The sequence below is a fragment of the Triticum urartu genome, chromosome 5A (genome assembly GCF_056163025.1).
Source record: "Triticum urartu cultivar PI428250 chromosome 5A, HENAU_Tu73, whole genome shotgun sequence".
Taxonomy (NCBI): Eukaryota; Viridiplantae; Streptophyta; class Magnoliopsida; order Poales; family Poaceae; genus Triticum; species Triticum urartu.
This window is the reverse complement of record NC_141877.1, coordinates 544,131,559-544,275,737: the sequence shown is the minus strand read 5'-3', so window position 1 is coordinate 544,275,737 and position 144,179 is coordinate 544,131,559.

Below are 144,179 nucleotides of genomic sequence, written 5' to 3'. Positions count from 1 at the left end.
AAGTTTTACCCGTAAGGCGCGGTTGTCGGACCCTGTCTGGCAACCACCCTTCTGACAAGTCTTGCCGCTGTTGCATGTAATCCTTTGTACAGAGCCAGGCGCAGACCTTGAGCACCAGTAAATGAAGCGCTGATCACCCCGGGGTTAGAGCATGCATGCTAGGTCGAGTCTCGTCCTTGGTTAGGGTTGATAGTGCCTAACAGCAGCTAACCCCTAACTTAGAGGTCGAGTGTCCGTCCCTTTGCTTTTCTTCCGTTCGCAGGGCTCGCATATCCTGGCCAGACTGCTTGAGAACGAAAAGGAGAAGAAGGGCGCGCCGGCACCTGGGCCCCGGCAAGCCAGTATTGCTGGGGGCTGTGAGTGCCAAGATTCGTCCAGGGCAAGCCAGAGTTGCCGGGGGCTGCAATATCAGATAAGTCTTTCGTCCCTCATCATGCATCCTCTTATGGACTGGGGAATGCGAAACCACGTTTCTTCCCGAAAACTGGCGTGCTCCCTCAACTCTAGGCCCTGGGGCCCGTTCCCGGGGCCAAGTTTGGTCGTAGTCGCGGCAGCAAAGGGATGAAACGAGGAGGCCGCACCCACCTCGTTCCCACCTCCGTCAAAGGCGTGAGGAAGGTCGAGCGACGTGGGAAGGCGGCAGGGCCTGTTGCCGAGAGGCGAACTGTCTGTCCGAGGGATACCAAGGATTTGCTCCTTGGCGTGGGTTCAACCCGCGAGACAAATAACCCGGCAAACATCCCCTTTTCATTAAAAAACATCCCACACAGGTACAGTCCATAGAGGATGAAAAACATGAAAGAGAGGACTACAAGTTTTAGATGCAGCTAAGGCCCGAAGGCTTACAAATTAAAAAGATAAGATGCCCGTAATCCCTTTCCTGTCCCTCTCTTCAGGAGGTTGGTCAAGGAGGCGAAAAGGGCAAAAGAGGCGCCTAGGCGAGCTACAGGCGCCCGAAGACACCAAGAGAACATCCCGGGGGCCGTCCGAAGGCCGGACGGTGATGGCGGCGCCGGAAGCGGGGCTCGAAGACGGGGCGGCAGGACGTCAGCACGCTGTCGAGGGCACCACGCCCTCGTACTCCGACCTGACGGCCCTGTCGCCAGCCCTCTTCCCCTTCCGCAGCCTCCCTACGCCAGCCGCCCAAGGAGACGACCCCGGGGGAGTTCAAGGAGCCGGCGACGCGGATGATGGGGTTGCCGGTGCCGCGCGAAGCGGCGTCCGACACCTAGTCGGACCCTCCATCCCGCCGCCCGTTACCCTCATCATCACTGTCGCTCTCCTCCTCGTCACCATCACTCGAGGAGGAGCCTTCACTATGGGAGGAGCTGTCCACGCAGCACTTCGCCCGAGTGCCGAAGCACCCGAAGACCTTGACGGAGAGGAGATCGCCCTCCATCAACTTAAAATGGAGGGTGAGCCCCCCCCATCAAGCTGTGGATACGGGCGAACGTCTTCCACCCTCGATCAAGATACATCACATTAGGGCTGGGAATACGACGCGGACTCGCGTGCCGCTGATCCCACAGCCCCTCATGTGCAGTCTCAGTGTCTCGGGCGGGTCCAACTCCATCGCGCTCGCAAACGGAGCTGGAAGCCGGAGGCGACGACGAGGCGCCCGGCGCAGCCTGACGAAGAACTCGCAAGGGTCGTCCCCTATATGGACCGCCGTGGGGGGAGGAGCCGCCGGCGGAGACGAAGCTGGCGCGCCGCCCCGTCTGCCTCTTCCCCGAGCGCCTCGACCTCGTCCGCGGCCTCGCCCCCTCCCTCTTCCCCTTATGGCTGGCTCTGCCACTACGGGCGCGGAAGAGGGAGAGGTGCGCTGCCTGGCGGCGACCCTCGCCGCCACCGATGAAGGGCCAGGGTTCCCTTTCTCCATGGCGAATGAGAGAAAGGGGAGCAGAAGCTGGAAAAAAGAGGAGATGAGAGAGTGCGGGCTTCTGTGCTCCCCTCCCGCTCTTTATAAAGGAGCGAGGTGGGGGCTCGGCCGCCCCGCTCAGCGAATCAAGGCACGGGGAGAGCAGGGAATCGGGGCCAACCCGCTGCCTCTGCTCGCGACGGCCCAGATTCCCACTCCCACCGTCCACGACTCCAAGCGCATGGAAGCCGCGTGGCGGGGATGCGGAGCTAAGGCGACGGATGAGGCGGCCTCGCCCCACCCCGTGATCGCGGGGAGCGGGCGCCTTGAAAACCGCGCACCGGCCCCGTCCAGTAAATGCACCACGCCCCCACGCCTACCTCCGTTTAGGTAGGAGGGCGCGGACCGTCCCCTTCATCATGGCTTGACGCATGCTCGCGGAGCTGAGCCCCGCGCACGCCGCCCACGTCACCCACGACGCCGCGTTTGACGCGCGCCGTTCTGGGCGTGCGCGGTGGAAGCGGAGAGATATGCGGCGTGACCTAGGCCGCGCGTGCCCGTGCAATGTTTTGGGCCTAGCCCAACAGCGCTCGGCACCGTGTCTGGCCCAGGCCCGGGGGCTCCTATCGGTGTACTAGAGTAGGGGTACCCTATTACCCCGAACTTGTGCACGGGCAGTCGCAGCATCCCGCGGCAAGGCTTGCCGCGGTGGCCGCCAAGACCCTCCGCGGCTACTTTGAAGACCATTCAAGAACAAAGTACTAAAACCAAGGCCCCGGCAGGAGGAGCTTGCCGGGAAGGCCAACCAAGGCCCCGGCGAGAGAAGCTGGCCGGGAAGAAGACAAGACCCCGGCAAGAGGAGCTTGCCGGGAAGGCCACTCAAGGAATACCAAGAAAGCTTGCCGCGACGCGCCGCGCGTCCCGGCAAGGCCCGGTGAGCGACAAGCTCCCGAATACGACAAGGCGACGACCGCGGCAAGGAACTTGCCGCGGGAAACCCCCACTTCGTGCCCGCGCTCCAGCACACCTGCCAACGTGTCGCTCTGGGACCCTCCCAAGCACACGTGGCAGAGAGGCCGTGCAGCTAGGGGTGCGCGGTGGCAAGCCGGCGCTGACAAGGTAACCATCGTGGCAAGCAGGCGCTGACAAGGTAACCATCGTGGCAAACGGTGGCGTCCCTAGCGGTCCATTTCGGCACTGTTTAGGCGACACAGACGGGCAATTAATGCCCTTGTCCCCTGCCACCAGGGTTAGGTATGATAACACTGTACAGGTAGCTGTACCAACCACCACTTTTACATTTTTGCCCCCCGTTGCTATGTCGGTAACCCCTTGAGCATATAAAAGGAGGCCCGAGTGGAACGAGAGGGGGGGGGGTTCAGCCAGTTCGTCCACCCACGCTCGGTCTCGCTAGGCGCCGATGTGTACTGTAGCACTCCGCGCTCCCGAGCTAGAAATCAATACCAAACCACAAAGCAGGAGTAGGGTTTTACGCATCCGTGCGGCCCGAACCTGGGTAAACCGCTCGCGTGCTCCGCCTCGATCTGCTCTTCGCGCGACCTCCGCCCCCCGCCGAACCGAAAGGGATCCGGCCCGCCGGTCCCATAGGTGCCCGTGGATCAGCAACCCCGGCAAAAAGCGGTTCCCAAATTTGTAATGATACCCTCAAGTTTATCAATTTTAGTAGAATCTAAGTTCATCTTCTCATTAACTATGGGTTCCTTTTCCTTAATATTTTTCAAAATCATTCCTACCTTAGATCCATATTGAGTAATTTGATTGTGGATCTTTTTATCTAGATTTTCAATTGATTCAATAGTAGCAACTTTATTTTCAATAATTTCAAGTCTTTGCATAACATGCTCCAAAGTTAACATGGTTCCATTAACCAAAAGAGGTGGTGAGCCAAATAAATCTGTCATAGCATTATAAGAATCAAAAGTATGGCTACCCAAGAAGTTCCCTCCGGTAATGGTATCGAGGATATATCTATTCCAAGGATTAATACCTACATAAAAATTGCGGAGAAGAACTAAGGTAGATTGTTTTCTAGTAGATCTATTTTGAGCATTGCAAATTCTATACCAAGCATCTTTTATATTTTTCCCCTCCCTTTGTTTAAAATTTAGAACTTCACTCTCGGGAGACAACGGAGAAGAAATGAGACTAGCCATGACAGTCACGCAAACAAACTAGCACACTAGCAAACAAAAAGGAAAATAGAGAGGGAGGATAGGGAGAGAGAGGGCGAATAAAACGGCAAGGGTGAATTGGGGGGAGAGGAAAACGAGAGGCAAATGGCAAATAATGTAATGCGAGGGATAGGGATTGTGATGGGTACTTGGTATATTGACTTTTTGCGTAGACTCCCCGGCAACGGCGCCAGAAATCCTTCTTGCTACGTCTTGAGCTTGCGTTGGTTTTCCCTGAAGAGGAAGGGATGATGCAGCAGAGTAGCGTAAGTATTTCCCCCAGTTTTTGAGAACCAAGGTATCAATCCAGTAGGAGGCCACGCTCAAGTCCCTCGTACCTGCACAAAATGATAGCTACTCGCAACCAACGCGATTAGGGGTTGTCAAGCCCTTCATGGTCACTTACGAGAGTGAGATTTTATAGATAGATATTTTTGGTATTTTTGATATAAAGATGCAAAGTAAAAAGTAAAAGCAAAGTAAATAGAAAAACAATATTAAAGTGATGGAGATTGATATGATGAGAATAGACCCAAGGACCATAGGTTTCACGAGTGGCTTCTCTCAAGAGCATAAGTATTCTACAGTGGGTGAACAAATTACTGTTGAGCAATTGATAGAATTGTGCATAATTATGAGAATATCTAGGCATGATCATGTATATAGGCATCACGTCCGTGACAAGTAGATCGAAACGATTCTGCATCTACTACTATTACTCCACTCATCAACCGCTATGGAGCATGCATCTAGAGTATTAAGTTAAAAACAGAGTAACGCCTTAAGCAAGATGACATGATGTAGAGAGATAAATTCATGCAATATGAAATAAACCCCATATTGTTATCCTCGATGGCAACGATACAATACGTGCCTTGCTGGCCCTTCTGTCACTGGGTAAGGACACCGCAAGATCGAACCTAAAGCTAAGCACTTCTCCCATGGCAAGAACTACCAATCTAGTTGGCCAAACCAAACGGATAATTCGAAGAGACTTGCAAAGATAACCAATCATACATAAAAGAATTCAGAGAAGATTCAAATATTATTCATAGATAGACTTGATCATAAACCCACAATTCATCGGTCTCAACAAACACACCGCAAAAAGAAGATTACATCGAATAGATCTGCACGAGAGAGGGGGAGAACTTTTTATTGAGATTCAAAGAGAGAGAAGAAGCCATCTAGCTACTAACTAGGGACCCGCAGGTCTGAGGGAAACTACTCACACTTCATCGGAGAGGCTATGATGATGTAGAAGCCCTCCGTGATGACGGCCCTCTTCCGGCGGAGCTCCGGAACAGGCCCCAAGATGGGATCTCGTGGATACAGAAAGTTGCGGCGGTGGAATTAGGTTTTTGGCTCCTGTTCTGATCGTTTGGGAGTACGTGTGTATATATAGGAGGAAGAAGTACGCCGGAGGAGCAACAAGGGGCCCACGAGGCAGGGGGCGCACCCCCCACCCTCGTGACCACCTCTTTTGTTCCTTGGAGCAGGGTCCAAGTCTTCTGGATCATGTTCGGTGAGAAAATCACGTTCCCGAAGATTTTATTCCGTTTGGACTCCGTTTGATATTCCGTCTCTTCGAAACACTGAAATAGGCAAAAAAAAACAGCAATTCTGGGCTGGGCCTCCGGTTAGTAGGTTAGTTCCAAAAATAATATAAAAGTGGAAAATAAAGCCCAATATAGTCCAAAACAGTAGATAATATAGCATGGAGCAATAAAAAATTATAGATACGTTGGAGACGTATCACCATCCGAACACCATGGCGCATCCCATTACAGGGGTGCCGCACACCCCTTATGTTTCACTGATGAGGTGCTGGATCACGAATTCCCAGAGGGATTCAAACCGGTGAACTTAGAGGCGTACAACGGAACCATAGACCCTGGAGTCTGGATAGAGGACATCATCCTCCATATTCATATGGCTCGTGGAGACGATCTCCATGCCATTAAATACTTGCCCCTCAAGCTTAAAGGGCCAGCTCGGCACTGGCTGAAAAGCCTCCCCGAACACTCAATTGGAAGTTGGGAGGAGCTCGAGGACGCTTTTCAGGCCAATTTTCAAGGGACTTATGTCCGACCTCCGGATGCAGACAATTTAAGTTATATAATCCAACAGTCCGGAGAGTCCGCCCGAAAGCTTTGGAATATGTTCCTCACCAAGAAGAACCAAATCATCGACTGTCTAGACGCCGAAGCCTTAGTAGCTACTAAACACAGCGTCCGAGACGAATGGCTCGCCAGACACCTCGGTCAAGAAAAACCTAGAACAATGGCAGCCCTAACAAGCCTCATGACCCGCTTTTGTGCGGGCGAGGACAGCTGGTTGGCCCGTAGCAGCACCAGCGACCCAAGCACATCCGAAGTCAGGGATGGCAAGGGTAAACCACGACGCAACAAAACTAAGCGTCGAATTAAAGAAGGTAGCCCAGATAACACGGCGGTAAACGCCGGATTCAGGGGCTCCCGACCAGGTCCGCGGAAAAAGCCTTTCAAAGGCAGCAGAGAAGGACAATCTGGCCTAAACAAAATTCTTGACAAACTCTGTCAGATTCATGGCACCCCAGACAAACCTGCAAATCATACCCACCGAGAATGTTGGGTCTTCAAGCAGGCCGGTAAGCTAAACACCGAACACAAAGGGGAAGAGACACCAAGCGAAGACGAGGATGAGCCTCGCCAGCAAAGCGCCGAAGGACAAAAAAAGTTCCCACCAAAGGTTAAAACAGTAAACGTGACCCATGTGACAAAGAGGAGAAGCAAGCATGCACTCCGAGGCACACGCGCCATAGAGCCCATCGCCCCTAGGTTCAACCCCTAGTTGGCCAGCCCGATTACTTTTGATCATAGGGATCACAAGACAAATATCCGGCATGAAGGACTGACAGCCTTGGTGTTAGACCCAATAATAAATGGGTACCATTTCACACGAGTCCTCATGGACGGCGGTAGTGATATAAATCTGATATATCAGGACACAGTCCGCAAAATGGGGATAGACCCGACACAAATAAGCCACAGTAATACTACCTTCAAGGGAGTAATACCAGGCCAAGAGGCCTGCTGTACGGGCTCTCTACTACTAGAGGTGGTATTCAGTTCTCCCGATAACTTCCGAAGCGAAAGGTTAACTTTTCACATTGCCCCATTCAGAAGTGGCTATCAAGCACTCCTCGGAAGAACGGCTTTCGCCCGTTTTAACGCAATACCGCATTATGCTTTTCTCAAGCTTAAGATGCCGGTCCACGTGGCATCATCTCAGTTAGCGGAAATACCGAATGTTTCCCACGTATGAAAGAGTATGCGGCAGCTCTAGCAGTAGCAAACTAGACGGCCTCACCAACCAGAAAAATGGCAGGTCGTCAAGACCACGGACACGGTCAAATGAATCCGGCGTTCCACCATATATACATGAGATTGGTTTGGTGATCAAACCCTCATAAACAATACTAGGGGCTTCCCGCGTGTAATCTGGGCCAGCCCGGCTCAACTTGGCTTCTCTTGAATTTTGATAGATCACTGATAATAGTCAACTCTTCTTTTTTTAGCATGGCAACTTTCACCTAAGTTCTTTCCTTTTGCAGATGACAATCGTGCTACACCCGTCCAGGACTCGGCACAACGGAGACACAGGCACAGACGTGCAGCAGGGACCCGCCCAATGGTTTCTTTTTAGATTAATACCCTGCGTAAACCTTTTTTACTGTCTCTTGTTGCTCACATCCTCTGGATACTCCACACAACCTAGAAGGATGCTGGCGTTATTGGCATGTGGCCACGCCTGGATTTTGCACGTACCTGGACACATGGGGTTTCTTATTAAGGGCATTGTTTAGCCCGGTATATGTTATAAAGACCGAACACCGTAGGGAGTGTTCGGCGTCGCGAGTTTGGCCCTATATGCATCAGCTCCGAATCATGTCTTTGGTCAAATGTTGGGTTTGCCCGTCTCCCACATTTTGGTACCTTATGTTCCGTTATATCGGTTAAGGTAGCACTGGGAGAACTACTGCGATTGTGCCCTGGTTCATCCGGATGAGCACCTCAATAGAGAAAGCCGAAAACTAACTGTCATGATATAACGAGAGACTGGTCAACCACTCGATGACTCATCGGAATCTTCAGGATTCCTCCGCATTAACGAAGGGCCGTTTCCCGGTCATATACATGCGCGCCCTGTATTCGGACGAGCGCGGAAGTACCAGGGGCTATATAGTAGCCCCACTATCAAACTCCTATGGCTAAGTGAAAGTGTTAAAGCAATATAGTCCGATTGCCTCGTTCGCTATGCTATCACCTCCTTAACGGTCCAAGACGTTGGATCAAGTGTGGATATGCATCTTTTGCGAACACCCCCGCATTATATGCATGGGGGCGGAACCCGACGACTGCAAACTTTCAGGTTATATACATATATACATAAACGGCCGCACAGGAGGCACCATAGTACTTTCGGGCAAAAGTATAAATACAGCCTTGATAATTCAATAAAACATTGTTTTTTACAATGGGAATACATGTCACTTGAACATATCATTCTTTGAGCACTGAGCCTCTATCGAACGAGCACCTTCAAGAACTTCTTCAAAGTAGTGCTCGACAGCCACTCGGCCTACGGTCGAACCCTGTGTCGCAATAGTGGTGGCTTCCATCTCCGCCCAGTATGTCTTGACACAGGCAAAGGCCATCCGCGCACCCTCTATGCACGCCGATATCTTTATAGCATCGATGCGTGGCACAACACCAAGGAATTGTTGCACTAAGCTAAAGTAGCTATTCGGCCTTGGCCCTCCCGGCCACAGGTGATCCACAACGGACCACATGGCAAGTCCAGACAACCTATGGAGCTCGGCCCACTCGGCCAATTGCTCATTCAACAGCAGCGGATGGACTGGAGCGTGAAACTGTGACCAGAACAGCTTTTCCACTTCGGGACCTTTCTGATCCTTGAAGTACCCGGCCGAATCAGCAGCACTTGCAGCCAAATCCATGTACGCGTCCGTAGAACTCCATAGCCGGTCCAGAGGAGCATACTTCGGATCTCTAAACTTAGTTTGAAACAAGAAGGGTTTCCCAGACACGATATCTGCAGCTTGATTCAGCTCCTCCTTCGTCGCTCTGACTTTGGAGCGGGCTTCCTTGGCAGCCACCAGGGCCTTCTCCAAGTCCGTCGCCTTCGCCTGGTTTTCTTCTCCAAGAAGCTGGTAAGAGTCAGCAGTATCTTTTAACTCTAGAACCATCTTGGCTATTTTTTCCTTGCTCTCGCAATGCGCGGCCTATTTGGCCCTTAATTCTTCGGCCTCCTTTAGAGCGGTTGCATTGCTACTCCTTGCTTGCTCCTTGGCTCGGGCAAGCTCCGCCCGAACGGTCTCCATGGAGGCAGCTCCATCTGCAGTCACAACACATTAAAGATACTGGCATCATGCTACTCTTATTATGTGATGATCACCAGAAAAATCACTCACGTTGTGCCTCGTCAAGCCGCTTGTTGACAAGCACGATGTCGGCGTCTGCCGCATCAAGTTGCCGCTTTAGCTCGGCAAATCCATCAGTCCGGCTAGCCACCGGAGCTTCAGCCACCTGCACATAAAGGCGGTCTGGTTGTTACCTGGGACTATGATCCTCTGTTTGCCGCTGTTTTCGACGACAACCAGAGTCTCAGGGGCTACTATTTGCATAGGACATACCTAACATGTACGGTACTGTTAAAAACATACATTATTTCACGTACCTCGAAGCCTTTCAGCAGACTCATAAAGGCTTCATGGAAACCACTTTCAGCGGATAAAATCCTTTCAATTACCGTACCCATTAGCGTACGATGCGCTTCCGAGACGGCCGCTTGCCCCAGAAGATCCTTCAGCGCGTCCGACCGCACACTGTACGGACCCTTGCTGTCACTCTCCTTACGAGCCGGATACCGGGGATTCCGGGTAGCCAAAGGGTTATCCTCTGTCCCTAGTGGATCCGGAGATACCCTTCGCGACGACACTTCAAGGTCGCCCGCTTCTTGAGGCGGGGTGTCCGGGGGAGGCGTTTCGCTCTCCATCATCTCCGGAAGAAGATCCCCCGAAGATGAACTCTATCGAGAAGGGCTACAATCCGGACTACAATTTATAAGCATCGGTTATTGTCTTTGGAAGTAAGATAGGATGTTTGCACTATTAAGTACTTTTCAATTACTTACATCTTGGTAGAGGGCTGATCCCCGCGCGGACATTGTGCGGCAAGAAAACCCTCCGAGGCAGGACCCTCTGATGAAGATTTCTTTTCCCGTTTGGAAACCTTAGTTTCGGATCTTCAGAGGTAGTCCTCTTCCTTCCCCGGGGGGAGAGAATGTCAGATTCCTCCCTTTGATTGTCCTCCCTCAAGGAGGTGCTCATTCCCCCGGTTGGAATAAGTAGCGAGTGAGGCCTGCTTTCGCCCTCTTTATTCCCCTCATCATCTTCCTTTGAGGACACTGGATAAGGCGTCGGCTCGAGCATCTTATCCAATACCGGATTGTCCAAGCCCTGGGGAAGGGGGGCCGAACACCTGATCATCATCGCCTTTGTTATCCAGTCCTGGTCAAAAGGCGGCTCTTTAGAATGATGTCATGATGAATAAAAGGACAGTAGGTTCGGCATGGGATTACTTACTTGGGCAGCGGGGCGGTTGCAGCTCAGGGCCACGTCCTCGGTGGTGTCCGGACACTCTATTTGGGGTCCGAAGAACTATTTGTACATCTCTTCGTGCGTTATGCCAAGGAAATGCTGAATAGCACGCGGTCCTTCCGAGTTGAACTCCCACATACGGAGGGGCCGGCGTTTGCAAGGCTGGATTCGACGAACTAGCATAACTTGCATTACCATAACCAGACTGAAATCTCTCTCAAAGAGATCTCGGAGGCGGCTCTGCAGTATTGGCACGTCCTTTGCTGGACCCCAGCTCAGCCCCTTGTTGACCCATGACATCAGTTGTGGTGGGGGGCCTGAGCGAAAGGTGGGGGCAGCTACCCACTTGGCACTTCGGGGAGCTGTGACATAAAACCACTTCCGCTGACACAATCCGGACACCTCTGGAAAGGAACCCTCTGGCCATGGAGCGTCAGCAATTTTTCTTATTAAAACACCTCTACATGCTGCGTGCTGCCCCTCAATCATCTTTGGCTTCACATCGAAGGTCTTGAGCCACAGGCCGAAGTGAGGGGTAATGCTGAGGAAGGCCTCACATACGACAATAAATGACGACATGTGAAGAAGGGAATCCGGGGCCAGATCATGAAAATCCAGCCCATAATAGAACATGAGACCCCTAACAAAGGGGTCCAAAGCGAGGTCTAGTCCTTGGAGGAAGTGGGAGATGAACACAACGCTCTCGTTGGGTTCGGGAGTAGGGACGACCTGCCCTCGGGCGGGCAGCCTATGTGAAATTTCAGCGGTCAGATATTTGGCCTCTCTCAACTTCTTGATGTCCTCCTCCGTGACGGAGGAAGGCATCCACCGACCTTGAAGGTTGGATCCCGACATAGTTGAAGGTCCGAAGAACCTGACCTGAGCTTTGGGTGTTAGAACTCGAGGCGGGGGAAGGATTCGATTGAGCGCGGGAGGGAAAAAAGAAAAGTACTTGTCCCCTTTATAAAGAGGGTGAATATCAGGCGTCCTCCTCGTGGACGTTTGAGACTTACCTAAGATCTATGAGTCATACCAGCACGCATGGTTGGGTTACCCACATTTGAATTAATGAGAATCCCGTGATAAGGGGGACACGATCTCTGCTTTGACAAGACGTGTCAAGGAAACCGCCTCGCATTATGTGCGGAGCTGGTTAAGAAAAACGGTTCGAATAATGACCGAGTCGTGACGTGATGTCATGCTATCAAAACATGTCAGCAGATTAGATTTGTGGAAATATTATTCTCTCTACGGTAGTATGTGGAACCTATTTTACAGGGTCAGACACTATCCTTGTATTTCAAACTCTTCCATGGTGTATTCGGAGGAGGAACCCGCCTTGCAATGACGAACACAATACTGCGCGTAGGACTCATCGTCATTGAAGCCTGGTTCAGGGGCTACTGAGGGAGTCCTGGATTAGGGGATCTCCGGACAGCCGGACTGTTGGACTATGAAGATACCAGGTTGAAGACTTCGTCTCGTGTCCGGATGGGACTCTACTTGGCGTGGAAGGCAAGCTAGGCCATACGGATATGTACATCTCCTCCTTTGTAACCGACCTTGTGTAACCCTAGCCCCCTCCGGTGTCTATATTAACCGGAGGGTTTTAGTCCGTAGGACAACATACAATCATACCATAGGCTAGCTTCTAGGGTTTAGCCTCTCTGATCTCGTGGTAGATCAACTCTTGTACTACTCATATCATCAAGAACAATCAAGTAGGACATAGGGTATTACCTCCATCAAGAGGGCCCAAACCTGGGTAAACATCATGTCCCCTGCCTCCTGTTACCATCCGCCTTAGACGCACAGTTCGGGACCCCCTACCCGAGATCCGCCGGTTTTGACACCGACAATGGCCTATTTTTCTTTTGCTTTTTTTATTTTTCGTCCGGAGTCTCATCCCGACTTGTGGGGGAATCATAGTCTCCATCATCCTTTCCTCACTGGGACAATGCTCTAATAATGATGAGCATCACACTTTTATTTACTTACAACTCAAGAATTACAACTCGATACTTAGAACAAAATATGACTCTACGTGAATGCCTCCGGCGGTTTACCAGGATGTGCAATGAATCAAGAGTGACATGTATGGAAAATTATGAATGGTGGCTTTGCCACAAATACGATGTCAACTACATGATCATGCAAAGCAATATGACAATGATGGATCGTGTCATAATAAACGAAATGGTGGAAAGTTGCATGGCAATATATCTCAGAATGGATATGTAAATGCCATAATAGGTAGCTATGGTGGCTGTTTTGAGGAAGGTAAATGGTGGGTTTATGCTACCGGTGAAATTTGTGCGGTACTAGAGAGGCTAGCAATGGTGGAAGGGTGAGACTGCATATAATCCACGGACTCAACATTAGTCATAAAGAACTCACATACTTATTGCAAAAATCTATTAGTTATCGAAACGAAGTATTACGCACATGCTCCTAGGGTGATAGATTGGTAGGAAAAGACCATCGCTCGTCCCTGACCGCCACTCATAAGGAAGACAATCAAAAAATAAATCATGCTCCGACTTCATCACATAACGGTTCACCATACGTGCATGCTACGGGAATCACAAACTTTGACACAAGTATCTCTCAAATTCACAACTACTCAACTAGCATAACTCTAATATCACCATCTTCATATCTCGAAACAATCATAAAGAATCAAACTTCTCATAGTATTCAATGCACTTTTTATGAAAGTTTTTTATCATACCCATCTTGAATGCATATCATATTAGGACTAATTTCATAACCAAAGCAAATTACCATGATGTTCTAAAAGACTCTCAAAATAATATAAGTGAAGCATGAGAGATCAATAATTTCTACAAAATAAAACTACCACCGTGCTCTAAAAAATATAAGTGAAGCACTAGAGAAAAATGATACGTCTCCGTCGTATCTACTTTTCCAAACACTTTTACCCTTGTTTTGGACTCTAACTTGTATGATTTGAATGGAACTAACCCGGACTGACGCTGTTTTCAATAGAATTGCCATGGTGTTGTTTTATGTGCAGAAAACAAATATTCTCGGAATGACCTGAAACTCCACGGAACATCTTAGAAAAAACAATAAAAAATCCTCGCCAAAGATGAAGACCAGGGGGCCCACACCCTTCTCACGAGGGTGGGCCCCCCCCCTAGGGAGCGCCCCCCCCTAGGGAGCGCCCCCTACCTCGTGGGCCCCCTGGAAACCCTCCGACGCCAACTCCAACTCTATATATTTGCTTTTGGAGAGAAAAAAATAAGAGAGAAGAAATCATCGCGTTTTACGATACGGAGCCGCCGGCAAGCCCTAAAACCTCTCGGGAGGGCTGATCTGGAGTCCGTTCGGGGCTCCGGAGAGGGGGATTCGTCGTCATCATCAACCATCCTCCATCACCAATTTCATGATGCTCACCGCCGTGCATGAGTAATTCCATCGTAGGCTTGCTGGACGGTGATGGGTTGGATGAGATTTATCATGTAATCGAGTTAGTTTTGTTAGGGTTTGATCCCTAGTATCCATTATGTTCTGAGATTGATGTTGCTATAAATTTGTTATGCTTAATGCTTGTCACTAGGGCCCGAGTGCCATGATTTCATATCTGAACCTATTATGTTTTCATGAATATATGCGAGTTCTTGATCCTATCTTGCAAGTCTATAGTCACCTACTATGTGTTATGATCCGGCAACCCTAAAGTGACAATAATCGGGACCACTCCCGGTGATGACCATAGTTTGAGGAGTTCATGTATTCACTATGTGCTAATGCTTTGTTCCGGTTCTCTATTAAAAGGAGGCCCTAATATCCCTTAGTTTCCAATGGGACCCCGCTGCCACGAGAGGGTAGGACAAAAGATGTCATGCAAGTTCTTTTCCATAAGCACGTATGACTATATACGGAATACATGCCTACATTACATTGATGAATTGGAGCTAGTTCTGTGTCACCCTATGTTATGACTGTTACATGATGAACCTCATCCGGCATAATTATACATCACCGATCCGGTGCCTACGAGTTTTCCATATACTGGTTTACGCTTATTTACTTTCCCGCTGCTACTGTTACAATCACTACAAAATACCAAAAACATTACTTTTGCTGTCTTTACTTTTGCTGCCGCTACCGCCACTATCATATTACTTTGCTACTAAACACTTTGCTACAGATACTAAGTTTCCAGGTGTGGTTGAATTGATAACTCAGCTGCTAATACTTGAGAATATTCTTTGGCTCCCCTTGTGTCGATTCAATAAATTTGGGTTGAATACTCTACCCTCGAAGCGATCCCCTATGCTTGTGGGTTATCAAGACTAATTTCTGGCGCCGTTGCCGGGGAGCATAGCTCTATTCTTTGAGTCACTTGGGATTTATATCTGCTGGACACTATGAAGAACTTGAGAGATCCAAAAACCAAGATCTATCCCTCAACTACGAGGGGAGGTAAGGAACTTCCATTTAGCTCTGCACTTGATTCACCTTCTGTTATGAGTAAGTTTGCGACACCTACATCTGCTTCTGCTATTCGTTCTGTTATGTCGCATGTTATTGCTGATGCCACTTCTGCTATGCATGATACTTATGATGAAACTGCTTCTATGCCTGATACTACTGTGCCCCTTAGTGAATTTCTTGATGAACAAATTGCTATGGCTAGAGAAAGAGAAATTATTGAATCAGAATACGATGATGATAGTGATGATGAAAATATGCCTGTTATTCCTGAGGGCTATCTTTTTGATATGGAATCTTCTGCCGCTATTTTAGCTTGCCGAGATAGATATGAGCTTAAGAGGTTATTAATTAAATGGAACAAAGAATCACTTAGAGATAAAATGAAACCCGGCCCTGCTTTTGCTACTTCACCTATTTGTGTTCCCGATAAGGATTATGAATTCTATGTTGATCCTGATATAATTACTTTGGTTGAATCTGATCCGTTTTATGGCTATGAATCTGAAACTGTTGTGGCACATCTTACTAAGTTAAATGATATAGCTGCCCTGTTCACTAATGATGAGAGATCGTGTTACTTTTATATACTCAAAATATTTCCGTTCTCATTAAAGGGTGATGCTAAGATATGGTTTAATTCTCTTGATCCTGGTTGTGTGCGTAGTCCCCAGGATATGATTTATTACTTCTCTGCTAAATATTTCCCTGCTCATAAGAAACAAGCTGCTTTGAGGGAAATATACAACTTCGTGCAAATTAAAGAAGAGAGTCTCCCACAAGCTTGGGGGAGGCTTCTCAAGTTACTTAATGCTTTGCCTGGTCATCCTCTTAAGAAACCAGAAATACTTGATATCTTTTATAATGGACTAACCAATGCTTCCAGAGATTACTTGGATAGTTGTGCTAGCTCTCTTTTCAGGGAAAGAACACTGGATGAAGCTGAAATCTTATTGAATAATATGTTGACAAATGAAAATAATTGGGCACCTCCTGAGCCAGCTCCTGATCCATCTCCTGCTCCAATTACTGAGCCTATTCTTAAACCAACTCCGAAGAAGAGAGGTGTTCTATTTCTCAGTCCCGAAGATATGCAAGAGGCAAGGAAATCTATGAAAGAAAAAGGTATTAAAGCTGAAGACGTTAAGAATTTACCTCCTATTGAAGAAATACATGGTCTTAATTCACCGCGTGTTGAAGAAACATATGATCTTAATTATTTATTTACTGAAGAACCTCCTAATCCCGATATCCTGACAGAGGTAGTAAAGGTAAATTCTCTCTATAGATATGATAAAGCTAAAGTCCCTCCTACTAAAATTGCTAGTCGGTGCTTGGATGAGTTTGATAACTTTATGTTTAAGCAAGACAACTTCAATGCTTATTTTGGTAGACAATTAAAAGAAAATGCTTATATGATTAGATGCTTGGGTGATTATATGGCTAATATTAAAGGTGAACTTAAACTTGTTAGCAAACATGCTTCTATGGTTACCACTCAAGTAGAACAAGTACTTAAAGCTCAAAAAGAAGTGCTTGTTGAAATGAATAGTTAGAAAAATGATTATGCTGTTAGAGTGGCTACTAGAACTGGTAGAATGACTCAGGGACCTTTGTATCCTGAAGGCCACCCTAAGAGAATCGAGTAAGATTCTCAAAGAAATAATATTGATGTTCCTAGTTCTTCTAAAAAGAAGAAGAAGAAAAATTATAGAACTGTGCAAACTTCTAGTGAACCTATTGCTGAACCACCTGATAATCCAAATGATATTTCTATGTCTGATGCTGAAACACAATCTGGTAAAGAACATGAACCTAGTAAAAATATTAATGATGATGTTCATGATGATGCTCAACCTAGTAGTGATAATGATGTAGAAATTGAACCTGCTGTTGACCTTGATAACCCACAATCAAAGAATCAACTTTATGATAAAAGAGACTTTGTTGCTAGGAAACATGGTAAAGAAAGGGAACCTTGGGTTCAGAAACCCATGCCTTTTCCTCTGAAACCATCCAAGAAAAAGGATGACGAGGATTTTGAGCGCTTCGCTGAAATGATTAGACCTATCTTCTTGCGTATGCGATTAACTGATGTGCTCAAAACAAATCATTATGCTAAATATATGAAGGATATCATTACTAATAAAAGAAAGATACCGGAAGCTGAGATTTCCACCATGCTTGCTAATTATACTTTTAAGGGTGGAATACCAAAGAAACTTGGAGACCCCGGAGTACCTACTATACCTTGCTCCATTAAAAGAAATTATATTAAAACTGCTTTATGTGATCTTGGAGCCGGTGTTAGTGTTATGCCTCTCTCTTTATATCGTAGACTTGACTTGAATAAGCTGACACCTACTGAAATATCTTTGCAAATGGCTGATAAATCAACTGTTATACCTGTCGGTATCTGTGAGGATGTGCCTGTTGTGGTTGCAAATGTTACTATTTTAACGGACTTTGTTATTCTTGATATTCTCGAGGATGATAGTATGTCTATTATTCTTGGAAGACCTTTTCTTAATACTGCAGGGGCTGTTATTGATTGCAACAAAGGCAATGTCACTTTTCATGTTAATGGTAATGAGCATACGGTACACTTCCTAAGGAAACAACCTCAAGTTCATAGTATCAACTCTATTGGAAAAATTCCATTGATTATATTTGGAGGTTTTCAATTTCCTCTTCCTACTGTTAAGAAGAAATATGATATTCTTATTATTGGGGATGTACATATCCTCGTTGAGGTAACTTAGTGTTATTCGAAATTTCTCCGGTTTCATGATTATCGGAATGAGTTTGTTAACAAGACTTGATCAATCTTGTTAGTGGATTCTTTTTTATGAGCATGAGATGGATGAAACTAGAAGCACAAACTTCTGTACCCCACTTTTACTTTCTGTTATTTATATTAAATAAAGTAAAAATAGTATTTTTTTTGTCTGTTTCCTGACTTATCCGTGCAATATAAAAATATCCCGAAAATAAAAGTCCTCAGAATGCCATGCCAATTCAATATGATTTTTTCGGGAATATTTGAGGATTTACTGTGCAAAAATTACCGCGGGAGGAGCTGCCACCTGGCCACAAGGGTGGTGGGCGCCCCCCCTATAGGGCACGCCCCCTGCCTCGTGGACCCACGGTGGCCCTCCTCCACTTATCCCAGCACCAATCTTCTTCCTCTGTCTCACACAAACCCGAAAAACCAACTCAAGCACGAGTTCCAACCACTTTTACTGCGATTTTCGATCTCCTTGCTCAAAGCACCTCTCGCAAAACTGCTTGGGGAGATTGTTGCTTGGTATGTGACTCCTCCATTGGTCCAATTAGTTTTTGTTCTAGTGCTTTATTCTTTGCAAATTTGTGCTGCATAGGTGACCATGTTCTTGAGCTTGCATGTCAAATTTATATGGTTCTAAGTAGTTCTAATGCTTGATATAGGCTCTAGGCACTTGTAAGAGTAGTTGCTATCAGTTTTATTAAAGTTGGTTCATTTTTGTTTGAAGTTACTAAAAATTTCAGATTGTTTCAGAAAAATAATGATGAGATTTTTGAGGGGCTCGTCGACCCAAAGCTCGAAGGAAAAGGCACCGAAGCCTAAGTATAATTTGCCGCGCACCGCGGAGATTCGGGCGTGTGAATGGCCTTCTGAAGATTTCTTGGGAGCAGCCGGTATCTATGAAGATATTCATGAATTGGCTCACAATGCAGGCCTCACTGCTTTCCTCCACGAGCAATGCGATCAGTATCTCTTACTCACAAATACTTTTGTGCAAAACTTTCATTTTCATTCTAGGAACTCGCCACCTACGGTGGAGTTTCGTTTATATGATGAGCATAAGGAGATGTGACTTTATGATTTCTGTCGGATTTGTTTAATCCCTTTTGAGGGCAAGACAGAAGAACCACATCATGATGATGTGGCTGGGTTCATTGATACTATCACTATAGGAGAAACTAGAAAGGTTTCCGATGCACGAATCACTAGCATACATTTTCCTGTTTTATGTTACTTTGCATTATTTGCTAGTCGTTGTTTAATTGGACGCGGAAACAGTGGAAACCTTAGTATCCCTGATATAATTATTTTGCACCACGGTTTATACAGTGATAACACTTTTAGTATGGGCGGTATTATTGCTAGATGGTTAAGTATGAATCGTACTAAGGGTCCCATCTTTGGAGGCGTTTATGCCACACGCCTAGCTGCACATTTTAACATACCTATTAGGCATGCTAAGAAGGAAGAAAAGGTGCTGCCCCGTGTTTATCTAGATCATAAAAGTATGGTGGCACATGATTTTATTGTTAAGAATAGGGCAGGAGAGCTTAAATATCAATTGTTCTTTAACAAACATCATCCTGAGACTATTACCCTGTCTGCTCCTTCTTTGTTTAATTTTGTAGGACCCTACCTCGTTACGTGGGCTGCCGTCCAACCTTACAAGAATCCTGCACCAGCCCCGGAACAGGAGCCACAAGATGAGCCTCCACGACAATATGTTTATTCTTGGGATCCAGAGATGACTGTCAGCCAGTGGTAGTCAGAGTCTTCTTCTTCACAACAGTATGATCCCAACTATTCCTCCTCGTCACAGTACGACCCCAACAACTATTATTATGGATATCCTCCAGGTCAGCCGTGGCCATAGACCAACTTAGGCCAAAATCCTAAGCTTGGGGGAGTACGTATTTCTCACCGACATTACATTTATGTTCACGCACACTCATTGCTAGATGTCGGTGCTCATACTTTTTCACTGTAATATCCATGCTAGTTTATTTTCTTTTTCCTGCTTTCTTCTTATGTGTTTGTTAAACCTTAAGAAAAACCAAAAAAAATTAGTAGTAGTTTATTTTTCTGCTGTAGTAGTAATAATTAAAAAGAAAACCCAAAAAAATTTCCCATTCTTCTTTTGCTTGTTGGGAGCTTTCCCGTGTAAATAGTTTTATTTATTTTCTTTTCTTTGGGGGTCAGTAGGAGAAGACCATAATTAAATTGTTGAAGTGGCTCTTATATGCATTATTGTTGATTTAACCCAGAGCCCATATTGCCTTGTCTTCTCCTATTTATTGAATGCTCGCAGATTCCAGCTTAGTCCAATGCACGTGCACTCTTATTATTATTCACACCGTTCGGTCGTGCAAGTGAAAGGCAATTATGATGATATATGATGGACTGTCTGAGATGAGAAAAGCTGGTACGAACTCGACCTCTTTTGTTTTTGTAAATATGATGAGCCCCTCGTTCTTGATTCAGCTTATTATGAATAAACATGTTTGCAATGACAATTAGAGATTGTAGTTGCTTGTGCCATGCTTGATTAGCTATGAGTTATAATGGTTTACCTTGTGTGCCAACATGCTATTGAGATGATTATGATGTGGTATGATGGGGTGGTATCCTCCTTTGAATGATTTAAGTGACTTGACTTGACACATGTTCATGCATGTAGTTGAAACAAAATCAACATAGCCTTCACGATATTTATGTTCATGGTGGATTATATCCTACTCATTCTTGCATCCAATGTTTATTAATTTTAATGCATGTACATGGCTGTTGTCGCTCTCTAGTTGGTCGCTTCCCAGTCTTTTGCCAGCCTTCACTTGTACTAAGCGGGAATACTGCTTGTGCATCCAATCCCTTAAACCCCAAAGTTATTCCAGATGAGTCCACCATACCTTCCTATATGCGGTATCTACCTGCCGTTCCAAGTAAATTTGTACGTGCCAAACTCTAAACATTCAAATAAACATTCTGTTTTGTATGCTCGAATAGCTCATGTATCAACAAATGTTGTCCTTATCTTCCGTGTTAGGTGGGTTATTCTCAAGAGGAGTGGACTCCGCTCCTCACTCACGAGAAAATGGCTGGTCACCGGGATGCCCAGTCCCATGCTTTATGCAAACTAAATCAAAATTAATTGCAAACAAAACTCCCCCTGGGACCTGATGTATGTTGGAGGCACTCGTTGTTTCGAGCAAGTCATGGATTGATGCTTGTTGGAGGAGGGGGAGTATAAACTTTACCATTCTATTTGGGAACCTCCTATAATGTGTTTAGCGTGGAAGATATCGCCATCTCCTAGTTGTTATGTTGACAATGAAAGTATACTACTCAAAATACAATTTATCTCTATTGCAAAACCGAGCTCTGGCACCTCTACAAATCCATGCTTCCCTCTGCGAAGGGCATATCCATTTACTTTTATGTTGAGTCATCACCCTCTTATTAAAAAGCACTAGCTGGAGAGCGCATCCGTCATTTGCATTCATCACTGTTAATTTATATTGGGTACGACTATGATTGGATCTCTTTTACCATGAATTACAATGTCTAGTCAGTCCTTGATCTTTAAAGGTGCTCTGCATTTATGTTTTGCGGTCTCAGAAAGGGCTAGTGAGATACCATCTTGTTATATCATATTATGATTGTTTTGAGAAAGTGTTGTCATCCGAGATTTATTATTATGACTTGCTAGTTTATTATGCTATTGATATGAGTAATTATGAGACCTGAGAATTATTGCAAATGTGGTTAGTGATGATGTATGCTGAAAACTTGAATGCTGGCTTGACATAGTTAGAACAACAAGAGCAAACAGAGTTTGTAAAAGTTTTTCTTTCTTTATTTTAGTTTGTCAACTGAATTGCTTGAGGACAAGCAAGGTTTTAAGCTTGGGGGAGTTGATATGTCTCTGTCTTATCTACTTTTCCAAACACTTTTGCCCTTGTTTTGGACTCCAACTTGTATGATTTGAATGGAACTAACTCGGACTGACGCTGTTTTCAGCAGAATTGCCATGGTGTTGTTTTATGTGCAGAAAACAAATATTCTCGAAATGACCTGAAACTCCACGGAACATCTTAGAACAAACAATATAAAAATCCTCGCCAAAGATGAAGACCAGGGGGCCCACACCCTTCTCACGAGGGTGGGCCCCCCCCTAGGGAGCGCCCCCTACCTCGTGGGCCCCCTGGAAACCCTCTGACGCAAACTCCAACTCTATATATTTGCTTTCGGAGAGAAAAAAATAAGAGAGAAGAAATCATTGCGTTTTACGATACAGAGCTGCCGCCAAGCCGTAAAACCTCTCGGGAGGGCTGATCTGGAGTCTGTTCGGGGCTCCGGAGAGGGGGATTCATCGCCGTCGTCATCATCAACCATCCTCCATCACCAATTTCATGATGCTCGCCGTCGTGCGTGAGTAATTCCATCGCAGGCTTGCTGGAGGGTGATGGGCTGGATGAGATTTATCATGTAATCGAGTTAGTTTTGTTAGGGTTTGATCCCTAGTATCCATTATGTTCTGAGATTGATGTTGCTATGACTTTGCTATGCTTAATGCTTGTCACTAGGGCCCGAGTGCCATGATTTCAGAACTGAACCTATTATGTTTTCATGAATGTATGTGAGTTCTTGATCCTATCTTGCAAGTCTATAGTCACCTACTATGTGTTATGATCCGGCAACCCTAAAGTGACAATAATCGGGACCACTCCCGGTGATGACCATAGTTTGAGGAGTTCATGTATTCACTATGTGCTAATGCTTTGTTCCGGTTCTCTATTAAAAGGAGGCCTTAATATCCCTTAGTTTCCAATAGGACCCCGCTGCCACGGGAGGGTAGGACAAAACATGTCATGCAAGTTCTTTTCCATAAGCACGTATGACTATATACGGAATACATGCCTACATTACATTGATGAATTGGAGCTAGTTCTGTGTCACCCTATGTTATGACTGTTACATGATGAACCGCATCCGGCATAATTATCCATCACTGATCCGGTGCCTACGAGTTTTCCATATACTGGTTTACGCTTATTTACTTTCCCGCTGCTACTGTTACAATCACTACAAAATACCAAAAACATTACTTTTGCTGTCTTTACTTTTGTTGCCGCTACCGCCACTATCATATTGCTTTGCTACTAAACACTTTGCTGCAGATTCTAAGTTTCCAGGTGTGGTTGAATTGACAACTCAGCTGCTAATACTTGAGAATATTCTTTGGTTCCCCTTGTGTCGAATCAATAAATTTGGGTTGAATACTCTACCCTCGAAAGCTGTTGCGATACCCTATACTTGTGGGTTATCACAAAATTATCTAGCTCAAAAGATAAAAGTGAAGCACATAGAGTATTCTAATAAATTTTGATTCATGTGTGTCTCTCCTAAAAGGTGTGTACAGCAAGGATGATTGTGGTAAACTAAAACTCAAAGACTCAAATCATACAAGACGCTCCAAGCAAAACACATATCATGTAGTGAATAAAAATATAGCCTCAAGTAAAGTTACCGATAAACGAAGACGAAAGAGGGGATGCCTTCTAGGGCATCCCCAAGATTAGGATTTTGGTTGTCCTTGGATTTTACCTTGGGGTGCCTTGGGCATCCCCAAGCTTAGGTTCTTGCCACTCCTTGTTCCAAAATCCATCAACTCTTTACCCAAAAACTTGAAAACTTCACAACACAAAACTCAATAGAAAATCTCATGAGCTCCGTTAGTATAAGTGCCGCGGTACTGATCCACGGGCACCTATGGGACTGGCGGACCGAGTCCCTTTCGGTTCGGTGGGGGCGAAGGTCATGCAAATAGCGGATCGAGGCGAAACACACGAGCAGTTTACCCAGGTTCGGGCCGCACGGATGCGTAAAACCCTACTCCTGCTTTGTGGTTTGTATTGATTTCTTGCTCGGGAGCGCTGAGTGCTACAGTACACTTCAGCAGCTAACGAGACCGAGCGTGAGGGTTCTTGAACTAGCTAACCTTCCTCTATGTTGCGCATGGGCCTCCTTTTATATGCTCAAGGGGTCACCGACAGGTGGCAACGTAGACAAGGGCAAAAAGGGAAAGGTGCTACGGTTGGCACAGCTACCTGTTACAGTGTTTCATACCTAACCCTGACGGCAGGGGACAAGGGCCTTAAATGCCCGTCTGCATCGCCTAAACAGTGTAAAAGGGACCGTCAGGGATGCCACTGCTCGCCACGGCGGCAATCTTGTCAGCGCCGCTTGCCACCGCTCACCGCTGGCTGCACAGCCTCCCGCCACGTACGCTGGGAAGGGTCCCAGAGTGACACGCTGGTGGATGTGCTGGAGCGCGGGCACGGAGTGGTGGCTTGCCGCGGCAAGTGCCTTGCCGCGCTCGTTGTCTTGTACCGTCCGGGAGCTTGTCGCTCACCGGGCCTTGCCGGGACGCGTGGCGCGCCGCGGCAAGTTCCTTAAGATGCCTTGGGTGGCCTTCCCGGCAAGCTCCTCTTGCCGGGGTCTTGGGGTGCCTTAGTTGGCCTTCCCGGCAAGCTCCTCTTGCCGGGGTCTTGACTTGGATACTTTGTTCTTGAACGGCTCCAAAGGAACCACGGAGGACCTTGGCGGTCACCCGGCAAGCCTTGCCGCGGGATGCTGCGACTGCCCGTGCACAAGTTCGGGATACTAGGGTACCCCTACTCTAGTACACCGACAGGAGCCCCCGGGCCTGGGCCATACACGGTGCCGAGCGCTGTTGGGCTAGGCCCAAAACAGGGCACGGGCACGCGCGGCCTAGGTTACGCCGTATCTTTCTCCGTATCCACCGCACCCTCCCCGAACGGCACGCGTTGAATGCGGCGTCGTGGGAGAGATCGTGGGTGGTTATTTTATTCAGAAATGCGGAACGTCCGCCCCCTCCCTCTTTATAAGCAGGGGAAACAGGGGCAGTTCGCACATTCGCCCGTTGCTACTTCCAATCTCAGAAATCTCCGCCGCTCCCTCGTCTTCCCAAAGCCGAAAGAGAGCAGCGCTCCGCCCCCCATCGCCACCAGCATCACCAACGCCGTCGACCTCCTCCACCACTTCCGCCATGGCTCCAAAAGCCAACAAGGGGAAGGTCGTGAAGTCGACCGAGGCGCAGCGGCTTGCGGCGCTGCGGAAGGAGCGGGCAGTTTTCCCCCCCAAGCTTGCCGCGAAGGAGCTGAGGGAGAACTACTACCTCTTCTGGTCGGCGGAGACGCGAGCGCATCCGCGCACGAAGGTACTCCCCGCCGCCGCTTGGAAGAAGGCCCCAAATGGATACCCCTTCTTCGCTCTGTTCTTCTACTGCGGACTCTGCCCGCCTTTCTCTGAATTCTTCTGCGACATCATGAATACCTATGGATTCCACCTCCTTGACTTCACCCCCAATGCCGTTTTGACCATGGCAGTTTTCACGCATCTCTGCGAAAACTTTGTTGGAGTCCATCCCAACGTAGCCCTCTTTCGCCACTTCTTCATACCCCGAGTAGAGAGAGGGGAGCCATCTATCCGGCGGAATTGCCTGGATCTCAAGGGCCGGCAAGAAGGAAACTTATCTGGAGGGAGAATTCCGCGGCAAGTGGGAGGAGTGGAGGGCAGACTGGTGCTGGATTGACGAGGAGAACCTGCAGCCATTCACCGCCCGGCGCCAAACCCCAGTAGCATGCGGCAGCGATTGGAGTGACGTGGCCCCGGAAGACGACAGGTTGAAGATTGCTGTCACCCGGATCCTGCACCTCAGGCTTGCCGGGCTCACCGTAGGCGCCGTTGGCGCAGACTTTCTTCGCCGCCGCATCGCCCCCCTGCAGGAACGGGGGAGACCCACTTGGGAGTTCAAGAATGCGGCGGACATCATGAGGCTGCGGCCGGGCCTCAACTACAACTTCACAGTTCTGGAGCTCAACGCGATGCTCCAGGAGCTCTTCAAGTATGACCCCCAACATCCCGAAGTTTTTAGGTTGCCGGGGGGCGTCGTTCCGTTGTGCAACAATTCCTCGCTCGACCGCATCCGTGCAATGATGCCGGAGTGCGACTCGCATGGAATTGTGCCAACTTGGCAGGAGCCTGCAGACGACGTCGTGCAGCAGTTCTTCGATGACTTGGTAGAAGTGGCGATCCGCGCCGACGAGAAGGACGGCCTCACCCGCGACACCACCGACGTGGAGATGGCACTGATCGCCACCAGGCTGGAAGAGGCGGTGGCAGCCGCAGCCGCGGGCGAGTTTGGATTTACCGTGGAGGAGGCAGATGCAGCAGAGGCGGCAAGCCGTGCCGAGCGAAGGGAGCCTACCGGCGACAAAGAGCTTGCCGGGCAGAATGTCGAGTCGAGCGAGCCCGCCAAGGATACGAGCGGCTCGCTGGAGATCAACTCGTCTTCCACTTCGTCTTCGGGCAGCTCGCCGCAAGCAAAGCCTCCATCCCCACCAAGAAGGCGTCTCCGCAAGGCCGGTGACGTAGCGGAGCGGCAAGCGGGTCAACAGTCGCCGCGCCGCGTGACACGCTCCACCGCGGCAAACACCGTTGCCGCGGGAGCGCCTCATGCTGCGATGACAACTGGAGCGGGGTCCTCCCGGACCACCGCTTCTGCTCCTGCCGCTTCTCATGCCGCGACGACAGCTGGAGCGGAGCCGTCTCAGACCGCCGCCACTGCCCCCGCCAAGCGGCCAAGGGAAGCTTCTCCTCCGCCTCCTCGCGCCGGGCGCGCGCCGGACTTCGACTTCTCCGCGTTCAACTCCGACGAGGAAGAAGAAGAAGAGTAAGCTTCTCTTGCTATACTTGCTGTTCTTCAATTCTTGTCGTTTGTCTTGTATCTCATCTGCTTTGCTCTGAACTTGTTCCTTTTTAGGACTCTGGCTCAGAGAGCAGCAAAGAGAGCCAAGGTCCCGGTGATTGTCATCGAGGACGAGCCTACTACAACAGCAGGAGGTGCGCCCGAGACAACCTTGCCGGACCCGGCAACTTTTCTCCAGAGCAGCCCCCAGCGTAGTATATGGTTTGCTTTCCTCTTGTGAGGTGCGTATGGATACTCTGTCTTTGCTGATATTTGAGTGCTGACTTGTGTAGGAGCAGAGCAGCCCCACCAGGAGCCAAGGGAGAATCCCCCGACAAGGGAGAATTCTTCGGCAAGGGAGGGCTTCCCGGTAAGGGAGAAGTCTCCGGCAAGGGAGAGCGCCAGCGGCCCCCCAATGGTGGAGACCACGACTGCAGACCCCGGCACAGGTACTCCTCTTGCTTCAAAACTTCCCTTGGGTTTTTCTTCTCTTGATCTTCTTGGGTTTTCGCTTGACTCTTCCCCCCTTCCTGGCTGTCAGACCCATCTGCTACAGAGCCGATGGAGACCGAGGTTGCCGCCGAAGAAGCGGCCGGTGTTGGCGATCCCGCCGGCGCAGAGGCTGCCAAGGCTGCCGCCGCAGCAACTGGCGAGGGGTCCGGCGATCGCACTGACGGCCCTGAGGCCGCAGGAGCGCCAGGCGGTACACCGACCGCCGACCCGTCCGCCGCTGCCGCAGCGCCAGGCTCCAAAGAGCCCCAGCCAGGCGTCTATCTGAAGGCCGGCGAAGGCGTCTTCATCAACCTCCCCTGGGCGTCAAGCCCCAGGGCGCCGGTCGAGGGGGAGATCTTCGACGGGGAGGTGCTCGCCTCCGCGGGGCTGACGCTGGTTGACGCGCCAAGCAGCAGCAGCAACGAGCCCGAAGAAGAGCGGCTGCTGCGGAAGTTGATGTCGCTCTACCGCGCGCGGCAAGCCAAGCTGGAATCCCACGAGGCGCTAGTCGCGAAGGCGGGAGCAGATATCGAGAAGCGCGCGGAAGAGCTCAGGGGTTTCCATCGGGAAGCCCTCCGGTCCCTGGCAGAGGAGCGGGAGCAGCTCGCTGAAGCGCAGAAGGCCTTCCTCCTCGAGAAGGCCGAAGTCGAAGAGCAGCAGCGTCTTGCCGCTGTGAAGCTATCCGCGGAGGAGGGCGAGCTGGCGCAGCGGAAGGTCAATCTTGACGCCCACGACGAGGAGCTTGCCGCGCGTGAGGAAAGACTTGGCGGAGCCCTCAAGCAAGCAAAGGACGCTGCCGCCGCCGCCGAGGCCGCCAAGAAGGAGTTGGAAACGAAGGTGGCGCAGCTAGAAGCCGATCTTGCCGAGAAGGGCAAAGAGCTCAACGCCGCCAAGGACTCCAACGCGGATCTTGAGTCGAAGCTGACCACTTTGACCAGGACGCTGGATGGCGCCAAGAAGCCGGAGGCGGCCTTGAAGGAGGAGATCAAGGCCGACAAGGCGCTGCTAGAGAGTGTTGCCGCCACCCAAAACGCCTTCAGGGAGACTGTGGAGCATTGGACGGAGAGTCTTGTGGTTGCTGCCACAGATATTGACAGGGAGCTGGCGCAGCTGGGGATGGGAGATCTCGGGTATCCCTCCGACGAGAACCTCCAACCCGGCGCCAAGCTCGTCTTATTCTTCAAGGGCGTGGCGACGGCCTTCCAGCAACTCCGGGAGAGGATCACGAAGCAGCTGGCCGACGAGTCGCGCAAGATCTGCGCGGGAGCTCTTCAAAAAGTGTTGGTGAAGGTGGCCTTTCGCAATCCGGGCCTCAACTTCACCAACGTCCTCAAGACCCTGCCGCCGGATGCCGATCTGGAGGCGCTCAAGGCCCTTGTCGCACCCATTGTGGACAAGGTGAGCGGGATCAAGAGGATCGAGGGCGATCGCGTAGATTAGGCCGCCCATTTCTTCTTTCCTTGTCGCTGTTTATCATGTTATGAAAACAATCTATTAGAGCTGCGACAAGCTATCTTTGTAATATAACTTTTATTCTGGGTAATGATTGCAACGTTATTCCCTTTACTTGATTCCTCCCTTTGTATGTCTTCGCCCTACGCTTTTAGGGAACTTGCCGGTGCAGGCACCTGAGCCGCGAGCGCTGAGTGCGGAACGTCAGCAGCCTGCTAGCGGTGCCGCTACCGACAAGAAACCTTGTCGCAACTAGTTGCGGCTCACTTAAGTTGTTGAGCGGACTCGAAACAAGGTAAGGGCGCAACTAGCTACGAGTTGGTTCCTCCGGCACAGGTTTCCCATACAAAGTGCGGTCGTTCAAGGGAGATAACTTAAAATTTAAAAAATCTGATTGCTCAAACTTTGGCAACTTAGCTTTTCTGTTGTTGGCTTCCCGGAAAGGCGAAATTTTCTTGAACGACGCCTGGTCCATACCATTATCTTCTCCTTTCCCCCCGGCAAACTCGTGGGCGAGGGAACCTTCCTTTCCTTGAGAAAAAAGAAAGAAGAGAAAATAAAGACATGGAGCCTTGCGGCTCATTATTGCTTACCGGGGAGTAGGTGCTGCACAAAGTGTCAGATAACATATGCAAAAAATAGAATGCATGAAAATGACAAAATGTGCGGAGCACATGAGCTTTACTTATGCACGGGGTTTGCGCCCGACTTTGTACAAAGGATTACATGCAACAGCGGCAAGACTTATACAAAAGGTGGTTGCCGGAACAGGTTCCGGCAACCGCGCCTTATGGGTAAAACTTGCGAAGATGCTCAATATTCCAGGAGTTGCTCACCGGAATGGCGTCTTCGGTCTCAAGGCGGACAGCGCCAGGCCTAGTGACTCGTTTCACCCGGTAAGGGCCTTCCCACTTCGGCGTCAACTTGTTGGAATTCTTGGCGGACTGAACACACCGAAGAACAAGGTCGCCTTCCTCGAAACTTCTGGCATTAACTTTGCGGCTATGGTAGCGGTGCAAAGCTTGCTGGTAGCGAGCAGCTCGCACAGCAGCCTGAAGACGGTCTTCCTCAAGGAGCAGCGCGTCATCTTGTCGCAGCTGCTCTTGCTCAAGCTCATCATAAGCAAGCACTCGAGGTGACCCGTATACGAGTTCCGTGGGGAGAACTGCCTCCGCTCCATAGACTAGAGCGAAAGGTGTCTGTCCAGTGGCTCGATTTGGCGTCATTCTGATTGACCAAAGAACCACCGGCAGCTCCTTGATCCAGTTTCTTCCGCACTTGTGCAGCCTGTGGAAAGTCCTGGTCTTGAGCCCGCGCAGCACTTCAGCATTTGCCCTCTCTGCTTGACCGTTGCTTCTCGAGTGAGCAACAGAAGCGAAGCAGACCTTGGCACCAAGGTCTTGGACGTACTGCATGAAGGTGCGGCTCGTGAATTGTGTACCGTTGTCGGTGATTATCCTGTTAGGGATCCCGAAGCGGCAAACAATCGACCTGAAGAACTTGACTGCTGACTGTGCTGTCACCTTCCTCACTGGCTCCACTTCCGGCCACTTTGTGAACTTGTCGATCGCTACGTACAAGTACTCAAAGCCCCCGACTGCTCGGGGAAAGGGGCTGAGGATGTCGAGCCCCCAGACCGAAAATGGCCAGGATAAAGGGATCGTCTGGAGAGCTTGAGCTGGTTGGTGTATCTGCTTGGAATGGAACTGGCACGCTTCACACTTGGTTACTTGTGCAGTTGCATCCTGGAGGGCTGTCAGCCAAAAGAAACCTTGCCGGAACGCTTTGCCGACAAGTGCTCTTGCGCCAATGTGGTGACCACATATACCTCCATGTATCTCTTCCAACAGCTTTTGTCCATCTTCCCGGTGAATACACTTCAATTTCACACCGTTGAGTCTTCTTCTGTACAGTGTCTTGTCGACAAACTGGTACATACTTGACTGCCGGGCTACTCTTTCCGCTTCTTCTTGCTCTTCGGGAAGTTCTCCTGTCTGAAGGAAACGGACAATCTGCTGCGCCCATGCTGGAGCTTGTGGCTCGACAACAAGGACTAAAGGCAAATCTGCTGCTGCGGGAACATCCGCTTCTACGGCAAGAACCTGCGGCTTTGCCGGAGCTTGACGTTCCCCGACAAGCTTGCCGAAGCAAAACTTGTCGGGAGCTTCTGCTTCAACGGAACAAACCCTAAGGCTTGCCGGAGCATCTTGCTCCTCAGCGCTCTTGGTGTTAGTCTCAGCTGCTGCGGGAACATCCGCTTCTACGGCGAGAAGCTGCGCCTCTGCCGGAGCTTGACGTTCCCCAACAAGCTTGCCGGAGCAAAACTTATCGGGAGCTTCTGCTGCAGTGGCGGGTGGTGGTGGAGAACGGTGCGAGGAGCGGGATATGCTCGGACTTCTAACTATGTTAGAAGGAGCAGTATCCCGTCCAGGCGACCGCGCCTCGCTCGTGCCAGCATGTTGGTGTGCATGCTGGTCTGGAGCACTCCGAGACCCACCAGCTCGATCTTGTTCCAGCAAATGCATGGTACTATGAGCACCGTGACGCTGCTGGTCCCGCGCCTCATGAGGTCGGCGCGGTGCATGTACGGACGCCGAGGCTTTGGAGTGCGCCCGGTCGTTGTGGGAGCCGGCTACACCGCCGATGGGCAGCGCAGCCTTGTCCTTGGACCTGGCAGCACCGTGAGCTCTCTCGTCGACGCCCGTTCTTCCGCCGGCGTCCGCCCCCTCAGCCGTTTGCTCCGGTGGTAGCGGGGCAGACGGGGCAGCCGCCTCCGAAGCCTTCTTCCTCGGCGGCATGTCGACGAAGATGATGGAGATCTAGCTTGCGTGAACGCCGGATCTGGTTCACACAACTTCGACGGCCCCTACCTGGCGCACCAAAGATGCCGGGTATTGATCCACGGGCACCTATGGGACCGGCGGACCGAGTCCCTTTCGGTTCGGCGGGGGCGGAGGTCGTGCAAAGAGCGGATCGAGGCGAAACACACGAGTAGTTTACCCAGGTTCGGGCCGCACAGATGCGTAAAACCCTACTCCTGCTTTGTGGTTTGTATTGATTTTTGCTCAGGAGCGCTAAGTGCTACAGTACAATTCAGCAGCTAACGAGACCGAGCGTGAGTGTTCTTGAACTAGCAAACCTTCCTCTATGTTGCGCATGGGCCTCCTTTTATATGCTCAAGGGGTCACCGACAGGTGGCAACGTAGACAAGGGCAAAAAGGGAAAGGTGCTGCGGTTGGCACAGCTACCTGTTACAGTGTATCATACCTAACCCTAACGGCAGGGGACAAGGGCCTTAAATGCCCGTCTGCGTCGCCTAAACAGTGTAAAAGGGACCGTCAGGGACGCCACTGCTCGCCACGGCGGCAATCTTGTTAGCGCCGCTTGCCACCGCTCACCGCTGGCTGCACAGCCTCCCGCCACGTACGCTGGGAAGGGTCCCAGAGCGACACGTTGGTGGATGTGCTGGAGCGCGGGCACGGAGTGGTGGCTTGCCGCGGCAAGCGCCTTGCCGCGGTCGTTGTCTTGTCGCGTCCGGGACCTTGTCGCTCACCGGGCCTTGCCGGGACCCGTGGCGTGCCGCGGCAAGTTCCTTAAGATGCCTTGGGTGGCCTTCCTGGCAAGCTCCTCTTGCCGGGGTCTTGGGGTGCCTTAGTTGGCCTTCCCGGCAAGCTCCTCTTGCCGGGGTCTTGACTTGGATACTTTGTTCTTGAACGGCTCCAAAGGAACCACGGAGGACCTTGGCGGTCACCCGGCAAGCCTTGCCGCGGGATGCTGCGACTGCCCGTGCACAAGTTCGGGATACTAGGGTACCCCTACTCTAGTACACCGACAATAAGAAAACAAATCACCACTTAAGGTACTGTAATGAACTCATACTTTATTTATATTGGTGTTATATTGTATTCCAACTTATCTATGGTTCATACCCCCCGATACTAGCCATAAATTCATCAAAATAAGCAAACAACATACGAAAAACAGAATCTGTCAAAAACAGAACAGTCTGTAGTAATCTGTCGGCCTAAATAATTTGTATATTGATCTACTGCAGTTGGAATTGGTATTTTATCTCTCTCTAGTTAAAAATGAAAATTATTCTCGTGGGCGCATACTTTCTGTTTTTTTCAGCAAGATCAAACAACAATCATCCAAGAAGATCCTAAAGGCTTTACTTGGCACAAACACTAACTAAAACATAAAAAACACAATCATAATGTAGGATATATGATTTATTTATTATTAAACAGGAACAAAAAGCAAGGAACAAGAATAAAATTGGGTTGCCTCCCAACAAGCGCTATTGTTTAATGCCCTTAGCTAGGCATTGATAATTTTAATGATGCTCACATGGAAGACAAGAATTGAAGCACAAAGAGAGCATCATGAAACACGTGACAAACACATCTAAGTCTAACATACTTCCTATGCATAGGCATCTTATAGGCAAACAAATTATCATAGCAAGCAAAAACTAGCATATGCAAGGAAGTGGAAAGAAACAATAGCAATCTCAACATGACGAGAGGTAATTTAGTAACATGAGAATTTATACAATCATATTTTCCTCTCTCATAATAATTACATGTGGGATCATAAGCAAATTCAGCAAAATAGCTATCACATAAAATATTTTCAACACGATCCACATGCATGCAAAGTTGACACTCTTCAAAACCGGCGGATCTCGGGTAGGGGGTCCCGAACTGTGCGTCTAGGTGGATGGTAACAGGAGACAAGGGACACAATGTTTTTACCCAGGTTCGGGCCCTCTCGATGGAGGTAAAACCCTACTCCTGCTTGATTAATATTGATGATATGGGTAGTACAAGAGTAGATCTACCACGAGATCAAAGAGGCTAAACCCTAGAAGCTAGCCTATGGTATGATTGTTGTCCGTCCTATGGACTAAAACCCTCTGGTTTATATAGACACTGGAGAGGGCTAGGGTTACACAGAGTCGGTTACAATGGGAGGAGATCTACATATCTGTATTGCCAAGCTTGCCTTCCACGCCAAGGAAAGTCCCATCCGGACACGGGATGAAGTCTTCAATCTTGTATCTTCATAGTCCGAGAGTCCGGCCAAAGGTTATAGTCCGGCTTATCTGGACACACCCTAATCCAGGACTCCCTCAGTAGCCCCTGAACCAGGCTTCAATGACGACAAGTCCGGCGCACAGATTGTCTTCGGCATTGCAAGGCGGGTTTCTCCTCCGAATACTTCATAGAAGATTTTGAACACAAGGATAGTGTCCGGCTCTGCAAAATAAGTTCCACATACCGTCGTAGAGAGAATAATATTTACACAAATCTAATCTGCTAACGTATTTCGTAGCGTGTCATCACGCCACCGCCAAGCCTTTATATGAACCATTTTTACTGTCCCACCCCAGCGCGTTTTGCGAGACGGTTTCCTTGGCACGTCTTGTCGAAGCAGAGATCGTGTCCCCTTATCCCGGGATTCTCGTCAATACGGGCGTGGGTAACCCAACCGCGCCATTGATTACGGCGCTTGGGAGATAAGCGAGTTTTACCAGGCTGGTGGGGACGCATAGTTTCGTCCGCCCATATAAGGGGATAAGGATCCGCCTTTCCATCCACGCCTTCTTCCTCCTCTGCTCACCCATTTTCGCGCACTCAAGCTCCAGCGCCCAAGTCCGCATTCCCCACCTCAACCTTCTCCAGCCATGTCCGGAGCGGGAGGCAAGTGGATGGTCTCCTCCGTTGCGGAGGGACACATCAAGAAGCTGAGGAAAGCCGGGTACTTGTCTCACGACATTGCGCACCGGCTCCCAAACGAGGGGCAGCTCATCCCCACCCCCAGGCCCCATGAGAGGGTGGTGTTCCTCACCCATTTCCTCCATGGACTAGGCTTCCCTCTCCACCCATTTGTCCGGGGACTCATGTTCTACTACGGCCTGGACTTCCATGATCTAGCCCCGAACTTCATCCTCAACATCTCGGCGTTCATCATCGTGTCCGAGGCTTTCCTCTGCATCCAGCCCCACTTCGGCCTATGGCTGAATTCCTTCAATGTCAAGCCGAAGGTAGTGGGCTGCCGCCAGGCGGAGTGCGGAGGCGCCATGGTGGGCAAGATGCCCAATGTCCTATGGCTCGAGGGCTCCTTCGTGGAGACCATAAAGGGGTGGCAATCGGGGTAGTTCTACATCACCGAGCCGCATGACCCTGAATGGGTCGCAGCCCCCGAGTTTCGATCCGGAATCCCTACGCGGCTCACCTCCTGGAAAGAGAAGGGCCTGCCGTGGGGTAAAAAAGGAGAGCTGACCGGACTTCAAACATGCGTCCAAAACCTAGTGAGCAAGAAGCGCAAACTTTTTAACGTAGTCCAGGTCATGCTCATCCGCCGGATCCTCCCATGCCAACAACGGGATTTAAGCTTGTGGGAGTTCAACCCGGCCCAGCACCGAACTCTGAGCAGGCTCTTTGACACAACATACGAAGATGCCTGGAAGGTGCTATTCAAGGGCGCCGAGGCTCCCGCATCCGCTACCGAGGATCACGGATTCAGCGCGCAGCGTCAAGCCAATGCGGTAAGATATTTTTACCTCTTACAGGATATTTGTTTTTCATAGTTTGACTCTATGCGGGATCTAAACCCCCATGCCTTTGATAGGACTGGCATAGGACGGCCAAACAGATCAACTGTCTGGCTCCTTTGCCCGAAGACCCAGCGGACGCCCGCTTGGCGGAGCTGCTGGTTCCGGCACCTTACCTTGTGCCGGAGAAGAAGGCCATGGGAACCCGGAAGAGTTCCCGGCGCCCAGTGGAGTCGGACTCATCGTCCGATGACTCCGAGGCGCACTCCTCCCGCGAAGACGAGGAGGAGCAAAGAGAGGTTTCTTCCCCAGCAGGGGGAGAAAAGAAAAGGAAGGCCGCCCCAACTAGGGAGGCCGGAGGGTCCAAGAAAGGGAGGACCCTCCCTACGGACTACTCCACCAACGCCGACGACGGCGAAGAGGAATGGCCGCTCAGGGCCAAGCCCCTGGCAAAATCATAAGTATTCGGATACCTGAGTGACTCATGGCGTTCCTTTATTGCACAGCTTCTCTTGACGCCGAATATAATTATGCAGTCCGCCCAAAGCCCGGCTTGACGTGTCGTCGAGCGGCTCCCTGGATTCGTCGGATGTGAATAGTTTTTCACTTCCGGCCGCTACCTCCCCCCGCCCTACGGACGACGCCGAGGTGTTGTCCCAAAAGGATCCAAGCCAGGAGGAGGTGGTCCTGGAGGCGCCGCAAGGCGACCTCCCGGAATCCAGGCGCAAAGGGGAAAAAACCCTAAGGGCTCCAAGTCCGGCCCTGGGCCGGACACCGCACCGGAACCTTCAATGGTTCCGGAGTCCAGCAGGTGGCCCCCTAGTAAGAAGGGCAAGCCTACGACGCCGGTGACCTCCGTCCAACCGGAGGCACCGGATAATTTGCTGGAGGTGCTTAACGGCACCTCTATCGACGAGGAGCACCGCACTATTATGAGTGTGGTGATCCAGAAGGTTCAGCCCGCCAAAAGCGGGCTGACTGAAGCCTGTGCCAGCCTGCTAACAGGCTTTGAGGTATTTGAAAAATATGTGAAAATATTACCGCATAGACAGTAGCCCCTGATGCTCTGTTTGGCGTTCGGAAAGAAAAGCAGAATAGAGGATCTAACAACATTCGCAGGAGTCTAACATAATTAAGTCAATATGCGTATGCAGGCTTCGCTGCTGGCCTCTGCCGCACTGACTGCGGAGGTGGATGCGCTGAAGCAGAGCCTCAAGCGGTCCGAGCAAGAGCTCGGCCTTGCTAAAAAGGAGCTCGAGGAAAAAGAAGGTAAGTAATACATTGTGGAGTATATTTAAAAAGATGAAGTTGCAAAAAATGACAGGATCGCTATTGGTGTCGTAGGGGCCACGACTGAGGTGGCAACCCTTAAGCAAGCGCTTTCCGAGGCCGAAAAGAAGGCGGCCACGGAGTGCACCGAGCGGGAGAAACATGAGGCGCGGGTTGGCGAGGTGCAGCAAGAGCTCCAGGCTCTCATGAAAAAACATGAGAGTTTGTAGTTTGACTCAAAGATGCGAGAGTCCGAGCTCGCGGCGGCCCTTGAAAGCGCCAAGTCTGCCAAGGCCGAAGCCCAGAAAGCCCTCCAGGAAGTTGAGGCGATGAAGAAGATAGCGGCGGGTAAGGCATTCTTTATGCAGAGCAAGCACGTGAAAGTGAATTACTTGTTACTTACCTGAATCCAGAGCTCTCCAGGAGCATTCACAGATTTGCCCCTTAGCATATCAGATACCGCCGCCTTCTACCGGGCCGAGGAGGACAACTCGACGGAGAAGGTGTTCTGGTCTCAGTATGCTGAGGCCGGACACTCGGCGCCCTTGAGCGACCAGCTGAAGCAACTGGTCGAGCTCCATAAGGTGGCCGAACAGGCCATGAAGGGCCTTATAGTTCGACTGTGGCCTAGAGAGGCCCTGCCTGGGAGCTACTTCGGGCTGGTGAGGCGGCTGGTGGATGCTTGTCCGTGGCTTGAAGTCGTCAAGCGCTCCGTCTGCATCGAAGGTGCCCGTAGGGCGCTTGCCCGTGCTAAAGTGCACTGGGGCAAGATGGATGCGGAGAAGCTTGTGAAGGACGGTCCACCGCAGGGCAAGGAGCATCGCCACCCCGAGATGTATTATGAGGGCGTCCTGAAGGGCGCCTGCCTTGTGGCGGACGAATGTTCCAAAGATGTAATATTTGAGTGAACTTGTTCGTTTTATCCTGTGCGCTGAAAACTTGTTCATATGCGCTATGCAACGCTTGTTGTAATTTAAAATATTACCTTCTATGCGGCCGTTTATCGAGTCTAAGAGATAGCGAGTCGTCGGCTTCTGCCCCCATGCCACGAGTGCTGGGGTGTTCGGGATAAACCTGAGCACTCTTTTTCCCATTCTTGGGTCCTTCGAGGGAGGTGCTCAGCACAACAAACAAGGCAATCGGACTATAATGCGTTATCACTCTCACTTAGCCAGAGAATTCTATAATTTTAAATTTCGGCGAAGCCCCTAGTGTTCGGAAGACCGAGTTCGGGGCGCTATACACGCCTAGGCCGGACAAAGCCGACTCCTTGCTCTAAGCGGCATAAGTCTTTAGGGACTCGCCGGGGAGGTCTACGCAAAAGTCAACATACCAAGTACCCATCACATACCCTTATCTCCCGCATTACATTATTTGCCATTTGCCTCTCGTTTTCCTCTCCCCCACTTCACCCTTGCCATTTTATTCGCCCTCTCTCCCTATCCTCCTTCTCTTTCCCGTTTGCCTCTTTTTGCCCGCTTTCTTTTGTTTGCTTGTGTGTTAGTTTGCTTGCTTGTCACGACGGCTCAAGATAATACTAAATTGTGTGACTTCACCAATACCAACAACAATGATTTTATTAGCACTCCGATTGCTCCTCTTACAGATGCTGAATCTTGTGAAATTAATACTGCTTTGCTGAATCTTGTCATGAAAGATCCGTTCTCCGGCCTTCCTAGTGAAGATGTCGCTACCCATCTAAATAGCTTTGTTGATTTGTGTGACATGCAAAAGAAGAAAGATGTGGATAATGATATTGTTAAGTTGAAGCTATTTCCTTTTTCGCTTAGAGATCGTGCTAAAGCTTGGTTTTCGTCTTTGCCTAAAAATAGTATTGATTCATGGAACAAGTGCAAAGATGCTTTTATCTCTAAGTATTTTCCTCCTGCTAAGATCATCTCTCTTAGAAACGATATTATGAATTTTAAGCAACTTGATCATGAACATGTTGCACAAGCTTGGGAGAGAATGAAACTAATGATACGTAATTGCCCTACTCATGGTTTAAATTTGTGGATGATTATACAAAAATTTTATGCCGGATTGAATTTTGCTTCTAGAAATCATTTAGATTCGGCCGCGGGAGGCACTTTATTGGAAATCACTTTAGGAGAAGCTACTAAACTCCTAGATAATATTATGGTTAATTAATCTCAATGGCATACTGAAAGATCTACTAATAAAAAGGTGCATGCGATAGAAGAAATTAATGTTTTGAGTGGAAAGATGGATGAACTTATGAAATTATTGGCTAATAAGAGTGTTTCTTCTGATCCTAATGATATGCCCTTGTCAACTTTGATTGAGAATAATAATGAATCTATGGATGTGAATTTTGTTGGTAGGAACAATTTTAGTAACAACGTGTGTAGAGGAAATTTCAACCCTAGGCCTTATCCTAGTAATCCCTCTAATAATTATGGTAATTCCTACAACAATTCTTATGGAAATTATAATAAGATTCCCTCTGATTTTGAATCTAATATTAAATAATTTATTACTTCGCAAAAGAATTTCAATGCTTTGATTGATGAAAAATTGCTTAAGATTGATGATTTGGCTAGGAACATTGATAGAATTGCTCTTGATATTGATTCTTTGAAACTTAGATCTATTCCACCTAAGCATGATATCAATGAGTCTCGCAAAGCCATGAGAATTTCCACTGATGAGTGCAAAGAAAGAACCGCTAGGATGCGTGCTAAGAAAGATGCATTTATAAGAGCGTGTTCTTCTAGTTCCTACGAAAATAATGATGAAGATCTAAAAGTTATTGATGTGTCCCCTATTAAATATTTTTTTTGCAATATGAATCTTGATAATGATGGGAATGAATATGATCCACCTTTACCTAGAAGGCGTTCCAGGAATTCAGAATTTTTTGATCTTGATGCTAAAATTGATAAAAGTGGGATTGAAGAAATTAAAACCCTAGATGTTGCTAAACCCACTATTTTGGATTTTAAGGAATTTAAATATGAAAATTGCTCTTTGATTGATTGTATTTCCTTGTTGCAATCCGTGCTAAATTCTCCTCACGCTTATAGTCAAAATAAAGCGTTTATTGAACATATCGTTGATGCCTTGATGCAATCTTATGAAGAAAAAGTTGAATGGGAAGTTTCTATCCCAAGAAAACTTTATGATGAGTGGGAACCAACTATTAAAATTAAAATTAAAGATCATGAATGCTATGCTCTATGTGATTTGGGTGCTAGTGTTTCCACGATTCCAAAGACTTTGTGTGATTTATTAGGTTTCCGTGATTTTGATGATTGCTCTCTAAACTTGCACCTTGCGGATTCCACTATTAAGAAACCTACGGGAAGAATTAATTATGTTCTTATTGTTTCAAATAGGAATTATGTGCCCGTAGATTTTATTGTTCTTGACATAGATTGCAATCCTTCATGCCCTATTATTCTTGGTAGACCCTTCCTTAGAACGATTGGTGCAATTATTGATTTGAAGGACGGAAATATTAGATTCCAATTTCCGTTAAGGAAAGGCATGGAACACTTTCCTAGAAAGAAAATTAAATTACCTTATGAATCTATTATGAGAGCCACTTATGGATTGCCTACCAAAGATGGCAATACCTAGATCTATTCTTGCTTGTTATGCCTAGCTAGGGGCGTTAAACGATAGCGCTTGTTGGGAGGCAACCCAATTTTATTTTTATTCCTTGATTTTTGCTCCTGTTTAGTAATAAATAATTTATCTAGCCTCTGTTTTTGTTGTGTTTTTTGTGTTTAATTAGTGTTTGTGCCAAGTAGAACCGTTGGGAAGACTTGGGGACAGTCTTGTTAAACTTGCTGTAAAATACAGAAACTTTAGCGCTCACGAGAGCTTCGGTAATTTTTATTTGGAGAGTGATATTTAGTTAATTATTTTGAATATGATTAATAGATAAATTCCTCACGTCCGGCAATTTATTTTAGAATTTTTGGGGTTCCAGATCTTGCGCTAGCTACATATTACTACAGACTGTTCTGTTTTTGACAGATTCTGTTTTTCGTGTGTTGTTTGCTTATTTTGATGAATCTATGGCTAGTAAAATAGTTTATAAACCATAGAGAAGTTGGAATACAGTAGTTATAACACCAATATAAATAAAAAATGAGTTCATTACAGAACTTTGAAGTGGTCTTTTATTTTCTTTCGCTAACGGAGCTCACGAGATTTTCTACTTGAAGTTTTGTGTTGTGAAGTTTTCAAGTTTTGGGTAAAGATTTGATGGATGGAACAAGGAGTGGCAAGAGCCTAAGCTTGGGTATGACCATGGCACTCCCAAGAAAATCTAAGGACACCTAAAAGCCAAAGCTTGTGGATGCCCCGGAAGAAATCCCGTCTTTCGTCTACTTCTATCGGTAACTTTACTTGGAGCTATATTTTTATTCGCCACATGATATGTGTTTTTCTTGGAGCGTCTTGTATTATTTGAGTATTTGCTTTTTAGTTTACCACAATCATCCTTGCTTTACACACCTTTTGAGAGAGCCATACATGATTTGGAATTTGTTAGAATACTCTATGTGCTTCGCTTATATCTTTTGAGTTATATAGTTTTGCTCTAGTACTTCACTTATATCTTTTAGAGCATGGTGGTGGATTTGTTTTATAGAAACTATTGATCTCACATGCTTCACTTAGATTATTTTGAGAGTCCTAATAGCATGGTAATTTGCTTAAAATCCTAATATACTAGGTATTCAAATTTAGTAAAATTTTCTTAAGAGTGTTTTGAATACTAAGAGAAGTTTGATGCTTGATGATTGTTTTGAGATATGGAGGTAATAATATTAAAGTCGTGCTAGTTGAGTAGTTGTGAAATTAAGAAATACTTGTGTTGAAGTTTGCATGTCCCGTAGCATGCACGTATGGTAAACGTTATGTAACAAATTTGAAACATGAGGTGTTATTTGATAGTCTTCCTTATGAGTGGCGGTCGGGGACGAGTGATGGTCTTTTCCTACAAATCTATCCCCGTAGGAGCATGCGCGTAGTACCGAGGTTTTTGATGACTTGTAGATTTTTTCAATAAGTATGTGAGTTCTTTATGACTAATGTTGAGTCCATGGATTATATGCACTCTCACCCTTCCATCCTTGCTAGCCTCTTCGATACCGTGCATTGCCCTTTCTCACCTCGAGAGTTGGTGCAAACTTCGCCAGTGCATCCAAACCCCGTGATATGATACGCTCTATCACACATAAGCCTCCTTATATATTCCTCAAAATAGCCACCATACCTACCTATCATGGCATTTCAATAGCCATTCCGAGATATATTGCCATGCAACTTCCATCATCATCATATACATGACTTGAGCATTCATTGTCATAGTGCTTTGCATGATCGTAAGATAGCTAGCATGATGTTTTCATGGCTTGTCCGTTTTTTGATGTCATTGCTATGCTAGATCATTGCACATCCCGGTACAACGCTGGAGGCATTCATATAGAGTCATATCTTTGTTCTGGTATCGAGTTGTAGTATTGAGTTGTAAGTAAATAAAAGTGTGATGATCATAATTATTAGAACATTGTCCCAAGATCAAAATAAAACTGGCCAAAGAAGCCCCCCAAAAAAGATATAAAGGCCAAAGAAGCCTACAAAAAAAAAAGAAGGGACAATGTTACTATCCTTTTACCGCACTTGTGCTTCAGAGTAGCACCATGTTCTTCATATAGAGAGTCTCTTGAGTTATCACTTTCATATACTACTGGGAATTTTTTTATTATAGAACTTTGCTTGTATATTCCAACGATGAGCTTCCTCAAATGCCCTAGGTCTTCATGAGCAAGAAAGTTGGATGCACACCCACTTAGTTTCAGTTTGAGCTTTCATACACTTATATCTCTAGTGCATCCGTTGCATGGCAATCCCTACTCCTCACATTGACATCAATTGATGGGCGTCTCCATAGCCCGTTGATTAGCCACGTTGATGTGAGACTTTCTCCCTTTTGTCTTCTCCACACAACCTCCACCATCATATTCTATTCCACCTATAGTGCTATATCCATGGCTCACGCTCATGTATTGCGTGAAAGTTGAAAAGGTTTGAGAACGTCAAAAGTATGAAAGAATTGCTTGGCTTGTCATCGGGGTTGTGCATGATTTGAATGCTTTGTGTGGTGAAGATGGAGCATAGCCAGACCATATGATTTCGTAGGGATAACTTTCTTTTGCCAAGTTATTTTGAAAAGACATGATTGCTTTATTAGTATGCTTGAAGTATTATTGTCTTAATGTCAAATGATAGACTATTGCTTTGAATCACTCGTGTCTTAATATTCATGCCATGATTAGATTACATGATCAAGATTATGCTAGGTAGCATTCCACATCAAAAATTATATTTTTTATCATTTACCTACTCGAGGACGAGCAGGAATTAAGCTTGGGGATGCTGATACATCTCCGTCGTATCTATAATTTTTTATTCTTCCATGCCAATATTATACAAGTTTCATATACTTTTGGCAACTTTTCATACTATTTTTGGGACTAACATATTGATCCAGTGCACAGTGTCAGTTCCTGTTTGCTGCATGTTTTTTGTTTCGCAGAAAATCCATATCAAACGGAGTCCAAACGGGATAAAAACTGACAGAGATTTTTTTGGAATATATGTGAATTTTGGGAACTGAAATCAACGCGAGACGATGCTCGAGGGGCCCATGAGGCAGGGGTGCGCCCTTGACCCTCGTGGACACCCCTTAAGGCGGTTGTTACCCTTCTTTCGCTGCAAGAAAGCTAATATCCGGATCAAGTGCCATGCAGTCACCGGACAAGGTTGTCGCGGCCCTACGACGCCCTTCCGCCACTAGAGAAACAAGAACGACAACGACGGCGATGGCATGGGTCCCTCCAGCGGCGGTGGCGATGGAATGGACGGCTATGACGGTGTGATAACCCACAAATATAGGGGATCGTTTGTAGCTTTATTTGATAAATAAGTTCTATCGACCACCGATACAACTCTACGCACACTTAACGTTTGCTTTACCTAGAACAAGAATAAAACTAGAATTACTTTGCAAGAATAAAACTACGAATAAATTGCAAGATAATAAAAGTTAGTTGTTTAGTAGAAAGATGTAACATCCCAAATTTTCAATTTGTGATGTTATATAATAGATCATCATTGCATATCATATTTTATTGAATTTTGGTTGATCCTAGAAAATTCTACGCAACTCAAGGACCCTCGGAGAGAGTTGGGGATTTCGTTATTTTCATATTTGAGTTTTCTCAAATTTTGAAAATAGGATCATTTGATTTTGTTTATTTTATCTTCAATTATTTCTATTACAAAAATATGAGAGAGGGAATAAAATGACTTTCCCAAAATAAAGAAATATTGAGGATTTAATAATAAAATCAAGTAGGATTTTATTTTGGTTTTATTTGCTATTTTATTTGAATTTAGGAAAAATGCGCGTTTTTCAAAATTGCATTTAGGCCCCAAATAAAAGTTCATCATGTGCGGCTTGATTTTAGGAGCGAAGGAAAATTTATTTCAGGATTTTTGGAGTCCGTTTAGTATTCCCTTTGTTTGTTTTCTGAGCGTAACTATTTAAAAAAACACGAACCGACCTAACGGGCCGTGTCCGACCCGGACACCTGGCTCGGTCGGCCTTATAAGCCGGGGAGGAGCCCAGCCGACCCCAAACCCTATTGCCCCGCCCCCGCCGCCGCGGCATCGCGCCGCCTCCCTGCCGCCGCGCCGCACCACCGCGTCGCCCCGCCGCCGCACCGCCCGCGCCGCCGCCGCCCCTCGCTTCTCGCCGAAGCGCCGCCGCCGCCGACATCGCCGGCCGCTGGAGCCGCCGCCTGCCGGAGGTTGACCTCGCCGCCGCTGTTTTTTCTCGAAAAAACGTTCGGTTTCCGTCAGTTTTTTGTTCGGTTTTTTTAGTTTCGTTTTTTTATATAGATCGGTTTTTCTGGTTTGTTTATTTAGCGAGCGCTCGCTCGTTCGTTCGTTTCAACGAACACGTTCATCGTTTAGATCCAGATAATGAACGTTTGTTCGTTAATTTGTTCATCATTTTGTTTTTCTCGGATTAAATCCGCGATTTTTCTGATCGCGATTCCTAATCCGATTTCCGTTCTCGTATAACTTTTCGCTTGTTTATTGGAATCAGGCGATTCAAGCGCCTGGAGTTTCTTCTCGAAACCCTCTTTCCGATTAACCAACTCAAACAAGCTTTTGCCTCAGTAAAAATTGCCCTAGATCCAGAATAGTAAACGAGGCCTGTTTCTTTTGGCGTTTGTCTTTCGTTGCTTCGTTCAATTTGATTCTTTTTGCCGATCGGAGTTCTTAAGTTGAACGTTCTAGTTAGATCTCTTATTTGAGTTTTACCTGTGCATTAGTTGAGTACTTATTGTATGCTTGTTTGTTTGCGATAGAGTACCCGGAGTGCGCCGCTTGCTACTTCGAATCGCTAGGTTTCCCGGATCATCAACAAGGCAAGTAACACATTGATCATACCTCCTACTACCCAGTTTTTATTGCATTAGATCAATCCTCACACATTGCATGATTAGGATCTAATTAAATTGTGGGTTCTAGGAAGTAGTTGAGGTAGTACCTATTACCTGTTTATTATCAAACCTTTGGGAGTTACTTCTACGTTTGCTTATTATGCCATACTATGATAGTAGACGTGGATTGGGTGAGTGTATCCATGACAGATGTGAGATTGTTAAATTAATGGTTTATCTAAGGTGTTCACTTAAATACACATTTGGGTGGATTGAGGCACCTGGGTATTCTAGCGATTGCCTGTTTTTCTTTTGGACCGCCACCCAGGCCCAAAGGGATCATGAGATTATTCATGCTAGAAACTTCCGTGTGCAGCCACAAGCTACTATGGGCTCTAGCATAGTTGACTAAGTCGTGCGAACTCTTACAGTGGTAGACTAGCAGATGTAGGGGAAAGTAGGTGTAACGGTCTACCCGATCGTAAGGTGCTAGCGCTTCTGAAAGACTATGTCTCAGTCATCCGTTTCTCAAACACCATGTAGTGCGAGAATCCCAATGGAGGAGATCGAGTCTTGTGGGGAAAAGTGCGCAAACCTCTGCAGAGTGTATACACTAATCATGGTTAGCCGTGTCCCCGGTTATGGACATCTTGAGTATCTAGTACTTGGATTATCATGTGAATCTCATCATGTTACTCTAATTAATTTTGTTGGGTTTTGTTTAATGATGATGCTTAATTGGGATTGAGAGGGTGTCTACACCCTCAATGTTTAACAACTACCATGATAGTTAAATAAAATTTATTTCTTTGCAGTAGGGAAAAATTGGCTTTACGCAAAACTGTAACCATAGAGCTTTCCACCGGCCAAATATGCATTTAGTATAGCCTTTTATTTTCATTGCTCTCTATGTGTTACATTGCCAGCATATTCCTTGTGTTGACCCGTTTCGGGCTGCAACGTTCATGTTGCAGACTTTTCAGAGACGATTAAGGTGCCTTTAGGTCGTGGTTCTATACTCAGTGATGTCGTTGGAGTTGATGGACTCACTTATCTTCCAAGCCTTCCGCTGTTAACGTTATTAAATGGCCTTAAGCCATATTTATTGTAATAAGTTCTCTTTTGAGACACTCGATGTAATAAGTGTGTGATTGCTACTCTGTTATAAATCCTTCAAGTAATGTGTGATGTCAGCATTACTGATCCAGGGATGACACCTGAGCACAGAGATTGGACCGTTTGAGGTCTGGTCGCTACAAGATGGTATCAGAGCACACGCTGACTGTAGGACATGACCACTAAGCTAAAAGACCTAGATCACTACTCACTCTCTTCTCATTCTGACTTCTCATCTTTTATACTCTTTTAGGATGGCGGGTGCAAGGAACAAGTTCACCCAATCGGATGAAGATACACCCTTTGGACGCCACTTGAAGGAAGTCACTAGATATCTGAACATAGGAGTACCAAGCTTCACCGGGAACTACAACGCCACTTTACCTGAAGAGGAGCATTGGATGATTCAAGTTCAAGTTCCAGGAAGGACGTTCATGCCAGTCACTGAGCCCATAGAGTTTTCTTTTGATGCACCAACTTGGAGTCTAGGAAAGAGCATGGAATCTCACATCGCCATGGGATGCATTGGAGAATTTTACCGCAATGATCTCAATGATCGCCGAGATGAACACTGGGAGATAATCAGCACTAGGAAGGATAGGTCAATTGCAGCTTTTATCCAGGAGTTAAACCAGCACATTCAACGTCAGGAGAACCAGATGTGTGCCGACATGATAGATCTGAAGAAGGCGAGGACAAGAATCAAGGAACTGGAGGAAGAACTCAAGGCTACACCTGAAGATTATGAAGAGGAAATCGAAGTACTAGTGGACAAGAATGCCGACTTAACAATGAAGATCGGAATATTCATGGGAGGCCCTACACCAGTAGAAGAAGACGAAGAACCCAAGGAGATTCGCCCGGAAGACTACATCATCATCGATGACACCGACTCAGATCCAGAAGATAGCGATGATGACTATGTTGATGAAGCTGGAGCAGATATCATGGAGTCTGCAACCGAAGAATATTTCTAGTAGACCACCCCATCAGTAGTAGTAGTGCACCATGTAAATATAGTAGTCCGAGCACTTTTGCGATAGTTAGATCGATTGTATGCCCTTGTTTGATTGAATGAAGTGAATTATTTGCTTTTGCCTCATGTGCATATGGGTAGTGTTTTCTCTCTAGACCCCTCTTTATTCTTAAATCTCATCTTTTCTAAACCCTCAGATGCCTCCGAGACGTGACCCCAGATTTACCTTCCCACCGGAGCTCACCCAGTTGATCCAGCAGCAGAACACATTGATGCAGTTGCTAGTTCAGAATCATAATCAGGGAAACAACAACAACAACCCACCACCACCACCTGTTGATCACTTAGCCCGTTTTCTTAGGCTGAATCCGCCGGTGTTTTCTAGTAGCACTGAGCCTATAGTAGCAGATGATTGGCTCCGCAAGACAGCAAGGGAGTTGACCACGGCAGGATGCACAGATGCAGAAAAGGTGAAGTTTGCCGCACATCAGCTTGAAGGACCCGCAACATCATGGTGGGAGAATTTCACAGCCACTTTCCCTATTGACACTGTCACATGGGACCAGTTTCAGCAGGCTTTCCGTACTTCCCATGTTTCAGCAGGAGCTATGGCCATGAAGAAGCGAGAGTTTCACAACTTGCGTCAAGGAGGACAGACAGTTGGCCAGTATGTGGAGGACTTTAGTAAGTTAGCACGTTATGCCCCAAATGACGTTGCTATGGATGCAGCAAAGCAGGAGAAGTTTCTGAAGGACTGAATGATGAGTTGAGCATGCAGTTGATGGTAGCAACCTTCAACAACTATCAGGAGTTGGTAGATCGTGCTCTCATTATTTAAGGGAAGCAGCAGCAGATTGAGAACCGCAAAAGGAAGTATGGACAAGGGAAGTACAATTCAGGAGCTCAGTTGTCGCGACCCGATCCGAATGGATCAAGCGCTCTGTGCTCAGGTGTCATCCCTGGATCAGTAATGCTGATACCACACAGTACATCGAAGGATTTATAGCAGAGTGGCAATCACACACTTATTACATCGTTGTCTCAAAGAGAACTTATTACAATAAACATGGCTTAAGGCCATCTAGTGTCGAAAACAGCGGAAGACTTGGAAGATAAATGGGTCCATCAACTCCAACGGCATCACTAAGTATAGGACCACGACCTAAACACCTTACTCGTCGTATGAAAAGTTTGCAACATGAGAAGTTGCAGCCCGAAAACGGGTCAGCACACGGAATATGCTGGCAAAGTAACACATAGAGAGTAATGGAATGAAACAGCTATACTATATGCATATATGGCTGGTGGAAAGCTCTATGGTTACAGTTTTGCGTAAAGCCAGTTTTTCCCTACTGCAAAGGAATAAATTTATTTAACTATGATGGTGGTTGTGAAACATCGAGAATGGTTGACAGCATTCTCAATCCCAATTAAGTGAACAATTAAAACCCAACAATATTAACACAGTCTTTCAGAAGCGCTAGCACCTTACGATCGGGTAGACCGGTACACCTACATCCCCTACATCTGCTAGTCTACCACTGTAAGAGTTCGCACAACTTAGTCAACTATGCCAGAGCCCATAATGGCTTGTGGCTGCACACGGAAGTTTCTAGCATGAAACATCTTATGATCCCTTTGAGCCTGGGTGGCGGTCCAAAAAAACAGGCAAGTCCTGATAGACATCAGGTGCCTCAATCCACCCAGATGTGTGTTTAAGTTGCCACCTTAGATAAACCATTAAAATTATCAACTCACATCTGTCATGGATATCACTCACCCAATCCACGTCTACTAGCATAGCATGGCATAATAAGCAAACGTAGAAGTAACTCCCAAAGGTTTCATAATAATAATACAGGTGATAGGTACTACCTCATCTACTTCCCATCCCACAATTTAATTAGATCCTAATCATGCAATGTGTGAGGATTGATCTAATGCAATAAAACATGGGTTGTAGAAAAGGTATGATCAAAGTGTTACTTGCCTTGCTGATGATCCGCGAGACCTAGGGTTTCGAAGTAACAAGCGGCGCAATCCGGGTGATCTATCGCAGACAAACAACAAGCACACAATAAGTACTCATCTTATGCACAGGTAAAACTCGAACAAGAGAACGAACCAGAAAGTTCAACTTAAGAACTCCGGTTGCAAAGAAAGAACGAACCGAACAAAGAAACGAAAAACAAACGACGGAAGAGAACAACTCGGTTCTAGCAAGTTGAAACTAGGTCAAATTTTACCGGGGCAAAAACTTGTTTAAGTTGATTAGACGGAATGGCGGTTTCGAAACGAAACTCCAGGCGCTTGAATCACCTGATTCCGATAAACGAGCGAGAATAAAGACTAGAAAGAAGATCGGATCTGAGATCGCGATCGCGGAATAAATCCAACAGAAAGAAATAGAAGAACGGTTAAACGAACGGACGTTCGTTAACCTAGAAGAATCCGGTGATAACGTTCGTTAGGATGAACGGTCCGGCGAACGGTCCAAAGGAAACTAAATCTGAAAAGAAAACGAATCCGATCTAGGGTTTCGGAGAAGAAAACTAAAACGAAAAACCGATCTAGAAAACGAATCAGAAGAGAAGAGAAGAATCGGAACGATTAGAAGAAAACGATCTGAGGAAAAGAGATGCGGGGCAACCTCCGGGGAGGTCTCCGGCGAGAGGCTCCGGCGGCGTGGCGTAGGGCGGTGGCGGCGTGGGAAAAGTGCGGCGGCGGCGTGGGCAAGGTGCGGCGGCGCGGGTGTGGGGTGGCGCAGTGGCGGTGACTTGGGGCGCAGCGCGGGTGTGGGGTGGCGCGATGGCGGCGACTTGGGGCGCGGCGCGGGTGTGGGGTGGCGCGGTGGCGGCGACTTGGGGCTTGGGGTTTGATTTGATGATTTAGAGGGGGGGTGTTGGGGTATTTATATTGGGGAGGGGAGGATTTACTTGGGGTAGGGGACAAGAAATAGAGTAGGAAAAAGGAATCCTAGATGAAAAAGAAAACGGAACAAAGGAAAGGAAGGGGGCTACCCTAGCCGGACTCGGCTAGAGCCAGAGGCGGCGGCGGCTGGCGCTGCCTGCGCCTGGCGCTGGCGCTCGCGCCAGGGAGGCTGGGGCACAACGGGGCTGGGGTGGCCGGCCGGCTGGGCCTTTGGCCCGGCTGGCTTGGCGGGAGTTCCTCTTTTTTTTTATAAATAATTCCGCGCGCAGAAAAACAAAGAAAAAGAAAACTAAACGAACTCCAAAATTACTAAAGTAAATTTTCCCCGACTCCTAAAAATGAGCCGAACAAAATGAACTTTACTCCGGACCTAAAATGCAATTTTCGTAAACGCGCATTTTTCCCTATCCAAATAAAATGCAAAAAGAACTCCGGCAACAAAATTTTGATCTATTTATTAAATCTTCATATTTTCCTAAATTTGGAAAAGTCATATTATTCCCTCTCTCATATTTTGATATTGGAAAAAATAATTGAAGATGAAATAAATAAATCAAATGATCCTCTTTTCAAATTCGAGAAAACTCTCAAATATGAAAATAACGAAATCCCCAACTCTCTCCGAAGGTCCTTGAGTTGCGTGAAATTTCTAGGATCGACCAAAAATGCAAGAAATATGATATGCATGATGATCTAGTGTATAACATTCCAAATTGCAAATTTGGGATGTTACAAACCTACCCCCCTTAAGATGAATCTCGCCCTCGAGATTCGGGTTGGCTAGAAAATAGGTGAGGGTGGTCCTGGAGCAAATCTTCTTCTCTCTCCCAGGTGGCTTCATCCTCTGAGTGGTGGTTCCACTGAACTTTGCAAAACTTGATAACCTTGCTGCGAGTAACTCTGCTGGCATATTCGAGAATCTTGACAGGCTTCTCCTCATATGTTAAGTCGTCCTTCAACTGAATCGCTTCAAGCGGCACGGTATCTCTTAGCGGTACCTCCGCCATCTCGGCGTGACATTTCTTCATTTGAGAAACATGGAATACATCATGAACTCCTGACAGTCCCTCTGGTAATTCCAACTTATAAGCGACTTCTCCCATACGTTGCAAAATCTTGTACGGTCCAACGAAACGCGGTGCTAACTTTCCCTTAACTCCAAAGCGCTTAACTCCTCGAAGTGGGGATACTCGAAGATAAACTCTGTCTCCGGTTTCGTAAACTGTCTCCTTGCGTTTAGAATCTGCGTAGCTCTTCTGCCTGGACTGGGCTACCTTGAGCCTATCGCGAATCAACTTAACTTTCCGTTCAGACTCCTTAATCAAATCTGGTCCAAAGAATTGACGGTCTCCAACTTCATCCCATGACAACGGTGTCCTGCACCTCCTTCCGTATAAAGCTTCGAAAGGTGCCATCTTCAAACTGGCTTGGTAACTGTTGTTATAGGAAAACTCCGCATACGGCAAGTTATCGTCCCAGCTAGATCCATAATCTAGCGCACAAGCTCTCAGCATATCTTCCAAAATCTGATTGACTCTCTCGGTTTGTCCATCTGTCTGCAGATGAAAGGCTGTGCTGAACTCTAGTCTGGTTCCTAAACTTTCATGCAACTGATTCCAAAACTTTGAGGTAAATTGGGTTCCTCTATCTGATACGATACTCCTCGGAACTCCATGCAAACAAATGATTCTAGTCATGTATATCTTTGCCAACTTAGAACTGGTGTAAGTGGTCTTAACTGGAATGAAATGTGCTACCTTCGTCAAACGATCAACTACTACCCATATCGAGTCATAGCCTGATTTTGTCCTGGGTAGTCCTGTGATAAAATCCATGCCTATCTTATCCCACTTCCATTCGGGTATCGGCAATGGTTGTAACAATCCTGCTGGCTTTTGATGCTTTGCCTTTACTCTCTGACATACGTCACAAACTGCTACATATGCTGCAATATCCTTCTTCATTCCGGTCCACCAGAATGTTTCCTTCAAATCCAAATACATCTTTGTATTCCCTGGGTGAATCGAATATGGTGAATCATGTGCCTCTTGAAAAATCAACTTCCTGATCTCCGGGTCATTGGGCACATAAACACGGTTCTCAAACCATAAGGTATCGTGCTCATCCTCACGAAATCCCTTAGCTTTTCCTTTGCTAAGTTTCTCCTTTATAGCAGCATCTCTTTGTCAGATTTCTGAGCTTCTCTGATCTTATCCATCAATGTTGACTGAATCTCCAATGCTGCTACATAGCCTCTCGGAACTATTTCCAAACATAGCTCACGAAGGTTTTCTGCTAACTCCTTAGGTACTTCTCCCGTCATTAGGGTGTTGACATGGCTCTTACGGCTCAATGCATCAGCTACTACATTAGCTTTTCCGGGATGGTAATGCAATCTCATGTCATAATCCATGATGAGCTCCAACCATCTCCTCTGTCTGAGGTTCAAATCCTTCTGAGTGAAAATGTACTTCAAACTCTTGTGATCCGTGTACACCTCACAATGATTTCCAATGAGGAAATGTCTCCACGTTTTCAACGCATGCACTACGGCTGCTAACTCCAAATCATGCGTGGCATAATTCAACTCATGAGGCTTCAGTTGTCGTGAAGCATACGAAACAACTCTCCCTTCCTGCATAAGCACTGCTCCAAGTCCTCGACATGAAGCGTCGCAATACACCTCATAATCCTTGGTCTGATCTGGCAAAATCAATACTGGTGAGGTAACCAAACGTTTCTTCAACTCCTGGAAACTAGCCTCACACTCCTCAGTCCATTTGAACTTAGTATCCTTTTTCAACAACTCCGTCATAGGCTTTGCAATCCTTGAAAAGTTCTCAATGAATCTCCGGTAGTATCCTGCAAGTCCAAGAAAACTCCGGATCTCTCCAACTGTTGTTGGTGCTTCCCATTCGGTTACGGTCTCAACCTTTGCGGGATCAACTGCTATACCTTCTCCGGATATAACGTGTCCGAGGAATCCAACTTCCTTTAACCAAAACTCACATTTGCTGAATTTGGCGTATAACTGATGTTCCCTTAGTTTCTCCAAAACCAAACGCAAATGTTCCTTATGCTCCTCTTCATTCTTTGAATAAACCAGAATGTCATCAATGAACACTATGACGAACTTATCCAAAAACTCCATATACACTTTGTTCATCAGGTTCATAAAATAGGCAGGTGCGTTAGTCAATCCAAATGACATAACGGTATACTCATACAGTCCATATCTCGTGGTGAATGCTATCTTAGGTATGTCCTGCTCTCGAATCTTCAATTGGTGGTACCCTGATCGCAAATCGATCTTGGAAAACACTTTAGCTCCTTGCAACCGATCAAACAGATCATTAATCATTGGCAGTGGGTACTTATTCTTGATGGTTACTTCATTCAACCCCCGATAATCTACAACCATCCTTAATGATCCATCCTTCTTTTACACTAGAAGTACGGGTGATCCCCAAGGTGAAGAACTTGGGCGAATGTAACCTTTATCCAATAACTCCTTAATCTGATTCTTAATTTCCACCAAATCCTTTGCTGGCATCCGGTACGGTCGCTTCGATATTGGGCCTGTACCTGGCAATAACTCAATCGAAAACTCAATGTCTCTATCTGGTGGCATGCCTGGTAATTCCTCAGGAAATACATCAGGAAAATCCTTTACCACTGGTACTTCCTCTTGTACAACTCCTGTTAGGTAGTTTACTTGTGTCCTGTGTGGCACATGCCGGGATACATACTTGATCCTTCTTCCTTCTGGTGTGGTAAGCAAAATTGTCTTACTGGCGCAATCGATGTTTCCTCCATACATCGACAGCCAATCCATACCAAGAATCATATCCAGACCTTGGGATTCTAGAATAATTAAATCCGTTGGGAAAACATGCCTTCCTATACTTAGTGGCACTTGGAAACATCCTTGTCTGGCCATGTACTCTGCTCCTGGCGAGCTTACTAGCATAGGTGTTTTAAGAATCCTAGTGGGCAGGCTATACTTTTCCACAAATCCCCTTGATATGTATGAATGCGATGCACCAGTATCGAAAAGAACGAGTGCGGTAAATGACTTAACCAAAAACTTACCGATTACTGCATCGGGCTGATCTTCAACCTCCTCCACATTAACGTGGTTCACCTGTCCCCTATTGAAAGGGTTCGGCTTCTTCCCAGAGCTTCCATTGCCATTTCCATTCTGGCCTTCAGGACATTCATTGGCATAATGTCCGGTCTTGGAACACTTATAGCAAGTGACGTGGCTCAAATCCTTCTTGGCTGGGGTTGATGGGGTGGTCCGGTTCTGGCCGTTGCTTCCTCCATTCCCATTACCATTCTTGTGGCCATTATGGTTGTGCGAGCTACCTCCTCCATGGGTGTGCTGAAACTGAAATCCCGGTTTAGGGGTAAAACGGGGCTTCTGCTGGGCTCCAGAGTTATACTTCCCCTGTCCATACTTCCTCTTACGGTTCTCAATCTGCTGTTGCTTCCCTTCAATCATGATAGCACGATCTACCAACTCCTGGTAGTTGTTGAAGGTGGCTACCATCAACTGCATGCTTAGCTCATCATTCAATCCTTACAAAAACTTCTCCTGCTTAGCTGCATCCGTAGCAACGTCATCTGGGGCATAACGTGCTAACTTGCTGAAGTCGTCAACGTACTGGCCAACTGTCCTTCCTCCTTGGCGTAAGTTGCGAAACTCACGCTTCTTTATGGCCATAGCTCCTGCTGAAACATGGGCAGTGCGGAAAGCTTGCTGAAACTGATCCCATGTGACAGTGTCAACTGGGTAAGTGGCTGTGAAATTCTCCCACCATGCTGCCGCGGGTCCGTCAAGCTGGTGAGCGGCAAACTTCACTTTCTCACCATCCGTGCATCCGACAGTGGTCAACTCCCTGCCTATCTTGCGGAGCCAATCGTCTGCTACTATCGGCTCGGTGCTACTGGAAAACACCGGCGGATTCAGCCTAAGGAAACGGGCTAAGTGGTCAACAGGTGGCGGTGGTGGTGGTGGGTTGTTGTTGTTGTTCTGTTGGTTCTGGACTAACATCTGCATCAATTGATTCTGCTGCTGGATCAACTGAGTGAGCTCCGGTGGAAATCCATTGTCACGTCTCGGAGGCATCTGAGGGTTTAGAAAAGACGAGATATAAGAATAGGGTGAGGTCTAAAGGGAAAACACTACCCATATGCACATGAGGCAAATGCACACAAAATCACTTCAATCAATCAAACAAGGGCTTACAAACGATCTAACTATCGCAAAAGTGCTCGAACTATTGTGTTTACATGGGGGAATACTACTACTATCTGGTGGTCATCTAGAAATTTGAACCGGTGGAAGACTCCATGATATCTGCTCCAGCTTCGTCTTCAAAGTCGGGTTCACTTGGATCCGAATCGGTGTCGTCGATGATGATGTAGTTGTCCGGACATGCGACGTACTCGTCTTCTTCCTGGGATGCTAACTTCCTCTTGAGTTCTTCAATCTCCTGCTTAAGATCGCTATTGTGTCTTGCTAGAGCTACGATCTCGTCCATGTGGTCCTTGCGTGTAGACTTTAGTTCTCCTTCTAGCTCGATGATCCTTGCCTTCGCATTCTTCAACTCTATCATATCATTGCACATCTGGTTCTCGTGGCGTCGAATGTGCTGGTTTAACTCCTGGATGAAAGATGCAATGGATCTATCCTTCTTGGTGTTGACTAACTCCCGTTGTTCATCTCGGCGTCCGCAAATCTGGTAGATAGTGTCCTTGAGGTCTTCTTGATAAACTTCTCCAATGCGTCCTATGGTGATATGAGCTGCCATGCTCCTTCCCAGACTCCAGGTTGGTGCATTGAAAACACTATCTATGGGTTTCGTGATTGGCGCGAATGTCCTTCCCGGAACGTGAGCTTGAATCTTCCAGCGCTCCTCTTCAGGCAGAGTGGCGTTGAAAGTTCCCGTGAAGCTTGGTAATCCAATATTCAGGTACTTGGTGACTTCCTTCAGGTGAAATACAAATGGTGTGCCTTCATCCGGTTGAGCGTACTTAATCTTCGCGTGCGTCATCCTAAAAGGGTAGAACAGATGAGGAGTTAGAAAATGAGAAGAGAATGGTGATCTATGGCTTTAACTTAGTGGTCGTGTCCTACAGTCAGCGTGTGCTCTGATACCATCTCTGTCGCGACCCGATCCGAATGGATCAAGCGCTCTTTGCTCAGGTGTCATCCCTGGATCAGTAATGCTGACACCACACAGTACATCGAAGGATTTATAGCAGAGTGGCAATCACACACTTATTACATCGTTGTCTCAAAGAGAACTTATTACAATAAACATGGCTTAAGGCCATCTAGTGTCGAAAACAGCGGAAGACTTGGAAGATAAATGGGTCCATCAACTCCAACGGCATCACTAAGTATAGGACCACGACCTAAACACCTTACTCGTCGTATGAAAAGTCTGCAACATGAGAAGTTGCAGCCCGAAAACGGGTCAGCACATGGAATATGCTGGCAAAGTAACACATAGAGAGTAATGGAATGAAACATCTATACTATATGCATATATGGCTGGTGGAAAGCTCTATGGTTACAGTTTTGTGTAAAGCCAGTTTTTCCCTACTGCAAAGGAATAAATTTATTTAACTATGATGGTGGTTGTGAAACATCGAGAATGGTTGACAGCATTCTCAATCCCAATTAAGTGAACAATTAAAACCCAACAATATTAATTAGAAGTAACATGTTGAGATTCACATGATATTCAAGTACTAGATACTCAAGTTGTCCATAACCGGGGACACGGCTAATCATGATTAGTTTATACACTCTGCAGAGGTTTGCGCACTTTTCCCCACAAGACTCGATCGCCTCCGTTTGGTTTCTCGCACTACAGGGTGTTTGAGAAACAGATGACCGAGACACAGTCTTTCAGAAGCGCTAGCACCTTACGATCGGGTAGACCGGTACACCTACATCCCCTACATCTGCTAGTCTACCACTGTAAGAGTTCGCACAACTTAGTCAACTATGCCAGAGCCCATAATGGCTTGTGGCTGCACACGGAAGTTTCTAGCATGAAAGATCTTATGATCTCTTTGAGCCTGGGTGGCGGTCAAAAAAAACAGGCAAGTCCTGATAGACATCAGGTGCCTCAATCCACCCAGATGTGTGTTTAAGTTGCCACCTTAGATAAACCATTAAAATTATCAACTCACATCTGTCATGGATATCACTGACCCAATCCACGTCTACTAGCATAGCATGGCATAATAAGCAAACATAGAAGTAACTCCCAAAGGTTTCATAATAATAATACAGGTGATAGGTACTACCTCATCTACTTCCCATCCCACAATTTAATTAGATCCTAATCATGCAATGTGTGAGGATTGATCTAATGCAATAAAACATGGGTTGTAGAAAAGGTATGATCAAAGTGTTACTTGCCTTGCTGATGATCCGCGAGACCTAGGGTTTCGAAGTAACAAGCGGCGCAATCCGGGTGATCTATCGCAGACAAACAACAAGCACACAATAAGTACTCATCTAATGCACAGGTAAAACTCGAACAAGAGAACGAACCAGAAAGTTCAACTTAAGAACTCCGGTTGCAAAGAAAGAACGAACCGAACAAAAAAACAGAAAACAAACGGCGGAAGAAAACAACTCGGTTCTAGCAAGTTGAAACTAGGTCAAATTTTACGGGGGCAAAAACTTGTTTAAGTTGATTAGACAGAACGGCGGTTTCGAAATGAAACTCCAGGCGCTTGAATCACCTGATTCCGATAAACGAGCGAGAAGAAAGACTAGAAAGAAGATCGGATCTGAGATCGCGATCGCGGAATAAATCCGACAGAAAGAAAAAGAAGAACGGTTAAACGAACGGACGTTCGTTAACCTAGAAGAATCCGATGATCACGTTCGTTAGGACGAATGGTCCGGCGAACGGTCCAAAGGCAACTAAATCGGAAAAGAAAACGAATCCGATCTAGGGTTTCGGAGAAGAAAACCGAAACGAAAAACCGATCTAGAAAACGAATCAGAAGAGAAGAAAAGAATCGGAACGATTAGAAGAAAACGATCCGAGGAAAAGAGACGCGGGGCAACCTCCGGCGAGGTCTCCGGCGAGAGGCTCCGGTGGCGTGGCGTAGGGCGGCGGCGGCGTGGGCAAAGTGCGGCGGCAGCGTGGGCAAGGTGCGGCGGCCCGGGTGTGGGGTGGCGCGGTGGCGGCGACTTGGGGCGCGGCGCGGGTGTGGGGTGGCGCGGTGGCGGCGACTTGGGGCTTGGGGCTTGGGGTTTGATTTGATGATTTAGAGGGGGGGTGTTGGGGTATTTATATTGGGGAGGGGAGGATTTACTTGGGGTAGGGGACAAGAAATAGAGTAGGAAAAAGGAATCCTAGATGAAAAAGAAAACGAAACAAAGGAAAGGGAGGGGGCTACCCTAGCCGGACTCGGCTAGAGCCAGAGGCGGCGGCGGCTGGCGCTGCTTGCGCCTGGCGCTGGCACACGCGCCAAGGAGGCTGGGGCACAGCGGGGCTGGGGTGGCCAGTTGGCTGGGCCTTTGGCCCGGCTGGCCTGGCGGGAGTTCCTCTTTTTTTATATAAATAATTGCGCGCGCAGAAAAACAAAGAAAAAGAAAACTAAATGGACTCCAAAATTACTAAAGTAAATTTTCCCCGACTCCTAAAAATGAGCCGAACAAAATGAACTTTACTCCGGACCTAAAATGCAATGTCCTGAATCCTAGAATGGAAATGGCAATGGAAGCTCTGGGAAGAAGCCGAACCCTTTCAATAGGGGACAGGTGAACCACGTTAACGTGGAGGAGGTTGAAGAGCAGCCGGATGCAGTAATCGGTAAGTTTTTGGTTAAGTCATTTACTACACTCATTCTTTTTGATACTGGTGCATCACATTCATACATATCAAGGGAATTCGTGGATAAGTATAACCTGCCCACCAAAGTTCTTAGAACACCTATGCTAGTAAGCTCACCAGGAGCGGAGTATATGGCTAGTAAGGGATGTTTTCAAGTGCCATTGAGTATAGGTAGGCATGTGTTTCCCTCGGATTTGATCATTTTGGAATCACAAGGATTGGATGTAATTCTGGGTATGGATTGGCTGTCGATGTATGGAGGAAACATCGATTGCGCCAGTAAGTCAATTTTGCTTACCACCCCAGAAGGGAGAAGGATCAAGTATGTATCCCGGCATGTGCCGAAGAGGACTCAAGTAAATTGTCTAACAGGAGTTGTGCAGCAGGAAGTACCAGTGGTGAAGGATTTCCCTGATGTATTTCCAGAGGAGTTGCCACACATGCCGCCGGATAGAGACATTGAGTTTTCGATTGAGCTTTTGCCAGGCACAGGGCCAATATCTAAGAGACCATATAGGATGCCCGCAAAGGATTTGGTGGAGATTAAGAAGCAGATTAATGAGTTACTGTATAAAGGATATATTCGCCCAAGTTCTTCGCCTTGGGGATCGCCAGTACTTCTAGTGGAGAAGAAGGATGGATCGTTATGGATGGTTGTTGATTATCGAGGATTGAATGAAGTAACCATCAAGAACAAGTACCCACTACCGATGATCAATGATCTGTTTGATCGATTGCAAGGAGCTAGGGTATTTTCCAAGATCGACATGTGATCAGGATACCATCAGTTGAAGATTCGAGAACAGGATATACCTAAAACGGCTTTTACCACCAGGTGTGGGCTGTACGAGTATACCGTTATGTCATTTGGTCTGACTAACGCACCTGTATATTTTATGAACATGATGAACAAGGTGTTTATGGAGTTTCTGGATAAGTTCATTGTAGTGTTCATTGATGATATCCTGGTTTACTCGAAGAATGAAGAGGAGCATAAGGAGCATTTGCGTTTGGTACTTGGTAAGCTCAGAGAACATCAGTTATATGCCAAGTTTAGCAAATGTGAGTTTTGGTTGAAGGAAGTTGGATTTCTCGGACACGTTATATCCGGAGAAGGTATAGCAGTAGATCCCACCAAGGTTGACACTGTGACAAATTGGGAACCCCAACAACAGTTGGAGAGATCCGGAGTTTTCTTGGACATGCAGGGTACTACCGGAGATTTATTGAAAATTTCTCGAAGATTGCGAAGCCTATGATGGAGTTGTTGAAGAAGGATACCAAGTTCATATGGACCGAGGAATGTGAGGCCAGTTTCCGGGAGTTGAAGAAACGTTTTCTTACATCACCTGTGTTGATTTTGCCAGATCAGACCAAGGATTATGAGGTGTATTGTGAAGCTTCACGTTGAGGACTTGGAGCAGTGCTTATGCAAGAAAGAAGAGTTGTTTCATATGCCTCAAGATAGCTTAAGCCCCATGACTTGAATTATGATATGCATGATTTGGAGTTAGCAGCCGTAGTACATGCATTAAAAACGTGGAGACACTTTCTCATTGGAAACCATTGTGAGGTATACACGGATCAGAAGAGTTTGAAGTATATTTTCACACAGAAGGAGTTGAACCTCAGACAAAGGAGATGGTTGGAACTCATCAAGGATTATGATATGAGATTGCATTATCACCCCGGAAAGGCTAACGTAGTAGTTGACGCGCTGAGTTGTAAAAGCCATGTCAACACCCTAATGACGGGAGATTTACCAAGGGAGTTAGCCGAAAATCTTCGTGACCTATGTTTGGAGATAGTCCCGAGAGGCTATGTAGCAGCATTGGAGATTCAGTCTACTTTGATGGATAAGATCAGAGAAGCCTAGAAGACTGACAAGGAGATTGCTTCTATCAAGGAGAAAATAAGCAAGGGAAAAGCTAAAGGATTTCGTGAGGATGAGCATGATACCTTATGGTTTGAAGACCGCGTTTATGTGCCCAATGATTCGGAGATCAGGAAGTTAATTCTGCAAGAGGCCCATGATTCGCCATATTCGATTCACCCAGGAAATACCAAGAGGTATTTGGATTTGAAGGATATTTTCTGGTGGACCGGAATGAAGAAGGATATTGCGGAGTATGTAGCAGTTTGTGATGTATGTCAGAGAGTGAAGGCAGAGCATCAGAAGCCAGCAAGATTGCTACAGCCATTGCCGATACCCGAATGGAAGTGGGATAAGTTAGGCATGGATTTTATCACCGGATTGCCCAGAACTCGTTCAGGCTATGACTCGATATGGGTTGTAGTCGGTCGTTTGACAAAGGTAGCTCATTTCATTCCAGTGAAGACTACCTATACCAGTGCAAAGTTGGCAAAGATATACATGACCAGAATCGTATGTCTGCATGGAGTTCCAAGGAGCATTGTATCAGATAGAGGAACCCAATTTACCTCAAAGTTCTGGAGTCAGTTGCATGAAACTTTGGGTACCAGGCTAGAATTCAGTACAACTTTCCATCCGCAGACTGATGGACAGACCGAGAGAGTCAATCAGATTTTGGAGGATATGCTGAGAGCTTGTGCGCTAGATTACGGATCTAGTTGGGACGAGAATTTGCCATATGCAGAGTTCTCTTACAACAACAGTTATCAATCCAGTTTGAAGATGGCCCCTTTTGAAGCCTTGTACGGAAGAAGGTGCAGAACACCATTGTCATGGGATGAAGTTGGAGACCGCCAGTTGTTTCGACCGGATCTGATTAAGGAGTCTGAACAGAAAGTGAAACTGATTCGCGATAGGCTCAAGGTAGCCCAATCCACGCAGAAGAGCTACGCAGATTCTAAACGCAAGGAGACAGTTTACGAAGTCGGAGACCGAGTTTATCTTCGAGTATCTCCACTTCAAGGAGTTAAGCGCTTTGGAGTTAAGGGAAAGTTAGCGCCACGTTTTGTAGGACAATACAAAGTTTTGGAGCGTATGGGAGAAGTAGCCTACAAGTTGGAATTGCCCGAAGGATTGTCAGGAGTTCACGACGCGTTCCATGTTTCCCAGTTGAAGAAGTGCCATGCAGAGATGGCTGATATACCACTGAGAGACACAGTGCCGCTGGAAGCAATTCAGTTGGACAGTGATTTGACCTATGAGGAGAAACCAATCAAGATTCTTGAGTATGCCAGCCGAGTCACCCGCAGCAAGGTTATAATGTTTTGCAAAGTTTAGTGGAGCCACCACACGGACGATGAAGCCACCTGGGAGCGAGAGGAAGAATTGCTGAAGGACCACGCTCACCTATTTTCTAGTCAACCCAAATCTCGAGGGTGAGATTCATCTTAAGGGGGGGTAGGTTTGTAACATCCCAAATTTTCAATTTGGAATGTTATGCAATAGATCATCATTGCATATCATATTTTATTGCATTTTGGTTGATCCTAGAAAATTCTACGCAACTGAAGGACCCTCGGAGAGAGTTGGGGATTTCGTTATTTTCATATTTGAGTTTTCTTAAATTTTGAAAATAGGATCATTTGATTTTATTTATTTTATCTTCAATTATTTCTATTACAAAAATATGAGAGAGGGAATAAAATGACTTTCGCAAAATAAAGAAATATTGAGGATCTAATAATAAAATCAAATAGGATTTTATTTTGGTTTTATTTGCTATTTTATTTGAATTTAGGAAAATGCGCGTTTTTCAAAATTTCATTTAGGGCCCAACTAAATGTTCATCCTGTGTGGCTTGATTTTAGGAGCCGGGGAAAATTTATTTCGGGATTTTTTGGAGTCCGTTTAGTATTCCTTTTGTTTTTTTTCTGAGCGTAACAATTTAAAAAAACGTGAACCACCCTAACGGGCCGTGCCCGACCCGGACACCTGGCCCGACCGGCCTTATAAGCCGGGGAGAAGCCCAGCCGACCCCAAACCCTAGTGCCCCGCCCCCGCCGCCTCTACCGACGCCGCCTCGCGCGCCGCATCGCGTCGCCACCCCCGCCGCCGCGCCGCACCACCGCGCCGCCCCGCCGCCGCCCCTCGTCGCCCGCGGGAGCGCCGCCGCCGCCGACATCGCCGCCCGCCGGAGGTTGACCTCGCCGCCCGCCGGAGGTTGACCTCGCCGCCGCCGATTTTTCTCGAAAAACCGTTCGGTTTCCGTCGGTTTTTCGTTCAGTTTTTTTAGTTTCGTTTTTTATATAGATCGATTATTCCGGTTTATTTATTTAGCGAGCGTTCGTTCGTTCGTTCGTTTCAACGAACGCGTTCATTGTTTAGATCCAGATAAGGAATGGTCGTTCGTTAATCTGTTTGTCGTTTTCTTTTTCTCGGATTAAATCCGTGATTTTTCAGATCGCGATTCCTGGTCCGATTTTCGTTCTAGTATAACTTTTTGCTCGTTTAACGGAATCAGGCGATTCAAGCGCCTGGACTTTCGTCTCGAAACCCTCTTTCCGATTAACCAACTCAAACAAGCTTTTGCCTCAGTAAAAATTGCCCTAGATCCAGAATAGTAAACGAAGCCTGTTTCTTTTGCCGTTTGTCTTTCGTTGCTTCGTTCGATTTGATTCTTTTTGCCAACCGGAGTTCTTAAGTTGAACTTTCTGGTTAGATCTCTTATTTGAGTTTTACCTGTGCATTAGTTGAGTACTTATTGTATGTTTGTTTGTTTGCGATAGAGTACCCGGAGTTCGCCGCTTGCTACTTTGAAAAGCTAGGTTTCCCGGATCATCAGCAAGGCAAGTAACACTTTGATCATACCTCCTACTACCCAGTTTTTATTGCATTAGATCAATCCTCACACATTGCATGATTAGGATCTAATTAAATTGTGGGTTCTGGGAAGTAGTTGAGGTAGTACCTATTACCTATTTATTATCAAACCTTTGGGAGTTACTTCTACGTTTGCTTATTATGCCATGCTATGCTAGTAGACGTGGATTGGGTGAGTGTATCCATGACAGATGTGAGATTGTTAAATTAATGGTTTATCTAAGATGGTCACTTAAATACACATCTGGGTGGATTGAGGCACCTGGGTATTCCAGCGATTGCCTGTTTTTCTTTTGGACCGCCACCCAGGCCCAAAGGGATCATGAGATTATTCATGCTAGAAACTTCCGTGTGCAGCCACAAGCTACTATGGGCTCTAGCATAGTTGACTAATTCGTGCGAACTCTTACAGTGGTAGACTAGCAGATGTAGGGGAAAGTAGGTCTAACGGTCTACCCGATCGTAAGGTGCTAGCACTTCTGAAAGACTATGTCTCAGTCATCCGTTTCTCAAACACCATGTAGTGCGAGAATCCCAACGGAGGAGATCGAGTCTTGTGGGGAAAAGTGCGCAAACCTCTGCAGAGTGTATAAACTAATCATGGTTAGCCGTGTCCCCGGTTATGGACATCTTGAGTATCTAGTACTTGGATTATCACGTGAATCTCATCATGTTACTCTAATTAATTTTGTTGGGTTTTGTTTAATGATGATGCTTAATTCGGATTGAGGGGGTGTCTACACTCTCAATGTTTAACAACTACCATGATAGTTAAATAAAATTTATTCCTTTGCAGAAGGGAAAATTTGGCTTTACACCAAACTGTAACCATAGAGCTTTCCACCAGCCAAATATGCATTTAGTATAGCCTTTTATTTTCATTGCTCTCTATGTGTTACATTGCCAGCATTTTCCATGTGCTGACCCGTTTCGGGCTGCAACGTTCATCTTGCAGACTTTTCAGACGACGATTAAGGTGCCTTTAGGTCATGATTCTATACTCAGTGATGTCGTTGGAGTTGATGGACTCACTTATCTTCCAAGCCTTCCGTTGTTAACGTTATTAGATGGCCTTAAGCCATATTTATTATAATAAGTTCTCTTTTGAGACACTCGATGTAATAAGTGTGTGATTGCTACTCTGTTATAAATCCTTCAAGTACTGTGTGGTGTCAGCATTACTGATCCAGGTATGACACCTGAGCACAGAGATTGGACCATTTGAGGTCTGGTCGCTACAAAAGATTTTGTCACACAAGAAAGGTATTTGTCCCTAGGCGATCGATAACTAGACAGGTAATCATTGTTGCAATTTTATATGAGGGAGAGGCATGAGCTAACATACTTTCCGTACTTGGATCATATGCACTTACGATTGGAACTCTAGCAAGCATCTGCAACTACCAAAGATCATTAATGTAGAACCCAACCATAGCATTAAGTATCAAGTCCTCTTTAATCCCATATGCAACAACCCCCTTACTCGGGTATAAGTTTCTGTCACTCTCGCCACCCACTATAAGAGAATCATGAACGTATTGCAACACCATACAACGGGGATCCCTCACGTTTGCATGACACGGAGCACACCACCAGAATAAAATATACAACTCAAACCAATCATGATCATCAATCAACCCATAGGACAAAATAGATCTACTCAAACATCATAGGATAGCCACATATCATTGGATAATAATATATAGTGTTGAGCACCATGTTTAAGTAGAGAATTACAGCGGGAATAGAGAGTTTACACTACTGCATAGAGGAGGAGAGAGTTGGTGGTTACGGCAATGATGTTGTTGATGTAGATCATCGTTGTGATGATTGCCCCATTGGCATTTTGGCACCACCGAGAGAGGGGGGAGAGCCCCCCTCCTCCTTCTTCTTCCTTGGCCTCCTCCCTAGATGGGAGGAGAGTTCCCCCTCTGGTCCATGGCCTCCATGGTGGCGGAGGGGTAGTGAGCGAGTCCTGGACTAGGGGGTTCTCTGCATCACGGCCTATCTCTCGTGGGCCAGATAGTTGGGCCACACTGCAACTGTTAGAAGGCTGAACTACGAGGCGATCCCATGTTCGGACAGGAGGTCTTTGATACCTTGGTGTGTACTCCAAGTCAAGATAGATGATTCGGCATGTTTATTCTTTCCTTCTAATTGACTATTCGTAACCCTAGTACCCCTGGTTTTTATATAAATTGGAGGGTTTATTCCGTAGAGGCTAGAACAACAACCATCATCCTACTCGCCTAGGGTTTAGTTCACCTGATCCCATGGTAGATCAACTCTGTATTCATCCTATACACTTCAATATAATAAAGCAGGACGTAGGGTTTTACCTCTTCGAGAGGGCCGAACCTGGGTAAACTTCATGTCCTTCGTCCCTTGTTCCCCATCGATCCAAGATCCACTGCTCAGGACCCCCAACCCAAGATCCACCGGTTTTGACACCGACATTGGTGCTTTAATTGAGAGTTTCGCTGTTGGATCGCCGAAGGATCAATGGCCCGCCTGATCATCGAAGATGGCGTCAACACTGGGGACATCTTTGTCTCCGGCCAGCTTTTCGCGCTCGGCAGCATCGTTCTGCACGCCAACTCGACCAGGTCGACGGTTTCGACCCTGAGCACTGGATCAGGTTCGGTAACCTAGAGTATGTCGCTGACACCCAGGGCGATCAGATCTTCACTGGCTTCTCAGCCTTATCTGAGGCGCCCATAGAGCATAAAGCATTGACTTTGGGACATCTTCCCGATCCGATCTCCAGATCGGCTCTTACCTTGCACCCGACTTCGAGCCTAGATGCGACCACCGTGTCTGAAGACCGGGAGTCAACCCCGGCCGGACTCACCCTCCCTACGGCGGACCTAGCTTTGAGCCTTGATGCAAGTTCGGTGTCTGAAGACCGGGAGTCAGCCCTGGCCGGACTCGCCCCCACCTCACCACCACTCCGGAGGTCATCTCCGAAGAAATCTCACATGCTAATCCGGCTAGTTTTGCCCTGTTAAACGAGGCACTAGATCGGATCTAGACGATGACTATCACGGATGGCCCATCCTCGACCTACGCCTGGCGGGGCCATGAGGCTGGCCACAGGGAATTGTACATCCCACCCACCACCCACTTGGTAGCCACTGTCAAGGACTTAGCCGACGTGCTGGACTATGCCTCCGAGGAGGCCGACGACATGGACGAAGAGAGCGAAGCCTTGGCCCACACTAACGTGGCCCAGTCCGTCACCGACCGATGGATGGCAACCTCCACCTATGATGTTTACATGGTGGACACCCCCAAGGACAATGGCGATGGCACTAATAACGGGGACGGCACCCCCTAGGAGAGATAGCAACAAGCCCGGTGAAGAGCCGCCCAAACGATAGAAACAACACTGACGATCCAAGGGGCGTCGAGGCGGGGAAAGCAACACGGGCATTGGAGAAGACGACACCCTGGACAATGCGAAAAACCTTGGTGACCCCGCCCCCGAGCAACAGCCAGACAACTCAGAGGAGAGCGAGGATCGGTTTAATCTCGAGGACCTCAATGACTCCGAGGGCAGTAACTACATCCCCCTCTCTGAGGAGGAGGTTATCCTTGGAGCCAAGGATTTCATTGTTTCGGACGATCCACTGGACCAAGAGCGATTCAAACAACAACTTATAGCCATTACGCGAAGCCTGAAGAAGAAGCAGCAGCAACTAAAGGCCGAGCAAAACATGATAGATGGACAAAAGTCCTGGTAGCCGAAGAAGGGTACGGCTACCAACAGCAAACCAAAAGCTACCCAAAGCGGAAACTGCTGCCACAATTGGACGGCGAGGCCCTTGCGCCCGCACCACCAAGATATACCTAGGCAGACCTGCCCGACCGCCCCCTCAAGGAAGGGACAGGTGCTACCTCTTGAGCATGCGTTGGTTTTCCCTTGAAGAGGAAAGGATGATGCAGCAAAGTATTGTAAGTATTTCCCTCAGTTTTTGAGAACCAAGGTATCAATCCAGTAGGAGACTAGATGGAAGTCGCCTAGTACCTGCACAAACAAATAAGAAACTTGCAACCAACGTGATAAAGGGGTTGTCAATCCCTTCACGACCACTTGCAAAAGTGAGATCTGATAAAGATAATAAGATAAATATTTTTGGTGTTTTTGTTTTATATATTGGAAAGTAAAGATTGCAAAATAAACAGCGACAGAAATGGCTAGTTGACAGGAAATTAATATGATGTAAAGTAGACCCGAGGGCCATAGGTTTCACTAGTGGCTTCTCTCAAGATGGCATGTATTACGGTGGGTGAACAAATTACTGCCGAGCAATTGATAGAAAAGCGCATAGTTATGATGATATCTAAGGCAATGATCATGAATATAGGCATCACGTCCGTGACAAGCAGACCGAAACGATTCTGCATCTACTACTATTACTCCACACATCGACCGCTATCCAGCATGCATCTAGAGTATTAAGTTCATAAGAATGAAGTAACGCTTTAGGCAAGATGACATGATGTAGAGGGATAAACTCAAGCAATATGATATAAACCCCATCTTTTTATCCTCGATGGCAACAATACAATACGTGTCGTTTCCCTTTCTGTCACTGGGATCGAGCACCGCAAGATTGAACCCAAAGCTAACCACTTCTCCCATTGCAAGAAAGATCAATCTAGTAGGCCAAACCAAACTGATAATTCGAAGAGACTTGCAAAGATAACCAATCATACATAAAAGATTTCAAAGAAGAATCAAATATTGTTCATATATAAACTTGATCATAAACCCACAATTCATCGAATAGATCTCCACGAAGATCGAGGAGAACTTTGTATTGAGATCCAAAGAGAGAGAAGAATCCATCTAGCTAATAACTATGGACCCGAAGGTCTGTGGTAAACTACTGAAACATCATTGGAGAGGCTATGGTGTTGATGTAGAAGAACTCCGTGATCGAATCCCCCTCCGGCGGAGAGCCGGAAAAGGCCCCAAGATGGGATCTCATGGGTACAGAAGGTTGCGGCGATGTAAAAGGTGTTTCTTTGCTCTCCCCGAAGGTTTTAGGGTATAAGAGTATATATAGGCGAAAGAAATAGGTCGGTGGAGCTCCGAGGGGCCCACGAGGGTGGGGGCACGCCCACCCCCTGGGGCGCGCCCTCCTACCTCGTGGCTCCCTCATTGCTTCCTTGACGTCCACTCCAAGTCTCGTGGACCACGTTTGTTCCAAAAAAGATCCTCGCGAAGGTTTCATTCCGTTTGATATTCCATTTTTGCGAAACACTGAAATAGGCAAAAAAACAGCAATTTGTACTGGGCTTTCGGTTAATAGGTTAGTCCCAAAAATAATAAAAAAAGGTATATTAAAGCCCATTAAACATCCAAAACAGATAATATAATAGCATGGAACAATCAAAAATTATAGATACGTTGGAGACGTATCAAGCATCCCAAAGCTTAATTCCTCCTCATCCTCGAGTAGGTAAATCATAAAAACAGAATTTTTTTATGTGGAATGCTACCTAATATATTTATCCATGTAATACTCTTTATTGTGGCAAGAATATTCATATCCGAAAGATTCAAGACAAAAGTTTAATATTTACATAAAAATAATAATACTTCAAGCATCCTAACAAAGCAATCATGTCTTCTCAAAATAACATGGCCAAAGAAAGTTATCCCTACAAAATCACATAGTCTGTCTATGCTCTATCTTCATCACACAAAATATTTAAATCATGCACAACCCCGATGACAAGCCAAGAAATTGTTTCATACTTTTGATGTTCTCAAACTTTTTCAATCTTCACGCAATACATGAGCGTGAGCCATGGATATAGCACTATAGGTGGAATAGAATGGTGGTTGTGGAGAAGAAAAAAGTGGAGAAGATAGTCTCAAATCAACTAGGCGTATCAACGGGCTATGGAGATGCCCATCAATAGATATTAATGTGAGTGAGTAGGGATTGCCATGCAACGGATGCACTAGAGCTATAAATGTATGAAAGCTCAACAAAAGAAACTAAGTGGGTGTGCATCCAACTTGCTTGCTCACGAAGACCTAGGGCACTTTTAGGAAGCCCATCATTGGAATATACAAGCCAAGTTCTATAATGAAAAATTCCCACTAGTATATGAAAGTGACAACATAAGAGACTCTCTATCATGAAGATCATGGTGCTACTTCGAAGCACAATTGTGGAAAAAGGATACTAGCATTGCCCCTTCTCTTTTTTCTCTTTATTTTTATTTGGGCCTTTTCTCTATTTTTTATGGCTGAGGGAGTCCTGGATTAGGGGGTCTCTGGACAGCCGGACTATATCCTTTTGCCGGACTGTTGGACTATGAAGATACCGGATTGAAGACTTCGTCTCGTGTCCGGATGGGACTCTACTTGGCGTGTAAGACAAGCTAGGAAATACGGATATGTACATCTCCTCCTTTGTAACCGACCTTGTGTAACCCTAGCCCCCTCCGGTGTCTATATAAACCGGAGGGTTTTAGTTCGTAGGACAACATATAATCATACCATAGGCTAGATTCTAGGGTTTAGCCTCTTTGATCTCGTGGTAGATCAACTCTTGTACTACTCATATCATCAAGAACAATCAAGCAGGACGTAGGGTATTACCTCCATCAAGAGGGCCCGAACCTGGGTAAAGATCGTGTCCCCTGCCTCCTGTTACCATCCGCCTTAGACGCACAGTTCAGGACCCCCTACCCGAGATCCACCGGTTTTGACACCGACATTGGTGCTTTCATTGAGAGTTCCACTGTGTCGTCACCATAAGGCTTGATGGCTCCTTCGATCATCGCTAGCGATGCGGTCCAAGTTGAGGCTTTCCTCCCCGGACAGATCTTCGTATTCGGCGGCTTCGCACTGCGGGCCAATTCGCTTGGCCATCTGGAGAAGATCAAAAGCTACGCCCCTGGCCATCAGGTCAGATTTGGAAACTTGAACTACACGGCTGACATCCGCGGAGACTTGATCTTCAACGGATTCAAGCCCACGCCGGACGCGCCGCACAGTCGCAACGAGCAAGACGTAACTCTGCAGTCGGACAGTGTTTGGGAGATCGCATCCGCAGCTACTCCGGCCGTTAATCCGGAGCAAATCACGCCATCCGAGAGCGGAGGGATAGACCCCGCCATGGAGGCCGCACTCTCAATGGCGTTAGAGCCAGATACTGACTTCACCCCTTTCGAGAGCCGCGTCGCCGAACCACTGGATTTATCCCCGGCCACGGACTCCGAGCCGCCTACATCCGTGCCTGTCGAATCCAACGAGGCACCGATCATGGAGTTCACCTCCGCGGATATCTTTCAGCACTCACCTTTCAGAGATGTGCTAAATTCATTAAGGTCTCTCTCCCTGTCAGGAGAACCTTGGCCGAACTATGTCCGGCTAGAATGGGATGCGGAGGACGAAGAAATTCGCTGCCCACCCACCACCCACTTAGTAGCCACTGTCGACGATTTAACCGACATGCTCGACTTCGACCCCGAAGACATCGACGGCATGGATGATGATGCAGGAGACGAACAGGAACCACCGCCCATAGGGCGCTGGACCGCCACTTCATCACATGACGTATACATGGTGGATACACCCAGAGAGGGCAATGGCAAAGAGACAGCAGGGGATGCCCCCTCCAAGCAACCCCGGCGCCGACGTCAACGGCGCCGCTCTAAGTCCCACCATAGCAAAAACAGCGATAACAACGCAATATGAAATAATAGTCCAGTCGACTCTAGAAGAAACGACGACTGCACCACCCCGGTGCCAGAGCACGATCAAGATGCAAACTGCAAACATAGTACGGATCCGACGTTCGACCACGACGACACCAAGGATAAGCCTCATCAAACCCCGTCCGGGGAAGAAAACAGTCCGGACGAAGATGCACACATCATCCCCGAAACGCACTTGGAGCAAGACAACCTCCACAGAAGGCTTATTGCCACAGCGAGGAGCCTGAAGAAACAGAAGCAAAGGCTCAAGGTCGCACAAGATACGCTCAACAACAAGTAGAATAAAGTAACAAAGTATGGTGGAAGTTACCATAAAAATAACTATCCAAAGCACAAGCTATTACCGGAATTCGATGATGAGGCCTTAGAGCCCATACAGCCGAAAAGTGATACGGCCAACTGGCCGGATCCACCACCTTGTCAACGCGATAGAGCGGCTAACAAAGTCGCGCATAAGTCAACACACGATCTACGTGAAAACCTGCGTCAAAAATCCAGCGCGACTAGATCTATCTATGGATCTAGGAAGTGCGCTATGGTACAAAACCAACACCGAATACTCCGGCCATCTGCTAAGTCTTGAGCTTGCGTTGGTTTTCCCCGAAGAAGAAGGGATGATGCAGTAGAGTAGCGTAAGTATTTCCCTCAGTTTTTGAGAACCAAGGTATCAATCCAGTAGGAGGCCATGCTCAAGTCCCTTGTACCTGCACAAAACGATAGCTACTCGCAACCAACGCGATTAGGGGTTGTCAAGCCCTTCACGGTCACTTACGAGAGTGAGATTTGATAGATAGAATATTTTTGGTATTTTTGATATAAAGATGCAAAGTAAAAAGTAAAAGCAAAGTAAATAGCAAAACAATATTAAAGTGATGGAGATTGATATGATGAGAATAGACCCGGGGGCCATAGGTTTCACTAGCTAGTGGCTTCTCTCAAGAGCATAAGTATTCTACGGTGGGTGAACAAATTACTGTTGAGCAATTGATAGAATTGTGCATAATTATAAGAATATCTAGGCATGATCATGTATATAGGCATCACGTCCGTGACAAGTAGATCGAAACGATTCTGCATCTACTACTATTACTCCACTCATCGACCGCTATGCAGCATGCATCTAGAGTATTAAGTTAAAAACAGAGTAACGCCTTAAGCAAGATGACATGATGTGGAGAGATAAATTCATGCAATATGAAATAAACCCCATCTTGTTATCCTTGATGGCAACGATACAGTACGTGCCTTGCTGCCCCTTCTGTCACTGGGTAAGGACACCGCAAGATCGAACCCAAAGCTAAGCACTTCTCCCATGGCAAGAACTACCAATCTAGTTGGCCAAACCAAACGGATAATTCAAAGAGACTTGCAAAGATAACCAATCATACATAAAAGAATTCAAAGAAGATTCAAATATTATTCATAGATAGACTTGATCATAAACCCACAATTCATCGGTCTCAACAAACACACCGCAAAAAGAAGATTACATCGAATAGATCTCCACGAGAGAGGGGGAGAACTTTGTATTGAGATTCAAAGAGAGAGAAGAAGCCATCTAGCTACTAACTATGGACCCAAAGGTCTGAGGTAAACTACTCACACTTTGTCGGAGAGGCTATGATGATGTAGAAGCCCTCCGTGATGACGGCCCACTTCCGGTGGAGCTGCGGAACAGGCCCCAAGATGGGATCTCGTGGATACAGAAAGTTGCGGCGGTGGAATTAGGTTTTTGGCTCCTGTTCTGATCGTTCGGGGGTACGTGTGTATATGTAGGAGGAAGAAGTACGCCGGAGGAGCAATGAGGGGCCCACGAGGCAGGGGGCGCGCCCCCCACCCTCGTGACCGCCTCTTTTGTTCCTTGGAGCAGGGTCCAAGTCTCCTGGATCACGTTCGGTGAGAAAATCACGTTCCCAAAGATTTTATTCCGGTTGGACTCCGTTTGATATTACGTCTCTTCGAAACACTGAAATAGGAAAAAAAAACAGCAATTCTGGGCTGGGCCTCTGGTTAGTAGGTTAGTCCCAAAAATAATATAAAAGTGGAAAATAAAGCCCAATATAGTCCAAAACAGTAGATAATATAGCATGGAGCAATCAAAAATTATAGATACGTTGGAGACGATCAGGCATCCCCAAGCTTAATTCCTGCTCGTCCTCGAGTAGGTAAATGATAAAAAAAGAATTTTTGATGCGGAGTTCTACTTGGCATAATTTCAATGCAAATCTTCTTAATTGTGGTATGAGTATTCAGATTAGAAAGATTCAAGACAAAGGTTTATATTGACATAGAAAATAATAATACTTCAAGCATACTAACAAAGCAATTATGTCTTCTCAAAATAACATGGCTACAGAAAGTTGTCCCTACAAAATCATATAGTCTGGCTATGCTCCATCTTCCCCACACAAAGTATTTAAATCATGCACAACCCCGATGACAAGCCAAGCAATTGTTTCATACTCTAACTTTTTCAAAACTTTTTCAATCTTCGCGCAATACATGAGGGTGAGCCATGGATATAGCACTATAGGTGGAATAGAATGGTGGTTGTGGAGAAGACAAAAAGGGAGAAGATAGTCTCACATCAACTAGGCGTATCAACGGGCTATGGAGATGCCCATTAATAGATATCAATGTGAGTGAGTAGGGTTGCCATGCAACGGATGCACTAGAGCTATAAATATATGAAAGCTCAACAAAGGAAACTAGTGGGTGTGCATCCAACTTGCTTGCTCATGAAGACCTAGGGCAATTCGAGGAAGCCCATCATTGGAATATAGAAGCCAAGTTCTATAATGAAAGATTCCCACTAGTATATGAAAGGGATAACATGAGAGACTCTCTACTATGAAGATCATGGTGCTACTTTGAAGCACAAGTGTGGTAAAAGGATAGTAACATTGTCCCTTCTCTCTTTTTCTCTCATTTATATATATATATATATATATATATATTGCATGGCCTTTCTCTTTTTTATGGCATTTCTCTTTTTTTGGGGCTACTTTGGCCTCTATTTTCGTCTGGAGTCTCATCCCGACTTGTGGGGGAATCATAGTCTCCATCATTCTTTCCTCACTGGGACAATGCTCTACTAATGATGATCATCACACTTCTATTTTTCTTACAACTCAACAAATACAACTCGATACTTAGAACAAAATATGACTCTATTTGAATGCATCCGGTAGTGTACCGGGATATGCAATATGACAATGATGAATGTGTCATGATGAACTAGATGGTGGAAAGTTGCATGGCAATATATCTCAGAATGGCTATGGAAATGCCATAATAGGTAGGTATGGTGGCTGTTTTGAGGAAGGTATATGGTAGGTGTATGATACCGGCGAAAGTTGCGCGGTATTAGAGAGGCTAGCAAGGGTGGAAGGGTGAGAGTGCGTATAATCCATGGACTCAACATTAGTCATAAAGAACTCATATACTTATTGCAAAAATTTAGAAGCTATCAAAGCAAAGTACTACGCGCATGCTCCTAGGAGATAGATTGGTAGGAAAAGACCATCGCTCGTCCCCGACCGCCACTCATAAGGAAGACAATCAATAAATAAATCATGCTCCGACTTCATCACATAACGGTTCACCATACGTGCATGCTACGGGAATCAAAAACTTCAACACAAGTATTCTTTAAATTCAAAACTACTCAACTGGCATGACTTTAATATTATCACCTCCATATCTCAAAACAATTATCATGCTTCAATCTTTTCTTAGTATTCAACACACTCAAAAGAAAGTTTCACAAATCTTGAATACCAAGCATATTATTATTAGGCAAATTACCATGCTATTTAAGAGACTCTCAAATTAATTTAAGTGAAGCATGAGAGATCAATACTTCCTTTAAAATGAATCCACCACCGTGCTCTAAAAGATCTAAGTGAAGCACATAGAGCAAAATTATCTAACTCGAAGGATATAAATGAAGCACATAGAGTAAAATTATCTAGCTCAAAAGATATAAGTGAAGCACATAGAGCAAAATTATCTAGCTCAAAAGATATAAGTGAAGCACATAGAGCAAAATTATCTAGCTCAAAAGATATAAGTGAAGCACATAGAATATTCTATCAAATTTTAATTCATGTATGGCTCTCTCAAAAGGTGTATACAGCAAGGATGATTGTGGTATGCTAGAAAACAAAGACACAAATAATACAAGACGCTCCAAGCAAAACACATATCATATTGGTGCATAAAAATATAGCTCCAAGTAAATTATCGATGGAAGTGGACGAAAAGAGGGGATGCCTTCCGGGGCATCCCCAAGCTTAAACTTTTTGGTGTCCTTGGATTATCTTGGGGGTGCCATGGGCATCCCCAAGATTAGGCTCTTGCCACTCCTTGTTCCATGATCCATCAAAAGAATTCACCCAAAACTTGAAAACTTCACAACACAAAACTCAAAATAGAAAACTCGTGAGCTCCGTTAGCGAAAGAAAACAAAAGACCACTTCAAGGTACTGTGATGAACTCATTCTTTGTTTATATTGGTGTTAAACCTACTGTATTACAACTTCTCTATGGATTATAAACTATTTTACTAGCCATAGATTCATCAAAATAAGCAAACAACACACGAAAAACAGAATCTGTCAAAAACAGAACAGTCTGTAGTAATCTGTCGCTAGCGCAAGATCTGGAACCCCAAAAATTCTAAAATAAATTGCTGGACGTGAGGAATTTATCTATTAATCATCTTCAATAATAATTAACTAAATAGCACTCTTAAAATGAAAATGACAGCAGTTCTCGTGAGCGCTAATGTTTCTGTTTTTTACAGCAAGTTCAACAAGACTTTCCCCAAGTCTTCCCAACGGTTCTACTTGGCACAAACACTAATTAAACACAAAAAACACAACCAAAACAGATGCTAAATAATTTATTTATTACTAAACAGGAGCAAATAGCAAGGAATAAAAATAAAATTGGGTTGCCTCCCAACAAGCGCTATCGTTTAACGCCCCTAGCTAGGCATAACAAGCAAGGATAGATCTAGGTATTGCCATCTTTGGTAGGCAATTCTTCAATTAGGAATCTACCATCTTTAGGAATTTATTTATTTTTATTAATTATCAAACTTTTAGGCACAAGATCGAAAAATTCATTTGCAAGAAATGGTTCCTTAATGATAGCAAAATGATTGGGATGAATACTTATAGATTTAAGATCCGCAGTTTCCTTATTAGGTGATTCACCCTTATTTTTAGGGACATACATAAGCTTGGAAATTTTAGTAGGAGGACTAGGAGTATTCTTTACCGAAGAAAAAGCGGTTCCCAAATTTGTAATGATACCCTCAAGTTTATCAATTCTAGTAGAATCTAAGTTCATCTTCTCATTAACTATGGGTTCCTTTTCCTTAATATTTTTCAAAGTCATTCCTACCTTAGATCCATATTGAGTAATTTGATTGTGGATCTTTTTATCTAGATTTTCAATTGATTCAATAGTAGCAACTTTATTTTCAATAATTTCAAGTCTTTGCATAACATGCTCCAAAGTTAACATGGTTCCATTAACCAAAAGAGGTGGTGAGCCAAATAAATCTATCATAGCATTATAAGAATCAAAAGTATGGCTACCCAAGAAGTTCCCTCCGGTAATGGTATCGAGGATATATCTATTCCAAGGATTAATACCTACATAAAAATTGCGGAGAAGAACTAAGGTAGATTGTTTTCTGGTAGATCTATTTTGAGCATTGCAAATTCTGTACCAAGCATATTTTATATTTTTCCCCTCCCTTTGTTTAAAATTTAGAACTTCACTCTCGGGAGACAACGGAGAAGAAATGAGACTAGCCATGACAGTCACGCAAACAAACTAGCACACTAGCAAACAAAAAGGCAAATAGAGAGGAAGGATAGGGAGAGAGAGGGCGAATAAAACGGCAAGGGTGAATTGGGGGGAGAGGAAAACGAGAGGCAAATGGCAAATAATGTAATGCGAGGGATAGGGATTGTGATGGGTACTTGGTATATTGACTTTTTGCGTAGACTCCCTGGCAACGGCGCCAGAAATCCTTCTTGCTACGTCTTGAGCTTGCGTTGGTTTTCCCCGAAGAGGAAGGCATGATGCAGTAGAGTAGCGTAAATATTTCCCTCAGTTTTTGAGAACCAAGGTATCAATCCAGTAGGAGGCCACGCTCAAGTCCCTCGTACCTGCACAAAATGATAGCTACTCGCAACCAACGCGATTAGGGGTTGTCAAGCCCTTCACGGTCACTTACGAGAGTGAGATTTGATAGATAGAATATTTTTGGTATTTTTGATATAAAGATGCAAAGTAAAAAGTAAAAGCAAAGTAAATAGCAAAACAATATTAAAGTGATGGAGATTGATATGATGAGAATAGACCCAGGGGCCATAGGTTTCACAAGTGGCTTCTCTCAAGAGCATAAGTATTCTACAGTGGGTGAACAAATTACTGTTGAGAAATTGATAGAATTGTGCATAATTATGAGAATATCTAGGCATGATCATGTATAGAGGCATCACGTCCGTGACAAGTAGATCGAAACGATTCTGCATCTACTACTATTACTCCACTCATCGACCGCTATGCAGCATGCATCTAGAGTATTAAGTTAAAAACAGAGTAACACCTTAAGCAAGATGACATGATGTAGAGAGATAAATTCATGCAATATGAAATAAACCCCATCTTGTTATCCTCGATGGCAATGATACAATACGTGCCTTGCTGCCCCTTCTGTCACTGGGTAAGGACACCGCAAGATCGAACCCAAAGCTAAGCACTTCTCCCATGGCAAGAACTACCAATCTAGTTGGCCAAACCAAACGGATAATTCGAAGAGACTTGCAAAGATAACCAATCATACATAAAAGAATTCAGAGAAGATTCAAATATTATTCATAGATAGACTTGATCATAAACCCACAATTCATCAGTCTCAACAAACACACCGCAAAAAGAAGATTACATCGAATAGATCTGCACGAGAGAGGGGGAGAACTTTGTATTGAGATTCAAAGAGAGAGAAGAAGCCATCTAGCTACTAACTATGGACCCCAAGGTCTGAGGGAAACTACTCACACTTCATCGGAGAGGCTATGATGATGTAGAAGCCCTCCGTGATGACAGCCCTCTTCCGGCGGAGCTCCAGAACAGGCCCCAAGATGGGATCTCGTGGATACAGAAAGTTGCGGCGGTGGAATTAGGTTTTTGGCTCCTGTTCTGATCGTTTGGGGGTACGTGTGTATATATAGGAGGAAGAAGTACGCCAGAGGAGCAACAAGGGGCCCACGAGGCAGGGGGCGCGCCCCCCACCCTCGTGACCGCCTCTTTTGTTCCTTGGAGCAGGGTCCAAGTCTCCTGGATCATGTTCGGTGAGAAAATCACGTTCCCGAAGATTTTATTCCATTTGGACTCCGTTTGATATTCCGTCTCTTCGAAACACTGAAATAGGCAAAAAACAACAATTCTGGGCTGGGCCTCCGGTTAGTAGGTTAGTTCCAAAAATAATATAAAAGTGGAAAATAAAGCCCAATATAGTCCAAAACAGTAGATAATATAGCATGGAGCAATAAAAAATTATAGATACGTTGGAGACGTATCACCATCCGAACACCATGGCGCATCCCATTACAGGGGTGCCACACACCCCTTATGTTTCACTGATGAGGTGCTGGATCACGAATTCCCAGAGGGATTCAAACCGGTGAACATAGAGATGTACGACGGAACCATAGACCCTGGAGTCTGGATAGAGGACTTCATCCTCCATATTCATATGGCTCGTGGAGACGATCTCCATGCCATTAAATACTTGCCCCTCAAGCTTAAAGGGCCAGCTCGGCACTGGCTGAAAAGCCTCCCCGAAAACTCAATTGGAAGTTGGGAGGAGCTCGAGGACGCTTTTCGGGCCAATTTTCAAGGGACTTATGTCCGACCTCCGGATGCAGACGATTTAAGTCATATAATCCAACAGTCCGGAGAGTCCGCCCGAAAGCTTTGGAACAGGTTCCTCACCAAGAAGAACCAAATCATCGACTGTCTGGACGCCGAAGCCTTAGTAGCTACTAAACACAGCGTCCGAGACGAATGGCTCGCCAGACACCTCGGTCAAGAAAAACCAAGAACAATGGCAGCCCTAACAAGCCTCATGACCCGCTTTTGTGCGGGCGAGGACATCTGGTTGGCCCGTAGCAGCACCAGTGACCCAAGCACATCCGAAGTCAGGGATGGCAAGGGTAAACCACGACGCAACAAAAATAAGCATCGAATTAAAGAAGGTAGCCCAGATAACACGGCGGTAAACGCCGGATTCAGGGGCTCCCGACCAGGTCCGCGGAAAAAGCCTTTCAAAGGCAGCAGAGTAGGACAATCTAGCCTAAACAAAATTCTTGACAAACTCTGTCAGATTCATGGCACCCCAGACAAACCTGCAAATCATACCCACCGAGAATGTTGGGTCTTCAAGCAGGCCGGTAAGCTAAACACCGAATACAAAGGGGAAGAGACACCAAGCGAAGACGAGGATGAGCCTCACCAGCAAAGCGCCGGAGGACAAAAAAAGTTCCCACCAAAGGTTAAAATAGTAAACGTGACCCATGTGACAAAGAGGAGAAGCAAGCATGCACTCCGAGGCACACGCGCCATAGAGCCCATCGCCCCTAGGTTCAACCCCTAGTTGGCCAGCCCGATCACTTTTGATCGTAGGGATCACAAGACAAATATCCGGCATGAAGGACTGACAGCCTTGGTGTTAGACCCAATAATAAATGGGTACCATTTCACACGAGTCCTCATGGACGGCGGTAGTGATCTAAATCTGATATATCAGGACACAGTCCGCAAAATGGGGATAGACCCGACACAAATAAGCCACAGTAATACTACCTTCAAGGGAGTAATACCAGGCCAAGAGGCCTGCTGTACGGGCTCTCTACTACTAGAGGTGGTATTCAGTTCTCCCGATAACTTCCGAAGCGGAAGGTTAACTTTTCACATTGCCCCATTCCGAAGTGGCTATCAAGCACTCCTCGGAAGAACGGCTTTCGCCCGTTTTAATGCAATACCGCATTATGCTTTTCTCAAGCTTAAGATGCCGGTCCACGTGGCATCATCTCAGTTAGCGGAAATACCGAATGTTTCCCACGTACGAAAGAGTATGCGGCAGCTCTAGCAGCAGCAAACTAGACGGCCTCACCAACCAGAAAAATGGCAGGTCGTCAAGACCACGGACACGGTCAAACGAATCCGGTGTTCCACCATATACATGAGATTGGTTTGGTGATCAAACCCTCATAAACGATACTAGGGGCTTCCCGCGTGTAATCTGGGCCAGCCCGGCTCAACTTGGCTTCTCTTGAATTTTGATAGTTCACTGATAATAGTCAACTCTTCTTTTTTTGGCATGGCAACTTTCACCTAAGTTCTTTCGTTTTGCAGATGACAATCGTGCTACACCTGTCCAGGACACGACACAACGGAGACACTGTTGGAGAACGTAGCATAAATTCAAAGTTTTGCTACGTGTCACCAAGATCTATCTATGGAGTCATCTAGCAACGAGGGAGGAGTGGATCTACATACCCTTGTAGATCGCGCACGGAAGCGTTCAAGAGAACGGGGTTGATGGAGTCGTACTCGTCGTGATCCAAATCACCGATGATCCTAGCGCCGAACGGACGGCACCTCCGCGTTCAACACACGTACGGAGCAGCGACGTCTCCTCCTTCTTGATCCAGCAAGGGGGAAGGAGAGGTTGATGGAGATCCAGCAGCACGACGGCGTGGTGGTGGAAGTAGCGGGATTCCTACAGGGCTTCGCTAAGCGCTGCGGGAGGAGGGAGATGTGTCATGGGAGGGAGAGGGAGGCGCCAGGGCTTAGGTTGGGCTGCCCTCCCTTTCCCCCACTATATATAGGGCCAAGGGAGAGGGGGGAGGCGCAGCCTTGGCCCTTCCTGCAAGGAAGGGTGCGGCCAGGGAGGAGTCCATCCTCCCCAAAGCACCTAGGAGGTGCCTTCCCCTTTTAGGACTCTTCCTTTCCCTCATCTCTTGGCGCATGGGACTCTTGGAGCTGGTGCCCTTGGCCCATATAGGCCAAGGCGCACCCCCTACAGCCCATGTGGCCCCCCGGGGCAGGTGGCCCACCCGGTGGACCCCCGGGACCCTTCCGGTGGTCCCGGTACAATACCGGTGACCCCGAAACTTGTCCCGATGGCCGAAATAACACTTCCTATATATAATTCTTTACCTCCGGACCATTCCGGAACTCCTCGTGACGTCTGGGATCTCATCTGGGACTCCGAACAACTTTCAGGTTACCGCATACTAATATCTCTATAACCCTAGCGTCACCGAACCTTAAGTGTGTAGACCCTACGGGTTCGGGAGACATGCATACATGACCGAGACGTTCTCCGGTCAATAACCAACAGCGGGATCTGGATACCCATGTTGGCTCCCACATGTTCCACGATGATCTCATCGGATGAACCACGATGTCGAGGATTCAATCAATCCTGTATACAATTCCCTTTGTCTAGCAGTACGATACTTGCCCGAGATTCGATCATCGGTATCCCGATACCTTGTTCAATCTCGTTACCGGCAAGTCTCTTTACTCGTTACGTAACACATCATCCCATGATCAACTCCTTGATCACATTGTGCACATTATGATGATGTCCTACCGAGTGGGCCCAGAGATACCTCTCCGTCACACGGAGTGACAAATCCCAGTCTCGATTCGTGCCAACCCAATAGACACTTTCGGAGATACCTGTAGTGTACCTTTATAGCCACCCAGTTACGTTGTGACGTTTGGCACACCCAAAGCACTCCTACGGTATCCGGGAGTTGCACAATCTCATGGTCTAAGGAAATGATACTTGACATTAGAAAAGCTTTAGCATACGAACTACATGATCTTGTGCTAGGCTTAGGATTGGGTCTTGTCCATCACATCATTCTCCTAATGATGTGATCCCATTATCAATGACATCCAATGTCCATGGTCAGGAAACCGCAACCATCTATTGATCAACGAGCTAGTCAACTAGAGGCTTACTAGGGACATGGTGTTGTCTATGTATCCACACATGTATCTGAGTTTCCTATCAATACAATTCTAGCATGGATAATACACGATTATCATGAACAAGGAAATATAATAATAATCAATTTATTATTGCCTCTAGGGCATATTTCCAACAGTCTCCCACTTGCACTAGAGTCAATAATCCAGTTCACATCGATATGTGATTAACACTCAAGGTCACATCCCCATGTGACTAACACCCAAAGAGTTTACTAGTCAATAATCTAGTTCACACTACCATGTGATTAACACTCGATGAGTTCTGGGTTTGATCATGTTATGCTTGTGAGAGATGTTATAGTCAACGGGTCTGAATCTTTCAGATCCGTGTGTGCTTTACAAATCTCTTTGTCATCTCCTAGATGCAGCTACCACATACTATTTGGAGCTATTCCAAATAAGTGTTCTACTGTACGAATCTAGTTTACTACTCAGAATAATCTAGATTAGTGTCAAAGTTTGCATCGTTGTAACCCTTTACGATGAACTCTTTTACCACCTCCATAATCGAGAAAATTCCTTAGTCCACTATTTACTAAGGATAACCTTGACCGCTGTCCTGTGATCCATTCTTGGATCACTCTTGTACCCCTTGACTGACTCATGGCAAGGCACACTTCAGGTGCGGTACTCAGCATGGCATACTGTAGAGCCTACGTCTTAAGCATAGGGGACGACCTTCGTCATTTCTCTCTATTCTGCCACGGTCAGGTTTCGAGTCTTACTCAATGTTCACACCTTATAACACAGCCAAGAACTCCTTTGCCGATCCATTTTGAACTCCTTCAAAATTTTGTCACGGTTTGTATTCATTTGAAAGTACTATTAAGCGTTTTGATCTATCCTTATAGATCTTAATGCTCAATACTAAGGTAGCCTAATCCAGGTTTTCCATTGAAAAACACTTTTCAAATAACTCTTCATGCTTTCTAGAAATCCTACGTCATTTCTGATCCACAATATGTCAACAACATTTACTTATCAGAAATTCTATAGTGCTCCCACTCACTTCTTTGGAAATACAAGTTTCTCATAAACTTTGTATACACCCAAAATCTTTGACCATCTCATCAAAGCATACATTCCAACTCCGAGATGCTTACTCCAGTTCTTAGAAGGATTGCTGGAGCTTTGCATACTTATTAGCATCTTTTCAGGATTGACAAAACCTTCCGGTTGTATCACATACAACCTTTCCTCAAGAAAATCGTCGAGGAAACAATGTTTTGACATCCTATCTGCAAGATTTCATAAATAATGCAGTAATTGCTAATATAATTCCAACAGACTCTTAGCATCGCTACGAGTGAGAAAGTCTCATCGTAATCAACTCCTTGAACTTGTCGGAAAAACATCTTAACGACAAGTCGAGCTTTCTTAATGGTGATACATACCATCATTGTCCATCTTCCTTTTAAAATCCATATGTACCTAACAGCCTTACGACCATCAAGTAGTTCTTCCAAAGTCTACACTTTGTTTTCATATATGGATCCTCTCTCGGATTATATGGCCTCGAGCCATTTATCGGAATCTGGGCCCACCATCGCTTCTCCATAGCTCGTAGGTTCATTGTTGTCTAGCAACATGACTTCCAAGACAGGATTACGTACCACTCTGAAATAGTACGCATCCTTGTCATCCCACGAGGTTTGGTAGTGACATGATCTGAAGTTTCATGATCACTATCATAAGCTTCCACTTCAATTGGTGTAGGTGCCACAGGAACAACTTCCTGTGCCCTGCCACACACTAGTTGAAGAGACGGTTCAACAACCTCATCAAGTATCCACCATCCTCCCACTCAATTCTTTCGAGAGAAACTTTTCCTCGAGAAAGGACCCGATTCTAGAAACAATCCCTTATTGTTTTCGGATCTGAGACAGGAGGTATACCCAACTGTTTTGGGTGTCCTATGAAGATGCATTTATCCGCTTTGGGTTTGAGCTTATCAGCCTGAAACTTTTTCACATAAGCGTCGCAGCCCCAAACTTTTAAGAAATGACAGCTTAGGTTTCTCTAAACCATAGTTCATACGGTGTCATCTCATCGGAATTACGTGGTGCCCTATTTAAAGTGAATGCGGTTGTCTCTAATGCCTAACCCATAAACTATCGTGGTAATTCGATAAGAGACATCATGGTTTGCATCATATCCAATAGGGTGCAGTTATGATGTTCGGACACACCATCACACTATGGTGTTCCAGGCTGTATTAGTTGTGAAACAATTTCCACAATGTCTTAATTCTGTTCCAAACTCGTAATTCAGATATTCATCTCTATGATCTTATCATAGATATTTTATCCTCTTGTCACGATGATCTTTCAACTTCACCCTGAAATTACTTGAACCTTTCAATAATTCAGACTCGTGATTCCTCAAGTAAATATACTCAACATCTACTCAAATCATCTGTGAAGTAAGAACATAACGATATCCACTACATGCCTCAGCACTCATTGGACTGCACACATCAAAATGTATTACTTCCAACAAGTTGCTTTCTAGTTCCATTTTACTGAAAACGAGGCTTTCAGTCATCTTGCCCATGTGGTATGATTTGCATGTCTCAAGTGATTCAAAATCAAGTGAGTCCAAACGGTCCATTTGCATGGAGTTTCTTCATGCATATACACGAATAGACATGGTTCGCATGTCTCAAACTTTTCAAAAATGAGTGAGTCCAAAGATCCATCAACATGGAGCTTCTTCATGCGTTTTATACCGATATGACTTAAGTGGCAGTGCCACAAGTAGGTGGTGTTGGGGAACGTAGCAGAAAACAAAAATTTTCCTACGGTTTCACAAGGATCCATCTAGGAGTTCATCTAGCAACGAGTGATTAGATGCATCTACATACCTTGTAGATCGCGAGCGGAAGCGTTCAAAGAACGGGGATGATGTAGTCGAACACGACGTGATTGAAATCACCGATGATCTTAGCACCGAACGGACGATGCCTCCGCGTTCAACACACGTACGGAACGGATGACGTCTCCTCCTTTCTTGATCCAGCAAGGGGGGAAGAGAGGTTGATGAAGATCCAGCAGCACGACGGCGTGGTGGTGGATGCAGGGCGTCACAGTAGCAGGGCTTCGCCTATACTACGAGAAAGAGACGTAACGGGGAGAGAGGAAGCACCAAAGGCTGAGATATAAAGTCCCTCCTCTCCCCCACTATATATAGGAGGGCCAAGGGGGGGTGGTGCGCAGCCTAGGAGATCTAATCTCCTAGGTGCGGCGGCCAGGGGAGGGTTTCCCTCCCCCCCAAGGCACCTCGGGGTGCCTTCCACCACTTGGACTCCTCCGTGGTGGAAACCCTAGGCGCATGGGCCTAGTAGGGCTGGTGCCCTTGGCCCATATAGGCCAAGGCGCACCCCCTACAGCCCATGTGGCCCCCCGGGACAGGTGTCCCCACCCGGTGGGCCCCCGGGACCCCTCCGGTGGTCCCGGTACAATACCGATAACCCCGAAACTTGTCCCGATGGCCGAAACAGCACTTCCTATATATAATTCTTTACCTCCGGACCATTCCGGAACTCCTCGTGACGTCCGGGATCTCATCCGGGACTCCGAACAACATTCGGATTACTGCATATACATATCTTCATAACCCTAGCGTCACCGAACCTTAAGTGTGTAGACCCTACGGGTTCGGGAGACAAGCAGACATGACCGAGACGACTCTCCGGTCAATAACCAACAGTGGGATCTGGATACCCATGATGGCTCCCACATGCTCCACGATGATCTCATCGGATGAAACACGATGTCGAGGATTAAACAACCCCGTATACAATTCGCTTTGTCAATCGGTATGTTACTTGCCCGAGACTCGATCGTCGGTATCCCAATACCTTGTTCAATCTCGTTACCGGCAAGTCACTTTACTCGTACCGTAATGCATGATCCCGTGATCAACCACTTGGTCACTTTGAGCTCATAATGATGATGCATTACCGAGTGGGCCCAGTGATACCTCTCCGTTATATGGAGTGACAAATCCCAGTCTCGATCCGTGTCAACCCAACAGACACTTTCGGAGATACCTGTAATGCACCTTTATAGTCACCCAGTTACGTTGTGACATTTGATACACCCAAAGCACTCCTACGGTATCCGAGAGTTACACGATCTCATGGTCAAAGGAAAAGATACTTGACATTGGAAAAGCTCTAGCAAACGAACTACACGATCTTTGTGCTATGCTTAGGATTGGGTCTTGTCCATCACATCATTCTCCTAATGATGTGATCCCGTTATCAATGACATCCAATGTCCATAGCCAGGAAATCATGACTATCTGTTGATCAACGAGCTAGTCAACTAGAGGCTTACTAGGGACATATTATGGTCTATGTATTCACACGTGTATTACGATTTCCGGATAATACAGTTATAGCATGAATAAAGACAATTATCATGAACAAAGAAATATAATAATAATGCTTTTATTATTGCCTCTAGGGCATATTTCCAACAGGTGGTACTATCATTACTATCCTATATCTTTTGGCATGAACATGTGTATCACTACGATCGAGATTCAATAAACCATTCATTTCAGGTGTAAGACCATTGAAGGTATTATTCAAATAAACAGAGTAACCATTATTCTCTTTAAATGAATAACCGTATTGCGATAGACATAATCCAATCATGTCTATGCTCAACGCAAACACCAAATAACAATTATTTATGTTTAACACCAATCTCGATGGTAGAGGGAGCGTGCGATGCTTGATCACATCAACATCGGAAACACTTCCAACACATATCGTCAGCACACCTTTAGCTAGTCTCCGTTTATTCCATAGCTTTTATTTTGAGTTACTAACACTTAGCAACCGAATCAGTATCTAATACCCTGGTGCTACTAGGAGTACTAGTAAAGTACACATTAACACAATGTATATCCAATATACTTCTATCGACCTTGCCAGCCTTCTCATCTACCAAGTATCTAGGGTAATTCTGCTCCAGTGGCTGTTCCCCTTATTACAAAAGAACTTAGTCTCGGGTTTGGGTTCAACCTTGGGTTTCTTCACTAGAGCAGCAGCTGATTTACCGTTTCATGAAGTGTCCCTTCTTGCCCTTGCCCTTCTTGAAACTAGTGGAAGATCAACTCCCACTCGATTCAAATGATTGTTGTTCTCAGACAATCTGAGCACAAGCTCAACAATTGAGCTTTTCTCCCTTAGTTTGCAGGCTAAGAAAATCGTCGGAGGTCTTATACCTCTTGACGTGGGCACGAGCCTGAAATCCCAATTTCAGCCCTCAAAACATCTCATATGCTTCGCAACGTTTCAAAAACGTCTTCGGTGCCTCAACTCTAAACCGTTTAACTGAACTATCACGTAGTTATCAAAACGTGTATGTCAGATGTTCGCAGCATCCACAGACGATGTTCGAGGTTCAGCACACTGAGCGGTGCATTAAGGACATAAGCCTTCTATGAAGCAATGAGGACAATCCTCAGTTTACGGACCTAGTCCGCATAATTGCTACAATCATCTTTCAACTAAATTTTCTCTAGGAACATATCTAAACAGTAGAACTGAAGCGTGAGCTACGACATAATTTGCGAAGATCTTTTGACTATGTTCAGGATAATTAAGTTCATCTTATGAACTCCCACTCAGATAGACATCCCTCTAGTCATCAAAGTGATTACATGATCCGAGTCAACTAGGCCGTGTCCGATCATCACGTGAGACGGACTAGTCATCATTGGTGAACATCTTCATGTTGATCGTATCTGCCATACGACTCATGCTCGACCTTTGGTCTCTTGCGTTCCGAGGCCATGTCTGTACATACTAGGCTCGTCAAGTTAACCTAAGTGTTTCACGTGTGTAAATCTGTCTTACACCCGTTGTATGTGAACATTAGAATCTAACACCCGATCATCACGTGGTGCTTCGAAACAACAAACTATCGCAACGGTGCACAGTTAGGGGGAACACTTTCTTGAAATTATTATGAGGGATCATCTTATTGACTACCGCCGTTCTAAGTAAACAAGATGCAAAAACATGATAAACATCACATGCAATCAAATAGTGACATGATATGGCCAATATCATATTGCTCCTTTTGATCTCCATCTTCGGGGCTCCATGATCATTATCGTCACCGGCATGACACCATGATCTCCATCATCGTGTCTTCATGAAGTTGTCTCGCCAACTATTACTTCTACAGCTACAGCTAACGGTTAGCAATAAAGTAAAGTAATTACATGACGTTTATGTTGATACGCAGGTCATAAATAAATAAAGACAACTCCTATGGCTCCTGCCGGTTGTCATACTCATCGACATGCAAGTCGTGATTCCTATTACAAGAACATGGTCAATCTCATACATCACATATCATTCATCACATTCTTCTTGGCCATATCACATCACATAGCACACCCTGCAAAAACAAGTTAGACGTCCTCTAATTGTTGTTTGCATGTTTTACGTGGCTGCTATGGGTTTCTAGCAAGAACGTTTCTTACCTACGCAAAAACCACAAAGTGATATGCCAATTGATATTTACCCTTCATAAGGACCCTTTTCATCGAATCTGATCCGACTAAAGTGGGAGAGACAGACACCCGCTAGCCACCTTATGCAACTAGTGCATGTCAGTCGGTGGAACCAGTCTCACGTAAGAGTACATGTAAGGTCGGTCCGGGCCGCTTCATCCCACAATGCCACCGAATCAAGATTGGACTAGTAACGGTAAGCATATTGAACAAAATCAACGCCCACAACTACTTTGTGTTCTACTCGTGCATAGAAACTACGCATAGACCTAGCTCATGATGCCACTGTTGGAGAACGTAGCATAAATTCAAAGTTTTCCTACGTGTCACCAAGATCTATCTATGGAGTCATCTAGCAACGAGGGAGGAGTGGATCTACATACCCTTGTAGATCGCGCGCGGAAGCGTTCAAGAGAATGGGGTTGATGGAGTCGTACTCGTCGTGATCCAAATCACCGATGATCCTAGCGCCGAACGGATGGCACCTCCGCGTTCAACACACGTACGGAGCAGCGACGTCTCCTCCTTATTGATCCAGCAAGGGGGAAGGAGAGGTTGATGGAGATCCAGCAGCACGACGGCGTGGTGGTGGAAGTAGCGAGATTCCAACAGGGCTTCGCTAAGCGCTGCGGGAGGAGGGAGATGTGTCATGGGAGGGAGAGGGAGGCGCCAGGGCTTAGGTTGGGCTGCCCTCCCTTTCCCCCACTATATATAGGGCCAAGGGAGAGGGGGGAGGCGCAGCCTTGGCCCTTCCTCCAAGGAAGGGTGCGGCCAGGGAGGAGTCCATCCTCCCCAAGGCACCTAGGAGGTGCCTTCCCCTTTTAGGACTCTTCCTTTCCCTCATCTCTTCGCGCATGGGCCTCTTGGGGCTGGTGCCCTTGGCCCATATAGGCCAAGGCGCACCCCCTACAGCCCATGTGGCCCCCCGGGGCAGGTGGCCCCACCCGATGGACCCCCGGGACCCTTCCGGTGGTCCCGGTACAATACCGGTAACCCCGAAACTTGTCCCGATCGCCGAAATAACACTTCCTATATATAATTGTTTACCTCCGGACCATTCCGGAACTCCTCGTGACGTCCGGGATCTCATCTGGGACTCTGAACAACTTTCGGGTTACCGCATACTAATATCTGTATAACCCTAGCGTCACCGAACCTTAAGTGTGTAGACCCTACGGGTTCGGGAGACATGCAGACATGACCGAGACGTTCTCCGGTCAATAACCAACAGCGGGATCTGGATACCCATGTTGGCTCCCACATGTTCCATGATGATCTCATCGGATGAACCACGATGTCGAGGATTCAATCAATCCCGTATACAATTCCCTTTGTCTAGCGGTACGATACTTGCCCGAGATTCGATCGTCGGTATCCTGATACCTTGTTCAATCTCGTTACCGGCAAGTCTCTTTACTCGTTCCGTAACAAATCATCCCGTGATCAACTCCTTGATCACATTGTGCACATTATGATGATGTCCTACCGAGTGGGCCTAGAGATACCTCTCCATCACACGGAGTGACAAATCCCAGTCTCGATTCGTGCCAACCCAACAGACACTTTCGGAGATACCTGTAGTGTACCTTTATAGCCACCCAGTTACGTTGTGACGTTTGGCACACCCAAAGCACTCCTACGGTATCCGGGAGTTGCACAATCTCATGGTCTAAGGAAATGATACTTGACATTAGAAAAGCTTTAGCATACGAACTACATGATCTTGTGCTAGGCTTAGGATTGGGTCTTGTCCATCACATCATTCTCCTAATGATGTGATCCCGTTATCAATGACATCCAATGTCCATGGTCAGGAAACCGCAACCATCTATTGATCAACGAGCTAGTCAACTAGAGGCTTACTAGGGACATGGTGTTGTCTATGTATCCACACATGTATCTGAGTTTCCTATCAATACAATTCTAGCATGGATAATACACGATTATCATGAACAAGGAAATATAATAATAATCAATTTATTATTGCCTCTAGGGCATATTTCCAACAGACACAGGCGCAGACGTGCAGCAGGGACCCGCCCAATGGTTTCTTTTTAGATTAAGACCCTGCGTAAACCTTTTTTACTATATCTTGTTGCTCACATCCTCCGGATACTCCACACAACCGAGAAGGATGCTGGCGTTATTGGCATGTGGCCACACCTGGATTTCGCACGTACCTGGACACATGGGGTTTCTTATTAAGGGCATTGTTTAGCCCGGTATATGTTATAAAGACCAAACACCGTAGGGAGTGTTCGGCGTCGCAAGTTTGGCCCTATATGCATCAGCTCCGAATCATCTATTTGGTCAAATGTTGGGTTTGCCCGTCTCCCACGTTTTGGTACCTTATGTTCCGTTATATCGGCTAAGGTAGCACTGGGAGAACTACTGCGATTGTGCCCTGGTTCATCCAGATGAGCACCTCAATAGAGAAAGCCGAAAACTGACTGTCATGATATAGCGAGAGACTGGTCAACCACTCGATGACTCATCGGAATCTTCAGGATTCCTCCGCATTAACGAAGGGCCGTTTCCCGGTCATATACGTACGCGCCCCGTATTCGGATGAGCGCGGAAGTACCAGGGGCTATTTAGTAGCCCCACTATCAAACTCCTATGGCTAAGTGAAAGTGTTAAAGCAATATAGTCTGATTGCCTCGTTCGCTATGCTATCACCTCCTTAACGGACCAAGACGTTGGATCAAGTGTGGATATGCATCTTTTGCGAACACCCCCGCATTATATGCGTGGGGGCGGAAGCCGACGACTGCAAACTTTCAGGTTATATACATATATACATAAACGGCCGCACAGGAGGCACCATAGTACTTTCAGGCAAAAGTATAAATACAGCCTTGATAATTCAATAAAACATTGTTTTTTACAATGGGAATACATGTCACTTGAACATAACATTCTTCGAGCACTGAGCCTCTATCGAACGAGCACCTTCAAGAACTTCTTCAAAGTAGTGCTCGGCAGCCACTCGGCCTACGACCGAACCCTGTGTCGCAATAGTGGTGGCCTCCATCTCCGCCCAGTATGTCTTGACACAGGCAAAGGCCATCCGCGCACCCTCTATGCACGCCGATCTCTTTACAGCATCGATGCGCGGCACAACACCAAGGAATTCTTGCACTAAGCTAAAGTAGCTATTCGTCCTTGGCCCTCCCGGCCACAGGTGATCCACAACGGACCTCATGGCAAGTCCGGACAACCTATGGAGCTCGGCCCACTCGGCCAATTGCTCATTGAACAGCAGCGGATGGACTGGAGCGTGAAACTGTGACCAGAACAGCTTTTCCACTTCGGGACCTGTCTGATCCTTGAAGTACCCGGCCGAATCAGCAGCACTTGCATCCAAATACATGTACGCGTCCGTAGAACTCCATAGCCGGTCCAGAGGAGCATACTTCGGATCTCCAAACTTAGTTCGCAACAAGAAGGGTTTCCCAGACACGATATCTGCAGCTTGATTCAGCTCCTCCTTCGTCGCTCTGATTTTGGAGCGGGCTTCCTTGGCAGGCACCAGGGCCTTCGCCCGGTTTTCTTCTTCAAGAAGCTGGTAAGAGTCAGCGGTATCTTTTAACTCTACAGCCATCTTGGCTATTTTTTCCTTGCTCTCGCAATGCGCGGCCTATTCGGCCCTTAATTCTTCGGCCGCCTTTAGAGCGGTCGCATTGCTACTCCTTGCTTACTCCTTGGCTCGGGCAAGCTCCGCCCAAAGGGTCTCCACGGAGGCAGCTCCATCTGCAGTCACAACACATTAAAGATACTGGCATCATGCTACTCTTATTATGTGACGATCACCAGAAAAATCACTCACCTTGAGCCTCATCAAGCCGCTTGTTGACAAGCACGATGTCGGCGTCTGCCGCATCAAGTTGCCGCTTTAGCACGGCAAATCCATCAGTCCGGCTAGCCACCGGAGCTCCAGCCACCTGCACATAAAGGCGGTCTGGTTGTTACCTGGGACTATGATCCTCTGTTTGCCGCCGTTTTCGACGACAACCAGAGTCTCAAGGGCTACTATTTGCATAGGGCATACCTAACGTGTACGGTACTGTTAAAAAAATACATTATTTCACGTACCTCGAAGCCTTTCAGCAGACTCATAAAGGCTTCATGCAAACCGCTTTCAGCGGATAAAATCCTTTCAATTACCGTACCCATTAGCGTACGATGCGCTTCCGAGACGGCCGCTTGCCCCTAAAGATCCTTCAGCGTGTCCGACCGCACACTGTACGGACCCTTGCTGTCACTCTCCTTACGAGCCGGATACTGGGGATTCCGGGTAGCCAAAGGGTTATCCTGTGGCCCTAGTGGATCCGGAGATACCCTTTGCGACGACACTTCAAGGTCGCCCGCTTCTTGAGGCGGGGTGTCCGGGGGAGGCGTTTCGCTCTCCATCATCTCCGGAAGAAGATCCCCCGAAGATGAACTCGATGGAGAAGGGCTACGATCCGGACTACAATTTATAAGCATCGGTTATTGTCTTTGGAAGTAAGGTAGGATGTTTGCACTATTAAGTACTTTTCGATTACTTACATCTTGGTAGAGGGCTGATCCCCGCGCGGACATTGTGCGGCAAGAAAACCCTCCGAGGCAGGACCCTCTGATGAACATTTCTTTTCCCGTTTGGAAACCTTAGTTTCGGATCTTCAGAGGTAGTCCTCTTCCTTCCCCGGGGGGAGAGAATGTCAGATTCCTCCCTTTGATTGTCCTCCCTCGAGGAGGTGCTCATTCCCCCGGTTGGAATAAGTAGCGAGTGAGGCCTGCTTTTGCCCTCTTTATTCCCCTCATCATCTTCCTTTGAGGACACTGGATAAGGCGTCGGCTCGAGCATCTTATCCAGTACTGGATTGTCCAAGCCCTCGGGAAGGGGGGCCGAACACCTGATCATCATCGCCTTTGTTATCCAGTCCTGGTCAAAAGGCGGCTCTTTAGAATGATGTCATGATGAATAAAAGGACAGCAGGTTTGGCATGGGATTACTTACTTGGGCAGCGGGGTGGTTGCAGCTCAGGGCCACGTCCTCGGTGGTGTCCGGACACTCTATTTGGGGTCCGAAGAACTATTTGTACATCTCTTCGTGCGTTATGCCAAGGAAATGCTGAATAGCACGTGGTCCTTCCGAGTAGAACTCCCACATGCGGAGGGGCCGGCGTTTGCAAGGCTGGATTCGACGAACTAGCATAACTTGCATTACCATAACCAGACTGAAATCTCTCTCAAAGAGATCTCAGAGGCGGCTCTGCAGTATTGGCACGTCCTTTGCTGGACCCCAGCCCAGCCCCCTGTTGACCCATGACATCAGTTGTGGTGGGGGGCCTGAGCGAAAGGTGGGGGTAGCTACCCACTTGGCACTTCGGGGAGCTGTGACGTAAAACCACTTCCGCTGACACAATCCGGACACCTCTGGAAAGGAACCCTCTGGCCATGGAGCGTCAGCAATTTTTCTTATTAAAACACCTCTACACGCTGCGTGCTGCCCCTCGATCATCTTCGGCTTCACATCGAACGTCTTGAGCCACAGGCCGAAGTGAGGGGTAATGCTGAGAAGGCCTCACATACGACAATAAATGACGAGATGTGAAGAAGGGAATCCGGTGCCAGATCATGAAAATCCAGCCCATAATAGAACATGAGACCCCTAACAAAGGGGTCCAGAGCGAGGTCTAGTCCTTGGAGGAAGTGGGAGATGAACACAACGCTCTCGTTGGGTTCGGGAGTAGGGACGACCTGCCCTCGGGCGGGCAGCCTATGCGAAATTTCGGCGGTCAGATATCTGGCCTCTCTCAACTTCTTGATGTCCTCCTCCGTGACAGAGGAAGGCATCCACCGACCTTGAAGGTTGGATCCCGACATAGTTGAAGGTCCGAAGAACCTGACCTGAGCTTTGGGTGTTAGAACTCGAGGCGGGGGAAGGATTCGATTGAGCGCGGGAGGGAAAAAAGAAAAGTACTTGTCCCCTTTATAAAGAGGGTGAATATCAGGCGTCCTCCTCGTGGCCGTTTGAGACTTACCTAAGATCTATGAGTCATACCAGCAGGCATGGTTGGGTTACCCACATTTGAATTAATGAGAATCCCGTGATAAGGGGGACACGATCTCTGCTTTGACAAGACGTGTCAAGGAAACCGCCTCGCGTTATGTGCGGAGCTGGTTAAGAAAAACGGTTCGAATAATGACCGAGTCATGACGTGATGTCATGCTATCAAAACATGTCAGCAGATTAGATTTGTGGAAATATTATTCTCTCTATGGAAGTATGTGGAACCTATTTTACAGGGTCAGACAGTATCCTTGTATTTCAAACTCTTCCATGGTGTATTCGGAGGAGGAACCCGCCTTGCAATCAAGAACACAATACTGCGCGTAGGACTCATCGTCATTGAAGCCTGGTTCAGGGGCTACTGAGGGAGTCCTGGATTAGGGGATCTCCGGACAGCCGGACTATTGGACTATGAAGATACCAGGTTGAAGACTTCGTCTCGTGTCCGGATGGGACTCTACTTGGCATGGAAGGCAAGCTAGGCAATACGGATATGTAAATCTCCTCCTTTGTAACCGACCTTGTGTAACCCTAGCCCCCTCCGGTGTCTATATAAACCGGAGGGTTTTAGTCCGTAGGACAACATACAATCATACCATAGGCTAGCTTCTAGGGTTTAGCCTCTCTGATCTCATGGTAGATCAACTCTTGTACTACTCATATCATCAAGAACAATCAAGCAGGACATAGGGTATTACCTCCATCAAGAGGGCCCGAACCTGGGTAAACATCGTGTCCCCTACCTCCTGTTACCATCCGCCTTAGACGCACAGTTCGGGACCCCCTACCCGAGATCCGCCGGTTTTGACACCGACAATGGCCTATTTTTCTTTTACTTTTTTTATTTTTCGTCCGTAGTCTCATCCCGACTTGTGGGGGAATCATAGTCTCCATCATCCTTTCCTCACTAGGACAATGCTCTAATAATGATGAGCATCACACTTCTATTTTCTTACAACTCAAGAATTACAACTCGATACTTAGAACAAAATATGACTCTACGTGAATGCCTCTGGTGGTTTACCAGGATGTGCAATGAATCAAGAGTGACATGTATGGAAAATTATGAATGGTGGCTTTGCCACAAATATGATGTCAACTACATGATCATGCAAAGCAATATGCCAATGATGGATCATGTCATAATAAACGAAACGGTGGAAAGTTGCATGGCAATATATCTCAGAATGGATATGTAAATGCCATAATAGGTAGGTATGGTGGCTGTTTTTAGGAAGGTAAATGGTGGGTTTATGCTACCAGCGAAAGTTGTGCGGTACTAGAGAGGCTAGCCATGGTGGAAGGGTGAGAGTGCGTATAATCCACGGACTCAACATTAGTCATAAAGAACTCACATACTTATTGCAAAAATCTATTAGTTATCGAAATGAAGTATTACGCACATGCTCCTAGGGTGATAGATTGGTAGGAAAAGACCATCGCTCGTCCCCTACTGCCACTCATAAGGAAGACAATCAAAAAATAAATCATGCTCCGACTTCATCACATAATGGTTCACCATACGTGCATGCTACGGGAATCACAAACTTTAACACAAGTATCTCTCAAATTCACAACTACTCAACTATCATAACTCTAATATCACCATCTTCATATCTCGAAACAATCATAAAGAATCAAACTTCTCATAGTATTCAATGCACTTTTTATGAAAGTTTTTTATCATACCCATCTTGAATGCCTATCATATTAGGACTAATTTCATAACCAAAGCAAATTACCATGATGTTCTAATAGACTCCCAAAATAATATAAGTGAAGCATGAGAGATCAATAATTTCTACAAAATAAAACCACCACCGTGCTCTAAAAAATATAAGTGAAGCACTAGAGCAAAATGATACGTCTCCGTCGTATCTACTTTTCCAAACACTTTTACCCTTGTTTTGGACTATAATTTGTATGATTTGAACGGAACTAACCCGGACTGACGCTATTTTCTGCAGAATTGCCATGGTGTTGTTTTATGTGCAAAAAACAAATATTCTCGGAATGACCTGAAACTCCACGGAACATCTTAGAAAAAACAATAAAAAATCCTCGCCAAAGATGAAGACCAGGGGGCCCACACCCTTCTCACGAGGGTGCCCCCCCCTAGGGAGCGCCCCCTACCTCGTGGGCCCCCTGGAAACCCTCCGACGCCAACTCCAACTCTATATATTTGCTTTCGGAGAGAAAAAAAATAAGAGAGAAGAAATCATCGCGTTTTACGATACAGAGCCGCCGCCAAGCCCTAAAACCTCTCGGGAGGGCTGATCTGGAGTCCGTTCCGGGCTCCGGAGAGGGGGATTCGTCATCGTCGTCATCATCAACCATCCTCCATCACCAATTTCATGATGCTCACCGCCGTGCATGGGTAATTCCATCGTAGGCTTGCTGGACGGTGATGGGTTGGATGAGATTTATCATGTAATCGAGTTAGTTTTGTTAGGGTTTGATCCCTAGTATCCATTATGTTCTGAGATTGATGTTGCTATAACTTTGTTATGCTTAATGCTTGTCACTAGGGCCCGAGTGCCATGATTTCAGATCTGAACCTATTATGTTTTCATGAATATATGCGAGTTCTTGATCCTATCTTGCAAGTCTATAGTCACCTACTATGTGTTATGATCCGGCAACCCTAAAGTGACAATAATCGGGACCACTCCCGGTGATGACCATAGTTTGAGGAGTTCATGTATTCACTATGTGCTAATGCTTTGTTCCAGTTCTCTATTAAAAGGAGGCCCTAATATCCCTTAGTTTCCAATAGGACCCCGCTGCCACGAGAGGGTAGGACAAAAGATGTCATGCAAGTTCTTTTCCATAAGCACGTATGACTATATACGGAATACATGCCTACATTACATTGATGAATTGGAGCTAGTTCTGTGTCACCCTATGTTATGACTGTTACATGATGAACCGCATCCAGCATAATTATCCATCACCGATCCGGTGCCTACGAGTTTTCCATATACTGGTTTACGCTTATTTACTTTCCCGCTGCTACTGTTACAATCACTACAAAATACCAAAAACATTACTTTTGCTGTCTTTACTTTTGTTGCCGCTACCGCCACTATCATATTACTTTGCTACTAAACACTTTGTTGCAGATACTAAGTTTCCAGGTGTGGTTGAATTGATAACTCAGCTGCTAATACTTGAGAATATTCTTTGGCTCCCCTTGTGTCGAATCAATAAATTTGGGTTGAATACTCTACCCTTGAAAGCTGTTGCGATCCCCTATGCTTGTGGGTTATCAAGACTAATTTCTGGCGCCGTTGCCGGGGAGCATAGCTCTATTCTTTGAGTCACTTGGGATTTATATCTGCTGGACACTATGAAGAACTTGAGAGATCCAAAAACCAAGATCTATCCCTCAACTACGAGGGGAGGTAAGGAACTGCCATCTAGCTCTGCACTTGATTCACCTTCTATTATGAGTAAGTTTGCGACACCTACATCTGCTTCTGCTATTCGTTCTGTTATGTCGCATGTTATTGATGATGCCACTTCTGCTATGCATGATACTTATGATGAAACTGCTTCTATGCCTGATACTACTGTGCCCCTTAGTGAATTTCTTGATGAACAAATTGCTAGGGCTAGAGAAAGAGAAATTATTGAATCTGAATACGATGATGATAGTGATGATGAAAATATGCCTGTTATTCCTGAGGGCTATCTTTTTGATATGGAATCTTCTGCCGCTATTTTAGCTTGCCGAGATAGATATGAGCTTAAGAGGTTATTAATTAAATGGAACAAAGAATCACTTAGAGATAAAATGAAACCCGGCCCTGCTTTTGCTACTTCACCTATTTGTGTTCCCGATAAGGATTATGAATTCTATGTTGATCCTGATATAATTACTTTGGTTGAATCTGATCCGTTTTATGGCTATGAATCTGAAACTGTTGTGGCACATCTTACTAAGTTAAATGATATAGCTGCCCTGTTCACTAATGATGAGAGATCGCGTTACTTTTATATACTCAAAATATTTCCGTTCTCATTAAAGGGTGATGCTAAGATATGGTTTAATTCTCTTGATCCTGGTTGTGTGCGTAGTCACCAGGATATGATTTATTACTTCTCTGCTAAATATTTCCCTGCTCATAAGAAACAAGCTGCTTTGAGGGAAATATACAACTTCGTGCAAATTAAAGAAGAGAGTCTCCCACAAGCTTGGGGGAGGCTTCTCAAGTTACTTAATGCTTTGCCTGGTCATCCTCTTAAGAAACTAGAAATACTTGATATCTTTTATAATGGACTAACCAATGCTTCTAGAGATTACTTGGATAGTTGTGCTGGCTCTCTTTTCAGGGAAAGAACACCGGATGAAGCTGAAATCTTATTGAATAATATGTTGACAAATGAAAATAATTGGGCACCTCCTGAGCCAGCTCCTGAGCCATATCCTGCTCCAATTACTGAGCCTGTTCTTAAACCAACTCCGAAGAAGAGAGGTGTTCTATTTCTCAGTCCCGAAGATATGCAAGAGGCAAAGAAATCTATGAAAGAAAAAGGTATTAAAGCTGAAGACGTTAAGAATTTACCTCCTATTGAAGAAATACATGGTCTTAATTCACCGCGTGTTGAAGAAACATATGATCTTAATTATTTATTTACTGAAGAACCTCCTAATCCCGATATCCTGACAAAGGTAGTAAAGGTAAATTCTCTCTATAGATATGATAAAGCTAAAGTCCCTCCTACTAAAATTGCTAGTCGGTGCTTGGATGAGTTTGATAACTTTATGTTTAAGCAAGACAACTTCAATGCTTATTTTGGTAGACAATTAAAAGAAAATGCTTATATGATTAGACGCTTGGGTGATTATATGGCTAATATTAAAGGTGAACTTAAACTTGTTAGCAAACATGCTTCTATGGTTACCACTCAAGTAGAACAAGTACTTAAGGCTCAAAAAGAAGTGCTTGATGAAATGAATAGTAAGAAAAATGATTATGCTGTTAGAGTGGCTACTAGAACTCGTAGAATGACTCAGGGACCTTTGTATCCTGAAGGCCACCCTAAGAGAATCGAGCAAGATTCTCAAAGAAATAATATTGATGTTCCTAGTTCTTCTAAAAAGAAGAAGAAGAAAAATGATAGAACTGTGCAAACTTCTAGTGAACCTATTGTTGAACCACCTGATAATCCAAATGATATTTCTATGTCTAATGCTAAAACACAATCTGGTAAAGAACATGAACCTAGTAAAAATATTAATGATGATGTTCATGATGATGCTCAACCTAGTAGTGATAATGATGTAGAAATTGAACCTGCTGTTGACCTTGATAACCCACAATCAAAGAATCAACTTTATGATAAAAGAGACTTTGTTGCTAGGAAACATGGTAAAGAAAGGGAACCTTGGGTTCAGAAACCCATGCCTTTTCCTCTGAAACCATCCAAGAAAAAGGATGACGAGGATTTTGAGCGCTTCGCTGAAATGATTAGACCTATCTTCTTGCGTATGCGATTAACTGATGTGCTCAAAGCAAATCATTATGCTAAATATATGAAGGATATCATTACTAATAAAAGAAAGATACCGGAAGCTGAGATTTCCACCATGCTTGCTAGTTATACTTTTAAGGGTGGAATACCAAAGAAACTTGGAGACCCCGGAGTACCTACTATACCTTGCTCCATTAAAAGAAATTATATTAAAACTGCTTTATGTGATCTTGGAGCCGGTGTTAGTGTTATGCCTCTCTCTTTATATCGTAGACTTGACTTGAATAATCTGACACCTACTGAAATATCTTTGCAAATGGCTGACAAATCAACTGTTATACCTGTCAGTATCTGTGAGGATGTGCATGTTGTGGTTGCAAACGTTACTATTTTAACGGACTTTGTTATTCTTGATATTCCCGAGGATGATAGTATGTCTATTATTCTTGGAAGACCTTTTCTTAATACTGCAGGGGTTGTTATTGATTGCAACAAAGGCAATGTCACTTTTCATGTTAATGGTAATGAGCATACGGTACACTTCCTAAGGAAACAACCTTAAGTTCATAGTATCAACTCTATTGGAAAAATTCCATCGATTATATTTGGAGGTTTTCAATTTCCTCTTCCTACTGTCAAGAAGAAATATGATATTCTTATTATTGGGGATGTACATATCCCCATTGAGGTAACTTAGTGTTATTCGAACTTTCTCCGGTTTCATGATTATCGGAATGAGTTTGTTAACAAGACTTGATCAATCTTGTTAGTGGATTCTTTTTGATGAGCATGAGATGGATGAAACTAGAAGCACATACTTCTGTACCCCACTTTTACTTTCTGTTATTTATATTAAATAAAGTAAAAATAGTATTTTTTTGTCTATTTCCTGACTTATCCGTGCAATATAAAAATATCCCGAAAATAAAAGTCCTCAGAATGCCATGCCAATTTAATATGATTTTTTCGGGAATATTTGAGGATTTACTATGCAAAAATTACCGCGGGAGGAGCTGCCACCTGGCCACAAGGGTGGTGGGCGCCCCCCCCCCCCTATAGGGCACGCCTCCTGCCTCGTGGACCCACGGTGGCCCTCCTCCACTTATCCCAGCACCCATCTTCTTCCTCTGTCTCACACAAACCCGAAAAACCAACTCAAGCACGAGTTCCAACCACTTTTGCTGCGATTTTCGATCTCCTTGCTCAAAGCACCTCTCGCAAAACTTCTTGGGGAGATTGTTCCTTGGTATGTGACTCCTCCATTGGTCCAATTAGTTTTTGTTCTAGTGCTTTATTCTTTGCAAATTTGTGCTGCATAGGTGACCATGTTCTTGAGCTTGCATGTCAAATTTATATGGTTCTAAGTAGTTCTAATGCTTGATATAGGCTCTAGGCACTTGTAAGAGTAGTTGCTATCAGTTTTATTAAAGTTGGTTCATTTTTGTTTCAAGTTACTAAAAATTTCAGATTGTTTCAGAAAAATAATGAGATTTTTGAGGGGCTCGTCGAGCCAAAGCTCGAAGGAAAAGGCACCGAAGCCTAAGTATAATTTGCCACGCATCGCGGAGATTCGGGCGTGTGAATGGCCTTCTGAAGATTTCTTGAGAGCAGCCGGTATCTATGAAGATATTCATGAATTGGCTCACAATGTAGGCCTCACTACTTTCCTCCACGACCAATGCGATCAGTATCTCTTACTCACAAATACTTTTGTGCAAAACTTTCATTTTCATTCTAGGAACTCGCCACCTACGATGGAGTTTCGTTTATATGATGAGCATAAGGAGATGTGACTTTATGATTTCTGACGGATTTGTTTAATCCCTTTTGAGGGCAAGACAGAAGAACCACATCATGATGATGTGGCTGGGTTCATTGATACTATCATTGTAGGAGAAACTAGAAAGGTTTCCGATGCACGAATCACTAGCATACATTTTCTTGTTTTGTTTTTGTAAATATGATGAGCCCCTCGTTCTTGATTCAGCTTATTATGAATAAACATGTTTGCAATGACAATTAGAGATCGTAGTTGCTTGTGCCATGCTTGATTAGCTATGAGTTATAATGGTTTACCTTGTGTGCCAACATGCTATTGAGATGATTATGATATGGTATGATGGGGTGGTATCCTCCTTTGAATGATTTAAGTGACTTGACTTGGCACATGTTCACGCATGTAGTTGAAACAAAATCAACATAGCCTTCACGATATTTATGTTCATGGTGGATTATATCCTACTCATTCTTGCATCCAATGTTTATTAATTTTAATGCATGTACATGGTTGTTGTCGCTCTCTAGTTGGTCGCTTCCCAGTCTTTTGCTAGCCTTCACTTGTACTAAGCGGGAATACTGCTTGTGCATCCAATCCCTTAAACCCCAAAGTTATTCCAGATGAGTCCACCATACCTTCCTATATGCGGTATCTACCTGCCGTTCCAAGTAAATTTGTATGTGCCAAACTCTAAACATTCAAATAAACACTATGTTTTGTATGCTCGAATAGCTCATGTATCAACAAATGCTGTCCTTATCTTCCGTGTTAGGTGGGTTATTCTCAAGAGGAGTGGACTCCGCTCCTCACTCACGAGAAAATGGCTGGTCACCGGGATGCCTAGTCCCATGCTTTATGCAAACTAAATCAAAATTAATTGCAAAGAAAACTCCCCCTGGGACCTGATGTATGTTGGAGGCACTCGTTGTTTCGAGCAAGCCATGGATTGATGCTTGTTGGTGGAGAGGGAGTATAAACTTTACCATTCTGTTTGGGAACCGCCTATAATGTGTTTAGGGTGGAAGATATCGCCATCTCCTAGTTGTTACGTTGACAATGAAAGTATACTACTCAAAATACAATTTATCTCTATTGCAAAACCGAGCTCTGGCACCTCTACAAATCCATGCTTCCCTCTGTGAAGGGCATATCCATTTACTTTTATGTTGAGTCATCACCCTCTTATTAAAAAGCACTAGCTGGAGAGCGCATCCGTCATTTGCATTCATCACTGTTAATTTATATTGGGTACGACTATGATTGGATCTCTTTTACCATGAATTACAATGTCTAGTCAGTCCTTGATCTTTAAAGGTGCTCTGCATTTATGTTTTGCGGTCTCAGAATGGGCCAGTGAGATACCATCTTGTTATATCATATTATGATTGTTTTGAGAAAGTGTTGTCATTCGAGATTTATTATTATGACTTGATAGCTTATTATGCTATTGATATGAGTAATTATGAGACCTGAGAATTATTGCAAATGTGGTTAGTGATGATCTATGCTGAAAACTTGAATGCTGGCTTGACATAGTTACAACAACAAGAGCAAACAGAGTTTGTAAAAGTTTTTCTTTCTTTCTTTCAGTTTGTCAACTGAATTGCTTGAGGACAAGCAAGGTTTTAAGCTTGGGGGAGTTGATATGTCTCCATCTTATCTACTTTTCCAAACACTTTTGCCCTTGTTTTGGACTCTAACTTGTATGATTTGAATGGAACTAACTCGGACTGACGCTGTTTTCAGCAGAATTGCCATGGTGTTGTTTTATGTGCAGAAAACAAATATTCTCGAAATGACCTGAAACTCCACGGAACATCTTAGAAAAAATAATAGAAAAATCCTCGCCAAAGATGAAGACCAGGGGGCCCACACCCTTCTCACGAGGGTGGGGGCGCCCCCCCCCCCCCCAGGGCGCGCCCCCCTACCTCGTGGGCCCCCTGGAAACCCTCCGACGCCAACTCCAACTCTATATATTTGCTTTCGGAGAGAAAAAAAATAAGAGAGAAGAAATCATTGCGTTTTACGATACAGAGCCACCGCCAAGCCATAAAACCTCTCGGGAGGGCTGATCTGGAGTCTGTTCGGGGCTCCGGAGAGGGGGATTCGTCGGCGTCGTCATCATCAACCATCCTCCATCACCAATTTCATGATGCTCGCCGTCGTGCGTGAGTAATTCCATCGTAGGCTTGCTGGAGGGTGATGGGTTGGATGAGATTTATCATGTAATCGAGTTAGTTTTGTTAGGGTTTGATCCCTAGTATCCATTATGTTCTGAGATTGATGTTGCTATGACTTTGCTATGCTTAATGCTTGTCACTAGGGCCCGAGTGCCATGATTTCAGAACTGAACCTATTATGTTTTCATGAATATATGCGAGTTCTTGATCCTATCTTGCAAGTCTATAGTCACCTACTATGTGTTATGATCCGGCAACCCCGAAGTGACAATAATCGGGACCACTCGCGGTGATGACCATAGTTTGAGGAGTTCATGTATTCACTATGTGATAATGCTTTGTTCCGGTTCTCTATTAAAAGGAGGCCTTAATATCCCTTAGTTTCCAATAGGACCTCGCTGCCACGGGAGGGTAGGACAAAAGATGTCATGCAAGTTCTTTTCCATAAGCACGTATGACTATATACGGAATACATGCCTACATTACATTGATGAATTGGAGCTAGTTCTGTGTCACCCTATGTTATGACTGTTACATGATGAACCGCATCCGGCATAATTATCCATCACTGATCCGGTGCCTACGAGTTTCCATATACTGGTTTACGCTTATTTACTTTCCCGCTGCTACTATTACAATCACTACAAAATACCAAAAACATTACTTTTGCTGTCTTTACTTTTGTTGCCGCTACCGCCACTATCATATTGCTTTGCTACTAAACACTTTGCTGCAGATACTAAGTTTCCAGGTGTGGTTGAATTGACAACTCAGCTGCTAATACTTGAGAATATTCTTTGGCTCCCCTTGTGTCGAATCAATAAATTTGGGTTGAATACTCTACCCTCGAAAGCTGTTGCGATCCCCTATACTTGTGGGTTATCACAAAATTATCTAGCTCAAAAGATAAAAGTGAAGCACATAGAGTATTCTAATAAATTTTGATTCATGTGTGTCTCTCCTAAAAGGTGTGTACAGCAAGGATGATTGTGGTAAACTAAAACTCAAAGACTCAAATCATACAAGACGCTCCAAGCAAAACACTTACCATGTAGTGAATAAAAATATAGCCTCAAGTAAAGTTACCGATAAACGAAGACGAAAGAGGGGATGCCTTCTGGGGCATCCCCAAGATTAGGATTTTGGTTGTACTTGGATTTTACCTTGGGGTGCCTTGGGCATCCCCAAGCTTAGGCTCTTGCCACTCCTTGTTCCAAAATCCATCAACTCTTTACCCAAAAACTTGAAAACTTCACAACACAAAACTCAACAGAAAATCTCATGAGCTCCGTTAGTATAAGAAAACAAATCACCACTTAAGGTACTGTAATGAACTCATACTTTATTTATATTGGTGTTAAAACTACTGTATTCCAACTTATCTATGGTTCATACCCCCCGATACTAACCATAAATTCATCAAAATAAGCAAACAACATACGAAAAACAGAATCTGTCAAAAACAGAACAGTCTGTAGTAATCTGTCGGTTTCGAATACTTATGTAACTCAAAAAATCCGACCAAATTAGGATGGCCTAAATAATTTGTATATTGATCTGCTGCAGTTGGTATTGGTATTTTATCTCTCTCTGGTTAAAAATGAAAATTATTCTCGTGGGCGCATCCTTTCTGTTTTTTTCAGCAAGATCAAACAACAATCATCCAAGAAGATCCTAAAGGCTTTACTTGGCACAAACACTAACTAAAACATAAAAAACACAATCATAATGTAGGATATATGATTTATTTATTATTAAACAGGAACAAAAAGCAAGGAACAAGAATAAAATTGGGTTGCCTCCCAACAGGCGCTATTGTTTAACGCCCTTAGCTAGGCACTGATAATTTTAATGATGCTCACATGGAAGACAAGAATTGAAGCACAAAGAGAGCATCATGAAACACGTGACAAACACATCTAAGTCTAACATACTTCCTATGAATAGGCACCTTATAGGCAAACAAATTATCATAGCAAGCAAAAACTAGCATATGCAAGGAAGTGGAAAGAAACAATAGCAATCTCAACATGACGAGAGGTAATTTAGTAACATGAAAATTTCTACAATCATATTTTCCTCTCTCATAATAATTACATGTGGGATCATAAGCAAATTCAGCAAAATAGCTATCACATAAAATATTTTCAACACGATCGACATGCATGCAAAGTTGACACTCTTCCAAAATAGTGGGTGTCGGTGTCAAAACCGGCGGATCTCGGGTAGGGGGTCCCGAACTGTGCGTCTAGGCGGATGGTAACAGGAGACAAGGGACACAATGTTTTTACCCAGGTTCGGGCCCTCTCGATGGAGGTAAAACCCTACTCCTGCTTGATTAATATTGATGATATGGGTAGTACAAGAGTAGATCTACCACGAGATCAAAGAGACTAAACCCTGGAAGCTAGCCTATGGTATGATTGTTGTCCGTCCTATGGACTAAAACCCTCTGGTTTATATAGACACTGGAGAGGGCTAGGGTTACACAGAGTCGGTTACAATGGGAGGAGATCTACATATCCGTATTGCCAAGCTTGCCTTCCACGCCAAGGAAAGTCCCATCCGGACACGGGACGAAGTCTTCAATCTTGTATCTTCATAGTCCGAGAGTCCGGCCAAAGGTTATAGTCCGGCTTATCTGGACACCCCCTAATCCAGGACTCCCTCAGTAGCCCCTGAACTAGGCTTCAATGACGACAAGTCCGGCGCACAGATTGTCTTCGGCATTGCAAGGCGGGTTCCTCCTCCGAATACTTCATAGAAGATTTTGAACACAGGGATAGTGTCCGGCTCTGCAAAATAAGTTCCACATACCGTCGTAGAGAGAATAATATTTACACAAATCTAATCTGCTGACGTATTTCGCAGCGTGTCATCATGCCACAGCCAAGCATTTATATGAACCATTTTTACTGTCCCACCCGAGCGCGTTTTGCGAGACGGTTTCCTTGGCACGTCTTGTCGAAGCAGAGATCGTGTCCCCTTATCCCGGGATTCTCATCAATATGGGCGTGGGTAACCCAACCGCGCCATTGATTACGGCGCTTGGGAGATAAGCGAGTTTTACCAGGCTGGTGGGGACGCATAGTTTCGTCTGCCCATATAAGGGGATAAGGATCCGCCTTTCCATCCACGCCTTCTTCCTCCTTTGCTCACCCATTTTCGCGCACTCAAGCTCCAGCGCCCAAGTCCACATTCCCCACCTCAACCTTCTCGAGACATGTCCGGAGCGGGAGGCAAGTGGATGTTCTCCTCCGTTGCGGAGGGACACATCAAGAAGCTGAGGAAAGCCGGGTACTGGTCTCACGACATCACGCACTGGCTCCCAGACGAGGGGCAGCTCATCCCCACCCCCAGGCCCCATGAGAGGGTGGTGTTCCTCACCCATTTCCTCTGCGGACTGGGCTTCCCTCTCCACCCATTTGTCCGGGGACTCATGTTCTACTACGGCCTGGACTTCCATGATCTGGCCCCGAACTTCATCCTCAACATCTCGGCGTTCATCATCGTGTGCGAGGCCTTCCTCTACATCCAGCCCCACTTCGGCCTATGGCTGAAGACCTTCAATGTCAAGCCGAAGGTAGTCGGCGGCCGCCAGGCGGAGTGTGGAGGCGCCATGGTGGACAAGATGCCCAACGTCCTATGGCTCGAGGGCTCCTTCATGGAGACCATAAAGGGGTGCAATCGGGGTAGTTCTACATCACCGAGCCGCGTGACCCTGAATGGGTCGCAGCCCCGAGTTCCGATCCGGAATCCCTACGTGGCTCAACTCCTGGAAAGAGAAGGGCCTGCCGTGGGGTAAAAAAGGAGAGCTGACCAGACTCCAAACATGCATCCAAAACCTAGTGAGCAAGAAGCTCAAACTTATTAACGTAGTCCAGGTCATGCTCATCCGCCGGATCCTCCCGTGCCAACAACGGGATTTAAGCTTGTGGCAGTTCAACCCGGCCCAGCACCGAACTCTGAGCAGGCTCTTCGACACAAAGTACGAAGATGCCTAGAAGGTGCTATTTAAGGGCACCGAGGCTCCCGCATCCGCTACCGAGGATCACGGATTCAGCGCGCAGCGTCAAGCCAATGCGGTAAGATATTTTTCCCTCTTATAGGATATTTGTATTTCATAGTTTGACTCTATGCGGGATCTAAGCCCCCATGCCTTTGATAGGACTGGCAGAGGACAGCCGAACAGATCAACTGTCCGGCTCCTTTGCCCGAAGACCCAGCGGACGCCCGCTTGGCGGAGCCGCTAATTTCGGCACCTTACCTTGTGCCAGAGAAGAAGGCCACGGGAACCCAGAAGAGTTCCCGACGCCCAGTGGAGTCGGACTCATCGTCCGATGACTCCGAGGCGCACTCCTCCCGCGAAGACGAGGAGGAGGAAAGAGAGGTTTCTTCCCCAGCAGGGGGAGAAAAGAAAAGGAAGGCCGCCCCAACTAGGGAGGCCGGAGGGTCCAAGAAAGGGAGGACCCTCCCTACGGACTACTCCACCAACGCCGACGACGGCGAAGAGGAGTGGCCGCTCAAGGCCAAGCCCCTGGCAAAATCGTAAGTATTCGGATACCTGAGTAGACTCATGGCGTTCCTTAATTGCACAGCTTCTCCTGACACTGAATATAATTATGCAGTCCGCCCAAAGCCCGGCTCGACGTGTCGTCGAGCGGCTCCCTGGATTCGTCGGATGTGAATAGTTTTTCACTTCCGGCCGCTACCTCCCCCCGCCCTACGGACGACGCCGAGGTGTTGTCCCAAAAGGATCCAAGCCAGGAGGAGGTGGTCCTGGAGGCGCCGCAAGGCGACCTCCCGGAATCCAGGCGCAAAGGGGAAAAACCCTAAGGGCTCCAAGTCCGGCCCTGGGCCGGACACCGCACCGGAACCTTCAATGGTTCCGGAGTCTGGCAGGCGGCCCCCTAGTAAGAAGGGAAAGCCTATGACGCCGGTGACCTCCGTCCAACCGGAGGCACCGGATAATTTGCTGGAGGTGCTTAACGGCACCTCTATCGATGAGGAGCACCGCACTATTATGAGTGTGGTGATCCAGAAGGTTCAGCCCGCCAAAAGCGGGCTGACTGAAGCCTGTGCCAGCCTGCTAACAGGCTTTGAGGTATGTGAAAAATATGTGAAAATATTACCGCATAGACAGTAGCCCCTGATGCTCTGTTTGGCATTCGGAAAGAAAAGCAGAATAGAGGATCTAACAACATTCGCAGGAGTCTAACATAATTAAGTCAATATGCGTATGCAGGCTTCGCTGCTGGCCTCTGCCGCACTGACTGCGGAGGTGGATACGCTGAAGCAGAGCCTCGAGCGGTCCGAGCAAGAGCTCGGCCTTGCTAAAAAGGAGCTCGAGGAAAAAGAAGGTAAGTAATACCTTGTGGAGTGTATTTAAAAAGATGCAGTTGCAAAAAATGACAGGATCGCTATTGGTGTCCTAGGGGCCACGACTGAGGTGGAAACCCTTAAGCAAGCGCTTTCCGAGGCTGAAAAGAAGGCGGCCACGGAGCGCACCGAGCGGGAGAAACATGAGGCGCGGGTTGGCGAGGTGCAGCAAGAGCTCCAGGCTCTCATGAAAAAACATGAGAGTTTGGAGTTTGACTCAAAGACGCGAGAGTCCGAGCTCGCGGCGGCCCTTGAAAGCGCCAAGTCTGCCAAGGCCGAAGCCCAGAAAGCCCTCCAGGAAGTTGAGGCGATAAAGAACATAGCGGCGGGTAAGGCATTCTTTATGCAAAGCAAGCACGTGAAAGTGAATTACTTGTTACTTACCTGAATCCAGAGCTCTCCAGGAGCATTCGCAGATTTGCCCCGTAGCATGTCAGATGTCGCCGCCTTCTACCGGGACGAGGAGGACAGCTTGACGGAGAAGGTGTTCTGGTCTCAGTATGGTGAGGCCGGACACTCGGCACCCTTGAGTGACCAACTGAAGCAACTGGTCGAGCTCCATAAGGTGGCCGAACAGGCCATGAAGGGCCTTATAGTTCGGCTGTGGCCTAGAGAGGCCCTGCCTGGGAGCTACTTCGGGCTGGTGAGGCGGCTGGTGGATGCTTGTCCGTGGCTTGAAGTCGTCAAGCGCTCCGTCTGCATCGAAGGTGCCCGTAGGGCGCTTTCCCGTGCTAAAGTGCACTGGGGCAAGATGGATGCGGAGAAGCTTGTGAAGGACGGGCCACCGCAGGTCAAGGAGCATCGCCACCCCGAGATGTATTATGAGGGAGTCCTGAAGGGCGCCCACCTTGTGGCGGACGAATGTTCCAGAGATGTAATATTTGACTGAACTTGTTCGTTTTATCCTGTGAGCTGAAAACTTGTTCATATGCGCTACAACGCTTGTTGTAATTTAAAATATTACCTTCTATGCGGTTGTTTATCGAGTCTGAGAGATAGCGAGTCGTCGGCTTCTGCCCCCATGCCACGAGTGCTGGGGTGTTCGGGATAAACCTGAGCACTCTTTTTCCCATTCTTGGGTCCTTCGAGGGAGGTGCTCAGCACAACGAACAAGGCAATCGGACTATAATGCATTATCACTCTCACTTAGCCAGAGAATTCTATAATTTTAAATTTCGGCAAAGCCCCTAGTGTTTGGAAGACCGAGTTCGGGGCGCTATACACGCCTAGGCCAGACAAAGCCGACTCCTCGCTCTAAGCGGCATAAGTCTTTAGGAACTCGAAACCAGCTCTCGCCCTATCATAACAGTCAGTTTTAGCTTTCTCTACTGAGGTTCTTAGCCCAGCTCAACCGGGGCACAATCGCAGTAGTTCTCCCAGCGCTACCTTAGCCGATATAGCGGAACGTAAGGTACCAAAACATTGGAGCAGGGCAAACCCAACTATTGACCAAAGACATGATTCGGAGCTGATGCATATAATGCTATTAGTTCGGAGGGCCGCACTTTGTGAAAGTGTTCGGACTTCTCACGCCGTATTATGGGGTGCTTGAGCCCCTGGCGTATGGACCGTACCAAAGTGTACGGGTGCTAAATGTCATAACTGAACATATGTATTGAAAAAGAAATGAATAGAGAATGCAGTAATAAGCTGAAGCTAAGCATTGTTTATTTTAAAAGGCTGTTGTGAAAGCAGAACGATACAAATAGTGCGATAAGCAAGAGATGGGACTATTTGACATGTCCCCCTCCAGGGGCGAGCTGCGAGACAGTATGTAAGATAGGTATTTTGCTCGTTATAGAGACCACCTGGGAATTCGACGTAGCTTTCTGCCTCCTTGGTTGTTGCATCGTGTGTTCGGCGGTTGTACTGCCGGACAGGCCTTCCGAAGAGTGGAGTCCTGAAAGTAGGAAATAATGACAAAATCGGGAGCCCCTAGTGCAGTTGAGCCGCATTTTTGGGCGTGTCGTGGTCGTGCCCCTCCCCCTGTGCCCATGGTATTTTCAGAGCGTAGTTATATACGCGTAGTACTGATTTCGCAGTTTCGCGAGGGCTGGGGTTGGGGCCGTATTGCAACGCTTGCTCCGAACGTGCCAGGTGGTCTTGTTGTAGGTTACTCCGGGCGCGCTTGACGGTGTCCGGACATTTAATAGCCGGACTGGAGAATTGCCTTGAGAGGCTGCTTTGTACTTCCGCTGCGAGGGCCGCCATGTGCTCCTCCGTTCGGAGAGAGCGTTTGGTGTTTCCATTGACCGTAATGACTCCTCGAGGGCCTGGCATCTTGAGCTTGAGATATGCATAGTGCGGCACCGCATTGAACATTCCAAATGCGGTTCGTCCGAGCAGTGTGTTGGAAATATGCCCTAGAGGCAATAATAAAAGCATTATTATTATATTTCCTTGTTCATGATAATTGTCTTTATTCATGCTATAATTGTGTTATCCGGAAATCGTAATACATGTGTGAATAATAGACACCAACATGTCCCTAGTAAGCCTCTAGTTGACTAGCTCGTTGATCAACAGATAGTCATGGTTTCCTGACTATGGACATTGGATGTCATTGATAACGAGATCACATCATTAGGAGAATGATGTGATGGACAAGACCCAATCCTAAACATAGCACAAGATCGTATAGTTCGTTTGCTAGAGTTTTCCAATGTCAAGTATCCTTTCCTTAGACCATGAGATCGTGTAACTCCCGGATACCGTAGGAGTGCTTTGGGTGTACCAAACGTCACAACATAACTGGGTGACTATAAAGGTATACTACGGGTATCTCCGAAAGTGTCTGTTGGGTTGACACGGATCAAGACTGGGATTTGTCACTCCGTATGACGGAGAGGTATCACTGGGCCCACTCGGTAATGCATCATCATAATGAGCTCAAAGTGACCAAGTGTCTGCTCACGGGATCATGCATTACGGTACGAGTAAAGTGACTTGCCGGTAACGAGATTGAACGAGGTATTGGGATACCGACGATCGAATCTCGGGCAAGTAACATACCGATTGAACAAAAGGAATTGTATACGGGGTTGCTTGAATCCTCGACATCGTGGTTCATCCGATGAGATCATCGAGGAGCATGTGGGAGCCAACATGGGTATCCAGATCCCGCTGTTGGTTATTGACCGAAGAGTCGTCTCGGTCATGTCTACATGTCTCCCGAACCCGTAGGGTCTACACACTTAAGGTTCGGTGACGCTAGGGTTGTAGGGATATGTATATGCAGTAACCCGAATGTTGTTCGGAGTCCCGGATGAGATCCCGGACGTCACGAGGAGTTCCGGAATGGTCCGAAGGTAAAGAATTATATATAGGAAGTGCTATTTCGGCCATCGGGACAATTTTCGGGGTCACCGGTATTGTACCGGGACCACCGGAAGGGTCCCGGGGGTCCACCAGGTGGGGCAACCTGCCCCGGGGGGCCACATGGGCTGTAGGGGGTGCGCCTTGGCCTACATGGTCCAAGGGCACCAGCCCCAAGAGGCCCATGCGCCTAGGGTTCAAGAAGGGAAGAGTCCCGAAGGGGGAAGGCACCTCCTAGGTGCCTTGGGGGGAGGGATTCCTCCCTTGGCCGCCGCCCCCCTAGGAGATTGGATCTCCTTGGGCCGGCGCCCCCCCTAGGCTCTCTATATATATAGTGGGGGAAGGAGGGCCTCTCAACCCACGCCTTTGGTGCCTCCCTCTCCCTCTCCAACACATCCTCCTCCTCCATAGTGCTTGGCGAAGCCCTGCCGGAGTATTGCAGCTCCACCACCACCACACCGTCGTGCTGCTGCTGGAGCCATCTTCCTCAACCTCTCCTTCCCCCTTGCTGGATCAAGAAGAAGGAGACGTCACGCTGACCGTACGTGTGTTGAACGTGGAGGTGCCGTCCGTTCGGCGCTAGGATCTCTGGTGATTTGGATCATGTCGAGTACGCCTTCCTCATCCCCGTTCTTTGAACGCTTCCGCGTGTGATCTACAAAGGTATGTAGATGCAATCCGATCACTCGTTGCTAGATGAACTCCTAGATGGATCTTGGTGAAACCTTAGTAAAATTTTTGTTTTCTGCAACGTTCCCCAACAGTGGCATCATGAGCTAGGTCTATGCGTAGTTCTTTTTGCACGAGTAGAACACAATTTGTTGTGGGCGTTGATGTTGTCAACTTTCTTGCCGCTACTAGTCTTATCTTGCTTCAATGGTATTGTGGGATGAAGCGGCCCGGACCAACCTTACACGTACGCTTACGTGAGATCGGTTCCACCGACTAACATGCACAAGTTGCATAAAGGTGGCTGGCGGGTGTCTGTCTCTCCCACTTTAGTTGGAGCGGATTCGATGAAAAGGGTCCTTATGAAGGGTAAATAGAAGTTGACAAATCACGTTGTGGCTTTCACGTAGGTAAGAAAACATTCTTGCTAGAACCCTACTTCAGCCACGTAAAACTTGCAACAACAATTAGAGGACGTCTAACTTGTTTTTGCAGCAAGTGCTTTGTGATATGATATGGCCAAAGTTGTGATGAATGATGAATGATATATATGTGATGTATGAGATGTTCATGCTATTGTAATAGGAATCACGACTTGCATGTCGATGAGTATGACAACCGGTAGGAGCCATAGGAGTTGTCTTTATTTTTTGTATGACCTGCGTGTCATTGAGAAACGCCATGTAAATTACTTTACTTTATTGCTAAATGCATTAGCCATAGTAGTAGAAGTAATAGTTGGCGAGCAACTTCATGGAGACACGATGATGGAGATCATGGTGTCATGCCGGTGACAAGATGATCATGGAGCCCCAAGATGGAGATCAAAGGAGCTATGTGATATTGGCCATATCATGTCACTTTTATTATTTGATTGCATGTGATGTTTATCATATTTATGCATCTTGTTTACTTAGAATGACGGTAGTAAATAAGATGATCCCTCATAATAATTTCAAGAAAGTGTTCCCCCTAACTGTGCACCGTTGCGACAGTTCGTTGTTTTGAAGCACCACGTGATGATCGGGTGTGATAGATTCTAACGTTCACATACAACGGGTGTAAGACAGATTTACACATGCAAAACACTTAGGTTGACTTGACAAGCCTAGCATGTACAGACATGGCCTCGGAACACAGAAGACCGAAAGGTCGAGCATGAGTCGTATAGAAGATACGATCAACATGAAGATGTTCACCGACGTTGACTAGTCCGTCTCACGTGATGATCGGACACGGCCTAGTTAACTCGGATCATGTTATACTTAGATGACTGGAGGGATGTCTATCTAAGTGGGAGTTCATTGAATAATTTGATTAGATGAACTTAATTATCATGAACTTAGTCTAAAATTTTACAATATGTCTTGTAGATCAAATGGCCAACGTAGTCCTTAACTTCAACGCGTTCCTAGAGAAAACCAAGCTGAAAGACGATGGCAGCAACTACACGGACTGGGTCCGGAACCTGAGGATCATCCTCATAGCTGCCAAGAAAGATTATGTCCAACAAGCACCGCTAGGTGATGACCTGTTCTCCCTGCAGAACAAGACGTTATGAACGCTTGGCAGGCACGTACCGATGACTACTCCCTCGTTCAGTGCGGCATGCTTTACATCTTAGAGCCGGGGCTCCAAAAGCGTTTTGAGAGACACGGAGCATATGAGATGTTCGAAGAGCTGAAAATGGTTTTCCAAGCTCATGCCCGGGTCGAGAGATATGAAGTCTCCGACAAATTCTTCAGCTGTAAGATAGAGGAAAATAGTTCTGTCAGTGAGCACCTACTCACAATGTCTGGGTTACATAACCGCTTGACTCAGCTGGGAGTTAATCTCCCGGATGACGCGGTCATTGACAGAATCATTCAGTCGCTTCCACCGAGCTACAAGAGCTTTGTGATGAACTTCAATATGCAGGGGATGGAAAAGACCATTCCTGAAGTATTTGCAATGCTGAAATCAGCAGAGGTACAAGTCAAAAAGGAACATCAAGTGTTGATGGTCAATAAAACCACCAAGGTCAAGAAAGGCAAGGGTAAAAAGAACTTCAAGAAGGATGGCAAGGGAGTTGCCGCGCCCGGTAAGCAAGCTGCCAGGAAGAAGCCAAAGAATGGACCCAAGCCCGAGAATGAGTGCTTTTATTGCAAGGGAAGTGGTCACTGGAAGCGGAACTGCCCCAAATACTTAGCGGACAAGAAGGTCGGCAAAACGAAAGGTATATGTGATATACATGTAATTGATGTGTACCTTACCAGTACTTGTAGTAGCTCCTGGGTATTTGATACCGGTGCGGTTGCTCACATTTGTAACTCAAAACAGGAGCTGCGGAATAAGCGGAGACTGGCGAAGGACGAGGTGACGATGCGAGTCGGGAATGGTTCCAAGGTCGATGTGATCGCCGTCGGCACGCTGTCTCTTCATTTACCTACGAGATTAGTTTTAAACCTCAATAGTTGTTATTTAGTGCCAAGTTTGAGCATGAACATTGTATCTGGATCTCGTTTAATTCGAGATGGCTACTCATTTAAATCAGAGAATAATGGTTGCTCTATTTATATGAGAGATATGTTTTATGGTCATGCTCCGATGGTAAATGGTTTATTCTTAATGAATCTCGAGCGTGATGCTACACATATTCATAGTGTGAGTACCAAAAGATGTAAGGTTGATAATGATAGTCCCACATACTTGTGGCACTGCCGCCTTGGTCACATAGGTGTCAAACGCATGAAGAAGCTCCATGCTGATGGACTTTTAGAGTCTCTTGATTACGAATCATTTGACACATGCGAACCATGCCTCATGGGTAAAATGACCAAGACTCCGTTCTCAGGAACAATGGAGCGAGCAACCAACTTATTGGAAATCATACATACTGATGTGTGCGGTCCAATGAGTGTTGAGGCTCGCGGTGGCTATCGTTATGTTCTCACCCTCACTGATGACTTGAGTAGATATGGGTATGTCTACTTAATGAAACACAAGTCTGAGACCTTTGAAAAGTTCAAGGAATTTCAGAGTGAGGTTGAGAATCAATGTGACAGGAAAATCAAGTTCCTGCGATCAGATCGTGGAGGAGAATACTTGAGTCATGAGTTTGGCACACACTTAAGAAAATGTGGAATAGTTTCACAGCTCACGCCGCCTGGAACACCTCAGCGTAATGGTGTGTCCGAACATCGTATTCGCACTCTATTAGATATGGTGCGATCTATGATGTCTCTTGCCGATTTACCGCTATCTTTTTGGGGGTATGCTTTAGAGACTGCCGCATTCACTTTAAATAGGGCTCCGTCGAAATCCGTTGAGACGACACCGTTTGAATTATGGTTTGGGAAGAAACCTAAGCTGTCATTTCTAAAAGTTTGGGGATGCGATGCTTATGTCAGGAAACTTTAACCTGAAAAGCTCGAACCCAAGTCGGAAAAATGCGTCTTCATAGGATACCCTAAAGAAACTATTGGGTATGCCTTCTACCTCAGGTCCGAAGGCAAGATCTTTGTTGCCAAGAATGGGTCCTTTCTAGAGAAAGAGTTTCTCTCGAAAGAAGTAAGTGGGAGGAAAGTAGAACTTGATGAAGTATTACCTCTTGAACCGGAAAATGGCGCAACTCAAGAAAATGTTCCTGAGGTGCCTGCACCGACTAGAGAGGAAGTTAATGATGATGATCAAGATACTTCTGATCAAGCTCCTACTGAAATTCGAAGGTCCACAAGGACACGTTCCGCACCAGAGTGGTACGGCAACCCTGTCTTGGAAATCATGTTGTTAGACAACGGTGAACCTTCAAACTATGAAGAAGCGATGGCGGGCCCGGATTCCGACAAATGGCTAGAAGTCATGAAATCCGAGATAGGATCCATGTATGAAAACGAAGTATGGACTTTGACTGACTTGCCCATAGAGCGGCGAGCCATAGAAAATAAATGGATCTTTAAGAAGAAGACAGACGCGGATGGTAATGTGACCATCTATAAAGCTCGGCTTGTCGCTAAGGGTTATCGACAAGTTCAAGGGGTTGACTACGATGAGACTTTCTCACCGGTAGCGAAGCTAAAGTCCGTCCGAATCATGTTAGCAATTGCCGCATTCTACGATTATGAGATATGGAAAATGGACGTCAAAACGGCATTCCTTAATGGTTTCCTTAAGGAAGAATTGTATATGATGCAGCCGGAAGGTTTTGTTGATCCTAAGAATGCTGACAAGGTGTGCAAGCTCCAACGCTCGATTTATGGGCTGGTGCAAGCATCTCGGAGTTGGAACATTCGCTTTGATGAGATGATCAAAGCGTTTGGGTTTATGCAGACTTATGGAGAAGCCTGTGTTTACAAGAAAGTGAGTGGGAGCTCTGTAGCATTTCTCATATTATATGTAGATGACATACTTTTGATGGGAAATGATATAGAACTCTTGGACAGCATTAAGGCCTACTTGAATAAGAGTTTTTCAATGAAGGACCTTGGAGAAGCTGCTTATATATTAGGCATCAAGATCTACAGAGATAGATCAAGACGCCTCATAGGTCTTTCACAAAGCACATACCTTGAAAAGATATTGAAGAAGTTCAATATGGATCAGTCTAAGAAGGGGTTCTTGCCTGTGTTGCAAGGTGTGAAATTGAGCTCAGCTCAATGTCCGACCACGGCAGAAGATATAGAGGAGATGAGTGTCATCCCCTATGCCTCAGCCATAGGTTCTATTATGTATGCCATGCTGTGTACCAGACCTGATGTAAACCTTGCCATAATTTTGGTAGGAAGGTACCAAAGTAATCCCGGCAAGGAACACTGGACAGCGGTCAAGAATATCCTGAAGTACCTGAAAAGGACTAAGGAAATGTTTCTCGTTTATGGAGGTGACGAAGAGCTCGTCGTAAAGGGTTACGTCGATGCCAGCTTCGACACAGATCTGGATAACTCTAAGTCACAAATCGGATATGTGTATATTTTGAATGGTGGGGCAGTAAGCTGGTGCAGTTGCAAGCAGAGCGTCATGGCGGGATCTACATGTGAAGCGGAGTACATGGCAGCCTCGGAGGCAGCACATGAAGCAATTTGGGTGAAGGAGTTCATCACCGACCTAGGAGTCATACCCAATGCGTCGGGGCCGAACAAGCTCTTCTGTGACAACACTGGAGCTATTGCACTTGCCAAGGAGCCCAGGTTTCACAAGAAGACAAGGCACATCAAGCGTCGCTTCAACTCCATTCGTGAAAATGTTCAAGACGGAGACATAGATATTTGTAAAGTACACACGGACCTGAATGTAGCAGATCCGTTGACTAAACCTCTCCCTAGAGCAAAACATGATCAACACCAGAATTCCATGGGTGTTCGATTCATCACAATGTAACTAGATTATTGACTCTAGTGCAAGTGGGAGACTATTGGAAATATTCCCTAGAGGCAATAATAAAAACATTATTATTATATTTCCTTGTTCATCATAATTGTCTTTATTCATGCTATAATTGTGTTATCCGGAAATCGTAATACATGTGTGAATAATAGACACCAACATGTCCCTAGTAAGCCTCTAGTTGACTAGCTCGTTGATCAACAGATAGTCATGGTTTCCTTACTATGGACATTGGATGTCATTGATAACGAGATCACATCATTAGGAGAATGATGTGATGGACAAGACCCAATCCTAAACATAGCACAAGATCGTATAGTTCATTTGCTAGAGTTTTCCAATGTCAAGTATCCTTTCCTTAGACCATGAGATTGTGTAAATCCCGGATACCGTAGGAGTGCTTTGGGTGTACCAAACGTCACAACGTAACTGGGTGACTATAAAGGTATACTACGGGTATCTCCGAAAGTGTCTGTTGGGTTGACACGGATCAAGACTGGGATTTGTCACTCCGTATGACGGAGAGGTATCACTGGGCCCACTCGGTAATGCATCATCATAATGAGCTCAAAGTGACCAAGTGTCTGGTCACGGGATCATGCATTACGGTACGATTAAAGTGACTTGCCGGTAACGAGATTGAACGAGGTATTGGGATATCGACGATCGAATCTCGGGCAAGTAACATACCGATTGAACAAAGGGAATTGTATACGGGGTTGCTTGAATCCTCGACATCGTGGTTCACCCGATGAGATCATCGAGGAGCATGTTGGAGCCAACATGGGTATCCAGATCCTGCTGTTGGTTATTTACCAGAGAGTCGTCTCGGTCATGTCTACATGTCTCCCGAACCCGTAGGGTCTACACACTTAAGGTTCGGTGACGCTAGGGTTGTAGGGATATGTATATGCAGTAACCCAAATGTTGTTTGGAGTCCCGGATGAGATCCCGGACGTCACGAGGAGTTCCGGAATGGTCCGGAGGTAAAGAATTATATATAGGAAGTGCTATTTCGGCCATCGGGACAAGTTTCGGGGTCATCGGTATTGTACCGGGACCACCGGAAGGGTCCCGGGGGTCCACCAGGTGGGGCCACCTGCCCCGGGGGCCACATGGGCTGTAGGGGGTGCGCCTTGGCCTACATGGGCCAAGGGCACCAGCTCCAAGAGGCCCATGCGCCTAGGGTTCAAGAAGGGAAGAGTCCCGAAGGGGGAAGGCACCTCCTAGGTGCCTTGGGGGGGAGGGATTCCTCCCTTGGCCACCGCCCCCTAGGAGATTGGATCTCCTAGGGCCGCCCCCCCCTAGGCTCTCTCTATATATATAGTGGGGGAAGGAGGGCCTCTCAACCCACGCCTTTGGTGCCTCCCTCTCCCTCTCCAACACATCCTCCTCCTCCATAGTGCTTGGCGAAGCCCTGCCGGAGTACTGCAGCTCCACCACCACCACGCCGTCGTGCTGCTGCTGGAGCCATCTTCCTCAACCTCTCCTTCCCCCTTGCTGGATCAAGAAGAAGGAGACGTCACGCTGACCGTACGTGTGTTGAACGCGGAGGTGCCGTCCGTTCGGCGCTAGGATCTACGGTGATTTGGATCACGTTGAGTACGCCTTCCTCATCCCCGTTCTTTGAACGCTTCCGCGCGTGATCTACAAAGGTATGTAGATGCAATCCGATCGCCCGTTGCTAGATGAACTCCTAGATGGATCTTGGTGAAACCGTAGGAAAATTTTTGTTTTCTGCAACGTTCCCCAACACAGTGCGTGATAGCCACTGTAGAACGGGACTATGTCGAAGATTAACTCCTCACTTCGGAAATTATCCGGGGATTCAAAGACCACTTCAAGTGTAACTGAGCCTGTACAGTTGGCCTCTACACCTGGTATGACGCCTTTATAGGTTGTTTTTGTGGGTTTAATCCTTGAGGGATCTATGCCCATTTTCCGCACTGTATCCTGATAAAGCAGGTTCAGGCTGCTGCCGCCGTCCATAAGGACTCTAGTGAGGTGAAATCCGTCAATGACTGGGTCTAGAACCAATGCGGCGAATCCGCCATGGCGGATGCTAGTGGGGTGGTCCCTTTGATCAAAAGTGATCGGGCAGGAGGACCATGGGTTGAACTTTGGGGCCACTGGCTCCAACGTGTATACGTCCCTGAGTGGACGCTTCCGCTCCCTTTTGGGGATGTGGGTTGCGTATATCATGTTCACCGTCCGCACTTGTGGGGGAAGCCCTTCTATCCACTATTGTTCGGCGGCCGGGGCTCTTCGTCCTCATCGCTGTGCAGCCCCTTGTCTCTGTTTTCGGCATTTAACTTGCCGGCCTGCTTGAACACCCAACAATCCATGTTGGTGTGATTGGCTGGTTTTTTGGGGGTGCCATGTATCTGGCATGAGCGATCGAGTATACGGTCCAAACTGGACGGGCCCGGAGTGTTCCTCTTAAATGGCTTTTTCCGCTGACCGGGCTTAGAGCCTCTGAATCCGGCATTAACTGCCGTATCTTCAGCGTTGTCATTGTTAATGCAGCGCTTGTGCTTGTTGCGATGCGACCTGCCATTGCTGTCATTGGTGTCCGAATTACCAGGGCTCTTGGTCATGTTATTGCTACGAGCCAGCCAGCTGTCTTCTCCCGTGGAAAAGCGGGTCATGAGTGTCGTGAGGGCTGCCATAGATTTTGGCTTTTCCTGTCCAAGGTGCCGAGCAAGCCACTCATCACGGATGTTATGCTTGAAGGCTGCTAGGGCCTCTGTGTCCGGACAGTCGATGATTTGATTTTTCTTGGTTAGGAACTGTGTCCAGAATTGTCTGGTAGATTCTTCTGGCTGCTGAATTATGTGGCTCAGGTCATCGGCGTCTGGTGGTCGCACATAAATGCCCTGGAAATGGTCGAGGAATGCGGCTTCCAGGTCCTCCCAACAACCAATTGATTCTGCTGGCAGGCTGTTAAGCCAATGCCGAGCTGGTCCTTTAAGCTTGAGTGGGAGGTATTTGATGGCATGTAGATCATCGCCACGGGCCATGTGGATATGAAGGAGATAGTCCTCAATCCATACCACAGGATCTGTTGTGCCATCGTATGATTCAATGTTTACGGGTTTGAAACCCTCTAGGATTTGATGATCCATTACATCATCTGTGAAGCATAGTGGGTGTGCGGCGCCTCTGTACTGGGCTATATCAGGACGGAGCTCAAATGAGCTTTGTTTGTTGTGTTCCGCCCGGCCGGATTTACTGTATCCGGCGTGACGGTTATCGTCTCGTGTCGTGGGGCACCCGCGCGATTCGTAGATCGATCTTGTTTGCCTCGCCCTGTCTTCCAACATATCTCGCAGGTCTAGCGCATTTCCCCGTGCCTTGGTATTTTTTGAGCGACACCAGGGTGCGGCTTGAGTGGAGGGCCGAGAGGACTCTCTGTCGTGGCCATGAGGTGGCTGGTCAGCCGCATCATGCGCTGGTGATGTAGGCTTAAGTGCTTCCTCCTCTAAACGGGGTAGCAACCTGCGCTTTGGGTAGCTCTTGGAGGGGCGTTCGAGTTTGTATTCCTCGGCCGCAAGGACTTCCGTCCATCTATCGGCTAGCAAGTCTTGGTTAGCTCTAAGCTGTTGCTATTTTTTCTTAAGGCTAGTCGCCGTGGCCATAAGCCTGTGCTTAAAGTGCTCTTGTTCGACGGTATCCTCAAGCACGACAAATTCGTCATCGCCGAGGCTTGCCTCGTCTTCGGAGGGACGCATGTAATTATCATCCTCTTCTTCTCTGTCTGCCGCTCTCTCAGGGGGACTGGCTTCTCCATCCTCCTGTGTTGAATCTTGCTGGAGGGAATTGTCTTCGGCACTGTCCGGGGTGTTATTATCTCCCATGCCGGCATCACCGTTTTTGCTTTGGCGGGACTCAGAGTGGCGCCACTGACGCCGGCGCTTGGGTTGCTTCTTGGAGGGGTCATCCCCCCTTGTTCAGTCGCCATTGCCTTCTTTGGGTGTATCCACCATATATATGTCATATGACGAGGTGGCTTTCCAGTGCCCTATAGGCGCTAGTTCATGTTCGTCTCCAACATCGTCGTCCATACCGTCGATGTCTTCGGAGTCGAAGTCGAGCATGTCGGTTAAATCATCGACAGTGGCTACGAAGTGGGTGGTGGGTGGGCGTCGAATTTCTTCGTCGTCCGCATCCCAATCATGTTGGCCATAGTCCGGCCAGGGCTCTCCTGACAAAGAGAGAGACCTTAGTGAATTCAGAATGTCGCCGAAGGGCGAGTGCTGAAAGATATCCGCGGCGGTGAATTCCAAGATCGGCGCCCAATCGGATTCGATTGGCAGGGGCACGGAAGGTTCGGAATCCGGAAAAGAGTCCAGCACCTTGGAGTCATGGGCTTCACAGAGGATGAGGCTGGTGTTCGGCTCGATCGCCGTTGAGACTGCAGCCCCCGAGGTGGTGTCTAGCCACCTGTCCTCGATCGGCGCGGTTGGCTCCGAGCTAAGGGTCTGAGCTGATGCGGGCGCGGCCTCTAGGGTACTATTCGGCAGCAAAGCTAGGTCATACCCACCGTGACAGTGTGGCGCGCTCGGCTGTGGCTCGAATCCGTCGAAGATCAAGTCTCCGCGGATGTCGGCCGTGTAGTTCAAACTTCCAAATCTGACCTGATGGCCAGGGGCGTAGCTTTCAATCTGCTCCAGATGGCCAAGCGAATTAGCCCGCAGTGCAAATCTGCCGAACACGAAGATCTGTCCAGGGATAAAGGTCTCACCCTGGACCGCATCGTTGTTGATGATCGGAGGAGCCATCGGGCCTAAAGGTGACGACACAGAGGAACTCTCAATGAAAGCACCAATGTCGGTGTCAAAACCGGCGGATCTCGGGTAGGGGGTCCCGAACTGTGCGTCTAGGCAGATGGTAACATGAGACAAGGGACACAATGTTTTTACCCAGGTTCGGGCCCTCTCGATGGAGGTAAAACCCTACTCCTGCTTGATTAATATTGATGATATGGGTAGTACAAGAGTAGATCTACCACGAGATCAAAGAGGCTAAACCCTAGAAGCTAGCCTATGCTATGATTGTTGTTCGTCCTATGTTCTAAAACCCTCCGGTTTATATAGACACCGAAGAGGGCTAGGGTTACACAGAGTCGGTTACAATGGGAGGAGATCTACATATCTGTATTGCCAAGCTTGCCTTCCACGCCAAGGAAAGTCCCATCCGGACACGGGACGAAGTCTTCAATCTTGTATCTTCATAGTCCGAGAGACCAGCCAAAGGTTATAGTCCGGCTTATCCGGACACCCCCTAATCCAGGACTCCCTCAGTGGGATTAACATTAACTGAAGTCATGACCTCTCCAAACCCACTTTTATCAAGAACTTCGTAAGATTGAACATTCTCCAAATATGTGGGATCTAGAGTTGACACTCTTCCAAACCCACTTTCAATATTTGTCAGACTTTGTGTTCCGGCAAAACCCTTAAGGTTTGAACACTGGGGTGCGCGCGAAGATCTCCCCCTACCAACTCACGCCCTCAACCTCGCCACGATCTCTAAGGCTAACTCAACAAACTCGCAACACAAGAGACACAAGATTTATACTGGTTCGGGCCACCGTTGTTGTGTAATACCCTACTCCAGTGTGGTGTGGTGGATTGGCTCTGGGGCTGATGATGAACAGTACAAGGAGAAGAACAGCCTCCTGAGGTGAGGTGTTCTTGTGCTTGGTCGGTGTGAGGCTAAGGACGAAATGGCTCCGATCCAAGATGAGGTCGATCCCCTAGCTATGGTGGTGGCTAGTCCTATTTATAGAGGCCCTGGTCCTCTTCCCAAATATTGAGTGGGAAGGGAGCCAACAATGGCCAATTTGAAAGGGGACAGTTGGTACAAGTTATCCTGACAAAAGCAGTCTTCACCTGCCAAAGGCTCTGGTGGTGACGCCGCCTTGGGCTCCATGGTGACATCTGTATTGCTGTCCTCTTGGTCTTGGTCTCATTGCACTGATATGGGAACCTTTTCTTGACGCCTCGGTACTCTTCGTTTGCGCTTGCCTCCTTAGAACCAAAGAGGAAACAAGGACATTGTGCGCACTGGCGCCCGCCTGGCACCCGCCTGGTCTCGATCGTCATGGCTCACGTCATTGGAACCTCGCAAGGTTTGCCTCGCCTTGATATCTTCGCCCCTCACGAGCTAGCCTGGTGAGGCCGCAACTGAGGTGGTCTTGTGTCGTCCGCCTCACGAGGCTTGGCCCCTCGCGAGGGTCTTGAATGCTTGTTGGTGAAGATGGGCCGTATGGGCCCGCTCACAGAGCCACGCCGTGGGCCACAGGCATGCAAGTCTGGGGACCCCCATTCCCATAACGCCGACAGTAGCCCCCGGGCCCAAGGCGTGCTCGGGCTTGGCTTAGAGGCGAAGCAAAAGGGAAAGTGTGGAGCATCGCGGGCCCCAATAGCCTGCGGCCTTGGTCGACGCATGGCGGTTGATTGGTCGTGGGCGTCTTCGCTTCCCCTCGTTGCCTCGGCAACTGCCCAACTTGACGAGTCACTTCTGCATGCAAGGAAAAAACCATCATTACCTTAGATCGTGGAGGCCGGCGGTTGGCCTCCCCTTGGATATAAATGGGAGGTGGAGGCGGAGCCCCCAACACCCGTCTCTCCTCTGCCTCTCCCGCTTCTTCTCTTTCCTTGCTCCACTCCTTGCTGGTGTAGCCATGGCACCGATTCGGAGGTTCTTGGCCGCGGAGAAGGGCAAGTCTCCCCTCAACGAGCCCGAGCTGCTCCCGCCGAAGAAGAGGAGGCCCCATCGTCGCGAGATGGTCCTGAGGCCGATGGTGTCGCGGCCATGGTACGAAAGGCCGCCTCCTAGGTACCTGAGGGAGTCCTGGATTAGGGGGTGTTCAGGTAGCCGGACTATAACTTCAGCCGGACTCCTGGACTATGAAGATACAAGATTGAAGACTTCGTCCCGTGCCCGGATGGGACTTTCCTTGGCGTGGAAGGCAAGCTTGGCGATGCGGATATTCAAGATCTCCTACCATTGTAACCGACTCTATGTAACCCTAACCCTATCCGGTGTCTATATAAACCGGAGGGTTGTAGTCCGTAGGCAATCAACTCCATATACAACAATCATACCATAGGCTAGCTTCTAGGGTTTAGCCTCCTTGATCTCGTGGTAGATCTACTCTTGTACTACCCATATCATCAATATTAATCAAGCAGGACGTAGGGTTTTACCTCCATCAAGAGGGCCCGAACCTGGGTAAAACATCGTGTTCCCTGCCTCCTGTTACCATCCGGCCTAGACGCACAGTTCGGGACCCACTACCCGAGAACCGCCGGTTTTGACACCGACATTGGTGCTTTCATTGAGAGTTCCTCTGTGTCGTCGCCTTTAGGCCCGATGGCTCCTTTGATCATCAACAACGATACGGTCCAGGGTGAGACTTTTCTCCCCGGACAGATCTTTGTCTTCGGCGGCTTCGCTCTGCGGGCCAATTCGCTCGGCCACCTGGAGCAGATCGAAAGCTACGCCCCTGGCCATCAAGCCAGGTTTGGAAGCTTAAACTACACGGCTAACATCCGCGGAGACTTGATCTTCGACAGGTTCAAGCCACGGCCAAGCGCGCCGCACTATCTCGAGGGGCATGATCTAGCTCTGCCTACGGACGGTGTCCTGGAGGCCGCACACGCATCGGTTCTGACCCCTAACTCGGAGCCTATTGCGCCGATCGAGGATGAGCGGTTGGACGTCACCTCGGGGGCTTCGATCTCAAAGGCGATCGAGCCGAACGCTAGCCCCGCACTCTGCATGATCCGTGACTCCGAGGATCCGGACTCCTTTCCAAACTCTGAACCCCCCGCGCCCCTGCCGATCGAATCCAATTGGGCGCCGATAATGGAGTTCACCGCCACAGACATCTTTCAGCACTCGCCTTTTGGCGATATCCTGAACTCTCTCATGTCTCTCTCTTTATCAGGAGAGCCCTGGCTGAACTACGGTCAGCGAGGATGGGATACGGACGAGGAAGAAATTCAAAGCCCACCCACCACCCACTTGGTAGCCACTGTCGACAATTTAAACGACGTGCTCAACTTCGACTCCGGAGACATCGACAGCATGGATGGCGATGCAGGAGATACCGACGAACCAACGCCCATAGGGCATGGGACAGCCACCTCATCTCACGATGTGTACATGGTGGATACCCCTAAAGGAAGCAACAACGAGGAAAAAGGGGATGGGACGGGAGATCGACCCCCCGAAAAGCAATTAAAGCATCGGCGTAAACGCCGACCCAAGCCCCGCCTTGACAAAAACCCAGCCATAGAGCAGGACGAGCCGGTAGACAACGAGCAGGCCTTAGAGCAACCGTCCGAACAGGGCAACACGGATAGAGAAACCGAACATCCCTCCTCCGGCGAAAACGGCATTCCGGATGACCTCACGCCGGATAAACCTATGGAGCAGAAGAATCTCCACGAGAGGCTCGTTGCAACTGCACGCAGCCTAAAAAAGCAGAAGCGGAAGCTAAAAACAGCGGAAGATGCACTCCGGATTAGATGGAGCAAAGTAATCAATACCGCAGATAAATACGGCGACAGTCGCCGCACTAAAAGCTATCCGAAAAGAAAGCTACTGCCTGAATTCGACGAAGAGGCCCTAGAGCCCTCGCATTCAAAAAAATGAGAAAGCCACACGGTCGGATAGACGACCCCATAAAGCAGCAAGCGGCGCCGCACCTAAATCGGCATGCGACCCACTTAAGGATTCTCATCATGGCCCAGTCAGGTCCATTTATGGGCCAAGAAAGCAAGCTCTCGTAAGCAACACTATGAAGCCATCATCAGAATCCGGCACACCCAAATACAGGGGCGCCGCACACCCCCTATGTTTCACCGATGAGGTCCTGGACTATGAATTTCCAGAGGGATTCAAACCCGTGAACATAGAGGCATATGATGGAACAACAGACCCTGGAGTTTGGATCGAGGATTATATCCTCCGCATACACATGGCTAGAGGAGATGATCTCCACGCCATAAAATATTTACCCCTTAAGCTTAAAGGGCCAGCCCGGCATTGGCTTAAAAGCCTTCCCGAAAACACAACTGGAAGCTAGGAAGAGCTCGAGGATGCTTTCCGAGCAAACTTTCAAGGGACCTATGTCCGCCCTCCGGATGCAGACGATCTTAGTCACATAACTCAACAACCCGGAGAATCAGCTCGGCAGTTCTAGAATAGATTCCTCACTAAAAAGAATCAGATAGTCGACTGTCCGGACGCCGAAGCCTTGGCAGCTTTCAGGCATAACATCCGAGACGAATGGCTCGCCAGACACCTCGGCCAAGAAAAGCCAAGAACAATGGCTGCACTAACAAGCCTCATGACCCGCTTTTGTGCAGGGGAGGACAGCTGGTTGGCAAGGTGCAGCCCCAGCGACCCAAGTACATCCGAAATTAGGGATGGAAACGGAAAACTGCGATGCAACAAGGACCGTCGCTGGACTAAGGACAAAAGTACAAGAGCACGGCAGTCAATGCCGGATTCAAAGGCTCACGACAAAATCAGGGAAAATCGCCCCCCCCCCTCCCAGGATAACAGGGACGATCCATCCAACCTAAATAAAATCCTGGACAGGATATGTCAGATACACAGTACTCCCGGGAAGCCTGCTAACCATACCCACAGAGACTGTTGGGTTTTCAAACAATCCGGCAGACTCAATGCCGAACACAAGGGGCTCGACACACCAAGCGAAGACGAGGACGAACCCCAAAAGCAGAGCACTAGGAAACAAAAGAACTTCCCACAAGAAGTAAAAACAGTGAACTCACTTCACATAACGAAACGTGCGGCGCCCGTAAAGGTACGCACCACATGGCCCATCCCCAAAGGGTCCTACCACTGGTTGTCAAAACCGATCATCTTCGATCAGCTAGATTATTCTAGAAATATCAAGAATGTAGGCTGGACTGCCTTGATACTCGATCCAATAATTGGCGGACTCCAGTTTTCAAATGTCCTTATGGACGGCGGCAGTGGACTAAACCTGATATATCAGGATACAATCCAGCACATGGGGATAAACCCAGCAAGAATCCGCCGCAGCAAAACCTCCTTTCAAGGGGTAATACCTGGTCTGGACACCCATTGTATGGGTTTTCTCCGGCTCGAAGTCATATTCGGCTCTGCCGATAACTTCAGCCGCGAAAAGCTGACCTTCCATATCGTCCCGTTCTCAAGTCGCTATCAAGCACTACTGGGACGTGAAGCTTTCGCTCGCTTTAACGCAATACCGCATTATGCATCTCTTACGCTTAAGATGCCCGGTCCACAAGGCATCATCTCTTTGAAGGGGAAGCACTAAAGTGCACCTCTCCAAGCGGAGGACTGTGCGGCCGCTTTGACAGCCCCACAGCAAAATGGCCTCACCGGCTAGAAAACTTCGAAATAGGTCATTCAAGACCACGAACGCGGATAGACGAGTTCGGTGCAAAATCATCATTGATGTAGGCCTAGTGGCCATATACCCCCGCACTAGGGGCTCCACGCATATACAATAAGAGACAATAAAGCTCAATCTTATATATTTTACTTTATACTTTGTTTATTTTAAACTTTTTCGGCACGACCCGTTTTCAACTCAGTTCCTCTCTTTTACAGATGAACGTCGTGCGGCGCCCGTCCAGGATACGGCACAACGGAGACACAGGCGCAGACGTGCAGTAGGGACCCGTCCTAAAGGATTCTTTTTAGATTAAGACCCTGCGTAAACCTTTTTTACTGTCTCTTGTTGCTACACATCCCCTGGTTTTTTCTGATATAACCAAGGAGGAGGCTGGCATCTTGGCATGTGGCCACGTTAGAATTTTTGCACGTACCTGGACACTAGGGGCTTTTTTAATAAAGAGTGTTGTTTCGCCCGCACTCATAAAGACCGAACACCTTAGGGAGTGTTCGGCGTCGCGAGTTTTGGCATTATATGCATCAGCTCCGAATCATGTCTTTGGTCAAATGTTGGGTTGCCCGGCTCCTGAGTTCGGCTACCTTACGTTCCGCTCTATCGGCTAAGGTAGCACCAGGAGAACTTCTACGATTGTGCCCCGGTTCGGCCGGGCGAGCACCTCAGTAGAGAAAGCCGAAAACTGACTGTCATGATGTAACGGGAGACTGGTCAGCCACTCGATGACCTATCAGAATCTATCGGATTCCTCCACTTTAATGAAGGGCCGCTTCCCGTTCAGGCACATACGCGCCCCGAACTCGAACGAGTGCAGTTGCCACCAAGGGGCTACCTAAATAGTCTCACTCTCAAACTCCTATGGCTAAGTGAAAGTGTTAAAGCATTATAGTCCGGTTGCCTGGCCCGCTATGCTATCACCTCCTTTGTAGGACCAAGACGTTGGGTTAAGTGTGAAAATGCGTCTTCTACGAGCACCCCCGCACTATGTGTGTGGGGGATGAAGCCAACGACTGCCATCTTTTAGATTTTGTATATATATATATATATATCTTAAAACGGCCGCATAGGAGGTGTTCCCAATACTTAGAGGCACAAGTATAAAATAGGCCACTACAGTTTATCAAAATATTACTTTATAATTACATATGCTATCATAACATAGCATCTTTCGGGCACTGCGTCTCTATTACACGAGCGCCTTCAAGAACTTCCTGAAAATAGTGCTCGGAGGGTACTCGGCTTTGTCCGAATCTCGGGACGCAACAAAGGTGGTCTCCATCTCTGCCAGTATGTCTTAACATGGGCAAGAGCCATCCTAGCGCCCTCTATGCATGCTGACCTCTTCATTGCATTTATACGCGGCACCGCGTCAAGGAATTGCTGCACTAAGCTGAAATAACTCTTCGGCTCCGATCTCCCCGGCCACAGGTGACCCATGACGTACTTCATGGCGAGTCCAGACAACCTATTCAGTTCGGCCCATTGAGCCAAACGATCATCCACTGCCAGTGGACGCTCTGGATTGTGAAACTGCGACCAGAAAAGCTTTTCCACTTCGCGATCTTTCTGATCTCGGAAGTGTTCGGTCGCATCAGCAGCACTCGCTGCCAAGTCCAGATAGGTATCCTCCACACTCCACATCCGGTCCAACGGAGCAAACTTCGGATTGCAAAATTTCCTTCGCAGCATAAAGGGCTTTCCATCCGCAATCTGTTCGGCCTGACGCAGCTCCTCCTTCGCAGCTCTCATCACAGAGCGCGCGTCCTTGGCATCGGCAACGGCCTTCTCTAAGTCTGTCTGTTTCGCCTGGTCTTCTTTTTCAAGAAGTCTGCAACGGTCTGTAGCACTTTTTAACTTTTCGGCCATCTTGGCCATCTCTTCCTTGCTTCGGCAATGAGCAGCCTCTTCGGCTCTCAGCTCTTCAAGGGCTTTCCTGGTGGCCGCATCACTTTTGCTGGCTTGTTCTTTAGCTCGGGCAAGTTCTGCCCTAAGACTCTCCACGGCGGCCGCACCATCTGCGTCAAGCACACACATCGTAAGACACAGGCATAAAATTGTTCTTACCTAATGCTGCCCGAGGAATTACATACCTTGGGCCTCATCAAGCCGCTTATTGACAAGCGTGATGTCGGCATCTGCCACGTCCAGTTGCCGCTTTAGTTCGGCAAAATCATTAGATCGGCTCGATTCCAGACACCCTGACGCCTACATTCAAAGGCGACATCTTAGACCTGGGATTATGATCCTCCGCGTGCCGTCATTTCTTGACGACGCGCAGAGTCTCAGGGGCTACTATCTACACAGGGCGCATCTTATTCATGCGCGACTGACAAAATTATACATTATCTAATGTACCTCGAAACCCGTCAGTAAACTTTTGACGGCCTCATATAATCCGCTCTCTACGGATGAAATCCTTTCAATCACCGTGCCCATCAATGCGCGGTGCTCCTCTGAGATAGAAGCTCGCCCCAGCAGAATCTTTAGCTCCTCCGGCCGAGCACCAGACGGTGCCGGGCTCATCCCATGACCTCTTTCAAAGGCTGGACACGGAGAACCTCGGGGGGCCGCATAGCCACCTTCCGCGCCTGCCGGATTTGGAGAAACCCTCCGCGACGACACCTCAGGGTCGCCCGCCTCGCTAGGCGGCATGGCAGGAGGAGGCATCCCGCTCTCCATCATCTCCGAAAGGAGATCCCCCGAAGACGAGCTCTGCTGAGAAGGGCCGAGGTCCGAGCTACAAGGTAAAGGTTTGGTTAATCTTCTCAGATATAAATCAAGGATTTCCCTCATCCCTCAAAAGGAAAATCTTTTCTCCACTTACGGCTTGCTGGAGGGCTGATCCCCTTGAGGGCGTAGTCCGGCCGAGGAACTCCCCGACGTCGGACCCTCTGACGAGGATTTTCTCCCCCGCTTCGAGGCCATGGTTTCCGGGTCGTTAGAGGCGGCTCTCTTCTTCCCCTTAGGAGAGGAATTGTCGGTTCCTCCCTTCGGAGCAGCCTCCTTCGAGGAGGCCATAGCTTCCTTGTCCTCCCCCTCCACAGGCATTATCTCCAGCATCCTGACCAGCACGGGATCCGGCCTGGTTTCTGGAAGGGGAGCCAGACACCTGATCAGCTTTGCCTTCGCTATCCACTCCTGTTTAAAAGGACGGCTCTTTTAGGGGCTAGTTTATGACAATTATACGGATAGAAGGTCCGGGCACAAGGTTGCTTACTTGAGTATCCGGGTGATTGCAGCTTAGGCATGCGTCCTCGGTTAAATCCGGACACATCTCTTGTGATCCGAAGAACAGTCTATACATCTCCGCGGGCGTTGCGCCCATAAAGTTCTGGAAAGCTCGCGGTCCCTCTGGATTAAACTCCCATAGGCAAAGGGGGCGACGTTTGCCGGGCAATATTCGGCGAATCAGCATGACCTGCGTCACCTTGACCAAGCTGATGTCTCCTTCCAAGAGATCCTTAAGTCGGCCCTGTAACAAGGGCACGTCTTTGGGCAAACCCCAATCTAACCCTCTGTTAACCCATGACGCTAGCCGTGGTGGGGGACCCGAGCGAAAGGCAGGAAGCGCCACCCACTTGGTGCTCCGGGGAGTGGTGATATAAAACCACTCTCGTTGCCACAAGCCTAGCTCCTCTTGAAAAGAGCCCTCGGGCCATGGAGCATCAGCATTTTTGCTTATAACAGCGCCTCTGCACTCTGCGTGCCATCCCTTGATCATCTTCGGCTCCACTTTGAAAGTCTTGAGCCATAATCCGAAGTGAGGGGTAACACGGAGGAACGCTTCACATACAACGATAAACGAGGAGATATGGAGGATGGACTCCGGAGCTAAGTCATGGAATTACAGCCCATAATAAAACAGTAGTCCCCTCACAAAGGGATCCATCGGGAAGCCTAACCCCCGAAGGAAGTGAGACACGAACACTACGCTCTCACCGGGCTGGGGACTGGGGATAGCCTGCCTTTGAGCAGGCAACCTGTGCGAAATTTTGGCGGTCAAGAACTTAGCCTCTCTCAACTTTAGCATGTCCTCCTCCGTGACGGAGGAGGGCATCCATCGGCCTTGAAGGTCGGAACCGGACATTGTCGAAGGTCTGAGGCGCCCGAAATCTGGAGCCTAGGGTGTTTGAACTCAAGGTGACGGGCGAACTTGTTTTGGGATTGGAGAAAAGGAGTAAGGCCCTGGTCTCTTTATAAGAGGTTGAATACCAGGAGCCCTCCCCCTAACCGATTGGGACTCGCCTTTAATCAAGAAAACATGCTAACGGGCACGATTGGGTTACCCACGTCTGTATTGATGAGAATCCCGTAAAACGGGGGCACACGATCTCTGCTTTGACAAGACGTGCCAAGGAAACCGCCTCGCAAAACACGCCGAGGTGGAAAGGTGAAAACGATTCGAGTGAAGGACTTGGCTGTAGTGTGATGACGCACTTCGGAATACATCAGCAGATTTGATTTGTGTTAATATTATTCTCTCTATGGCAATATGTGGAAGCTTATTTTGCAGAGCCGGACACTACTCTTGGTGTTTACAATCTTCTATGAAGGACTTGGAGGAGGAACCCGCCTTGCAATGCCGAAGACAATTTGCGCGCCAGACTCGTCGTCATTGAAGCCTGGTTCAGGGGCTACTAAGGGAGTCCTGGATTAGGGGGTGTTCGGGTAGCCGGACTATACCTTCAGCCGGACTCCTGGACTATGAAGATACAAGATTGAAGACTTCGTCCCGTGTCCGGATGGGACTTTCCTTGGCGTGGAAGGCAAGCTTGGCGATGCGGATATTCAAGATCTCCTACCATTGTAACCGACTCTATGTAACCCTAACCCTATCCGTGTCTATATAAACCGGAGGGTTGTAGTCCGTAGGCAATCAACTCCATATACAACAATCATACCGTAGGCTAGCTTCTAGGGTTTAGCCTCCTTGATCTCGTGGTAGATCTACTCTTGTACTACCCATATCATCAATATTAATCAAGCAGGACGTAGGGTTTTACCTCCACCAAGAGGGCCCGAACCTGGGTAAAACATCGTGTTCCCTGCCTCCTGTTACCATCCGGCCTAGACGCACAGTTCGGGACCCACTACCCGAGATCCGCCGGTTTTGACACCGACAGTACCCATTTCCCTTGTATGCTCACGCCGTTGATTCCGGAGGGAGGAGCGATGAGCGCCGCCGCCCGCGCTTGGGCCATGGTCGCCGTGCCGCGGAGGCGCACACCGTCGCCCCAGGGGTCCACGCTGCGGACTCCCCGCGCAAGTTCGTGTTGTGGGCGGTGATGCCCCCGAGCACTTGGATTTACCTTCCGCAGTTCTTCACCACTGAGATGCCGCCAAGGGTCCCTCTCGAGCTTTGGCTGCAGCACGCCGACTACGATGCCCCGGCTACTGGAGCAGAAATTGAAGTCGTCGCCTCCGGGAGGATCTTCATGACCCGAGGCTGGGGTGAAATTGCCCGAGTCTGCCGCGCGGATGGCGCCCTCTGTTGCGGAACGTTGCAGAAAACAAAAATTTTCCTACGGTTTCACCAAGATCCATCTACGAGTTCATCTAGCAACGAGTGATCGGATTGCATCTACATACCTTTGTAGATCACGCGCGGAAGCGTTCAAAGAACGGGGATGAGGAAGTCGAACTCGACGTGATCCAAATCACCGGAGATCCTAGCGCCGAACGGACGGCACCTCCACGTTCAACGCACGTACGGTCAGCGTGACGTCTCCTCCTTCTTGATCCAGCAAGGGGGGAAGGAGAGGTTGAAGAAGATCCAGGAGTACGACGGTGTGGTGGTGGATGCAGCAGTCACCGCAGCAGGGCTTCGCCGTTCTCTACGGAGGAGGAGGAGGTCTTGGAGGGGAGAGGGAGGCGCCAGGGGCATGGGGTGCGGCTGCCCTCCCTCCCCCTTCTATATATAGGGTCCCCAAGGGGGGGCGCCGGCCCTGGAGATCCAATCTCCCAAGGGGGCGGTGGCCAAGGGGGGTGGAGTGCCCCCCAAGGCAAGTGGGGCGCCCCCCACCCTAGGGTTCCCAACCCTAGGCGCAGGGGGAAGGCCCAAGGGGGCGCACCAGCCCACTAGGGGCTGGTTCCCCTCCCACTTCAACCCATGGGGCCCTCCGGGATAGGTGGCCCCACCCGGTGGACCCCCGGGACCCTTCCGGTGGTCCTGGTACAATACCGGTGACCTCGAAACTTGTCCCGATGGCCGAAATAGCACTTCCTATATATAATTCTTTACCTCCGGACCATTCCGGAACTCCTCGTGACGTCCGGGATCTCATCCGGGACTCCGAACAACTTTCGGGTTACTGCATATACATATCTCTACAACCCTAGCATCACCGAACCTTAAGTGTGTAGACCCTACGGGTTCGGGAGGCATGTAGACATGACCGAGATGGCTCTCCGGTCAATAACCAATAGCGGGATCTGGATACCCAAGTTGGCTCCCACATGCTCCTCGATGATCCCATCCGATGAACCACAATGTCGAGGATTCAAGCAACCCCGTATACAATTCCCTTTGTCAATCGGTACGTTACTTGCCCGAGATTCGATCGTCAGTATCCCAATACCTCGTTCAATCTCGTTACCGGCAAGTCACTTTACTCGTACCGTAATGCATGATCTCGTGACCAGACACTTGGTCACTTTGAGCTCATTATGATGATGCATTACCGAGTGGGCCCAGCGATACCTCTCCGTCATACGGAGTGACAAATCCCAGTCTTGATCCGTGTCAACCCAACATACACTTTCGGAGATACCCGTAGTATACCTTTATAGTCACCCAGTTACGTTGTGACGTTTGGTACACCCAAAGCACTCCTACGGTATCCGGGAGTTACACGATCTCATGGTCTAAGGAAAAGATACTTGACATTGGAAAAACTCTAGCAAACGAACTATACGATCTTGTGCTATGTTTAGGATTGGGTCTTGTCCATCACATCATTCTCCTAATGATGTGATCTCGTTATCAATGACATCCAATGTCCATAGTCAGGAAACCATGACTATCTATTGATCAACGAGCTAGTCAACTAGAGGCTTACTAGGGACATGTTGGTGTCTATGTATTCACACATGTATTACGATTTCTGGATAACACAATTATAGCATGAATATAAGACAATTATCATGAACAAGGAAATATAATAATAATCCTTTTATTATTGCCTCTAGGGCATATTTCCAACAGTCTCCCACTTGCACTAGAGTCAATAATCTAGTTACATTGTGATGAATCGAACACCCATGGAATTCTGGTGTTGATCATGTTTTGCTCTAGGGAGAGGTTTAGTCAATGGATCTGCTACATTCAGGTCCGTATTTACTTTACAAATCTCTATGTCTCCATTTTGAACACTTTCACGAATGGCGTTGAAGCGACGCTTGATATGCCCGGTCTTCCTGTGAAACCTGGGCTCCTTGGCAAGGGCAATAGCACCAATGTTGTCACAGAAGAGAGTCATCGGGCCCGATGCATTGGGTATGACTCCTAGGTCGGTAATGAACTCCTTCACCTAGACTGCTTCGTGTGCTGCCTCCAAGGCTGCGATGTACTCTGCTTCACATGTAGATCCCGTCACAATGCTTTGCTTGCAACTCCACCATCTTACTGCCCCACCATTCAAAATATACACGTATCCGGTTTGTGACTTAGATTCATCCAGATCTGTGTCGAAGCTAGCATCGACGTAACCCTTTACGACGAGCTCTTCGTCACCTCCATAAACGAGAAACATTTCCTTAGTCCTTTTCAGGTACTTTAGGATATTCTTGACCGCTGTCCAGTGTTCCTTGCCGGGATTACTTTGGTACCTACCTACCAAACTTACGGCAAGGTTTACATCAGGTCTAGTACACAGCATGGCATACACAATAGAACCTATGGCTGAGGCATAGGGGATGACACTCATCTCTTCTATATCTTCTGTCGTGGTTGGACATTGAGCTGAGCTCAATTTCACACCTTCCAACACAGGCAAGAACCCCTTCTTAGACTGATCCATATTGAACTTCTAAAATATCTTATCAAGGTATGTGCTTTGTGAAAGACCTATGAGGCGTCTTGATCTATCTCTATAGATCTTGATGCCTAATATATAAGCAGCTTCTCCAAGATCCTTCATTGAAAAAACTCTTATTCAAGTAGGCCTTAATGCTGTCCAAAAGCTCTATATCATTTCCCATCAAAAGTATGTCATCTACATATAATATGAGAAATGCTACAGAGCTCCCACTCACTTTCTTGTAAACGCAGGCTTCTCCATAAGTCTGCATAAACCCAAACGCTTTGATCATCCCATCAAAGTGAATTTCCAACTCCGAGATGCTTGCACCAGCCCATAAATCGAGCATTGGAGCTTGCACACCTTGTCAGCATTCTTAGGATCGACAAAACCTTCCGGCTGCATCATATATAGTTCTTCCTTAAGATAACCGTTAAGGAATGCCGTTTTGACGTCCATTTGCCATATCTCATAATCATAGTATGCGGCAATTGCTAACATGATTCGGACGGACTTCAGCTTTGCCACGGGAGAGAATGTCTCATCGTAGTCAACCCCTTGAACTTGTCGATAACCCTTAGCGACAAGCCTAGCTTTATAGATGGTCACATTACCATTCGCGTATGTCTTCTTCTTAAAGATCCATTTATTTTCTATGGCTCGTCGATCATCGGGGAAGTCAGTCAAAGTCCATACTTCGTTTTCATACATGGATCCTATCTCGGATTTCATGGCTTACAGCCATTTGTCGGAATCCGGGCCCGCCATTCCTTCTTCATAGTTCGAAGGTTCACCATTGTCTTTGTGAACCCATATTAGGGTATTTACACAGAGGAATGGAAAAAATCGCGGAAAACCGCAACATGATTTGCAAGACAGGGTTGCCGTACCACTCTGGTGCGGAACGTGTCCTTGTGGACCTTCGAAGTTCAGTAGGAGCTTCATCAGAAATATCTTGATCATCATCATCAACTTCCTCTCTAATTGGTGCAGGCACCACAGGAACATTTTCCTAAGCTGCGCTACTCTCTGCTTCAAGAGGCAGTACTTCATCAAGCTCTACTTTCCTCCCACTTACTTCTTTCGAGAGAATCTCTTTCTCTAGAAAGGATCCATTCTTGGCAACAAAGATCTTGCCTTCGGATCTGAGGTAGAAGGTATACCCAATAGTTTCTTTAGGGTATCCTATGAAGACGCATTTTTCCGACTTGGCTTCGAGCTTTTCAGGTTGAAGTTTCTTGACATAAGCATCGCATCCCCAAACTTTTAGAAACGACAGCTTAGGCTTCTTCCCAAACCATAATTCATACGGTGTCGTCTCAACGGATTTCGACGAAGCCCTATTTAAAGTGAATGCGGTAGTCTCTAAAGCATAGCCCCAAAATGACAGCGGTAAATCGGTAAGAGACATCATAGATCGCACCATATCCAATAGAGTGCGATTACGATGTTCGGACACACCATTACGCTGAGGTGTTCCAGGCGGCGTGAGTTGTGAAACTATTGCACATTTTCTTAAGTGTGTGCCAAATTCGTGACTCAAGTATTCTCCACCACGATCTGATCGCAAAAACTTGATTTTTCTGTCACGTTGATTCTCAACCTCACTCTAAAATTCCTTGAACTTTTCAAAGGTTTCAGACTTGTGTTTCATTAAGTAGACATACCCATATCTACTCAAGTCATCAGTGAGGGTGAGAACATAACGATAGCCACCACGAGCCTCAACACTCATTGGACCGCACACATCAGTATGTATGATTTCCAATAGGTTGGTTGCTCGCTCCATTGTTCCTGAGAACGGAGTCTTGGTCATCTTACCCATGAGGCATGGTTCGCACGTGTCAAATGATTCGTAATCAAGAGAGTCTAAAAGTCCATCTGCATGGAGCTTCTTCATGCGTTTGACACCTATGTGACCAAGGCGGCAGTGCCACAAGTATGTGGGACTATCATTATCAACCTTACATCTTTTGGTATTCACACTATGAATATGTGTAGCATTACGCTCGAGAATCATTAAGAATAAACCATTCACCATAGGAGCATGACCATAAAACATATCTCTCATATAAATAGAACAACCATTATTCTCGGATTTAAATGAGTAGCCATCTTGAATTAAACGAGATCCTGATACAATGTTCATGCTCAAAGCTGGTACTAAATAACAATTATTGAGGTTTAAAACTAATCCCGTGCGTAAATGTAGAGGTAGCGTGCCGACGGCGATCACATCGACCTTGGAACCATTCCCGGCACGCATCGTCACCTCGTTCTTCGCCAGTCTCCGTTTATTCCGCAGCTCCTACTTTGAGTTACAAATGTGAGCAACCGCACCGGTATCAAATACCCAGGAGCTACTACGAATACTGGTAAGGTACACATCAATTACATGTATATCACATATACCTTTTGTGTTGCCGGCCTTCTTGTCCGCTAAGTATTTGGGGCAGTTCCGCTTCCAGTGACCACTTCCCTTGCAATAAAAGCACTCAGTCTCGGGCTTGGGTCCATTCTTTGGCTTCTTCCCGGCAGCTTGCTTACCGGGCGCGGCAACTCCCTTGCCATCCTTCTTGAAGTTCTTTTTACCCTTGCCTTTCTTGAACTTGGTGGTTTTATTGACCATCAACACTTGATGTTCCTTTTTGACTTCTACCTCTGCTAATTTCAGCATTGAAAATACCTCAGGAATGGTCTTTTCCATCCCCTGCATATTGAAGTTCATCACAAAGCTCTTGTAGCTCGGTGGAAGCGACTGAAGGATTCTATCAATGACCGCGTCATCCGGGAGATTAACTCCCAGCTGAGTTAAGCGGTTATGTAATCCAGACATAGTGAGTATGTGCTCACTGACAGAACTATTTTCCTCCATCTTACAGCTGAAGAACTTGTCAGAGACTTCATATCTCTCGACCCGGGCATGAGCTTGAAAAACCATTTTCAGCTCTTCGAACATCTCATATGCTCCGTGTCTCTCAAAACGCTTTTGGAGCCCCGGTTCTAAGCTGTAAAGCATGCCGCACTGAACGAGGGAGTAGTCATCAGCACGTGTCTGCCAAGCGTTCATAACGTCTTGGTTCTGTGGGACGGGTGCGTCACCTAGCGGTGCTTCTAGGACATAATCTTTCTTGGCAGCTATGAGGATGATCCTCAGGTTTCGGACCCAGTCCATATAATTGCTGCCATCGTCTTTTAGCTTGGTTTTCTCTAGGAACGCGTTGAAGTTGAGGACAACGTGGGCCATTTGATCTACAAGACATATTGTAAAGATTTTAGACTAAGTTCATGATAATTAAGTTCATCTAATCAAATTATATAATGAACTCACACTCAGATAGACATCCCTCCAGTCATCTAAGTATAACATGATCCGAGTTAACTAGGCCGTGTCCGATCATCACGTGAGACGGACTAGTCAACATCAGTGAACATCTTCATGTTGATCGTATCTTCTATACGACTCATGATCGACCTTTCGGTCTTCTGTGTTCCGAGGCCATGTCTGTACATGCTAGGCTCGTCAAGTCAACCTAAGTGTTTGCATGTGTAAATCTGTCTTACACCCGTTGTATGTGAACGTTGGAATCTATCACACCCGATCATCACGTGGTGCTTCGAAACAACGAACTATCGCAACGGTGCACAGTAAGGGGAAACACTTTCTTGAAATTATTATGAGGGATCATCTTATTTACTACCGTCATTCTAAGTAAACAAGATGCAAAAACATGATAAACATCACATGCAATCAAATAATAATAGTGACATGATATGGCCAATATCACATGGCTCCTTTGATCTCCATCTTGGGGCTCCATGATCATCTTGTCACCGGCATGACACCATGATCTCCATCATCATGATCTCCATCATCGTGTCTCCATGAAGTTGCTCGCCAACTATTACTTCTACTACTATGGCTAACACGTTTAGCAATAAAGTAAAGTAATTTACATGGCGTTTCTCAATGACACGCAGGTCATACAAAAAATAAAGACAACTCCTATGGCTCCTTCCGGTTGTCATACTCATCGACATGCAAGTCGTGATTCCTATTACAAGAACATGATCTCATACATCACATATATATAATTCATCATTCATCACAACTTTGGCCATATCACATCACAAAGCACTTGCTGCAAAAACAAGTTAGACGTCCTCTAATTGTTGTTGCAAGTTTTACGTGGCTACAATAGGGTTCTAGCAAGAACGTTTTCTTACCTACGTAAAAGCCACAACGTGATTTGTCAACTTCTATTTACCCTTCAAAAGGACCCTTTGCATCGAATCCGCTCCAACTAAAGTGGGAGAGACAGACACCCGCTAGCCACCTTATGCAACTAGTGCATGTCAGTCGGTGGAACCAGTCTCACGTAAGCGTACGTGTAAGGTCGGTCCGGGCCTCTTCATCCCACAATACCGCTGAAGCAAAATAAGACTAGTAGAGGCAAGAAAGTTGACAACATCTACGCCCACAACAAATTGTGTTCTACTCGTGCAAAGAGAACTACGCATAAACCTAGCTCTGATGCCACTGTTGGGGAACGTTGCAGAAAACAAAAATTTTCCTACGGTTTCACCAAGATCCATCTACGAGTTCATCTAGCAACGAGTGATCGGATTGCATCTACATACATTTGTAGATCACGCGCGGAAGCGTTCAAAGAACGGGGATGAGGAAGTCAAACTCGACGTGATCCAAATCACCCGAGATCCTAGCGCCGAACGGACGGCACCTCCGCGTTCAACACACGTACGGTCAGCGTGACGTCTCCTCCTTCTTGATCCAGCAAGGGGGAAGGAGAGGTTGATGAAGGTCCAGCAGCACGACGGCGTGGTGGTGGATGCAGCAGTCACCGCAGCAGGGCTTCGCCGTTCTCTACGGAGGAGGAGGAGGTCTTGGAGGGGAAAGGGAGGCGCCAGGGGCATGGGGTGCGGCTGCCCTCCCTCCCCCCCTCTATATATAGGGTCCCCAAGGGGGGGGCGCCGGCCCTGGAGATCCAATCTCCCAAGGGGGTGGCGGCCAAGGGGGGTGGAGTGCGCCCCAAGGCAAGTGGGGCGCCCCCCACCCTAGGGTTCCCAACCCTAGGCGCAGGGGGAAGGCCCAAGGGGGGCGCACCAGCCCACTAGGGGCTGGTTCCCCACCCACTTCAGCCCATGGGGCCCTCCGGGATAGGTGGCCCCACCCGGTGGACCCCCAGGACCCTTTCGGTGGTCCTGGTACAATACCGGTGACCCCGAAACTTGTCCCGATGGCCGAAATAGCACTTCCTATATATAATTCTTTACCTCCGGACCATTCCGGAACTCCTCATGACGTCCGGGATCTCATCCGGGACTCCGAACAACTTTCGGGTTACTGCATATACATATCTCTACAACCCTAGCATCACCGAACCTTAAGTGTGTAGACCCTACGGGTTCGGGAGGCATGTAGACATGACCGAGATGGATCTCCGGTCAATAACCAACAGCGGGATCTGGATACCCATGTTGGCTCCCACATGCTCCTCGATGATCTCATCGGATGAACCACAATGTCGAGGATTCAAGCAACCCCGTATACAATTCCCTTTGTCAATCGGTACGTTACTTGCCCGAGATTCGATCATCGGTATCCCAATACCTCATTAAATCTCGTTACCGGCAAGTCACTTTACTCGTACCGTAATGCATGATCCCGTGACTAGACACTTGGTCACTTTGAGCTCATTATGATGATGCATTACCGAGTGGGCCCAGAGATACCTCTCCGTCATACGGAGTGACAAATCCCAGTCTTGATCCGTGTCAACCCAACAGACACTTTCGGAGATACCCGTAGTATACCTTTATAGTCACCCAGTTACGTTGTGATGTTTGGTACACCCAAAGCACTCCTACGGTATCCGGGAGTTACACGATCTCATGGTCTAAGGAAAAGATACTTGACATTGGAAAAAACTCTAGCAAACGAACTATACGATCTTGTGCTATGTTTAGGATTGGGTCTTGTCCATCACATCATTCTCCTAATGATGTGATCTCGTTATCAATGACATCCAATGTCCATAGTCAGGAAACCATGACTATCTGTTGATCAACGAGCTAGTCAACTAGAGGCTTACTAGGGACATGTTGGTGTCTATGTATTCACACATGTATTACGATTTCCGGATAACACAATTATAGCATGAATAAAAGACAATTATCATGAACAAGGAAATATAATAATAATCCTTTTACCTCTAGGGCATATTTCCAACACCCTCGCCATCCACTTCGAGTATGACGGTGCCTCCACGCTGTTCTTCAAGGTCTTCGACGAGGAAGGCCACCGCTTGGAGTGCTGCCCTGAAGGAGGTCACCAGTACGACACAGCGGCGGGTGCTGGGCCTGTCGCAGGCCTCGCCTGCAGCTCCTCCAGCGACAGCGGCGACTCCTGGTGGTCCGGAGATGAGCGACGACAGCTACGTGCCCCCAAGCTCCCGTCGGGCC